General features: G+C 42.6%; 1 protein-coding gene and 1 non-coding gene across 3 annotated transcripts; both read left to right on the forward strand.

Annotated features, from left to right (window-relative positions):
• The first annotated feature begins 48,473 nt into the window (after positions 1–48,473).
• PLD2 (phospholipase D2) lies at positions 48,474–82,871 on the forward strand. 2 transcript variants are annotated; one of them, XM_075206379.1, is made up of 25 exons: positions 48,474–48,551; positions 58,098–58,218; positions 59,143–59,273; positions 60,189–60,340; positions 60,432–60,528; positions 61,187–61,252; positions 61,492–61,550; positions 62,614–62,706; positions 63,006–63,158; positions 66,814–66,963; positions 67,101–67,184; positions 69,426–69,504; positions 70,338–70,448; positions 70,652–70,828; positions 71,348–71,471; positions 72,121–72,239; positions 72,452–72,565; positions 72,876–72,980; positions 74,664–74,752; positions 74,940–75,053; positions 75,380–75,429; positions 76,152–76,289; positions 76,445–76,598; positions 78,091–78,208; positions 81,894–82,871. In XM_075206379.1, exons 2-25 carry the CDS (start codon positions 58,110–58,112, stop codon positions 82,116–82,118), a joined length of 2,811 nt encoding a protein of 936 aa, XP_075062480.1. In that variant the 5' UTR covers positions 48,474–48,551; positions 58,098–58,109; the 3' UTR covers positions 82,119–82,871. The 2 variants fall into 2 exon arrangements, with proteins under 2 accessions (XP_075062480.1, XP_075062479.1); XM_075206378.1 differs by lacking the exon at positions 48,474–48,551 and adding an exon at positions 52,097–52,204.
• A 3,030-nt stretch (positions 82,872–85,901) lies between these two features.
• Positions 85,902–85,973, forward strand: LOC142156261 (small nucleolar RNA SNORD50). The gene has a single exon (XR_012692327.1). It is a non-coding gene; the product is annotated as a small nucleolar RNA SNORD50 (small nucleolar RNA).
• The last annotated feature ends 58,206 nt before the right edge of the window (positions 85,974–144,179 follow it).

The following is a 144,179-nucleotide window of genomic DNA, read 5'->3' on the forward strand; positions in this document are numbered from 1 at the left end:
GGAGAGATAGAGGAAGAGAGAGAGAGGAAGAGAGAGGGAGAATGAGAGAGAGAGAGGAACAGAGAGAGAGAGAGAGGAAGAGGGAGAGAGAAAGAGAGGAAGAGAGAGATGAAAAGAGAGAGGGAGAGAGAAAGAGAGCGAGAGAGAGAGAGAGAGAAAGAGGGAGAGAATGAGAGAGATAGAGAGAGAGAGAGAGAGGAAGAGAGGAAGAGACAGAGAGAAAGAGAGAGGAAGAGAGAGAAAAAGGGAGACAGAAAGAGAGAGATTGAGAGAGAGAGAGAGAGAGAGAAGGGAAGAGAGAGAATGAGAAAGATAGAGAGAGAGAGAAAGAAAGAGAGGAAGCGAGAGAGAGGGAGAGCGAGAGATAGAGGGGAAGAGAGAGGAAGACAGAGAGAGGAAGAGCGAGAGAGAGAGAGAGGAAGAGAGAGAGAAAGACAAAATATGAGCAGTGGAACATTATATAGAAAACGTCTACAAGTGTAGGTGATCTGTATTGTAAAACATGCTAGATATTATAGATATATAGAGAACGTAAAGGTAATTTTTCAAAATGTAAATGACTAAAATTTGTGGAAATCAAGTAAGTCGAATTTCACACTAGAGGGCCATTCAATTAGCCGTGAAAAGTTACATTATCCACTTTGCAGCAATGTCCCGCTAGTATCCGCATCATTTTTACATCTTTTGACATGAATTTATCATGCAACTTGATTAAATGCTTTGCTCAAGAGAAAAAATGTGCGTAAAGTCTGTTATTTATCATGGTTTACCATTATTTTATCGCTATGGCAGCAGTAGTCTTTTATAGATAAGAAATAAGACAGCTGTAATATAAAAGTTATATCATACTCTACCTTCCCCTTGACCACCCGGAAAATAATAATTATTTTCTGGGGTCTAGGCTATAGCCCTAATTATCTTCATTTCATGCTGATAAAGATAATTTATTACAGTAAATTTTTTTAACTTCTCTAACAGTGAACGCCGTTGATGGCTTCAACAGAACAGATACGGTGGTGGCACAAGTACCTCCACCGTAAACGACAAATAGAAATCTCACGCGAAAGCATACTACCGTAGGAGTTACCGTTGGTGATAATAATGTTATATTGTTGTACATGCCAAAGCGAAAACAATACCTATTGCAGGTAATAAACATTAACGCTTCCAATAGGACTTTGCATCCTTTGTTAAACAGTAAATGCAGTGGGACATGCCCCGCGGGGGTGGGGCCAAATAATATGATTAGCCAAGCCCCGCCCCAACACACCCACCTTCCCCTCAGGATCTCCAGGAGGCCAACTTTGAAAAGTTGTCAAGTATGATCTAGCAGCAAATTTCAGTGGTGAATTCTACCCTGTGCATTTATTAAAAACTAGCAGAATACCCGGCGTTGCCCGGGATTTAAAGAATTTTAAGACACAACTGTGTTACAACGTGTTTCTCTGAGTTTGAAGAGACCAGTTACTGGATGAAGCGGCATTAAACCATTCCCAATATTTAAGAAATGATCAGCAAACTGACCGTCCATTGTGTTGCCATGCAGAGAAACTCTCATATTTGTGGTTAGTCACAAAGTGCGAACATGCCTGCAAAGATGTGATGATTTAAGGCATGCATTAATTTCATCCGCCATTGTTCCTTTTGGAATGACCGGCAATGTTTGTCGAAAATCTCCAGCCAATACAACAGTGACTCCACCCATTAGTAAATCATTGCCTCTTAAAAATGGAAGTGTTTGATTGAGGGCCTGTAAAGCATTTTTGTGTGACATGGTGGAACTTCTTCCAAGACATTGTTCCAGACATTCCAGAGTTATGGTCGTTTTAGATGATTTTTAGGTGTTATCCCCCTCGCCACCCCCACCCTTAGGAGTGCTAGGGGTGTCTTGCCCCCACAATATTTGTTGTCAGACTGTAAGTCATATGTGTACCAGGTTTGGTGTAAATTGTTCCAGACATTCCAGAGTTATGGTCGTTTTCGATGATTTTTAGGTGTTACCCCCCTCGCCACCCCCACCCTTAGGAGTGCTAGGCGTGTCTTGCCCCCACAATATTTGTTGTCAGACTGTAAGTCATATGTGTACCAGGTTTGGTGTAAATTGTTCCAGACATTCCAGAGTTATGGTTGTTTTCGATGATTTTTAGGTGTTACCCCCCTCGCCACCCCACCCCGTAATGAATTTCAATTTTTAAATTTTTTTAGTTGCCTCCTTCATGTTTAATACACTCGTATGCAAAATTTCATGATCTTCGCTTGAAAAATGTAGATTTGTATAGAAAGACAGACAGAAGGACAGAAGGACAGAAGGACAAATTTTCTCTTTTATATATTAGAATAATACTATGGCTGCAATTCAATTCAATTAGCCGTGACCATGGGTGCGAGTGATTCACCAAGTGCCATTATTTTTTCATCTCAGGTGATTCAATTCACATATGTCATTGAAGTGTCCGTCTGGCCACCATTTTGTTTTTTCTAAAAGAGCTGTATAGGAATGTGTACAAGCCCTTGGCTCCAGCTCACTCTCCCCTACCCGTTAGCTTTGTTCCCTCCTTCTCTCAGCACCCAAGTTACAATTTTTAAACACTAAAGATCCAGCGATAGCTCTTATACATATATGCGGAGGCAGCACACGCACTCACATATACATTTGCTCACATATACGTCAGCGAACATTACATGTGAATTTAGGTCTGGTCATGAAGGTACCGGAATCACCCAGGCATGAAGAGCATTTATTACTGAGCTCAGTAACGTATACATTTCCATCTATAAATATAATTGCAGTTTGCTCATTTCTACCGCTTATTTTCTTATGATGCTCTTCCTCGATATATTGACTTTCTCTGTATCCACAAACACCTTTATGTTCACTGTCAGCTTTTATTTCCTCTAATAAAGTTTATATAAAAACAATGATCTGTATTAATGAAGTAGCGGATAGAAAATCTGTTATAAAAAATTAGCAAGCAAAAAAAAAGGTCTATACTTGAATTTGGTATTTAATTTGCCGATTCCTACCAACAAGGGGTCTGATTCGTCAAGGCACCTCTTCTGAGCGCAAGCTGCGTTCAGTATTACACGCATATATTTAAGATTTGCGTGTTCGGAATTCATAAAGGCTCGGATCTCAAGCTACCTGTGCTGTTGAATAAAGGGTGTATGTTTGTTGTGCAAGACGCTGCAGGATATGTCCTACACCTATGTGAATTATAAATTTGCAAAAGAAAAAATGATTTAATTAACGTCACCTGGTAACAATAATGGCATTAATGATAAAACAATTAAAAAAAAAGAAGTTTGTTTTTACTTTATATTGTTCCATGAAATACATTTATTAGGATGCTCTTAATGTCTACTGAACTTAAAATATATTTCTACAGTTGCTCCTGATTGCAAACACAATGTTATAGCATGCATACCAGAATGTCACCGCTAGCACTCAGGACTTAGACTAGCCCTGTAGCTGGAGCAAGAGAGATTGCAGAAAAACAAGTAACTCTCAAACACTAAGAGCATAATTCGGACATGGGTGCGTGCGCTTGAGTTTGGCGCGTCCTTACCGTACATTAACAATGGCAAAACGTCTTACTTTTGGTAACCTTTTTAGATGGAAAAAAAAATTAACATTAAAACAATAAACATGTACCCATGTTTAGAACGAACGGGGGTTAATATTAATGGAGAAGCAATTTGTTGGAAGATTTTCTCATAAACTTGTATTTCTATAGCTGTCCCTATTTTCGCTTGACAGGTTTTAAAGATTTGTCCGTTAATATGTCCCTGGGTTTTAGTATTGACCGTCTGCTTATTATAACGTAATATTAATTGAACAAGAGCATTGAAAATGCAAATAAATGGCATCATAGCAAAGTTCAACAAGTGTGATGGGTATTGTAGTCCACGGATATAGCTTACAAGACGTACTAAAATAAACCTGCTCAGCACCAACATCTTCCTGGAAATTATCTTAAAGTGTTGCAGATTAAGGGCTATATTTACTAAACTGCTGGTTTGAATAAGTGGAGATGTTGCCTATAGCAACCAATCAGATTCTAGCTTTCATTTATGTAGTACATTCTACAAAATGACAGCTAGAATCTGATTGGTTGCTATAGGCAACATCTCCACTTTTTCAAACCCGCAGTTTAGTAAATATACCCCTAAACGTGTCTTCATTTGTGATGATAAAACTAGTGGTAAGTTTATGTGAATTGGATGGTAAACAGAATGAAGATTCTGCCAAAGGAATATGCAGCAATTAATCACAAAAATGCAAGAAAGATCTCTACCTCCCTTGTGAATAGGTCTTAAAGAAGAAAATCTTTTTGTCCATTCAGATTTTACCTTCAAAATAAACCTTGGTTCATGAATACAGCTCTGTATATACTGTATAATATGTTACATATTTGGTTTGGCTGAAAACATTTATGTCAATCAAGTTCCATCCTGTAAAAATCCCAGGTGACCTAGAGAAAGGGAAAAGAAAATGTGAAGGTCAAGGGTTGGGTTAGGACTCCACAGACCGGCATATATTCCAAATGTGGCTTTATTATGCCAAAGTACAGGAACATCAAACACAGGAGCGAGGAGGATCAAACATAGTGTAAACATTACTTAGCCAGACAGAGGGTAACAAAGCTTTAGCAGGCAGACTTCATGTCTTACTCTTAAGCTGGGTACACACTTAAGCAATCTTACTGCAAATACAGTTTCTGTAACGACTGCACAAACGACTGAAGGTCCCGATGAGCATGAGATTCATGTGTACAAACCTACATGATTTACCGGCAGATCTGTGAGCTTCATCTCCATTAACCATCGGCTGAAATGATTGTGACTCTGTACACTCTACAGATATCTGCCTCCGTTGCTGGCCGTGAGTGCGTACACACTTCCACATTCCCTCCACATCGTTCCATTGTTGATCATGATTTTTAGGGAGTGTATAATGCCAAATTAAACAATGCTATGAGTTTTGGTACAATAAAACATAATTGTGGGAGTGTACAGACGTTTGCAATATCTAACCAAATGGTCGTGAATCGTGTGATCTGCACGATAATTGCATAGGTATGTACCCAGCTTTAGAAAACTACTTTACAGTGAGCCTGCTAGACCTTATAATGCCTACCCTGTGCGGAGGAGCTATTGCTCTTGTCTATTGAACTTGTTGCAGAAGTTACTCCTTTCATTATCATCATCATCATCATTTATTTATATAGAACCAACATATTCCGTAGTGCTTTCAACACATGTGGCACCAATACACCATACCACATGGCTTCCCCATTAGAGGATGGTTTTAGACTAGCCAAGATGGAAGCCTAGCACACCAGTCTTATGCAGGACAGAAAAATTGCTCTGAAGAGTAGGTGCCTGGTCAATAATGAACCTCAAAAGAAAAGGACTGGAGTGCCAGCTATCATCTGGTCCAACGAGGATTGGCATCCCTCATGGCAAACAATTCAGAGGGGTATGATCAGTGAAGGCAACAAAATGAGACCCCAAAGGTAGTAACAGACAGCGTTAACTGGCCATTTCACAGGTACTAAGTCTTGATGAGATCAAACATCTGACTTGCATTCAATACCGGATTCTCTATTCCCTCAAAGTCCTGACACAGGACTGCTACAAACCACACGTTAGAGGTAATCATTTGGAGAACAGGCTGTTGGCTGAAAATCGGGGACCAATGGACAGGGCCATTACAAAATACATTGCGGATCTTGCCAAATACATCCTGACACTTGGGAGTCATTTGAAACAGATAAGGGCTGAGGTTTTTATTTTAACAAATCTATTTGTGGGACTGTTAGGGAGGAAAAATGATGTATAAACCTGTATAATATCCAGCTAAACCCAAGAATGAGTGACTCCCTTTTCGTTTGGACACGGGGATATTGTTCAAAGACTGGATCTAATTAACTAGTGGCTTGAGACTGCCATTTCACAAAACGTAGCCTAGATACTAGGATTCATGTTTCCCTAATATCCAACATGCAAATATGTTAGGAGGATCTGAAATGGTCCAGAAGCTCATCCATGTAATGTAAGAACGCTGTTTATGAGAGTCCACACAAACGCAGGTACTTCTGGGTGACTTTGGGACAACTAGTGGGCAACTCAATGACCCCCAACCTCAACATATCTTGAATCTTTTTGTTTATTACCTCACTTTTCCCATCTGGTAACATATAGACAACAACTGTTGGCGGTTTAATACTTCTTTCTGGAGTGTCAGAAAACACGTCTGAGAAGTCCACAGCCAAAGAGTCTAAAGACACCTTCTGGTCAGAGATGGCACCTAAGGGACCCTGGGCTCTGTCAGTCTACTGCAATCTGAGGTATAAAATCATTGTCACTCATATTGGGTGTTCAGGTAAAGCTTCTTGTTTCATCCAGGCTTTTAGAAGACTTGCATGATACTTCCCCTCAGAACCCTGACACTTAGCCGACAGCTTGTGCATCTGTGTTTGTAACAGCAATAGGACTTTTTTCCAGGGGTAAAGACATGAGCGTGAGCATTATTATTATACATCAGATCTTGCATCTTTTGTGCATATCTTACATTTTCCCAGGCCAATTGGTAGGTCAAGTCTAGGCGGTTGTTTATGTTCAAAACATACTTTCAAAAATTCTCTACCCACAGGGGTTGCTCTACACAGAGTTATTTCAAAAGGTCAAGGATCCTCTTGGGCTTCATGCCATGTAACAACTCAAATTGCGAAAAGCTTAAAGATACCAGGGGAACCTCACATTCGGCAAAGAGAAGAAAATGCTATAACTAGCGGCTATTAACATAAGGTTACAGAACCAGGAATAGAGGTCATCGCCTATAGCAGCCGCCTTTCCCGTTGAGCTTGACACGCTCACAGGTACTCAGATGCCCCCAAACTCTAGCGTACTGTAAGCTTATGAGTAATCCCGCAGCTAAGAAATAGGAGGAAGAAGAAAGGATGAAAACGGAATGTCAGAAACAGGCTGAGGTCAGGGGACAGTAGCAGATAACGTGGTCAGAAACAGGCAAAGGGTCAGGGCCGGCAGCAGGCAAGAAAATCCAGGTCAACAAGCCAGAGGTCAGGGCAATCAGCAAACTAACAGGGCCGAGAGGAAGCCAAGGGTCAGCAACGGTAATACAATCAGGAGTCAGGAGACTGTAACAAAGCAGGTCAGCTAACAGAGCGCTATAACCGGCAGGGAGGCTAAGTTCTCTCTGCCATAAATACATTGATGGTCCAATCAGAAGAAAGGAGGCACAGAGGTTCACAATCAGCCTCAGAAGGCTGCTTAATTAATTGTCTGGTGCATACGCCCGGCTGCCTCACGTGCTGGGATGAGGCGCTGTCAGGAAAGAACGTCCCGGCTGTTGCCCTGGCAAACAATGGTCTTGAGGGGAATGATGTCCTGGTCATCATGGGGATGGCCGGGACTTGTCTGGGGAGAGCACAGTGAGCTGAGCGGCTCGGGGCACTCCTGCGGCACGTGACAGAAAGGAGATGAGTTTGTCCCAGTTTCTCTCTGTTTGAACAAACCTTCTCAACATTGCTTTTATTAAACAGTTAAACCACTCGACTAGGCTGTCAGTTGCTTAGAGCAGAGCAACGTCTTTACTGAGCAAGACTTTCAGCATCCTCGGGTCTCCTTTCACCTGACGAGACATAAAGTTTGCGCTTCGGTTGTGAGCACAGCACTTGGCAGACCTAGCATTGAAAGACGTTCTACTCATTCAAATGGTCTGGCCATGGCAGTTCTTGGTGGTAAGGCCTCGGGATAGAGGGCTCTATCAGGCCCACCAAGTCTTTGATCATTTTATTCAAAAGGACACAACTATAGAAAGGTGGATAAGAAGGGTCAGAGGTTGGGGCTGTAACCTGATACCAAGGACATGAATTTTAGCCACCTCAGCATAAACCCCTGAGCCAAAAAATAAAACAGGCTGCTATTCAGTCCAGGGTCTAATCTCTCCACAAATGATCTCCCCATGGAATCGTTTGAGCAAAGATTAACACATGTGTTGTAAAGGGAGCACGGACTACTAGCTGCTGAAGGACCTCTACTGCATGTCTATGTCTTTGTATACAGAATATAATTTTACAGGGTACCTGGGCTCAATGATTGCCCATTCACCACAAACACATTTTTAAAGACCTTACACAAAACCATCAGATATATGCCAGAAGTCATAGAGGTAGAAATGCTCCGGCTCGGTTTTCTGAAAACCGAGCCCACCCGAAATTAGGGGATCCAAGAAGGCTAGTGAGCCGGCTCTTTTGCACGTCCTCTGACCTGAATCGAGGCAAAACATCATTGTTGCGTTGTTGGATCACACAGATTTTGGATTACCGTATATACTCGTGTATAAGCCGAGTTTTCCAGCATATTTTTCTATGCTGAAAAAGCCCCCCTCGGCTTATACACGGGTGAACTTACCTGGTCTCCGGTCCCTTGGCTCTTAACTTCCGCAGTGGAACGCATGTGCGTTCCAAATGCCGAACTTCCTGTCACTGACAGGAAGTTCGGCATTTGGAACGCACATGCGTTCCACTGCGGGCGCAAGTGACCTAGTTAGGTGGTGTGGAGCATGTTTTCTGGACGATACCTGGATGTAATTGGGGGGACAGTGCTGTTATAACAAAATCTCTCCTGTTTCATCAAGCGCTTTCCCTCGTCACACACAGCGTTGCCTCATAGAGCCCATGCATGTTGAATCGGGCCTGCATGAGTCTTCATCACTGGTATGTTGTATGTTGTCCGTTTACAGCTACTGTTGTCTTATCTGACCTCTGCTACTGTGCTTCATGGGATTACAGAGATTTTACCCTGAGACTGCTGTTCTCTATCAGATGCTGTTTTCCCTTTAGCAGATTGTTTATTTGCATTTAATGTAGTGATGCTAATGTCAGTGTATTATTTGTAAGTAATTAGGAAACAGCTTTAGAGGTTTTTTTTTATTATGTCCTATTCCAGAGTTTTTTGTGTTGATCAGTGGTTAGAATCCCCCAATACATCAGTTTTGATGTCTTGATGTAAGAAAATTAAAAGGTAAAAAAAAAAGCCAAAGGGGGAATACTCTTAAAAGCCTCATACACAAACCAATTAATTTAAACAGAGGAAATTAAAATATTTGACACTTAAAATAAATGAAACCTTGGTGTTCATCAATGTCAGCAGTTACATAGAATATAAGCGAGGATGAAAGCAAAGGAATGTTTAAAGTGGACGAGGTTTGACCATGCCCAGTGGTGATGATATCACTTGTGAAAGTCACGCACATTATTGCAAATGTGGGGCTAGACCATGATCTTTGAACAACAAATAGCTGGAAGTAACTGCACCTGCATCTTTTTCTAGCTAGACCCTGGTTACTGACAGAAGATAACCACATTGGGTGGCAGTAAATCATTCTGTAAGTGTCTCCCGGCCTTTGTTACTTCTGTCACCTGGATTACAGATGCTGACCTTAGGCTGTGCATTTACCAGTAGCTGCTGCATTTCCCACCCTAGGCTTATACTCGAGTCAATAAGTTTTCCCAGTTTTTTGTGGTATAATTAGGTGCCTCGGCTTATATTCGGGTCGACTTATACTCGAGTATATACGGTACATAAATACTTCCCTCCCCAGGAGATCCAGCGCCATTACTCATACAGAAACAGGGGTAGGAGTGTTATTGTCACTCTCCATTCTCCAGTGACATTGCTCAGTGAGATTGCTCACACAGAAACAAGGGTAGCAGTGCTCCTGTCACTCTCCAGTCTCCAGTGACATTGCTCAGTGACATTGCTGATACAGAAACAGGGGTAGCAGTGTTATTGTCACTCTCCATTCTCCAGTGACATTGTTCAGTGAGATTGCTCACACAGAAACAGGGGTAGCAGTGTTCTTGTCACTCTCTGGTGACATTGCTCAGTGCCATTGCTCACACAGAAACAGGAGGGGTAGCAGTGTTCTTGTCACTCTCCAGTCTCCAGTGACATTGCTCAGTGCCATTGCTCACACAGAAACAGGAGGGGTAGCAGTGTTCTTGTCACTTGACAAAAATTGACTGGAAGTTAATGTTATTGAGGATAATAATAATGTAGGCACAAAGAGTATATGGAGAATACGTGTGACCCTGACTAGCTTGACGGCTTATTTGAAGGGGAAGTCACTTTCCCACATGCTCTAGAACAAGGTAATCCTGAAGCACTGCGCGTCTGTGTCTCTTTGCGAAAAGTTTGAGGAAGAGGACGGCACCATTTTAAACTTTCACTCTGCCTCTCCCCTTTGCCTCAGTATCTTGTTTACCATCTACCTCACCCATCATTGTGTCACATATTGCTTGTTTCTGGAGTCCGTGCTTCCTCGTACTGAACATATAGGGCTGTGACATGCTGGAAATGCCTTTGTAGCACATGACTAGGGGTGTGCACCGGGCACTTTTAGTGTTTTGGGTTTTGGGTTCTGATTAGCTTGAGGTTTTGGGTTCTGATTTGTTCTGCCAAAACACCTGACGAAAGGTTTTGGTTCTGATTTATGGTTTTGGGTTCTGATTTATTTTTAAAAAAGCATAAAAAGCGCCAAAATCTAGTTTTTTGTTGGTTTTTCACTCCTACGCTATTATTAACCTCAATAACATTCGATAACAATCATTTCCACTAATTTCCAGTCTATTCTGAACACCGAACACCTCACAATATTGTTTTTAGTCCAAAACGTTGCACCGCGGTAGCTTTCTGGACGGCATAGTGGAGTGGGCCTGGTACCCAAATTGGTACCGGGGCCACAATACCTCCTCCAACTGGTCTCAATTCCACTGCACATATGGCTGCTCCTCCATCCTCTGCAGCATATAGAGGGTGGAGTTCTAGCGTGTCAATACCTCTTGTTTTCGATCATGACAGTGCATTTTAATTATTTTTGGATTTGCCCCCAACACTGAATGTAGTTAAATATCTGATACGCATCTATCTGAACTGCGTAGTGGAGTGGCCCCGGTACCCAATTTGGTACCGGGGCCACAATATATCACCCTCAACTGGTCTGAATTCCACTGCACAGATGGCGGACACCGGATGGACGTCTAAAACCAACATAGATGTTAAGACCGCAGTTCCTCTTTTTTGGGACTGCACAAACAATTAACGTAGTAATATAAATGGCAGTTACTCTTTATTGGAACTACAAAAACAAAGAACGTAGTAATATAAATGGAAGTTACTATTTTTTGGAACTACTGAAATAAAGAAAGTATTAATAGAATCGGCAGTTACTCCTTTTTTGAACTACAGAAAAAAAGAACGTAGTAAATGTAATATAGATTGCAGTACCTATTCTCTTGCACTGCTTAAAGAATGAACGTAGTAAATGTAATATAGATTGCAGTACCTATTCTCTTGCACTGCTTAAAAATTGAACGTATTAAATGTAATATAGATTGCAGTACCTATTCTCTGGAACTGCTTAAAGAATGAACATAGTAAATGTAATATAGATTGCAGTACCTATTATCTGGAACTGCTTAAAGAATGAACATAGTAAATGTAATATAGATTGCAGTACCTATTCTCTGGAACTGCTTAAAAATTGAACGTATTAAATGTAATATAGATTGCAGTACCTATTCTCTGGAACTGCTTAAAGAATGAATGTAGTAAATGTAATATAGATTGCAGTACCTATTCTCTGGAACTGCTTAAAAATTGAACGTATTAAATGTAATATAGATTGCAGTACCTATTCTCTGGAACTGCTTAAAGAATGAATGTAGTAAATGTAATATAGATTGCAGTACCTATTCTCTGGAACTGCTTAAAAATTGAACGTATTAAATGTAATATAGATTGCAGTACCTATTCTCTGGAACTGCTTAAAGAATGAACGTAGTAAATGTAATATAGATTACAGTACCTATTCTCTGGAACTGCTTAAAGAATGAACGTAGTAAATGTAATATAGATTGCAGTACCTATTCTCTGGAACTGCTTAAAAATTGAACGTATTAAATGTAATATAGATTGCAGTACCTATTCTCTGGAACTGCTTATACAATGAACATAGTAAATGTAATATAGATTGCAGTACCTATTCTCTTGCACTGCTTAAAAATTGAACGTATTAAATGTAATATAGATTGCAGTACCTATTCTCTGGAACTGCTTAAAGAATGAACATAGTAAATGTAATATAGATTGCAGTACCTATTCTCTGGAACTGCTTAAAAATTGAACGTATTAAATGTAATATAGATTGCAGTACCTATTCTCTGGAACTGCTTAAAGAATGAACGTAGTAAATGTAATATAGATTGCAGTACCTATTATCTGGAACTGCTTAAAGAATGAACATAGTAAATGTAATATAGATTGCAGTACCTATTATCTGGAACTGCTTAAAGAATGAACATAGTAAATGTAATATAGATTACAGTACCTATTCTCTGGAACTGCTTAAAGAATGAACGTAGTAAATGTAATATAGATTACAGTACCTATTCTCTGGAACTGCTTAAAGAATGAACGTAGTAAATGTAATATAGATTGCAGTACCTATTCTCTGGAACTGCTTAAAAATTGAACGTATTAAATGTAATATAGATTGCAGTACCTATTCTCTGGAACTGCTTATACAATGAACATAGTAAATGTAATATAGATTGCAGTACCTATTCTTTAGAACTGCTTAAATATTTTTTTTTTTATTAATTTTGTATAATTTTTAAAATCATTTTTTTTAGTAATTTTTAAGAGATTTTAATAATTATAAAATTTGTATGGACTTAGCACAACAAAGCACAGGACCAAAGCACCACTGGACTCAGCAGGACAGAGCACAGGACAAAAGCACCACTGGACTCAGCAAGGACAGAGCACTGATCACGCAGGAGCACCACTACCCTACACACCCTCCCTCTTCCCCGATGTCAGGCGAAATGAAGATGGCGGCCGCAAGGTGAGTATTTATCACCTGAGTATCGCGAGATCCGACGCGAGACTTGGATGTCATAGCCTCGTTTCGGATTCCTTTGGCGGCCGGAAGTACCCGAACAGTGCTCGGATCCCGTCGGATCCGCACTGTTCGGGTGGGCTCGGATTAGCGGAATCCGAGCCCACTCATCCTTCCACATGACCTCCTGTTTTGTGTGCACTGTCCATTTATGGTGCATATTCCTGACACTACGATCTATCCTCTACTCAATCGTGTACCATTTACTTTGAGGGCTGTAAAAAAAAGTATATTACTGTTAACAGGGGTCGATGTGGAAATTTAGAAGTGGTGGTATGAAAAATGTAATAGAAATGTAAGTGAATGCAGTTTGATAGGTTTACAATGAAGGCAGCAGGAGTAGTGCCGTATGGTATACCACCGTATACACCCCCACTTGAACCACTGATTGTTAATTAATATAACATTTGAGAAATTGGTGACTCTTACAAGATATTTAAAATAAATTACTTTTGATTGGTAGTTCACATTAGGGGGTCTATGCATCAATTTACTGCAGTACAACTAAATATGCATCGTTGCACATCGCAGTCATGCATATTTAGGTACCGTTGAGATACACCATGCCGGGGCTACTCTGGGTTCAGGGGCAAACACAGGATTTACAGAGGGGGGTTTCCACACACGCTGCCAGTGGGCGTGACCAGCATACATGGGGGCGTGGCTATAATTCTATAGAGTGCTTGGCTGCTCTCCAACTCTTCCTATCCCCATAATATACTTGCCAATACTGAGTGCACTACTGTTAGGTGCACGCAGCTCTCTCTTTCGAGCATAGCCGTGTGAAGTGGGGACAGGTTCCAGTCACATTAATTATACAGTGCCCCAGGCTTGGAGGGGGGTTTCCAGGCACTAGGAAACCCCCCTCAGTTTGCCTATGAGGTTCTGTGAAGTCGAAGAGGCTTCAGCAGAATCCCATAGGAAATGACAGATAATGCCATCCTGAGATGGCATTATCTGCCAGTGCAATGCGAAACTTATCAAAGATTCATGCATTGCAGAACATCGCAGTCCCCATAGTAATCTATGGGGACTGCGATGTAGAACGATATTTGCCTAAACGGACGAGATTTCTGTGACATCTCCTCCGTTAGGCAGTTAATGCATAGCAACTACACTTAAAAGATGCGAAAACTACTATTTCCGCATCTTTTAAGTGTCAAAAATGCTTGATGCATAGTCCCCTTGGTGTTATATTATATTTTGTTCTCTAGAAACAAAAAACATAAAAAGGAAGACTTGTTTTCAGGATTGTTTTAGTAAATAGGCCAAAAGGGCAATTTTCCCAGGCCCACCACATTATCTATTTTTAAACTATTTTTCTTTTCTTTCTTTCTTTTTTAACAAATAGAACTGAAAGCCCAAATCTGTTCTAAGTTGAAATCAACTTACTTTGTTTAGCAGCCAAATGGAAGCATAGGATGGTTTTAGTGTGGAAATAGCTCTTGATGCAACACTGCCACCTGCAGGTTACAGGCCTGTATTACATTATCAGAATCATTACTCATCCCAAACCTTTTCTTTTCATTGTAATACACAAGGTTTTTTTTTTTATTTAGCTGTGTTGATAAAGAGGAAGGCAAAACTGTTGCAAATTTAGCCTCATGGGGTAAAAAGAAAAATCCTATCCTGATCCCAAAAATGGCAATTGGTTAAACTCATTGCTTCAATCACCCTCACAAAGTCCTCCACTACTTATAGCTATAGATACCATTTATTGTAATAAAAGCATCCAATCCATCTTTACAATGTGTGAATCTCCCATCACCTCCTCGTGTGATAAGAAATCCCACAGCTTATCTGCCCTTACAGTAAAGAACCCTTTCTTATACTCATATTTTTTTTTTAATTTAAGGCCCTGGAACACTGCTTTCGTGCTTTAGTGTAAAACTTAAATATGTGTACAAGGGTGCGATACTTGGCTCTCGTCAAGAGAGGAAGGGCCCTAGTCCTCAACCCCCGGATCCAAAAGGACCCTTAGGGGCCAAGGTTCTTCAGACCCCCTTTGCTGCAAGGCTAGGGGGGCTACTTTAGCCTCTGGGATTCACCAAGGCTTCACCCAGGACTCAACAACTGGCCCACCCATGGAAGGATGGGCAACAATGGGGTTCAGGGGGGCCGGAACCTAAGGGCCACACAACCACCCCTAGATCATGGGATACAGAGCCCATAAGGGTCTAGTCGCACCCCTAAAATCCATGAAAAAAAAAACACTCAAGGGAAAGTGACATACAAAACGGTGTATAAATTAGAGATGGTCACTGACCCCCGTGTTTTGGTTTTGGATTCGGTTTTGGATCTGGATTACCGTCGTGTTTTGGTTTTGGTTTTGGTTTTGCAAAACCGCCATTGCGTGTTTTGGTTTTGGTTTTGGTTTTGTTTGGTTTTGTTTTGCTATTTTTTGGGAAAATCCATGTTTTTGGGCCTAAATTAACCCAATTTAGTGCTCCAACTGTTTTAGAGACAAGTAATCTAATTGTTGAGGTAATAAATCATCCAAAAAAACAGTTTAATTCTTCGTTGGTAGGCCTATTCTACACACAAAACAGATTGTCTTCCTCTCCATCTATGCATATTGGCAATGCAGCCATCGTCTTTGAATGTATATTACACCCTACACTTATAGTTAAATATGTAAAGAAATGGAAAAAGCCAGTTTGGTTTCTGTCTCTCAAGGCCCCCCTCCACTTGTATAAAATACCAAAATATTCAGCCATTATAGACTGTACAATATTAATTGACATGGAGAAAGCCAGTTTGGTTTCTGTCTCTCTAGGCCCCCCTCCACTTGTATAAAATACTAAAAAATTCAGCCATTATAGACTGTACAATATTAATTGACATGGAGAAAGACAGTTTGGGGTCACTCTGTCTCTCTAGGCCCCCCTCCACTTGTATAAAATACCAAAAAATTCAGCCATTATAGACTGTACAATATTAATTGACATGGAGAAAGCCAGTTTGGTTTCTGTCTCTCTAGGCCCCCCTCCACTTGTATAAAATACTAAAAAATTCAGCCATTATAGACTGTACAATATTAATTGACATGGAGAAAGACAGTTTGGGGTCACTCTGTCTCTCTAGGCCCCCCTCCACTTGTATAAAATACCAAAAAATTCAGCCATTATAGACTGTACAATATTAATTGACATGGAGAAAGCCAGTTTGGTTTCTGTCTCTCTAGGCCCCCCTCCACTTGTATAAAATACTAAAAAATTCAGCCATTATAGACTGTACAATATTATGAAAAATGGACAAAGCCAGTTTAGGGTCACTCTGTCTATGACACCCTACCCTTAAGGATAAATTGCCCTAACAGCAGCCTTTCAAGATGGTATGTGATATGGAAATGCCACAAGTCCCTTTCCTCTTTGGGGGTAGATTGCACCCTACACTTACATAGAAAGTTTTAAAAAGATGTTATCGGCATCATCTTCAGCTTCATCCTCACCCTCATCAGTGTGTACGTCATCATCACAGACTATCAATTCATCGCCGCTTGAATCCGCCATTAGAGAACAGTCAGTGCTTGGATGTCTTGGATGGTGAAGGCCTTCCTCGTGGAAGATGTAGTTCATTTTTATAAACATCATTTTCTCCACATTTTTGGGAAGTAACCTTCTACGGCGATCACTGACTAAGTTCCCTGCTGTGCTGAACACTCGTTCAGAGTACACACTGGAGGGTGGGCAGCTTAGGTATTGCAAAGCAAGTTTGTACATGGGTTTCCAAATGGCCTGCTTTTCTTCCCAGTAAGGAAAGGGACTGTCTGACATTTCCATATCAACTACCTCTTGAAAGTAATCCTCCACCATCCTTTGCATGTTTATACTCATATTGGATGGAGTTATGGGCAAAGTGACACATTTTTTTGAAAAATCCTTCAAACCAGCCCAGATGTTAAATTGTTCTCGTCTGCCCCCTGTGTCTTCCCTGCTTCTTTTTTGGAAATTTAATTTTTTACGAGCAACAGCTTGAGAAAGTGAAGGAGGACACGTCGTCAAGCCGAGGCCCAGTTCAGCGGCCAACTTGCTGAGCAATAGCTCCTTGCAAAAGTTCACATCTCGCTCATTTACAAGTAAAGACTCAATGTAGGTTTTAAACCTTGGATCAAGCACAGTGGCCAAAACGTACTGATCCGAGTTCAAGATCTTAATAACTCGAGGATCATTGTGAAGCGAATTAAGTACTTGATCGACAAGGCCAACATACTTTGCTGAATTGCTTGCTTTCAGCTCCTCCTTCATTTTCTCAAGCTGCTTTTCCAATAGTCTAATTAAAGGAATGACTTGGCTCAAACTAGCAGAGTCTGCACTGACCTCACATGTCACAACTTCAAATGGTTTCAGCACCTTGCACAGCACTGAAAGGATTCCCCACTGTGCAAGAGTGAAATACATCGCCCCTCCTTTCCCAATGTCATGACTTGTGCAATATGCTTGGATGGCTTTGCGCTGTTCCTCCATCCTCTGAAGCATGTACAGGGTGGAATTCCACCGAGTTACCACCTCTTGCTTAAGTTGGTGGCAGGGCAAGTTAAACTGCTCTTGGAGCTGCTGTAATCTCCTACATGCTGTGGCTGAATGCCTGAAATGGCCTGAAATTTTACGGGCCACCGAAAGCATCTCCTGCACCTCACGGTTATTTCGTAGGAAGCTCTGCACCACCAAGTTGATGGTGTGAGCAAAACAGGGAATATGTTGGAAATCACCCAGCTGTAATGCTCGCACTATATTGTTGGCGTTATCTGAAATGACATACCCTGGGGAGAGTCCGAGTGGTATAAGCCATGCATCAATCACATCTCTCAGTTTGCGTAACAAATTGTCAGCCGTATGCCTGTTAGTGAAGCCGGTGATACAAAGAGTGGCCTGCCTGTGACAAATGTTACGTAGTGGTGTACATGCTGCTGCTGTTCCTGCTGGTGAAGGTGAATGACCAACCCAGTGGGCTGTCACAGTCATATAGTCTTTGGTTTGGCCACTTCCACTTGTCCACATATCTGTGGTTAAGTGAACAGTGGGCAGAATGGCATTTTTCAGCGCAATCTCTACATTTTTACACACTTTTTGGTATAGTTGTGGAATAGCTTTACGGGAGAAATGGTGTCGCGATGGAATTCTGTAACGCGGACACAAAACCTCAATTAACTGTGAAAAACCAGCTGCGTTTATTGTGGAGATTGGACGCAGATCTAACACTAACATTGCAGCCATGGCGTCTGTGATTCGCTTGGCGACTGGGTGACTGCTGTCATATTTGCTTCCCCTCGCAAATGATTGTTTCACAGTTAATTGCTGAAATGTAGGACTGCTCATTTTATTCACCTGCCTCTGGGATGACGATTCACCCCCAGCAGCAGCAACAGCAGCAGCAGGACTAACGCTTTCTTCAGAGGAATCAATAATAGTGCCGGAGTCATCCAGCCTTAAGTGGGATGCCGGGCTAACTCCGAGCGCTACTGAGGATATTGATGAGGATGGTGTGGTGGGTGTATTTTGTAGCCGTCGGTATGTCGGTGAGCGGAGGGTCTTAGCTGATGAGGGAGTGCTTGTATTCTTTTGGGAAGAACTTTCAGCTTTTCCCAACACTTTGCCATGAACTCTCGTTAAATGGCGTAACATAGACGAGGTTCCAAGATGGTTAAGGTCCCTCCCTCGACTGACTGTGGCTTCACATACACTACAAATGGCTATACAATTGTTGTCTGGATTTGGGTAGAAATAATTCCACACATAAGAAGTGGATTTTTTTGTTTTATGCCCAGGCATGACAATGGCCTTTTTCTTGTCACGTGCCAGAACTGCTGCCACTGGTGCAGGACTTACACAAACAACCTCATCCTCATCAACATCCTCATTAGCGCCCTCGTCGCCTACACAAATCTCCCCCTCATCCTCTTCTAATTCCAAAGTGGCATCCTCAATTTGGGTATCACCGGCTACACTCGGGCTATTAAGGCACACATCAGCAGAATGCTCACGATTAGACATCCCACTGTTGGATGGACTCTCCACAGGGATTGTTGTCATTTGTGAATCAGAGCAAATATTCTCCTGTAATGCCTCACTGGTATCTTGCAGCTCAGCTTTGACGCGTAACAGTAGTTGTGCACCAATTGTAGCCTGGGTAACTTTTTGGGATCTGCCACTAATAGCCAAAGGTGAAGGCCTCATTCTCTCTTTGCCACTGCGTGTGTAGAATGGCATGCTTGCAATTTTTTTTTTATCGTCACTTAACTTTTGCTCAGTTACACTTCTTTTTCGCTTCAATACAGTAAATTTTTTTTTGGTTTTTGTTTTTTGCACTAATTTGAAAACACTCTGTTGTTTGACATCGCCTTGGCCAGATGACGTACTGGGAACACTAACATCAGGACTGGTGACAGAACCTGGTTGCTCATTTAGATCATATGTGGACTGCTTTGAATCCATTCTGAGCGCAAACCACTGGGGAGTGCTAAAAATTATTGAGTAGATACTGCTGACAGATATGACTTTTGACAGCCAGAAATATTAATGCACAATTAGGGAGGACACCCCAAAAACACTGAGGAGTGCTAAAAATTATTGAGTAGATACTGCTGACAGATATGACTTTTGACAGCCAGAAATATTAATGCACAATTAGGGAGGACACCCCAAAAACACTGAGGAGTGCTAAAAATTATTGAGTAGATACTGCTGACAGATATGACTTTTGACAGCCAGAAATATTAATGCACAATTAGGGAGGACACCCCAAAAACACTGAGGAGTGCTAAAAATTATTGAGTAGATACTGCTGACAGATATGACTTTTGACAGCCAGAAATATTAATGCACAATTAGGGAGGACACCCCAAAAACACTGAGGAGTGCTAAAAATTATTGAGTAGATACTGCTGACAGATATGACTTTTGACAGCCAGAAATATTAATGCACAATTAGGGAGGACACCCCAAAAACACTGAGGTGTGCTAAAAATTATTGAGTAGATACTGCTGACAGATATGACTTTTGACAGCCAGAAATATTAATGCACAATTAGGGAGGACACCCCAAAAACACTGAGGAGTGCTAAAAATTATTGAGTAGATACTGCTGACAGATATGACTTTTGACAGCCAGAAATATTAATGCACAATTAGGGAGGACACCCCAAAAACACTGAGGAGTGCTAAAAATTATTGAGTAGATACTGCTGACAGATATGACTTTTGACAGCCAGAAATATTAATGCACAATTAGGGAGGACACCCCAAAAACACTGAGGAGTGCTAAAAATTATTGAGTAGATACTGCTGACAGATATGACTTTTGACAGCCAGAAATATTAATGCACAATTAGGGAGGACACCCCAAAAACACTGAGGAGTGCTAAAAATTATTGAGTAGATACTGCTGACAGATATGACTTTTGACAGCCAGAAATATTAATGCACAATTAGGGAGGACACCCCAAAAACACTGAGGAGTGCTAAAAATTATTGAGTAGATACTGCTGACAGATATGACTTTTGACAGCCAGAAATATTAATGCACAATTAGGGAGGACACCCCAAAAACACTGAGGAGTGCTAAAAATTATTGAGTAGATACTGCTGACAGATATGACTTTTGACAGCCAGAAATATTAATGCACAATTAGGGAGGACACCCCAAAAACACTGAGGTGTGCTACAAATTATTTAGTAGATACTGCTGACAGATATGACTTTTGACAGCCAGAAATATTAATGCACAATTATGGGGGACACCCCAAAAGCGCTGGGGAGTGCCAAATATGAAGAAAAAATAATAAACCTCTATCCTCCTCTCTGCACTAGCGATTTTGGTTAGAGCAATTGCAAGAACAATATGGTATTCTCTGTCCCTGCTCTAATTAGCCTATGACTACACCCTGCTCTCTCCCTCTGTCAAATGGCGATGGATTGCTGTGGAGGCGTGTATTTATAAAGTTGAAGTATCGCGAGAACCGAGTCCCGAGATCCGACGACGTCACAATGACGTTCGGCCTCGATTTGGATTCGGAATGGGCGGGAGAGTACCGAGCTGCTCAGCTCGGTACTCGGATACCCAAAGTTCGGGTGGGTTCGGTTCTCGGAGAACCGGACCCGCCCATCTCTAGTATAAATAGAAAAATAAAAAGTGCTGAGTGGATACGGCCCCAGCCTCATGGCTGGGCTATCATGGCTGGGCTATTATAAAAAATTTCCCACCCGGCCGTAAGGCCGGGGCAAAAGGAAGACGTGTGCGTAAAATGAAAGTGGTATAATGTGCTATGTGCCAGCAAAATCAAGTGTTTATGGCACCCCTGGGTCACCACTTCGGGGGCACTTTAGTCCTGGGCTTTCAATGTAGCATACCCAGCCCCAGGGCCATCTTAACAACGTTATGGGCCCCCCGGGCAAAGCAGTGCACCGGGGCCCCTAGATATAGATATAGATATATAGATGTATACAGATACAGATATAGATATAGATATATAGAGATAGAGATAGATAGATGTACTTGCTCAGTGACCCTTGTAGGTTTTTTTTGCAGGTTTTTTCTTTTGCAGGATTATTTATTCACATTAAGAGCCGTGCCTATGGGGCCCCCCTTGCCCATGGGGCCCCCGGGCAGCTGCCCATCGTGCCCAATGGAAAAGATGGCCCTGCCCAGCCCCTGGTTTCTTAGAGGCAAAGCACCATCTGAACACTTTCTCCAGTGTTAGGAGCTGCTTCTGCTGTGTCTCTCTTCCTCCTTTGCCTTCCTTCCTGTGCTCGCATGCATCCACCGATTTCCCAAATGCTGACAAAGGGGTTTCTGATTCTGGTCCAGATCCAACGGCTTTGAAACTCATTAAGGCTGCCCAGGAGTAAAGTTGCATCTTGGCTAGTTTTAATGTTCCCCACAATTTATTTCAGCTGCTCTGGAAAATTTAGAATACCATTTACATTATTTTGTATTTCCACTCATTTCACACTGTACAACTCGGAAAGTATAGTTGTATATTCAGGTTCTTTGTAAATGAATACAGATGGACACACTCTGTGATATTTCTAGCTGGTGAAGCCACTGAATAGTTAATGAATATTTGGTTGTGTTTTAATTAACGTCATTTTAGTTTCAGGTTTGTTGGCGTGTTGTCAGTTGTTATTTCATGACTATTTATCCAGTATTACATCATTGCCCCTAGTCTCTCTCTCTCGGCCTGTGTGTGTGTGTATGTTAGGGAATTTAGACTGTAAGCTCCAATGGGGCAGGGACTGATGTGAGTGAGTTCTCTGTACAGCGCTGCAGAATCAGTGGCGATATATATAAATAAATGGTGATGATGATGATTAGATATAACTAAAACTGCATTGTGTAGTGAAACACTGAATCTGACATTTCTGGAGCTGAAAAGGATCTTCCTCCCTTTAGGGCAAAATTAAAACTAGATAAACAATGTTTTTCAGATTCTAGATTAACACAATGGGAATTATCAGCAAATGGTTGATTTGGATGGAAATTATCTTTTCTGATGGTCTAAGTTAGATTTTTCAAAGCTTAAGTTTTCAAGGTCTGCAAAAATATCTGTGATGGTCGATGGACTGCAAAGAGGTGAGGGTGATGTTGACAGAGTAATCTATAAAGCTGGGTACACATTACAGGTTTTTAAACAACCGTTCAGCCCGATATTGCATTAGTGTGTACGCTCAAACGATGAATGACTATCATCATCATCATATTTATATAGCGTCACTAATTCCGCAGCACTGTACAGAGAACTCACTCACATCAGTCCCTGCCCCGTTGGAGCTTACAGTCTAAATTCCCTAATATAGAAACACACACACAGACCGAGAGAGACTAGGGTCAATTTGATAGCAGTCAATTAACCTACCAGTATATTTTTGGAGTGTGGAAGGAAACTGGAGCACCAGGAGGAAACCCACACAAACACGGGGAGAACATTCAAACTCCTCACAGATAAGGCCATGGTTGGGAATTCAACTCATGACTATCGCTATAAAGATCATCGTATCGTTTGATTTGATTTTAAACTGAACCAAAAATCTCATTAAACGATGGAACAATGTCGTTCTAATTCTGCAGTGTGTACGTGTGGTGGTCGAGTACTGATGGGAAATCCTTCCCTTACCTTGTATCCCAGATACGAGTCAGGTTCTTTTCTCTTTTGGATATCCGGTGGTCAGGAGATAAATACTTCAATGAAAGGGACAAAGATTGGTCAAACAACTTGATTTTATTGAGAATGCGGTAAGGATAGTTTTGGTAAGCCACCGCGCCACTGACCCCTTCAGCTCAATAGTAATGACAAAATAATGCGTCTGATCAGCATAGAGCACAATAGCATTTAACATATAACATACACCTGGTGAGTATAAGGCACAATAGTGATCACATCTTCAATACACATTGTCTAATAAGGCACACTGGTAATCACAGTTACTACTTTCAAGTTAATAATATCTGACTGGTGATGATGCAAGAACCATCAATAATAACTCATCAAGACTCTTACGGTCACTACCGCGCCCACTAGAGGGTTCCTTCTTATTCAGGTGTTTGGGGTACCGTGCTATTCCCTATGGGTCAACTTGAATCGCAGCGGTACCGCTAACGCTGAATGTCACACCTTCAATATCAAGAAATCAACTCTTAGGTAAATCACATAACATTAACATCATCTAAAACATTTGGTCACCAATATTATCCTCGGTAACGTTACCATATTTTACACTCAGTCCTGGGCTGACCTGTGCATAGGAATTTGGTAGTGTTCCAATGTCCTGCAGAGGTTTCCATCAAGGGTTAAGTATTATAGTAGAAAGCAGGGCTGTTGCTCATTTCAGCCACAAGATGGTGCTGTTCTCTCAACAGTCAATGAATCTCTATCAGCACACACAGGATATAGCTGAAACGACCGTCTTAATTGTTCCCTGCAGCCTGTGCAAAGGTATGGTCTGGGGGGAAAGTTCTCACAATCCTTCCTTGTACAAAAATGCAATGTCAGTTTTGGATAGATTCTCTCATCACTCTTCCCTCTGACACTGGGGTGTGTGCAGTACACTGCAGGCTAGCGTTTTACCTTGAGATGTTTCTGCAGTTAGTGAAGACTGTCTTTGGCGCCCCACTGCGTGTCCCCAGCTGTTCTCCGTCCGCTTTGCTGGCAATGTCACCAGTTCTGGCAGCAGCTTATCTTCTCTCTGTTCGGCTGCACCTCAGCCCCCCTTGTTCCTTCTACCATGCTGCTCTCTCTTTCTCCTCCTTCCTGCACATCCTCTTCCTGTTACTCCCGCAGCCAATCAGGGCCTTCATCCTCCTCCTGTCAATCACTCCTGGGCACAAGTTTTTAGGAGCACAATTAACCCCTTGTAGCCCTGCATTTTAACAGCGCTGATGCACTCCTCTGTGCTGTTCAACTGGGCTTTGTGGCACCACATACGCACTCAGGACCGGCAGTGTAGGAAAATCTCTATGGAGTGTTCAGAGTCATGATCTTTCAGCAGACGGTTATGACAGATGAAGAGCACAGATCTGTGGGTAAATCTTGTAAAACGTCTATAGTGTGTACACATGAATCGGCATGCTGATTTGGACTTTATTTTTCAGTTGTTGGTAAAATCGTTAACGATATCGCATTGGGAGAAATCTTCTGTAGTGTGAACTCAGCCTTTAAGTCGGCTTTTTCAAAGCTTATGTTTTCAAGGTCTGCAAAAAATATCTGTGAAGGTTGATGGACTACAAGGAGGTGAGGATGATGTTGGCAGAATAATCTGTAAGTAGGGTGAGGGTCAAGGTCTGCGTGTAATACTAAATGGTTTATATAAAGATTGTAACACAAAGAGAGGGTGATACAAAGTGGCACTAAGAAGAATGTAGGCACAGGTCAGATGATATCATTGAACTCTAATTTCTATAACCTATTTTCTTCCCAGAACTTTGAAGTTTTGCTGTAGGAATGCATCTGGTCAGTGCATGAAACTATTATTGAACAAAATATGTACAGGATAAGGAACTGTTTATGTTATATTTTAAAAACAATTTTTTGTAAAAAAAATAGTGTTCATTGCATTTATTAGTCATAGCAGTTAAAGACGATACTAATATTTGCACATTAGATGGCATAGAAATATCATATCCATCTACACATGATTTCTTCCTGCACCTTTCCAAACAATTAAATCCTGCCCTTTGCATACTCTGCCAACCACAATGTGTAACAAATATACAAGGTTTGAACAGGAATAGTTGGACGCTACCACCTGCTGGTCATTAGTGATATTGCAGCTGATTTTTTTAAATGTGTATTATAAATAGAGATGTTCAGGGACCCCTGTGTTTTGGTTTTGATTTTGGATCTCGATTAAGTTTGTGTTTTGCTTTTGAAAAAACTGCCCTCACGTGTTTTGGTTTTGGATATGTATTGTTTAGAAAAATAGTTATAATATGCTAAAGTCACATAATTTTGCTCTTTTTTTTGTTCCTACATTATTATTAACCTCAATAACACTAATTTCCAGTCACTTGCAGTCAATTTTGACCACCTCACAGGTCACAATATTATTTTCATACACTTTTGGACAAAGACTGCAGCGACCTGGCTGGATTCTAAGCAACAGAGCAACGTCCTTGGGCCCTCCCACCCACCCTTATGTAAGATAATGAAAAGGACATGTACAGTTTAACAAAGCAAGTGCTCCAGCGACAAGGAGTGCCACTTTAGTGGCTGAAGTGCTTGGTTTATTTGGGCCCCCACAAAACAAGCTAGCAATAGTTTAGCTGCCTTAAGCCCAACAGTGCTGTCAATGAACTCTACATATTAAACCATGTCTGAGCGTGCTGCATCTTTAATCTCCTTCTCCTCTCTGGATAACTCCCTCTCATCCCTGAAGAACTGCCAAACTTATGTAGACAAAGGAATGGATATTACAACTGGAGTGGCATTAGATTTGCTTCAGACAGACTGTGTCACAGAACATGTGGGCAGCATGGAATCCGTCATCTTGGAATACGCTGCATTGAACAGAGATTTAAACCAATATATAGACGCAGCTGAGGAGACCGTACTTACATTACAACGTGACCCACTGGCTGAGATCCCAGTTTTAAGAGAGCTTGTAGGCTGTCATAGTCATATAATCTTTACTTTGCCCAGTTCCGCTTGTCCATATATCTGTGGTTAAATGTACAGTGGGTAGAATGGCATTTTGCAGCCCAATAATTACATTTTTACGAACCTTCTGGTAGAGGTGAGGAATTGCTTTTCTAGTAAAATGGTGCCGTGATGGAATTTAGTCACGGGGACACAAGACCTCAATTAACTGTGTAAAACCAGTTGCATTAATAGTGGATATTGGACGCAGCTCTAATACTTGCATAGTCACCATGGCGTCTGTGATCTGCTTTATGACTGGGTGACAGCTTTCATACTTGCTTCTTATTGCAAAGGATTGTTTAACAGTCAATTGTTGAAAACTACTAGTAGTCTTCTTCTTGGTCTGCTTCTGGGATGAAGATTCACCCCCAGCAGCAGCAGCAGTTGGACTAACGCTCAAAAATTCTTCTGAGGAATCCAGGATAGTGGAGCAGTCATCTAGCATTAGCAACTTGGAAGCAGGACTAACTTCGATTGCTACTGAGGATTCTGATTAGGAAGCTGTTGTGGGTGTAGATTGCAGGTGCTGGAATCCAGCTGAGAGAAGGGACCAAGTTGATGCTGGACCGCTTGTTGTTATTTTTTACCATAATATTCAGATTTTCCCAACAGCTTGCCATGAACTCGCTTCAAAGGCGTAACATGGATGAGGTTCCTAGATGGTTAAAGTCCATACCTATACTGACTGTGGCTTTACAAACGCTACAAATTACTAGACAACTGTTGTCAGGATTTGTGTAAAAATAATTCCACACATAAGAGGTGGATTTTTTGGTCTTATGCCCAGGCATTACAATGGCCTTCTTCTTATTACGTGCAAGAACTGCTTCCACTGGTGCAGAACTTACACAAACAACATCATCCCCACCAACATCCTCATTAGCGCCGCCGTCAGCTACACAAACATCCCCCTCATCCTGTTGCAATTCCAAAGTGGCATCCTCAATTTGTGCATCACCGGCTACACTTGGGCTGCTCATCCACACATCTGCAGAAATGCTGAAAGGAGGCTTCTTTATGGTACACCATCAGAGGAGTCAGGCTTACACATAGCACTCATGGATGGAGTCTCCTCTGGGATTTGTGTCATTTCTGAATCTGAACATACATTTTCTTCTAATGCCTTACTGTTGTCTTCCAGCTCGACTTTCACACGTAAAAGTATTTGGGCACCACTTCAGAATGACAAGGTCTTACTTGGTCATGACTGACCTTACAAGAAGATGCCTCAGTGACAGTTGTAGGACTAGCACTCGTAGAGGAAGGTAAAGGCCTCATTCTTTCCTTGTCACTGCGTGTGTAGAATAGCATGTTGGCAATTTTATTTTTTTCTGCAGTTAACTTTGCCTTGATTACAGATATTTTTTTCTATACCAAGGTATAAGGTGTTTTTTTACATTTTTATTTCCCTGACTTAAAAACACTATGCACTTTAACATAGGCTTTACCAGATGACGTAGAGGGATTACTATCATCATGACTGGTGCCAGCAGCTGCTTGGTGCTCCTGGTCATCTGTGTACTGCTGTGAATCCATTTTTATAACACAGTACAATGTGATTGCAGATTTTGAAAAACACTTACAGCCCTATTATTTCTATTTAAGGAATGACAATTAGCAACGGAGCAATGGCACATAGACTGTAGACTGGCAACAACACTGGGACCTCTCCTGTTTCTGTGTGAGCTATAATAACACAGTACAATGCGACTGCAGATTTTGAAGAACACAGTCAGCCCTATTATTTCTATTTCAGCAATGACAATTAGCAATGGAGAAATGGACCTCTCCTGTTTCTGTGTGAGTTATAACTCAGTAGAATGTCACTGGAGACTTTTAAGAAAACTGCCACCCTCTAAACGGGAGTTCACCGTTTAGACCAGAAACATCTCACTAGTTCCCGTGGCACTGTATAATGACCAGAATCACCAGATCAAAGCAGACTGGAACAGTACAAAGCCGGGCCTCATAGAAAAATTTGGGGCCTGGCCATGTCATTCCTCCCTACTGAGGCCCCACTCTCTGCTCTTGATGGAGCGCAGAGGAGACATCTTCTGAGCATGTGCGGTCTGGTTGTTCTGGCAAGATGTGATGCTGGGAAAAGGAGCTGCCCAGGGTAGGATTGCTGGCGAAAAACATGAGATATCCAAGACAGAATCTGTGAAAGACGACAGTATAGCTGTGTAGTCTGATATTTAAAGTGTACCCTCATCATAAAGACATCGGTGGTAACAGGCCACCATCATGTCCCTCTTTCCTAGAGATTTTGATAAATATTGGTGTAAATGATAAAACTGCAACAAGGACTTTCAACACCAATATCTGTTTGGGGCTGTGATTGTTTTGACAACACTAGATGACACGTTATGCCCATACCTGCCATTGGGGTGTGGTTTCGACCAAAATGGGCGTGGTTCAGGTGTATCGGAGCTGTGGACTGTTTTGTATTTAATTTCCAAGTGCACGCTGGGTGCTGCTAATTATTCTCATGTTAATCGCTACATATGTTCAGCACCTGTAATACGTTGCTTAAATCTCCTGGTTAGACGTTCGCACCTACGCCCAGAGCAGACGAAAAGGGACAATCTAAACTTAGTAAAGCTGGGTACACACTACACGGTTTTCGTTCAATAATCTGCTGAATCAGCCGACATACGACCGCTCGTTCAAAAGTCGGGTCAGTGTGTGCAGTGACACGATGGTCGAAAGTCTGCCCAAATGGACGATTATCGCCTCATTTGGTTGGTCATACGTTTAATATTTTTGTTCCAATCTCGTTTCCGCTGTGTAGTGTGTATAAACTTCCAACCGATCCACGACAATCCTCCGATACTTCCTCGACCTGGGGGGCGTGTGTGTTATTTTTTTGATGTCTGTCCCAGTCCCACATGGTGCGGAATCCACACATCACTGACTAGTGTTTTGTATCGATGTATATTGCACCTGTCTGGCTGCAGACCATTACACTTGTGTAAAGCACGTGTGTTATTCATATTTACTCTTTATACACTTATACCTTTATAACCTATTAAAGTTATATTAACCTTGATTAAACCACACAGTGTTCAAGCAACATTTTTATTGCAGGAAAAAGGTACAAAATATTTTACACACACAGCTGTCAGAAAGATCCGCATGAGAAGTGATCGCGCCCAAACCAATCAGAGCGCAGAGTACTGCAGAGTATTATTTTTAGTATTTAGTATTTTTAAAGGTGCTACTGGTTTGTGGCAGAACAGGTCTTGATGTCGCTTGGGTTTCTATTCCCTTTGATTTCTTTATCTACGATACAAGGAAATAAAAAATGTTTACCATTTAACTTCTATATCTGTAATTTATATACAACGACATAAATACTCTCATTTTCTCACCTTTCACACTGCCCGAGATCAGTTTATATTTTGGTCCCTGTGGCGAAATCGCAACAATAGCGGGTTTAACCTCCGAGCATTCTGGAAAACAGGCGCCATTTTGGTTATTATAACGGTACAGGTATGTGCCCAAAGCATTTAGCTTTATGTGACACTAGAATGAAATAAAGTCCTTCTAACAGGTACACTACATGTGCTACTGACCTTTTTTAATGTCGTTGTCATCCTGGTCCAGTACTTTGACCATCATCTCCACCGCTCATTGGATTTGCTCTTTGCTCTTCTTGAGTATCCCCACCCCCCACCTTAACTTTTCCAACATTTTTTGGCCCTTCCAGCAGCATCTCTGACTCTATCTCCTTCTCCATAGCTGCAACCCCCACTGACACCTTCTCCTCACCCGCAACCTCCACTGACACCTTCTCCTCACCCGCAACCTCCACTGACACCTTCTCCTCACCAGCACTGACACCTTCTCCTTCTCCTCACCCGCAACCCCCACTGACACCTTCTCCTCACCCGCAACCCCCACTGACACCTTCTCCTCACCCGCAACCCCCACTGACACCTTCTCCTCACCTGCAACCTCCACTGACATCTTCTCCTCACCCGCACTGACACCTTCTCCTTCTCCTCACCCGCAACCCCCACTGACACCTTCTCCTCACCCGCACTGACACCTTCTCCTTCTCCTCACCCGCAACCCCCACTGACACCTTCTCCTCACCCGCAACCCCCACTGACATCTTCTCCTCACCCTCAACCCCCACTGCCACTTGCTCACTCGCCATCTTCTGACGCTCCTCGGCGCCAAACAGGTTCCTCTGTCATTTTATACACTCAGACATGGGCGTTTGTTTCTGCTGTGGACCAATCAGCGATGATGCCCGCCGAGAATGGAGCATTCCATTACATACGAAGGGATTTTATTATTAGGGAATATTCATTGCATTGCACTTTAGCAGTTAAAATGTTTTTCTAAATTAAATGTATATTACTAAACTTCTATTTTATAGAAATGAATGAAGAGACAGTGTAGTCTTCTCCTTTTATACCGCTTTGGGTGTTAACTTTAGTGAAAGCTCTGCCCCTTTATACTAATGCCTTTGGTATCTCGTTACATTTCCCACAAATGTTGCTTCAGTGTGTACGAAATTACAGTCATTGCTCACGACAACATGGCTGTAAAAAGTCTCTAAAGGGACGTCCGCTCTTCCTTTTATCGTCCTAAACAAGGCTAGTGTGTATGCAGTCCATGGACCGAGCGATCGGACCATCCATCGCATGTAAAATCGCTCGGCATAAAAAGTTGGTGGAAAGTTCTGTAGTGGGGATTATACATATTTTTCACATGTACATAACTCATTCTAGAATTGATATGGTTCTATCTGACAAATGGTCCCTCCAACGTTGTAAAAAAAATTAAATCCTTCCTATTACGTGGTCGGATCATGCCCCCATAGTGTGGCACCTGGAGTCCATTGCTGGGAACCGTCCCTCTAGACCCTGGAGATTGGCAGAGTACATACTGGCTAGTCCGGAGGGCTCTCAGATAATGAGTGACGCCTTGGAGTCCTACTTAGAAACTAATAAACCTGAAGACACCACTGTATATACTCACTGGTGCGCCCTTAAGGCTGTCATGAGAGGTTCAGCAATCCAGTCTGCAGCGGCAATTAGGAAAACGCAAGCAGAGGTACTGACTTCTTATGAGTCAAAATTAGCGTCCCTAGAAGCTCTACATAAACGTAACCCCGAGCCACTAAGGTTAAGGATGAAATAGGGAATATGCGTAGGAAAATTAACGAAATTTCACTGCTACAAATAAATAATGCCATAGCTAAGTTAAACCAGAGATTTTACACATTAGGTAACAGAGCTAGCAAATTACTGGCCCGTAACTTCGCGGGAAGAATGTTATCAATAGGATCAAATCTATACGTAACCCACAGGGCATTCACATTTCAAATCTTCTCTCTATAGCAAACAGGTTTGCCTCTTATTATGAGGATCTGTATAACCTAAAGAAAGACGTAACTCTGACCCAGCCCTCTAGTAAAGTAATTAACAAGTTTCTTGCATCTGTCTCGCTTCCATCCTTATCTCCTGAGGGGGCGGAGGCTCTGTGCTCGGAATGGACGGAGGAAGAGGTAAAGGCCGCTATAAAAACTATGAAGCGTGGGAAGGCTCCAGGCCCGGACAGATTTACCCTGGACTTCTATTCCTCCTTCCAGTCCGAGCTAATCCCGGTTCTTACCAAATTGTTCAACTCTGCCACTGATGACACTTTTTTTCCGGCAGAAATGCTTGAGGCCCGAATAGTCACCATCCCAAAGCCAGGAAAGGATCCTTCGTACTGCCACAATTATCGACCTATAGCGCTTCTTCATCTAGACCTTAAAATTTTTGCTAAGATGATAGCCAACAGATTAAATCTTATTCTATCGCAGTTAATCCACCTAGATCAAGTGGGTTTTGTACCTGGAAGACAGGCCCCCGATAATACTAGGAGGGTCCTGAACATCTTAGAGACTCACTCAGCTAATTCTGTTCCCTTATTATTGGTGTCTTTGGACGCGGAAAAAGCTTTCGATAGAATTCACTGGGAATATATGGTTGCTGTCCTCTCCAAATTTGGATTTGGAGGTTTTTTCCTTCAAGCCATAACTACCTTGTACACTATCCCCTCAGCCAGGGTTCTCAGCAATGGATTCCTCTCCTCAGCCTTCCAGATCACTAATGGTACCAGACAAGGTTGCCCCCTTTCCCCTCTGATCTTTGCTTTGGCTATAGAACCCTTGGCTGCTAAGATCAGATCGTCCGAAGAAGTGAAGGGCACGGTTATCGGTAAATACCATCATAAGATTTGTCTCTTTGCTGATGACGTACTTCTAATTATTACAAATCCTGAGACTTCTATCCCTGCAGTATCTAGAATCCTGAAAGAGTACTCAGAAGTATCTTATTATAAACTAAACACTGATAAAACAGAGGTTTTAGGGGTGGCCCTCACAGAAGAAGCTTTGAATTCTTTGAAATCGCTTTACAATTTCCAGTGGTGTCCCCTTTACATGACATACTTAGGCATACGCATACCTATGGATCCTAAGCTAGTCATTGAGTGTAATTACCAGCCACTATTGGGGCAGTTTGATAAGCTTGCAAAGTCATGGACAAACTATGAGATATCTTGGATGGGTAGAGTGGCAGCGGTAAAGATGATGTTGCTCCCGAAGATACTGTATCTGTTCCGCTCTATTCCCTTTATAACTCCTATGTCCCTTCTTAAGAAATTTTATACTATTGCGTTCAAGTTTATTTGGAACAACAAAAAGTCTAGGCTCTCTAGAGAGAGAATGTTCAGATCTAAAATAAAAGGTGGCTTAGCCGCTCCCAAACTAGAAGCATATCAACAGGCGGCTATTTTGGATCAGCTTAGAGATTGGCAGGCCTCCGCCCCACTGAAAAAACCATGGGTGGACATTGAACAGCATAGTCTCTCTCCATTCCCATTAGCAGATCTATTATGGCTGGACAAACCTAGTAGACCTAATCCAGTCTTCACATTAAGGAGCATAAGATATTCTCTCACCACCTGGGATAAGATGATGTCCCTTTTCCCAGACTACCAGCTCCCTTCCTCTAGCCTCTCTACTATAGCACTGTCACAACTAATCCCAGACCTCCGTCTTGACTCTTGGCACAGGCAAGGAGCTAGACGTGTGCAGGACCTCCTGGAGGGAGGGTCTCTTCCCCCTTTCTCTCAATTACAAGCTAAGTATGATATCCCTATCCGCGATTTTTACAAATATCTTCAAGTAAGGCACTGGTTACAAACACGCCCCTCGCATTTGGGGGTGATGGGACCCCTCCCCCCTGGTACCAAGGTGATTCTCTCCCCTACATCCCACGCAGGTGGAATTTCCCTATGGTACCGGACACTCTTAACTCCCATTGACAATCGGGTTTTACCGATTCAAGCTGTCTGGGAAGCCGACCTAAATATCACTATTTCAGAAGAGGTATGGGGGAGAGTCTTCCTAAACATATATAAGATGTCAAAGTGTATTAACCATTCAGAAATGTTGACTAAAATTGTTCACAGGTTATATCTTACTCCAGATAAGCTGCATAAAATCTGGCCATCAGAATCTAAATATTGTTGGAGGAATTGTGGTGAAATTGGTATGCTTATGCACATCTTTTGGTCTTGCTCGAAACTTCAACCATTGTGGACCGAAATCTTTCATTTAATCTCTCAGGTCTCCAAAAATAATATCTCTCCTTCCCCAGATATGGCTTTCCTTCATCTGTATCCTAAACATCTCCAGCGACACAATCATTATGTCACTGGACATATTCTCATTGCAGCAAGAGCTGCAGTAGCCCAGAACTGGAAATCACCTCTAATTCCAGCACTCGCTAAAATTATTAACAAGATCCAACATAGCTACAAATTGGAAACCATAGGTTTTAATCTGTTTACAGGGGCTTCCTCCCCGCTTGTTAAGTGGTTTATATGGTATGAGTACTTTACGAATCAGAGTTCAATCTTTGATCCGTGAGTACTGTGGAATGGTATTGAGTTAAGTTGGGTACTTGGGCTAGACCCACTGGTACACTTTCTATATCCGGATAGCCTCTTGTCTTGTCTTGTCCCCCCCTCCCCCCCTTTATCCGTCTGTTTTTCTTGTCTGTTCTCTTTGCCGTCTTCGGCTTATGTATACTGGGTCATAAGATGTGTTGTTGTCTGTACCAATATTTTTTCTCATTTTTATTTACTTGTTTGATTGTTTATCTAAGCAGTGTGGATTGTTCAATATAACTGATCTGCTGTATGTACTCTGCAACCACTGCTATCTTTGTAATATGCTTTTCTAAAAAATTCAATGAAAACCCTTTGAGTTAAAAAAAAACAAAAATTATGTAGTGTGTACCCAGCTTAAGGGTCATATGAACCGGAAAAAATGCGTTGTAGAGAGCATGCGCCATTTTACAACGCCATGCAACTTTAATGTGACATTGCGGACATTTTTACAGGAAGCATGTGGGCCAAGTTGTCCCAGTCTGCACAAGATGCAAACGTTTACACCTTCTGAAGGGAAGAGGTGTGCGGATCGGGGCACTTGTAGATATATCTAGGCAGGACGCACTTATGAGCTTGGTATTACACCCTCATGCAAAACTAAACTTTGCACTTAATTTACTTGGTCTAAATGAATGAATCCCACAATCTGGCAACAGTAGGTGCAAAGTGATATTATTTGGTCAATTATAAATATTATTTGTTGGTGTGACATTTGTGTGCACAAGGCAGGGAAATAGGTGAGTTCGCACATCCAAAATTCAACAGGAGCGCCACAACAACTTAGGACCAAATACAGGTGTAAATTCTAGTAAGGACTAAAGTCAGCTTGACGGTTCAATTTTGCACCTTATGAAAACCATCATGTAGTACAGGGAGAAGGGAGCAAATTTAAAATGTGCAGACAAAATTAGATCTCGGGAGCTCTTCCATTAAGTGGAAGAGGTCACAGGTGAAGCAAGAGGCGCAAATGTGGATTTGATTGTCGATTGGGACAGTTGTGATGGTGCATTAGTGGGAGTAGTATAATCGGGGATAATCGGGGATAAGGTAAGCTCTAATAAAGAGATGGGTTTTCAGAAAGTGTTTGGAGGCTGTGGGATAGTCTAATTGGGTGTGGTAGGGAATTCCATAAGTGGGAAGTCTTGCAGGTGGGAGTGATGGTTACCAGAGACGAGACAAGGCACAGGTCATAGGTAGATCTAAGAAGGCAGGGGGGAGAGTATTTTGATATGAGATTTGAGATGTATGAAGGAGTGTTGTTGCTGAGGGCTTTGTAGGTAAGGGTGAGTAATTTGAAGTTGATTCTGGAGGACACAGGGAGCCAGCGCAGGGATTTGCACAGTTGTGTGGTAGATGTGGAGCCGTGAGAGAAGATGTGTCTGCAGCAGTATTTAGGATGTATTGAAGTGTGGATATATGGGTGTCAGGAATGCCAGATAGCAGGAGGTTGCAATAGTCAGGACGGGAGATGATGAGAAAATGGATAAGAGTTTTGGTAGCATGTTGAGTAAGAAAAGGGCGTATTCTGGCAATGTTTTTAAGGTGGAGTTGACAGGACTGGGAGAGAGTCTGAATGGGAGGAATAAAGCAGAGGGTGGAGTCAAGTGTGACACCAAGACAGCGGGCTTGGGAGACTGAGGAAACTGTGGTGTTATTGACAGTGAGGGAGATTTGAGGGCAGGTGGTGACTCTGGCAGGAGGGAAGATAATAAGCTCTGTTTTGGACATGTTGAGCTTTAGGTAGCGTTGGGACATCTATGTGGAGATAGCAGAAAGACAGTTGGTTACATGAGATAGTACAGAAGGAGAGAGGTCAGGGAAAGAGATATAGATTTGAGTGTCATCAGCGTAGAGGTGGTATTGGATGCTGAATGAGTGCTCCAAGAGAAGAGGTGTACAATGAAAAAGTAAAGTAAAGGACCAAGAACAGAGCCTTGTAGGACCCCAACAGATAGTGGGAGTGGAGGGGAGGATGTGCCAGAGGTAGAAACACTAAAGGAGCGGTTCGATAAGTAGGAAGTGAACCAGGAAAGATCTGTGTCCCAAAGGCCAATGGAGTGAAGGGTGTGTAGGAGAAGAGGGTGATAAACAGTGTCAAATTCAGCAGAGAGGTCCAGGAGAATTAGTATAGAGAAATGACCTTTACACTTTGCAGTAAGTAGATCATTGATCACTTTTGTGAGAGCAGTTTTAGTGGAATGTTGGATGCGGAATCCTGATTGCAGAGAGTTGAGAATGGAACGAGAGGAGAGAGAGTGAGACAGGTGGTTGTACACTAATCGCTCAAGTAGTTTGGAGACAAAGGGGAGAAGAGAAATAGGGTGGTAGTTGGAGAGAGAGGATGGATCAAGAAATGGTTTCTTTAGAATTGGTGAGATAGGAGGATCGAGATGTACAAGTAGAGAGAGAGACAAGTTGATGAGGCGAGCTAGAGGTGGGCATCCAGTGGAGGAGAGGGAGTGGAGAAATTGGAGGGAATAGAGTCAAGGGGACCGCTTGCATGGTCCTAGCTCAACTCTAAATCGAAGTGTGAAAATTGAGCTGCCCAATATATGTTCCCTGCATGCAAAACACAAACTGAATTTGCAGCCAATGCATCGCAACATGGTTTGTCCAAATTTGCTCCCTTTAGCTGGGTTTCCTCCTAACTCTAAATGATGCATTAAATATTAATATTTTCTAATGAAATATATATTATAATGTCCAATTAATTTTCACATATATCATGAAAAATCTTTACATTTTCCTGTAAAGTTTTATTTCACTGCATAAATCTTCTTCATTAACAATCCTCGTCTGGCCTATTCCTGCCTAGTCAGAATACCCTCCTGTAGCCTGCTTGCAGACATTGGGTCACATTTAGAGTTGAGCGCAATGGTGAGGTCCGAACGTATAAGTAAAATGCGGACCGCAACGCTGTGCTGTAACATGGTTAATTACTTTGTGATGACACTTGGATTTGTCACAGCAGTATTGTTAAACTTCTGGCTGTGGCTTGAACTATGTCGATAAACTGGTTTCACAGGAGCTGTAACCCACCAAGGACACAGGGACCAGGAATTCCTGTTTTAGGAATGTTGTTGTAAGAGATCGATAGCAGAGGGTCACTTAGAAGCCGTTTAAGACTAGTTCTAGCTGTATGAGGATTGGCGATGGCTGGCTTCGGACTCATACAGTAAGTGATCCAATTGGATGAATAAGAAAGTGCCCAGATAACTGGATGTAATAATAATCTTATGTCTCTCTGTACGGACTCTTTTTACACAGGCGCTTTCTCCCATACTTTTATTCCAAAGAGACCACTAATGTTGGGGGGAGAAGCCATAGGAACAAGATGGATATAGGAGGCCTGTTCTTGAGTTGGACTAGTGTTGGGTGTAATTAACCCTAAAAAAATCCACTCATAAACATATTAATATTGTTATATATTATTAATAAGAATATTATTATTATATTATTATGAATAGAGTATTTATGACCATATGGTAAATTGGAGGCTCACACAACCAGGTCATTAGCAGAAGTGAAGTTTGCGAACTCTTTTGTTTAATAGCAAAAAACACATTCGCTATTAGGCTAGATATAATGCAGCAGATTTAATATCTCTTCTGGCCTACGAATGAGAGTAGCAAAAACGTATTTTTAAAATATGTTCATAAAATCCTATAATATAGGCAGGATCAATGCAGAAAGCACCTATCAGCTTCAGAGACGAATTAGCATTCAGCCAATCAGAAGCGGCTAGCTAGTGCTGGCAACCGTCACTGTCAGCGTGTATTTCAATCTGGCTTCTAGCAGGTGCAAAAGATATGGCTCCTAACAGTATATGCGTCTCCGTGCTGGTCTGCCTCAGCCGCATTTGTGTAAACACGCAACCCCCGTTCCACTACTCCAATTGTACGGAGATACAAGTGTTAGCTGGACGCACATGCGTGCCCTAACTATATGGGCATAAGTAGTGCAAAATTTTCACAAACAGGAGTGTGTCCCACTCCTCACAAGACTCATGAACTTCATTTCATATAGAGGTGCAATGGACACCACAATCTTCACGTATCAGTGTGACAGGAGCCTCATATCACTGCTTTGCACTGTTAGAGGACCCTGCTCCTTTCACAATCTCTCAGCATGGCTTCCTGCTTCCCTCTGTTCCTTAGCTAACTTTATGATACTTCCCCTGTCACATTAATCATCATCATCATCATCATCATTTATTTATTTATATAGCGCCAGCAAATTCCGTAGCGCTTTACAATTGGGAACAAACATTAATAAAACAGTACTGGGTAATACAAACAGACAGAGAGGTAAGAGGGCCCTGCTCGCAAGCTTACAATCTATGGGCGCAAGCTGACAGGATGGACCGTCTATGCCACCATGTCTGTTGTTGCTGGGAACCGGCTGAGCCTACTTTGCCACCGTTCCCTTTCTTTATCCCAATTGCGCTCTCTAACAGCAGTAGAAGGGGCTTAAGCTGCTGCCAAACTGGACTCCTTAGTGGCATTCAGAACCACGTCCTTCTGAGTAACTGTCACTGATAGTGTACCCCTTGGCTGGTACCCCTGACCTCTTGCCTTCAGATCAGGGTTGCTGTGGATGGTTCCCCCCCTGGCCTATCACACTGGCCAGATCTGCAGGTAGCGGCAAAGTGTTGGTACTGGAAAGCTGGGTCCAAACCTCAGACAAACCAGATTAGATTTGTGTCTAATCTGTGGGTCACAGGAAATACAGCAGGGAAGAAGTTGTCAAAGCAGGATCTTAAAGTAAGTGATGTTTATTTAACTCAAGTGTCCTGATAAGGACAATTCACACGCCAGTCTGTGGTACTAGCGCTCTTTCCAGAAGTGGATGGTACAATAATGATACATTTCAGTACAAACCAGTGCTGTTTTTCACAGTTTAAGACACGGCCTAGCAGAGGGTAGTGCAGCCACCTGAACTCTTTGCTGGCCCCAAGAAGTCTGAGATATTTTTAGTATCAGGATACAATATGTTTCCCCAAAACATGGATTTAAATGCAATGCAAAGTTAACAAAATTTAAACTAATCTGCTATATCCCAAAACCTTCTGTGGGCATTATTCGGACAGGATCTGAGATGCAGGATACAAGCCAAACAGACATAGAGACAGTGGCTCCCCCTGCTGTGTATACAGGCTGAACATATATGTTTTGCCACTGAGATGAAAAGGTCTAATTAACATGAGGGATTTTCTTTAGAAAAGTTATACAAATCCAATCATGACATCCTGTGTCAGAAGTTACAAATCAATACCTCAGAAATGAATGCATTTCCTATACAAAAATATAGTCCAATATAATAAAATTAGTACATTTCTAATACACAGTATCATTCATCCCTGTCCTCACTAACACATCACTCATTACTCATTCGGTGCTGCTGGGGGACCCTGCTCCTTCCAATGTATAACTCTCAGTCTTCCTGTTGCCTCCATTCCCCTCTTCACATCATGTCTTTGCTCTTTCCCCTGCCGTGGGGATGGATACCTTCCTCCTACAGCAGTGCACACTTACCACCTAGCATTGGGACGCAACTTCCGGGAGCACCGAGCATGTTCCTCTACATAAGGAAGACTCTGGCACTGGTGCAGTGCCAGAGTATCAGCTCACTTTCATTACTGATTGCACTAGTTTCTGTGAGCTCTCTAGTTCCCTCTGGTTACCTTAAGTTTGATATCCTGGTTCTGACTCCTGCCTTATCTGACTTCTCTTTTGCCTCAAGTTCTTGTTTTGTGTGGATCATCTGGATAAACTTCGGCTTCCCTGACTATACTTCTTCCTCATAAGTTGGACTTCCTGGTTCTGACCTTGGCTTCCCTGACGACTCTTCATTATACCACTTGAAACTTCCATTTTTTCGCTCCCTTACTGACCCGGCTAGTCCACTATTCTTCATTTATGAGTCCAGCTACCTCACTAGGGACTGGCTCTGAGGTCCGCAACCTGCACATCCCACTCAGCTAAGACCAAACCTCCTTGCAGGGTTGTGTTAGACTACACGCCAACCCGTGTACCCCCCACGCGAGTCTCGATGACTGCTTCCACATGCAAAATATTTATCTAAGACTGTCCAGATACGTCTTGCAGAAAACATCAAATGACTCAACCCTCAAGGGCATCTACCGCTAAAGCCCTTACAGCTAATTTCTACTGAAATTTTGTCTTTTTACGGGTGCCATATTTTAGGGCACATTAGAAACTAATCAGACTTATACCCAAGCATACTAATATACAACTTTATTCCTGCTCACGTCAGGCACGGCTCACTGGCTGTTAGAGGTGACATCAATGTCCCTCTGGACTCTATGTGGGATAAATCCTCAGTGCCTCTCAACACACCCAGATGCCCACACAATGAATATACATTTTAAAAGAATGCTCACACAAAGCCTGTTGGTTGATGTATGGAGACTTAAATAACCCTGAGATTAGAGACTACACCTATTACTCCGTGCTTCACATTACTCTCTTAATAATAGATTATTTGTTGCTATATCATGTTCACAAACATTCTGCTGACACCGCCTTGTCTGGCCCGAGAGACGTCACCATAACAATACAGAACCCCACGGGAAACTGAGCTTCCTATTCTTCCCACTTAAATGAATCCTATGCAAACATTCCAGATGCAGTGGATGAAGATGACCAGGCGTTGGCTTAATATAAACTCTGATTCATTATATACTCTTATTTGTTCCACCCTTAAAAAACACCAGACTTGCTCGAAATTTAATCCACTTAGTACTCCTCTTGTTGTCGCTGGAAAAAGAAAAGGCCATTGATAGAATCACTTGGGTCTTTTATGCTATACTCTATAAAGGCCCCTGGGATTTCAAACCCTTTTGCGAGGAATTACAGCTCTATACACAAAACCATTAACAACCTTAAAACTTCCTGGAAATCAGAACTCTACAACTCACATGAAACAACCCCTTCCTCACATGTAGCAGACCACCCTCCTGCCAGAGATGGGTAGATGCAAGCTGCTAGACCCGCTTAATGCTGAGACGCTCCCACTAAACAAATACTTACTGGAGCAATAAAGATGGATCTTGGATCAGCAGGATTGTCACAATTAAAAAAAACAAAAAACATTTTTCCCAGAATTCTTTTTCTGTTCCACACGCTTCCTATTCCGCTAATGCAGTGTCACGGTTCCGCGTCACAATTCTGCGAAAGGAGTGGTAAGGAACGGTAACCAGCCTGGATCTAATACAACTCTAAGTAAGGCGCGGCGTCTAACAAGGTGGAGGTATTCGCCAGTGACCAGCCGCAAGACTGGAAGCGACCAGTTGAGATAATAGGGAGATAAGCCACAAGAGTAGTAGGTTACTCACGAATAGCAGAGATGAGTTGCAGGGTATAGCCAGCAAGTTATGCAGAAACAGAGAAGAAGCGCTGTAGAATGTCATCTCTGCGGACGACTGTTTACCACTAGAGTGGCGGCAGAAATCCTATTCAGCAGTCAGCAGGTTCAATGGAATCGAGGAACAGCAGTACAGCGAGTAGATAGTCAGCTCTTTGGACGAGGAGTAAAACAGGAGTCAGGAACCCATGGAAGGTACAAGAAGATCAGGCACTGAGAACAGGGAGGAAGTGCCTTTTAAACTTTGGAGCCAAAACTCCAACCAATAGGAAGAGGGACAGAGGAATTGACAGATCGGGTCTGCGCATGGCGGCGCCCAGCCCGGACCGAACGGACGGCAAGAGAACGTAAGTAAGGCGGGGATCGGGTATATGGCCCTATTCCCCGGCGCGTGATATGCAGACAGGTACAGCGAACCTCCACACTCGAATTGTTTTATTCATACAGCACGAAAAACATCTACACATAAAATTCTCCATCCTAACTTGTCATATTTCTAAGAGATGTCTGGTAGTGACAAATTCTCACAAATATTAACACGCTGACCAATTAAGTCACCTCATTCATCTAAACTTACCTCCCAAGATTAAACACTGGGTAGACATAGAGTTCTCTATGGACCTAGAGACAGATCTTAGTCGTATGCTCTGGATCCTAAAATGTCCTTGCTCAATGAGTTTTACTGATAATCCAATCATGGTGCAAACACTAAACTTTGGGACCTTCTCTCTCCATAAGTTCCTCTAAAGAGTACAATGGCTGTGATGACTCCTGTGCTAAGATTTTCCTACAGGCAGATACCCTGGCTCCTTCCCACCCTGGTCTGAAAGTCACCTCACCCATATAACCCACAGTCTTCTGATGGTGAATGTTTCCACTATCTCAAAAATGCCATTTTATGCTATCTCTTAATCCTACTCAAGGGTTTACCAAACCACCAGACCTGGTCTGATGTGTAATACTTACTATCTAGATTAATCTCCCTACAGGGTTCCATTGATAAATGTACCTTTTGAACAGGCATATCTCTATACTTACCACATTTTAACAAAAAACTTGCTTGCAACATCTTGATCGCCTGATTGCCTTGCATAGGATAAGAGACAATGAGAGATGTCAAGGGATGATAGGTGGCTTTGGGAGTCATCTATACAGAGGAGGTAGTGGTGACTGAAAGAGCGTATTAGTTCACTAAGAAAAGAGGTATAAAGGGAGAAAAGTCTAAGGCAAAGAACAGAGCCTTGAGGGATCCCGACAAACAGAGTGGAAGTGAGGCTGTACCAAAAGTAGAGACATTGAAGTAGAGACACTGAAGTAGAGACACTGAAGTAGAGACACTGAAGTAGTGTTCACAAAGGAATTAGGTGAACCAGGGGAGCACAGCACAGTGAAGACCATAGGAGTGATCGACTCTATCGAAAGCAGCATAGAGATCAAGGAGGATAATTATGGAGAAGTGACGTTTCAAATTAGCTCTGGGATCTTTAGTCACTAAAGAGCAGTGTCTGTGGAGTGTAGATGGCAGAAGCCCAACTGCAGAGTGTCTGTAAAAAAGTAAAAGGAGAGAAAGTGGGTTAGATGCTTGTACGCAGAGGAGAGTAGAGAAACAGGACAGAGAGGTAGAGTTGAGAGACGGCTTTTGAGGGTAGGAGAGATTGGCATATGTTTGAGGTCAGAAGTGGAAGTTGCTACAGGAGAGTCACAAGTTGTAAAGGTGAGCTAGATGGGAACAAAAGTTGGAGGGGGGGTGCTTGAGTAGAGAGGGAATGGGGCCAAAGAGCACAGATTGAGGGGGAAGAGGAAGAGAGGAGAGTGTCCTTGTCCTTGGTAACAGGAGAGAAAGAACTGAGGGTGATAGGGTGTAAAGGATGGCGAGAGAAGATTTATTGATGGATATTGCTGACTGTGTCTTTGAAGTAGGTGGAGAAGTGTCACACACTGAACTCTCAGGGCCTGTTACTTGCCCCTCTGCTGTCTCTCTCAGCTGTCCCTGCGCTCCTCAGGCTCGACTGATCTCAGATCTCTCTGCAGGATGCTGTCCAGTCTGTCTCCACTCCAGAGATCCCTCTAAAACCAGTACCTGGGTGTTGCCATTTTGGATCCAGTCACCTGATCCCACTCAGCCAGTCACAGTACTGTTTCAGCTCAGCTGACCGCAGCCTCCAATCAGGGGATAACAGTTACTAAAAAAGGATTTCCTGGAACCCTAACCTGTTGCCAGTGTAACGTTGATCCCTTAGACACCAACCTGGTTTCTAGCAGTCTGCAGTCTATACAGTTGTTTCTGCCCAGACAGCGCAGCCTACAATCTAGTTCCAGTCCGGTCCACCACTCCGGTTCCAGTCCGGTCCCTCAATCCGGTTCCAGCCTGGTCTCCTTTGCTAAATCTGATCACAGTCTTGCTCTTCTTGACTACTTGTCAGTCTCCAGTGTCATTCACATTCTCTAGTCTCCTGAACTCTCTGCAGTCATTTTTCTTCCATGCGAAGTAACCTAATCAAGCCACCCACCTTTTACACATAGTCACCAGTTCTGTTCCAGAGACACATACGGGTACAGACAGAGTCTCAGGCATGACAAGAAGTCGAGAGGAGTGACGGAAGAAGGTGGTGGAGGACCATGAGAGCTAGGGAAGGCTATCATTTATTTGTCTGCCTGTTTATGTTACATATTTTATATTGTCACTGTAATGTACTTTCTAATGGATATTTATGTTTATTAGATGGGCTAATAGACCCCCAACTTCATGCCTCCTCAGCTGTCATGTGAATTGTTTACGCAGGGAGCGGTCATTTGTGCTCAGTTGAGGCCTCTGATCCGGCGGTGGAGAGCATGGTGGAGCTAGCAAGGGAAGACGACAAGAATGGAATGTAAGCTGGGATTGGAGAAGGAGAGACGAACCGCAAAAGGTAGAGGTTCAAGAGAGACAGGAACATAGCAGTATCGAAAAAAGGACATGGAATGAGTGACCATTAGGAGGAGCAGGGAAGATAGCAGTCCAGGTGAGAGTACCCAAGTATATGTTGATAGCTGGGGAGAAGATTTACGGTAACCTCTATCTAACACCCCCTATCCTTGGTCTTTGTGTGTCCTGTCTGCAAGTAGACTTGTATTCAGTATCACGCAGCGCCTCCACCTTGCTATAAGTACTGTAGGTTACTTATCCCCACTGGTCTCCAGTATCTGCATCCAAGATGGCCCCTCTCTGTTCAGCTGTCCGGTAAGCTCTCTTACTGGGAAGTATTTTCCACTCTCCCCTTGCATCTCTCCCTCTCTGGTGTCTCCCTTTCACTCAGACCTCCGTTCAGCTCTCTAGTTGTCTTGCTGCAGAGGACTCTGTCTGTCTGAGTCCCGCTCAGATTTCCAACATCTGTTTGTAACTGCTCCTTCACCAGCTCCTCCTCCCCACTGCATGCTGGGAGATGTAGTTCTCTGCCTGCAGGGGAGGCATCCAAAGCGCATGTGTAGCTCGCGTCATCGGCGCCACCAGGGCCGTCGAGAGGAGGGGGAAGCGGATACATTTTACCCGGGCCCGGGGGGGGATAGCGGGGGGTGGGGGGTATTCGTTGGTGGGGGGAGCTGGGAGAAAAGACAAACAAAAAAAAACCGATACTCACGTGAACGCGCTGCGCCATGTCCCTCCTCTCCTCTTCTCCATTCACACTGACTGCCGGGGCCGTGACGTCATCAAGTCACGCCCGTCAGTCAGTGAGGAGCACCGCTACCAGCATGAAGAAAGAAGACAGAAGAGGAGACAGAAGAGAAGAAAAGAAAGGAAAGAAGTTGACAAAAGGTAAGTAAAGAAACGGAGAGGCAAGGGGAGGAAAACAGAGAGGGACAGTACTATAACGAAAGGGGAGAGAGAAACAGAGGAGGAAAAAAAGCAGAGAGCCACAGAGGAATAAAAAAAAAGTGGGAAAGAGGAACAGAGGAGAAAAAAAAGGAGAGAGGAACAGAGGGAAAAAGAAGGGGGAAGGCAGCATGGAGGGCGCAGTGTGAGCATAAGGGGGTACAGTGTAGTTGTGAAGAAGGGGCACAGTATTGTGTGTGTGACGGCACAGGGGGCTTGTTGCACTGTAGTGAGTGTGAGGTAGGTGGTGGATAATGGGTGCTATTTTGTTTGTAGGGTGATGGTGGGGACTATTAATTTAAGATGGGGTGGTTTGGGGGCTATTGAATGTGGGGGTGAGTTTAGGGAGAATGAGGTCTATTTATTAAATGTGACTATGAATTATTTAATGGCAGTGATGGTTGCGGGAAATAGGTATTGCTGGGGCTGTTTGCAGGAAGGGAAATAGGTTTATTTATTAAATGTGAATAGTATTATTTTAATGTTGAGGCTGGAGGAAGGCCTAATTATTAATCGTGAGTGCTGTTGATTTAACGCCGGGGCTGGCTGTAATTTTCTAAATGTAGCCATTTTTTTTTCAAAATAGGTCCTTCAACATTTCTGGATCCGGACAAGCCGCAACTAAAGAAACCTGCAGCACAGGTGGTGAAAGTGAGAAGAACAGGTAGGAGAGAGCAGCACAGTGTGTGAAATGTTGTGATTCTAGTAGGGACAATACCAATTTTTGGTGAATGTTGTGCCCAATGTAAGGTGTAGGCCAAGACTGAACTGTTTGTGTACACACTGCATTCTTTGTATACTACACTGTGGTGGTAGATGTCCTGAAAGTCAGGAGTGCTTGAACATATGTGACGCTCCGGCGAATTGAGAGCCTAGTGATTTTGATGCTAGCCACGCCCCAATGGCGCATTTGCCACGCCCCCAAATGCATGACCACACCTCCGAAAAAATTTGCACCGCCGTTAGGCTAGCTACGCCCCAACGGCGTATTGCCATGCCCCTGAATGTATGAACACACATTAAAAAAAATTTGTGACGTCGCAAATTTTTTTTGAGGCTTACTAGACTATGAGGGGGGGCCCCATGAATTTGTTGTACCCGGGCCCTGAATTCCTCTTGGCAGCCCTGGGCGCCACATATATATCTATATATATATATAAAAGAAAAACTTTGTTGGCGAATATCTTTTACACCCCCTGATTGGGATGAAACCAAAGCGAGATGGTCCAGTTGGATCTTGGCCAAGATTTAGGGGGTTTCGGATCCCGGTTGAACCTACCGTTGGTGTACGCTGGGCAGAACTTTGACCCGGGGAGCCTGTTCTGGGCCTTCTACTGGATGGATTTGGCTGACATTTAATATAAAAACAAAAATGACACTGGGCAGTCACCTCATGGGTGTGTTATTAGAGCTAATTATTTTTAAAATGTTGACAGCTACATCCAACTCATTGATAACTTAATAATATGAAGATTTAAACCCAGCAATGTCAGGTCCTTCAGCTAGTATTATAATAAGTCAGTTGTTCTTTTGTTCAATTATCATAGAATCATGTCTGAGAGTTTGTTTCTAAGCATTGAGCACACTGTTATTTTAAATAACCAGCAGTGTATGTCAAGTTTGACATCTATTATTTGTGGTATAGTGCGACGGTGAATGCTTGTCAGAGAGTGTATGCATAGAGGTCCATTTGTTTACATTATTTACCAGCAATAATTGTTAAGCAGGTTTTAGAAAGGAACCCTAATAGTCTGCAAATTAGAGTTGAAAATAAGGGTGTGATACTCTGCAGAGAATCGCATGTACAGTTAGGGTCTGGTTGATAAAAATCTAAAGGCTGAAACCTATTCTGACAACTTGACTCTTTAGCACAGTGTGATGACCTCAGTTAAATAACTGCAATCAGAAGTGGGAAAACCAGAAAGGACTCTGATCACACAGTTGCATTGAGTTGTTAGCTACGCAGTTCCGACTAAAAAAATAAATGCACCTGTATAGTATATGTGATCATTAAGTACTGAGAGAGATTTACAGAGAGATGGTAGGGCAGAGCTTGTATGAGGAGGGCTGGGTGGACGGGGAGAGATTCGGGGAGGGCTGCCTGCATAGTGGTTAGCATAGACTGGGAGAGAGAATTGGGGAGGGCTGCCTGCATAGTGGTTAGCGTGCACTGGGAGAGAGAATTGGGGAGGGCTGCCTGCATAGTGGTTAGCATAGACGGGGAGAGATTTGGGGAGGGCTGCCTGCATAGTGGTTAGCGTGCACTGGGAGAGAGAATTGGGGAGGGCACCATGGTGCAGTAATTGCATAGTGATTGATATGCAGGAAGAAAGATTTGGTAAGAGCTGGATGGACGAACGTCTGCATACCAGAGTGATTGGCATACATGGGGGAGAGATTTGGGGAAGGCTGCTGTACAGTGATTAGCATGCAGGGGCAGAGATTTGGGCTGGATGGAGGGCTGGCTGCATAGTGATTGGCATGAAGGGTGGACATTTGGGGAGGGATGGATGAGAGAGTGGCTGCATAGTGATTGGCATGCACGGGGAAGAGATTTGGGCAAGGCTGCTGTACAGTGATTAACATAGGGGAGTGTTCGGGGAGTGCTGGGGGGGGAGTGGCTGCATAATGATTGACATGCAGGGTAGAGGGCTGGCTGTAGTGATTAGCATACAGGAGGGAGATTTGGGGAGGGCTGGATGGAGGACTGGCTGTAGTGATTAACATGCAGGGTGCAGATTTGGGGAGGGCTGGATGGAGGAGTGGCTGCATAGTGATTGACATGCAGGATGGACATTTGGGGAGTGCTGGATGGGGGAGTGGCTGTGCAGTGATTGACATGCAGATTTGGGGAGGGCTGGATGGGGCAGTGGCTGTGCAGTAATTGGCATGCAGGGTGCAGATTTGGGGGGGGGGCTGGATGGGGGAGTGGCTGTATAGTGATTAACATGCAGAGTGCAGATTTGGGGAGGGCTGGATGGAGGAGTGGCTGCATAGTGATTGACATGCAGGGTGGACATTTGGGGAGTGCTGGGTGGGAGAGTGGCTGTGCAGTGATTGACATGCAGATTTGGGGAGGGCTGGATGGGGGAGTGGCTGTGCAGTAATTGGCATGCAGGGTGCAGATTTGGGGGGGCTGGATGGGGGAGTGGCTGTATAGTGATTGGCATGCAGAGTGCAGATTTGGGGAGGGCTACCTGTGCCGCAGGAAGTGAGGGGATACGGACTGCAGACAGGTACTGTTATTATTGACATGTGCATGAACGATATAGAGATATACTCATACATAGAGGTATAGCTGTGATCTGTATACACTGGATACACAGTGAGGAAGTTGTGAGACTTGCTGTATAACTTGTAGTGACGTCCTGAATGCACAGGTGTCTGCTTATATGGATGTTATAGGGGGTGTGACATATTCACATGTACTATATGTGTCTCATCTTTCAGAAACCCCAGTCATTGTTGCTAAATAGTTAATAATGCAAATATGTGTCTGAGTCACAACTTTTATTATCTGTTTCTACAATAACTTCAGCACGCAGCACAGGTATATGACCAGTCTTATCAATGTTTATTGCAATGATAGAATACTTAGTGTGTAATAGCATTGAATATGGTGTTTGTAAATACCCAATATAATGATAGTGTAGTCTGATTATTAGTATATAGATTCTCATTTTTATACAGAGCAGTGTGATCATTATCAGTGTATATTCAGTATTGTTATCCAGTGTACTGTGGTTGTTTATTATACAATGTGGTGTTTGTAATGACAGCACTGTGCTAATTACAAAGCAGTATTACTTATTAATGCGTAGGTACAGCACAGTCAAGCTTAACTATTGTCAATGTCCACTTTAAATTATTTAACAAGCCATTAAACTATGAAGACTTTTTATCCTTAACTGGTATATCTGTGTATATATACGAGTGATGGCGTAGTAGTGTCTACTTGGCTATGAGCGTAAATACATGGCATAGTAGTGTCTACTGGTGTGTGTGTGTGTATATGTATGTATGTATGTGTGTGTGTGTGTGTATCTACTATATAAATGCCTAGTGGCGTGTGTGAAAAAAAACAAACAAGCTGCAGCGCCACCTGCTGGGCAGAGTTATACACTGACCTATATATTTCTTGAAGGAATAGTGACAGTTGGGAGTGGTTGGTGGTTGCCGGGGGCGACAGTGGGGAGTTTTTAACACCTTAAGTAGCTTGATGAAGGATGTGGTGATGAAGGATGAGGTGATGAAGATGAAGGATGAGGTGATGGAGAAAAATGATGAGGTGGTGACATGTGGACAAAACCACGTTAAAAAAGGGCGCTTGTGTTGGGAAGTAACGCTCTTCCCCTGAGGAGGCCTGGGCTAGGCCCAAATGCATGACAAGAACCTTTTTAACACCTTAAGTAGCTTGATTTGACTAGAATGCATGAGTATCATGCACGGGTTAACTTGTGTGTGTATATATGTGTATGTATATATATATATATATATATATATATATATATATGTGTATGTCATGGTGTAGTAGTGTCTGTACTGGGCTTTGTGTGTGTGTACATGGCATGGTGTAGTAGTGTCTGTACTGTGCTGTGTGTGTGTATACCTGGCATGGTGTAGTAGTGTCTGTACTGGGCTGTGTGTGTGTATACCTGGCATTGTGTAGTAGTGTCTGTACTGGGCTGTGTGTGTGTATACATGGCATGGTGTAGTAGTGTCTGTACTGGGCTGTGTGTGTGTATACATGGCATGGTGTAGTAGTGTATGTACTGGGCTGTGTGTATACATGGCATGGTGTAGTAGTGTCTGTCTGTACTGTGCTGTGTGTGTGTGTGTGTGTGTGTGTGTGTATACCTGGCATGGTGTAGTAGTGTTTGCACTGGACTGTGTGTGTGTATACCTGGCATGGTGTAGTAGTGTCTGTACTGGGCTGTGTGTGTGTTTATACATGGCATGGTGTAGTAGTGTCTATACTGGGCTGTGTGTGTGTATACATGGCATGGTGTAGTAGTGTATGTACTGGGCTGTGTGTATACATGGCATGGTGTAGTAGTGTCTGTACTGTGCTGTGTGTGTGTGTGTATACCTGGCATGGTGTAGTAGTGTCTGCACTGGACTGTGTGTGTGTATACCTGGCATGGTGTAGTAGTGTCTGTACTGGGCTGTGTGTGTGTGTGTATACATGGCATGGTGTAGTAGTGTCTGCACTGGACTGTGTGTGTGTGTGTGTGTGTGTGTGTGTGTGTGTGTGTATACCTGGCATGGTGTAGGAGTGTCTGCACTGGACTGTGTGTGTGTATACCTGGCATGGTGTAGTAGTGTCTACTGGGCTGTGTGTGTATACATGGCATGGTGTAGTAGTGTCTACTGGGCTGTGTGAGTATACATGGCATGGTGTAGTGTCTACTGGGCTGTGTGTGTGTGTGTATACATGTCATGGTGTAGTAGTGTCTACTGGGCTGTGTGTGTGTGTATACATGTCATGGTGTAGTAGTTTATACATGTCATGGTATAGTGTCTGTACTGGGCTGTGTGTGTGTATACATGGCATGGTGTAGTAGTGTCTGTACTGGGCTGTGTGTGTGTGTATACATGGCATGGTGTAGTAGTTTCTGTACTGGATATAGGCTGTACTTTAGGGGGTAGTATCTGTTCTGTATTTAGCCTGTAGCTTTCTGGTGTAGTGGTGTCTGCACTGGGTGCAGCCTGCAGTTTTATGGTGTAGTGGTGTCTGCGCTGAGTGCATCCTCAGCTTTCTGGTGTAGTGGTGTCTGCGCTGGGTGCAGCCTCAGCTTTCTGGTGTCTGCGCTGGGTGCAGCCTGCAGCTTTATGGTGTAGTGGTGTCTGCGCTGGGTGCAGCTTTCTGGTGTAGTGGTGTCTGCGCTGGGTGCAGCTTTCTGGTGTAGTGGTGTCTGCGCTGGGTGCAGCCTGCAGCTTTCTGGTGTAGTGGTGTCTGCGCTATGTGCAGCCTGCAGCTTTCTGGTGTAGTGGTGTCTGCGCTATGTGCAGCCTGCAGCTTTCTGGTGTAGTGGTGTCTGCGCTATGTGCAGCCTGCAGCTTTCTGGTGTAGTGGTGTCTGCGCTATGTGCAGCCTGCAGCTTTCTGGTGTAGTGGTGTCTGCGCTGGGTGCAGCCTGCAGCTTTCTGGTGTAGTGGTGTCTGCGCTGGGTGCAGCCTGCAGCTTTCTGGTGTAGTGGTGTCTGCGCTGGGTGCAGCCTGCAGCTTTCTGGTGTAGTGGTGTCTGCGCTGGGTGCAGCCTGCAGCTTTATGGTGTAGTGGTGTCTGCGCTGGGTGCAGCCTGCAGCTTTATGGTGTAGTGGTGTCTGCGCTGGGTGCAGCCTGCAGCTTTATGGTGTAGTGGTGTCTGCGCTGGGTGCAGCCTGCAGCTTTCTGGTGTAGTGGTGTCTGCGCTGGGTGCAGCCTGCAGCTTTATGGTGTAGTGGTGTCTGCGCTGGGTGCAGCCTGCAGCTTTATGGTGTAGTGGTGTCTGCGCTGGGTGCAGCCTGCAGCTTTCTGGTGTAGTGGTGTCTGCGCTGGGTGCAGCCTGCAGCTTTCTGGTGTAGTGGTGTCTGCGCTGGGTGCAGCCTGCAGCTTTGTGGTGTCTGCGCTGGGTGCAGCCTGCAGCTTTCTGGTGTAGTGGTGTCTGCGCTGGGTGCAGCCTGCAGCTTTCTGGTGTAGTGGTGTCTGCGCTGGGTGCAGCCTGCAGCTTTATGGTGTAGTGTGATACTCTTCCCCTCCTCATCCGTCTCTCACAGTCTGGGCGTTGCTGTATTTCTGTGGGATTGTTGCACTGGGAAGGACGGAGAGTGAGATCACAGGACAGCATCAGTTGCAGGAGTTACAGAATGGAGGTTCAGTGATGTGTTCTCAACTCAGGAACAACAGAGGTGACTTCAGGGCAAGGCCCCGGCTGGATGTAGTGTGTGAGGGGTTGGTGCACTGCAGACTGTGATGTAGTGACTAAGCTGTTTGTGATGAGTATGGCAGCACCTTAGGTGTAGTGTCCGGCTGTGTGATTAGTTCAGGAACAGTAAATTTCTCTGCAGTACAGAGTAGTGACCGAGTTTTCTCATAAGTTCCTGGAATAGAAGTGTTCTCTGCACTGCAGAGGAGGATATGGTGTGTCTGTACCTGAGCAGCAGAGTGATGGGTTGTGGTGTATATGGAAGCTGAGTCAGCACAGAAATAGGATATGTATGGGCTGTGGTGCTGTAGAGACAGATCTGTAAGCTGGAGCAGAGTGATAGGTGGTGGTGCAGTGATATATACGGAAGCTGGATCAGTACAGGAATAGCAGAGTGGAGGGTTATGATGGTGTAGTAGATTATATGGAAACTGTATTTGTATAGGAATAGCAGTGAGGGGTTATGATGGTGTAGTAGAAAATATGGAAGCTGGATAAGTACAGGAATAGCAGGTATGTTAGGTTATGACTATGTAGTGATATAGCAGAATGTTACATTTAATGTAATATTTGATATAGTCCTGTGTTGTGTCAAGTTTAAAGAACATTCAAGAAATTGTTTAAAGTGTGTGTGTGTTTTGTACCAGTACAGGAATAGCAGAGATATCCGTATATCTTTACATAATCCAATATTAACTCTGCGTACAAGGAGTGTTTAACCCCTTCTGTGTGACCTCCCTTTCCCTAGAATGAGGAATGTCCTGTTACTTTGTATCCCAGTTCTGTCTCCCTTTTATCGGTCATACTCCATCTCGCTATATGGTCGCAGCCCACCATGGTCGTGTCCCCAATACTGTGGTCTGAGTCCATCTCTTTCTACTGAGATATCAGGAAATACCGCACCCGCTGTGCCCGGTATTGGAGGTGGTGCTGCTCCGATGAGGGCAGTTACCGGGTATGTGTTGATATTGGGAGGGTTGATTGCTTGACCTTTTGTGGGCAGTTATCTAGCTACCACAGTAATGTACCCCAGTGCTGGACCCTCCCTTCTCCCCTCCGATATGATGCTGCCATTGAACTTCTCAGGCCATTTATATCAATCTGGGGCCCTCAAGAGATTTTGGGACCCCATTCAGGTCTGCTGGCTCCACCGGTTACAGACCTCTATGCACTTCGATCGATTGAAGGGTTAACTGTCTACACCAGCACCGTAAGAAGATAACGGAGGGGTTACTGCCACCTTCTGCGTCACATGGTCCCTGGACATTTAGATAGTTAACTCTGCAGCGCTGCTAAATTGGATTAATAATTCTAGTAGTGCCGGGCAAAGCGCAGAGGTGCGAGTTCAGCTCGCAGAAACAGGAGGCCGAAGAGTAGAGTTTTACGCTTGACCTGGTTGGTTGCAGAGATAAAGGGACGGTTACAGGTGACAAATATTTCCACAGGATTCCGGAGAACTACTCAATAAACAGGATCCACAGGATATGGTGCATACAGCGAACTCCAAGGAAATACCTCATAATAGTCTTCATCCCACCACACGGGGTAACTTGGAGCACCTCCCTTACCCCCACGGGTATCCCAGGAAGACCAAATAAATAAGAACAAACATTCTTCAGCTGAGTGGACACTTATAGACTTTGCTTTTGGGAGGGGTGTACTGTAGAGAGTCATTTAACCACTAATGGTCTAGTTGGGATTGGTAATTACTTAGTCTGTAAAGCAGGAAACCAACCCCCAAACCAACTTGCTCTTCATTAGCTTGGGAGGGGGAGGGGGGGGGGGTATTTCTTTGGTAACCCTATCGCAGGGGATAGTGAGTATTATTTTTTTTGTTTGTTTTATTATTCTGCAAGGAAAAATAAAATTTCCTATCGCTGCCATTTCTAAGTAAAAGTACCAAATAATGTTTGTTTATTTTATTTTTTAAAAATATTTTTATTTATTTGATTTAAATTATAAAAATATTTTGAATCCCTTTTAAATAAACAAAATGCTTTATTTGAAGAATATTTATTTTCTTTCTCTTTTTTTAATACCCTTAGGGGCATATTCAGTTGTTGGTGTTATGCGGAAAAGTAACGCAGCGTGCGCACTATTGCCGTCATTACGATAATAATGCGCATAACTACCATTATTACGGTACCTTTAACGCTGGATTTTGGCTGGCAGCTCAGGGAGCTGTCAGCTGAAATCCGGCTTAGTATGACCGTAATAACGGTAATACTTTTGACGCCGCGGGACAATTAAACAATTGAATATGCCCCTTAGTCTGTTATTCCTATCCTGAGATAAATAGGCTTCCTAATGGTTTTGCTGACAGCAACCCCTTTAAAGAAATGGGTGAAATGAAAGTAAACTCTACTGACCAGTGAAAACGAACTATTAAACCCCTTAACAACGAGGCCCCCTAGGCTGCTCCATAGGTCCGTCTTGTGCGTTGATGACTCTTTGGGGCATATTCAATTCCGATCCGCGGTAACGAGCGTTACCGCGGAAAATGCGCACTACTGCCGGTAATACGGTACCGCAATAACGCAGATTTTCGTACACAGCGAACGAAATCCACGTTATTGCGGTACCGCGGATTAGGTTCGCGGCCCGTTCCGGCGCAATCCCACGGATCGGAATTGAATATGCCCTTGTCTTGTTTCCTGTCCTGCTTTACACGCTGAGATAAGCCTCCGTTAACCAACCGCTTCGTAAGTAGCCAAATTTAATTCCTAATCCACCATGGAGTTAATATCGAATCTGTTGCCAAGTCACTTGCCCAATGGTGCGATGACTTCTACTCGCAGGCCTTTGAATTACATTTAGAAGTTCATATGAAACCACGGGAAATGCTGTTAAGTCGGATGTTTAATTCCGTTTGGCAGGCCATTTGGGATAAACGCATTAAATGGCGCAAGAAGCGTTCGTATTGTGCAAAGCATGCTGGTAAAAAATGCAAGTGGGTGTGCGGACATTGGACACAGAGCAATCCTACTCATCCCAATCTGCATGCATTGGACACGCGTTAAGAACGCTAGTTAAGAATTGGCAGATTTTCACGCCTAGCTAATTGCCGTAAGGATTTCACAGGGTAAACAAATGTTTGCCTCCTTTTAAAATTACTTTGAAAAAGACTGTCACTATTCAAAGATCATTTTCGTCATCATTTTTGTAATATGACCTGTATAGTGTTCCTCTGGTGTGGATGAGATATTTATTAGAGGGACAAAGATATTTTCATTATGCGAAAACCCATGAACATATTTGGCTTCCAATGAAGGCCTCTGTAGTACATTGCAGGTGTATTTACTCTCCAGCCGTGGAATAACGCAGACATGTTATCACTTTTTTTTATTCGTTGTAGCTTGGTTTGTTTTACTGATTCTCGCACTGTTTTTCATCAACGTGATGTCTTATAAACTCTGTGCTGCTGTTAACTTGTATGGCCCTGATTGGCTACAGTGTGGTCTAGCCCCACCCAGTTTCTCCTGCTCGTCTGTGTGTGACCAGTTTGAAAAATTGAATGCAATTAACCTTGTGGGATCGTATTTATCAAAGGTTGAAGATCGTTATTGCCTGGTGAAAACATTTCCTAATCCGTTTCCGATGTGGTTACATCTTCATCCATACAAGCTGTGGGGTGGCTCTGTCTTGCTCAATTCCACATGCTGGAATTCAGCCTGTATAGTGTTTGTAGTTGGTGTGTACTATAGAAATGTTTGTCTAGCATGGTGTGTGTGAGCTCTTGTGTGTATCTAGGAACGAGAGCCAACTTGTGACTGCAGCTTAGGGGGTGATCTATATTCTGTGGAAACTGAGCCTTAACTAGTCGTTGTCCTTTGTGGCTCTCCGTATAGAGCTATGCCGAATAATATTTTTACTACCTCTTCTTATGCTAATGAAGAAATAATGAGCGTGGCTTATTAACGCCACAGAAAACATCACTTTTCATAGAGAAGATATTATGTAATCGTTTTTTTTTCCCTTGGACTAAATCTGCGCTCTTCACATAACTGAGACATGATCCAGTCTTGGAATAGAGAAGAGAATTTCAAACAAGTCAAAATTTTTTTTTTTCTACATTTTTTGCATAGGTCATGCGTGCGCAAATCAGTCTCGTGCTCACCTTTTAACGCTGCTGGTCTTTGTAGCTGAGGGACTCAAATATAGCGCAGCACGGTGGCTCAGTGGTTAGCACTTATGCCTCATCGCTGGGGTCAGGAGTTTGATTCACACCCATAGCCTTATCTGTGTGAAGTTTGTATGTTCTCCCCATGTTAGTGTGGGTTACCTCCAGGTGCTCTGGTTTCCTCCCACACTCCAAAAACATACTAATAGGTTAATTAGCTGCTGACAAAATTAATACTAGTCTATGTGTGTGTGTGTGTGTGTGTGTTAGGGAATTTAGAGTGCAAGCTCCAATGGGGCAGGGACTGATGGGAGTGAGAAATTATCTGAACAGCGCTGCGGAAATAATGGCGCTATGTAAATAAATGGTTATGTTGAGTGTCAGACACATTCTGTACGAGGTTTTGCTGATAAATTAAAGTGATAAGAGGTTTAGAAAACTGGTTCGATCACTTAATTAATTAATTAATTAATAGGCCCGTATGTCTGATCCCCCAGCTCTGAATAGATTGCCCCCGAAGTCATTATTGGCCTCTACCAGTGTTTGATTGTCTGTACTGTACTTACATTATTACACATTTTGGTGCCCCATACAATCAGGTGCCCTGGGCTGTTGCCTGATCAGCCCATATCCTTGTGCCAGCTCTGGTGAGTTCTTGCAGAATCAGATTTTGTTACGTTTTGGGTAAAGGTGATTAAATACCTACTTGGTTCCAGAGCTTCATTAATGAGGCTCCAAGGCATTGAAGAACTCATAAAATATAGATAAAGATTCAAAAGTGGTTTAATGCTAAGACTTAAAAAACGTTTTAAAAATGATTGGTTGCAACACCTCCAATTTTGCTTCTTAGAATGTTTGATAAATGAGTCCCTGAGTATTTTCGTCTGTATTCACTGCGAGGAGCACTGCTATGCAATATAATAAGGTGGGAAAGATGGAGTAAATTTTAAATGCAATTTAGGATATTTTAGGTATGGCAGATAATTTTAGGCATAATGGATACTGTTGGTTTTTGTGACTGTTCACCTTGTGACATTTAACTATTTGAATGATCTTCTTTGGACCACGCTGCATTGTCTGTATACGTTATTTTTTGCTTTCAGTTTTAAAATCTGCTGGTAAATCCAGAATACTTGACCTGAAGTCAAGGCACTTAGGAGATGTAGAGCAGACATAGGCCACAGGTGGGTCTCCAGCTGCCATCTGGCTGGCAGGAACGACTAGATGTTCTACCTCCACCACCTTTGCCACATATTGTCTACTTTGTAATATCCAGGTCTAGGAGCATAGGCAAACCGAGGGGGGTTTCCTAGTGCCTAGAAACCCCATTTCCAGGCCTGAGGCACTGTATAATTGAGGTGGCTGGACCCAGCCACCGCTTCACACGGCTCTGCTTGAAAAGGGAGAGCTGCGTGTACCTAACAGTAGTCCACGCAGCATTGCCCATGTATATTATGGGGATAGGAAGAGTTGGAGAGCAGCCAAGCACTGTCTAAAATTATAGCCACGCCCCTATGCATGCTGGCCACGCCCACTGGCGGAGTGGTGTGGAAACCCCCCCCCCCCTCTACAAATCCTGTGTTTCCCCTGAGGAGGATGATTGATTTGTCATTAGCTGTCTGTCCATGTTATACACCAATAATAATAACCAGGCTATTTGACAAATAGATTATCCTGTAGTAGGTCACAGGCCACTGAAGTCTTTATATTATTTATAAGGACTGGTATACGGTCACCATCTGTCTCTCTCCTCCAGGTGTTAATTAATATGCGGAACCCGGACAGTCCTGACGGATGTTTCCTCCCGGAACACCTCGACACCGCTGCCTTAAATATCGAACTCGATGAACTTGACTCTATACGAGAAGATGAAGATGGTAAAAGCCTGTCTTGGACATATATAGACATTTAATGTGTGGTCCGGTTCACCTGGGGCATGGACTAATAGGAATCATGTTTAGTATGTTAATATTAACTTCATACTTAGCTTCGCTTTGTTCCTCACCCGCCAATCCCTATTCTATGCCGGCTCTTCTCACTGGTCTGAGTGCTGGCAGAGTGTGAAGTGGCCGATTTATATTCTCCCGGACAAACCAGGGTGACCTTTCTTCTTTTACCGCTGCTACATCTTTGGCTGCAGCAAATTAATCCTGTTATCCATACAATTCATTTCTGCAGGACAAGTCTTGAAAACTGTCACTCATACTCTGCTGGCTCAGAATGATACAAGATATAGATGGCAATCTGCTACAGAAGGGTGAAAGAGAGCATGATGGACACACTTGGCTAAATATAATCTCTGCAGTCATTTAGAGTATAATATTGATCTCTGTAATATGTCAATTTGCCAAAAATAATGGCTGATCGAGGAATTACAGCTAACAACCGATCTACATAAACAGGCACTAAAATACTCTGGTGCAGCTGACAAAGGTGATGTTGTCCATAGCAACGTGATAATGATCTCACTTTTCGACTGTAGATTGGAAAATGTAACTAACATCTGATTGCTATGGACCATTTTCAGTACAGTCCCTAAATGTGCTCGTTCCTTATTTGAGACTATTTGGTGGTCGCTATACAGCTTTATATGGTGGCAATAAAGTGTTGGTCGGAAGCCAGAGAACCATTCAGTTCCAGCCGATATCCAATCAGGTGCCACGTTCACTACACGCCCTTATCCTGGGCTGAGTGATGAGAAAACTGTGGATTACTGCCTCAAGTGTCCTGTCCTCCATTCTCCTTACACAAATACTTCTATGTATATTCTCATGTTCTATCTGCATTGTCTCCCTTTTCAGGTTCTCATCTCAGTCCCTTCCTCACCGTCTATGAGCAGAAATCTCTCAAACATCAAGGGGCCGTTTTCCTGAAAGGGGTCCCGGTCTCGGCTCACATATCACAGACCGAGCGTTACACTACTGGCTCCAAGGTGATAAGAAACAGATTATATTGTGCCACCCTTGCAGGATAACACAGACAGAAGGGAGCTATGAGTCTGTCCCTCCCCCTGCAGGGTAACACAGACAGAAGGGAGCTATGAGTCTGTCCCTCCCCCTGCAGGGTGACACAGACAGAAGGGAGCTATGAGTCTGTCCCTCCCCCTGCAGGGTGACACAGACAGAAGGGAGCTATGAGTCTGTCCCTCCCCCTGCAGGGTGACACTGACAGAAGGGAGCTATGAGTCTGTCCCTCCCCCTGCAGGGTGACACTGACAGAAGGGAGCTATGAGTCTGTCCCTCCCCCTGCAGGGTGACACTGACAGAAGGGAGCTATGAGTCTGTCCCTCCCCCTGCAGGGTGACACAAACAGAAGGGAGCTATGAGTCTGTCCCTCCCCCTGCAGGGTGACACTGACAGAAGGGAGCTATGAGTCTGTCCCTCCCCCTGCAGGGTGACACTGACAGAAGGGAGCTATGAGTCTGTCCCTTCCCCTGCAGGGTGACACAGACAGAAGGGAGCTATGAGTCTGTCCCTCCCCCTGCAGGGTGACACAGACAGGAGGGAGCTATGAGTCTGTCCCTCCCCCTGCAGGGTGACACAGACAGAAGGGAGCTATGAGTCTGTCCCTCCCCCTGCAGGGTGACACTGACAGAAGGGAGCTATGAGTCTGTCCCTCCCCCTGCAGGGTGACACTGACAGAAGGGAGCTATGAGTCTGTCCCTACCCCTGCAGGGTGACACAGACAGAAGGGAGCTATGAGTCTGTCCCTCCCCCTGCAGGGTGACACAGACAGAAGGGAGCTATGAGTCTGTCCCTACCCCTGCAGGGTGACACAGTGACGGAGAGAAAAGTGTGTTCTCAGTATATTCATGTGTCGGTTACTGACTTTGTATTGCGTCTGACAGGTACGTACCAGCACGTTATACTCCGTAGACCTGACACATGGCCCCTTCCAATGGAGCATCAAAAAGAGATTCAAACATTTTCAGGAACTTCATCGGGATCTTCTCAGACACAAAATCTTCGTCTCTCTCCTGCCCCTCAACCCGTTGTCCCGGTAAGGTGCAGTATTGTAAACGGCCTATTATGGTTTAGCTCTTGCTACGTAAATAAGAAAATTAAGCATTGGTCTGTTATACTACCCCCAGCTTTGCAGTGACGCGGTCCCGCGCTGAAACCACTTCGGAGATGCCCTCTCTGCCTCACGTCTCTGGAGAGTCTCCACAACGGGCCTCCAGCAAACAGGTGTGTAATGAGGCTGTGTACACTTCTCAGTACAGAATAAACACTTCTCATTGTTCAGATATGAATTAATTTATGTGCCCAGAGCATGAATGTGCTGCAGCCAATCAGAATTTAGCTTTCATTGGCGTAACAAACACCTGACTGGTCAAAAATCTGATTGGCTGCTGCAGGTGACAGCTTGTCACACTGTTTGTACCGAGTGGTTAAACTTGACTTTATCTCATTTTCTTTGTGGATTTTGGATGTATGGATGAAGCCACCTGAATTCACTATGGGTTTATTTTGCATGAAGTAAAATAAGATGCAAATCCTGAAGATCAGGAATAGATATTAACACCTTAATTACGTTTCAGTGGGGACTTTTTCTTTACATCAGAGGCTGGATCCCAATCTGTTTGGAAGCCATTTTCCTACAGAATTTAGCCTTGTGAATCCTATTGGACGGTGTTGGGAGACCTAGCAGAATATTGTTCTGTTACACCACCTGATGGTGGATACGTATCTACATATTCCTTAAGCCATCTAGAACATTTTTTCAGGAACTTTCCTCCATAAATCAGTTTCTGGATAGGCTGCTGAGATGATCCATGTGGGGTCTTCCTCTTCTGCTTGTCTTCCATATTCCTGCATTTATACAAATCTATCTTCTAATTTGCAGAAGCACCTTGCAGAATACCTCAACGTGCTACTGGCCAAATCCTTCTACCGGAACTACCATGCAATGGTGAGCCAGGCCCTAGATGGGGCCAGCAATGTCCTTCAGCTGTCCTCCAGCTTGGTCTTCTTGACCTCCAGAATTGGTGGCTCGAGATTTCCTAATCGCACGTCTCAACCTCTGCACTGAAGTTACAGATTGCAACCTTCGTTTAGCTAGTACCCTTTTTTTTTTTTTTTTTTTTTAACCCGACTTAGAGGTCAGTACCAATGTCTGATCTTTTTAACCGTATCTCCTCTCTCTTTCAGATGGAGTTCCTGGAGGTCAGTCATCTCTCCTTCATATCAGACCTTGGACCTAAGGGACTGTGAGTACTAAAGTCTTCAATGTCTAAACTCAACCACATTAGACATAACTGCTTCACTAGTTCTACAGTTGGTTGAGTGACAATCGTAGCCATATATCCGCTGTGCTCCATATGATGTACTCCTCCCATCATATTCTTGGTGCATCAATAAAATGAATATAAATATTGAGGAAGCATCTTGCGTTCTAGCTAAAATCATCAGTGCTGGGGAAAAAAACGAAATCTATCATGTAAATTTTTTTATTTTTTTTTTTTATTTTTTTTATTGAAGCCTGAAAAACGTACTTTCACCCTAGTGCTCGAAAAAATAAGTGAGTAACTTAAAAAAAGTGCGCCAAGGTAGCATTCAGACCCTCCTCCAAAGAGGAAGGGTCCCTCTATCCCAGATCCATAAGGGCCCTTAGGGGGCAAGGGTCTTCAGACCCCGTTCGCCACAAGGCTAGGGGGGGTCCCTTTAACCAAAGGTTCCGCCGAAGCTTCCCCCTTGGCACTTATGCCTCCCCCTGAAAGAGGAGACCTCAGATGGTTCAGGGGAGTGGGAGCCACTAGAACCACACCACCCCACCTAGATTTTCAGGAATCAGGACCCATAAGGGCTCCAGCACCTCCTCTAATCCGTGGAAAAAAAACATATATAAAAGTGAAGTGACAAAACAGTGAGAAAATTAAATAAATAAATTAGTGCCGTGCAAAATGGCCCCAGCCTTTCGGCCGAGTTGTTAAAAATGATTCCTGCTTAGCCAAAAGGCCGGGGCGAGGAAGAGCGTGTCGCTGAAAGTGGGGTTCGTGCAAAGTGCCGTAATCAAGTGAGGGTCACCACTCCCCAGGTGAGTTCAGGCACCCCTGGGTCACTACTCCAGGGGCACTATCCCAGGCTTTCAAGCTACTGGCCTCTTGGCCAGACAAAGCTTTCCCATAGTCCTTTCAGGTGCAGGAATTCCCTACTCGGACAGGTACTCACTTGATCTTCGCCAAAAGGCAGAGAAAATCTATCATGTAATACCTGACGTAATACGGTTCTTATGTGTATTGAAACCAAACTTGTCTTTTTTGTGTTTTTTAGGGAGGGGTTTATATTGAAGAGATCAGGGGGCCACAGAATCCAAGGTCTCAACTGCTTTGGCCATCACCAGATCTGTTACCGCTGGTCAAAGAGGTCAGACCCATGGGCAGTCATTTGTCCGTTTCTTCATCTATATTCATTTTTCATAACTATATTTTCTTCCTTCCCTCCATGTTGTTCCTCTTCTTTAATGTCCGCACTACTCTTCCTCAATCTCTCTTATGCTCTGTCTGGTGAGTTGATTAAGCATCTTCACGTTCCTCTTTTATGTTCTATATTTTGTGTTCCGGACTAAAATAGTGGAATGAGTAACCTTCTTCTGTTGTATTGTATCATGAGTTGGCTCCGATTGGACGGATTATGGCCTGAGCACAATATCTCATCTTGTCTAGGTGGCTGGTGGTCAAGGATTCATTTCTTCTTTACTTGAAACCAGACTCTGGGGAAATTTCCTTTGTACTCCTCTTTGATCCTGAATTCAAAACCGAAGTTGGTAAAAAAGCTACAGAGACTAAATACGGCGTCAGGATAGAGAACTACTCAAGGTAAGGGGTCGTTGATGTTTCCTCACTTTCAATTCTTTTATGACCATTGGCAATCAATCATATCTAATAAAAACATAAAAGAAAATATCTGGATCTACATGAGCCAATAAAATGTGGAACTTCTACAGTATCTCCTGTTGGAGGCTACGGGGAGGGGTAGCGATTGCCTACTGGGAGTCTGAGTGTCTGTTGGCTATCGGTAGCATTGACTGGTAACTACGATAGAGTCTAAGTGTAGAACAGGAAATGGCGCTCTACCATCTAAGAAGTCCACTGCCCGATAGAGGCTCTGTATTCCTGGCAGGAAGAATTTACTTTCAGCAAGGCTCGGTATGTAAAACGGTACAATTCAGGGTCTGTTTTGTATACTATTTACCAAGTTGGTTTCTGAGATGTGGAGTAGTCACCAGATTGGGGTCATCTTCCAACACCCCACCAAAAATTTACACCAAGGCTCATGTTCCTCCATGTTACACCGCTGATGATGCTTGTTGGTAGACCCAGGAGTTTGGCTTGAAGCGAGAAAAGCATTGAGTGGTTTCCGAAGTAGTAGCGGCACTTAAATCCCGAGGGTGATAGTCTCCACTCATTGGTGGTATCTTAATCCATTTTGCCAAATGTGGGGTCGGCCATCTGCTTAAAGCGAAGATGGGAAGAGCGAACCTCAACATGGGAAATCGGCGTTATTTAAACATTCTTTCTCCTTAGACCATGGCCTTTGAGTACTTTAATATATCTGGGCCCGGTGGTCGCCCAATAATGAAATAGTCAATGACTATATCCCGCTCTTCAGACTGTAAGTCGCTGCTTGCTCCAGCGTGGATGGAAAGGAACCTGTCTAACGTATATGGGCTTTGTGCTCAATCAGTGGCCGTAACATGTTTCTCTCCAGCCACGCCACTAAGCGACTTTTAACTCCATTTGAAAACGCATAATGTCCTGATTGGCTGTATCCCACTCTTGAGCCACTCCTTTGTTAATACCTATATTTTGGAACGCTAATGTGCTAGATTACACAGGTGATTTACAGTCGCTGAATCAGAGGGTGACCAGCGATTGCCAGTTTTGCAGCCAATTGTTTCTTATGGAGGGATCTAAACAGGCAATTGTCCTTAATTAATTGCAGCATGACCATTACCTTCAGTCGTGCAGTGCTGCAATTTAATTGCATCCAATAACCACAAAGCAATTAATCTCCTCCACTGGCTATAATGTGAGCAATTAATCTCTTCTCAATCATGTACGGTGGCTTAGTGGTTAGCACTTCTGCCTCACAGTGCTGGGGTCCTGAGTTCAATTCCCGACCATGGCCTTATCTGTGTGGAGTTTGTATGTTCTCCCTGTGTTTGCGTGTGTTTCCTTGGGTGCTCCGGTTTCCTCCCACACTCCAAAAACATACTAGTAGGTTAATTGGCTCTTATCAAATTGACCCCAGTCTCTCTGTCTGTGTGTGTTAGGGAATTTAGATTGTAAGCTCCATTGGGGCAGGGACTGATGTGAGTCCTCTGTACAGCGCTGCGGAATCAGTCATGCTATATATATATATATATATATATATATATATATATATATATATATAAATAAATAGATGATGATGCAATTTTTTTCTCTTTTGCAATTCAGCGCTATTTTGATCTGTGTAATAAAATTTCTCAGAGATTAGTCCCAGTCGATTAATTGCAAAAGGTAGCACAGCGATAAATCTCATTAGTTGTAATTGCAGAGGCTAAAACTCACAATTGTAATTAATCTGGCAAATCTCTGTGTTTTCTTTGCTCCGAGATTAAAAGCCCAACAGTCAGAATAAGTAGATAATGGTTTTGTCTAACATCTTCCACAATTCAGTTAATTCTCCAACATACCACTTATTTTCACCCTACAATCCCTCTAATGGGGAAAGACTATTCTCTAATCCGTCATTATATTGTTTGTGTTGCCAGATTAGTGAGACTCAAAGTGTAATGTAGAAAAGACTTTGGACAAATTTAGGTTTAACGTAAAGTCAGACTGTCTATTGTTCTATAAAGTCTGCTGGTTTGAAAAGTAAATAAATGTTTTTCTATTCTTTGATGCTTGACCTGTACTCCAACCAAGACCTTCACCCCTGGAGGGCTGGTTTCCTTTCTGAAGTTTGTTCTGTTGTTCTTGGAAATGAAATGACCTGTTTAATCTCGGCCTTGTGACCTTGTACATTCCATCGGACAGTATGAAGTATTGAAATCCTTACTCCTTCTGTGATTAGAAGCTCTATAAATAGCCGTGTAAAGTACCCCTTTTAGAACTCTGTCAACGCTTGAGGAACAAGATGGGACAAATATCTACAATTCACAGCTCAACAAAACCTGAGCCAGAGTGTTACTGAAATCCCCACTGCAGCTTGTGTCTACTCCGGGGGGCTGGAGACTTTGGGAGCAATTCAAGTGTCCAGACATTGCTGGGTTACAAAAGATATGAGGACTGTTCATTGCAATGTTCACTGTAATGGGTTATAGTAAATGTTATATGGTCTCCCAGTATTTATTAAGCACTGAGTGTTTAGGTAGCGCTGTACAATTTGTAAGAGGTCTATGCATTTTGCTCCATAAAACAAACCAATACACGTGAAAAGGGCTCTGAATGCAAAATGAGAATAAGTGAGGCACATATTCTAGGCAAACGGGATTAATCAGGGTGAGCTTCACTGAAAAGTTGAGTTGTCAGTGACCAATTAAGGAACTGGTGGAAAGTCTAATAAATCTGGGCAGTGTTCCACGGAAGAATGCTAGTTAGCCAATCTTCCACACTAGACCTCTGGACAAAACTATTGGATCATGTCGTGCGATGCAGACGAATGGGGTGAAACAATAAAATATTTCATCAATGTATCGAAGGCACTGGGAAATGTATTTGTAGATGTTGGTCAGCATTTGCTCATGTTTGGAGATACGTCAGCAAAATAAAAGAATATACCTATTTGATGCTAGTGATTTCCACTGGATTACTTTGTTCCATATGACGACTGATCACACAAAGCATCATGTATTACATACCGTATACCAAGTGGTCTATTTATCAAAGGGAGAAAAGTCCTAAATCTGAATTGGAGCTTCTCCCTATTTATCAAAGTCCTCTGGGTGGTGAAGACTATCATCGGACAGGGTCCTATGCCGAAGCTTCCCCATGCAAACTGAACAAAATTATCCATAAAACTATATCGTCACTATAACTCCTAGAGCACTATGTTTACCCTAATTCACTATTCCACACGTGATATTCCTAAGGCACAAAATATTGAGGAACTAGAGGAGAATGCATAATTCTAAATGCAAAAGCAGACACCTAGTTCCCTTTATTGGCAGAAACCTAGTATCAGGGCACTTGTGCTGTTATATGTAATAGGTATCGGCAACGTTGGTGGTAGATGTTGCAGGTTCTTGTTGTTTAACTTCCTGTCTGTGCATGCTCAGTAGAGCGTTGAGGATGGCTGGAGGCTCCCCCACTTCCTGTCTTCACTAGGGGACACCACTACTAAGATGGGAGACGGAGCCTGGTGCTCCATATTAACACCCTTGGGCATCGTGAATTAATACATCCTACAATAATAACTGTGCACCCCCCACAATCTCATCCAGTTCACACCCCCTAAATCCAGGTGCTGACCGTTTGTAAATTACAGGACACTGATCCTAAAGTGCAGTGGGTATCGTGAAGCTCGCTGGTGGGGCCAGCAGATTAACCAGCTCGTTGAAGATCATGGGATGGAATTCTTGAGAATCCATCGATTTGACGCCCAAGCCGCGGTGAGGCAGACAACACAAGTGAAATGGTGAGGATGTTTTATTTGTGTGAGTGACTGGTGTGGACCTTTTCACTGCTCTTTCTGTGTCTAGCCCACCTTGCTTTACTCCTATTATTCTACTCCTGCCCTCCCCCCATTATATGTGATTTTATTTCTCTCATTAGGTTCGTTAATGGCTCTAGTTATTTTGCTGCTGTGGCGGATGCTCTAATGCAGGCACGGGAGGAAATCTTTATCACTGATTGGTGGTAAGACTGAGCTTTACAATGATATCCAGGGGGTCTGTGTAGGACCGCTCTGGTACATGGGGACGTCCAGGGGGGCCTGATCTAGTACATGGGGACATCCAGGGAGTCTGTGTAGGACTGCTCTAGTACATGGGGATGTCCACGGGGTCTGTGTAGGCCTGCTCTGGTACATGGGGACGTTCACGGAGTCTGTGTAGGACTGCTCTAGTACATGGGGACGTCCACGGGGTCTGTGTAGGCCTGCTCTGGTACATGGGGACGTCCACGGGGTCTGTGTAGGCCTGCTCTAGTACATGGGGACGTCCAGGGGGTCTGTGTAGGCCTGCTCTGGTACATGGGGACATCCAGGGGGTCTGTGTAGGACCGCTCTGGTACATGGGGACATCCAGGGGGGCCTGATCTAGTACATGGGGACATCCAGGGATCTGTGTAGGACTGCTCTAGTACATGGGGATGTCCACAGGGTCTGTGTAGGCCTGCTCTGGTACATGGGGACGTTCACGGAGTCTGTGTAGGACTGCTCTAGTACATGGGGACGTCCACGGGGTCTGTGTAGGCCTGCTCTGGTACATGGGGACGTCCACGGGGTCTGTGTAGGCCTGCTCTAGTACATGGGGACGTCCACGGGGTCTGTGTAGGCCTGCTCTGGTACATGGGGACGTCCAGGGGGTCTGTGTAGGACTGCTCTAGTACATGGGGACGTCCACGGGGTCTGTGTAGGACTGCTCTGGTACATGGGGACGTTCACGGAGTCTGTGTAGGCCTGCTCTGGTACATGGGGACATCCAGGGGGACCTGATCTATTACATGGGGACATCCAGGGGGTCTGTGTAGGACTGCTCTAGTACATGGGGACGTCCACGGGGTCTGTGTAGGACCGCTCTAGTACATGGGGACGTCCAGGGGGTCTGTGTAGGACTGCTCTAGTACATGGGGGCGTCCACGGGGTCTGTGTAGGCCTGCTCTAGTACATGGGGACGTCCACGGGGTCTGTGTAGGACTGCTCTAGTACATGGGGACGTCCACGGGGTCTGTGTAGGACTGCTCTGGTACATGGGGACGTTCACAGGGTCTGTGTAGGACCGCTCTAGTACATGGGGACATCCAGGGGGTCTGTGTAGGACCGCTCTGGTACATGGGGACATCCAGGGGGGCCTGATCACAGGGTCTGTGTAGGCCTGCTCTAGTACATGGGGACGTCCAGGGGGGCCTGATCTAGTACATGGGGACGTCCAGGGGGTCTGTGTAGGCATGCTCTAGTACATGGGGACGTCCAGGGGGTCTGTGTAGGACTGCTCTAGTACATGGGGATGTCCACGGGGTCTGTGTAGGCCTGCTCTAGTACATGGGGACGTCCAGGGGGTCTGTGTAGGACTGCTCTAGTACATGGGGGCGTCCACGGGGTCTGTGTAGGCCTGCTCTAGTACATGGGGACGTCCAGGGGGTCTGTGTAGGACTGCTCTAGTACATGGGGATGTCCACGGGGTCTGTGTAGGCCTGCTCTAGTACATGGGGACGTTCACAGGGTCTGTGTAGGCCTGCTCTAGTACATGGGGATGTCCACGGGGTCTGTGTAGGCCTGCTCTAGTACATGGGGACGTCCAGGGGGGCCTGATCTAGTACATGGGGACGTCCAGGGGGTCTGTGTAGGCCTGATCTAGTACATAGGGACGTCCAGGGGGTCTGTGTAGGCCTGCTCTAGTACATGGGGATGTCCACGGGGTCTGTGTAGGACTGCTCTAGTACATGGGGATGTCCACGGGGTCTGTGTAGGCCTGCTCTAGTACATGGGGATGTCCACGGGGTCTGTGTAGGACTGCTCTAGTACATGGGGATGTCCACGGGGTCTGTGTAGGCCTGCTCTAGTACATAGGGATGTCCAGGGGGTCTGTGTAGGACTGCTCTAGTTTTCGGCGACGTTCTGGATGTATCTGTAAGACTGTCTTAGTACAGGGTGACATCCAAGGTATATTTGACGAATTGCTTTATGCACAGTTATGCAAGTATCTCTGTGGAGCTGCTCAAGTACATGGCGGCTTTCAGCGACTATCTGTAGGACTGCTTTACAACACAATGCCATCCAGGGTGTATCAGTAGGACTGCTGTAGTGCACAGTTACATCCAGGGCTCAGGCAATTGCAGTCAAAATATTTAATTCTGAAAAAATAGCTGTTATTACTTTCATCTGCTTCCAAGCTCTCAGACCTATCTACATTGATTTCTATTATCTAATCTGTCTAGGCTCAGCCCAGAGATTCACCTAAAGCGACCGGCAACAGATGATACTTGGAGACTTGACATCATCTTGAAGCATAAGGCGGTCAGTAGGATGCCTATGAACTTTGACGCCCATTACACCAACCTGGGTTGTTGAGATATAAGTTGTGCCTAGGTCACACACACCACCTCCGATATGGTTTTATCACCTTTTATCTGTAGTATTTTTATTTACTTTTACATTTTTTTCCTTTTATATATATTTTTTTAAAATCAAGATCTACTTCTCATTGTTAAATGGTACCACCTATGAGGTGCTGTGGTAGTCATCTTAAGAGAGTAGGAAACACTCAACAGCATCTTAATATTAGAGGGGTTTTGTCCTAGGGTGAGAAATGATTATGATTTGCCCACATCTTACCTTTGGCATCCTCTTCGACCAGACATACCTAACAGCTGGACGAGCACACCGGTTAATGCGATAAACATTGCAGTGTGATTGGGAGTCCTGTTTAGCTTGATTGGCAAAGGGACATTACTCTCAAGGTCCTACTCTTTTGTAGTTGATCAGGGCAAGCAGAGTCAGCCGGGACGGTTGATCTATTGGTTCATGGGCCATGGGCTGCCAGATGCCAGTCTCTGTAGGGCCGAGGTTTGTCTGATTTCTGTGTGTTATCTGGGAGATGTCGACCTAACTAGATCCCACGACACAATGTCCACTTGCTTTAATTTCCCCATCTATCGAAAGTCTTTCATGTGTCACATTTGTTTGATGTGTACAGGAAATATATGGAAGTGGCATATTAATTTATTATTCTTTAGTAATATGTAGACACTATATATAAATAATGACTTGACCGAGAATGTTTCATCTTTCACATTGCTGGTTTAACTCTATGTTCTGTACTACCGTAACAACAGTCCTTAATGTTGCAGGAGGCCGGAGTGCGGGTTTGTGTCTTACTCTTTAAGGAGGTGGAGTTGGCTCTGGGCATTAACAGCGGGTACAGCAAGAGAGTATTAATGCTCCTCCACCCAAATATCAAGGTAAGAGGGGAGGAAACCTGCACCCTCAAAAAACACACAATGGTTGAGTTACATAGAATTCTAGAATGTTTCGAACACTCACCATCATAGTGTCTGCGTTCCAGTGTGCTAGTCCATCCTGCCTTCCCTCTCACTACATCCCCGTCATGTATCTGCTCCTCAGGGTGCAGTGCGGCCTCCTCATCTCTCGCTCTTCATTTTAGGTGATGCGTCATCCGGATCACGTGTCCTCCATCGTCTTCCTCTGGGCCCACCACGAGAAGATGGTGGCCATTGACCAATCGGTGGTGTTTCTGGGTGGTCTAGACTTAGCCTACGGGCGATGGGACGATCACAGTTACCGGCTGACTGACGTAGGTTCTACAGAGACGCAGCAGAAGGTATCAGTCTACACAGAGATGGAAGAGCCTGTTACTCGGTCACATTTATTCCTGTTACTTCAAATTGTTACTTTCCTTACCCCATTACGTTACTCTTGTTATTCCATTACATTACTCCTCTTACTTCCTTGCATTACTCCACCCCTTTTCATTAATCTTCTCTCTCCATCACACTACTCCATCGCGTTACTACTGTTATCTGGAAGCAATAATCCTGTTGCTTAATCACATTACTCTTCTTGCTCTGTCACAATAATTTTGGTATATAACTCCATCGCATTACTCGTCTCCGTTCCATTACTTGTACAATCTACAGGTATCTGTAAAATAATCTCTCCTACTAATATAAGACCTTCCTAATACTTCATACTCCTGCAGAAGTACTCCCCTATAACTTCTCCAAGTACTCCATGTAACACTCCCTATATCTCCTCCTTTTCTCTGATATCTCTTCTTTTGCTGTCTGTCTCTCGCTGCTCCCTACTCCTTTTAAGGTGGCCTCCTGCTGTCTCTCGGCAGGACGCGTCCCCAGCTGTTGACGATTCTCCTGAAGAGCCTGCAATGGTGTCCCAGATGTGGCTGGGCAAAGACTACAGTAACCTTATTCTCAGAGACTGGGTGCAGCTGGAGAAACCGTTTGAGGGTAAGAGACAGATGGCTACCTTCTATCAGTGTGTCACCCTGCAGGGGGTGGGGCAGACTCCTAGCTCCCTTCTGTCTGTGTCACCCTGCAGGGGGAGGGACAGACTCATAGCTCCACAGGGACAAATGCAGGGTTTGCAGAGGGGAGGTTTGCACACCACGCCGCCAGTGGGTGTGACCAGCATGCATGGGGGCGGAGCTATAATATTAGACAGTGCTTGGCTGCTTTCCAACTCTCCCTATCGCCATAATATAGACGGGCAATGCTGCGTGCACTACTGTTAGCCGCACGCAGCTCTCTTTTCGAGCAGAGCCATGTGAAGCGGGTCCAGGGTCCAACCACCTCAATTATACAGTGCTGCAGGCCTGGAGGGGGGTTTCCCAGCACTAGGAAACCCCCCCCCCCCCCCCTCGGTTTGCCTAAGCTCCATTCTGTATGTGGAGGGACATGATGGGGAACACAGCACTCCCTTCACCTCCAGCTCCCTACAATTGCCAAGTTCACCCAGTTGAGCACCTCTGCTAGTTCCGAGCCCCCTCCGTCTATGTAGCTTCCTCTTCACCTCCCGATCTCTACTATTTTTGGACCCGCTCGACACATGTAGCGCCAGCTTCCTTCCATCTCTGCAATTTTATTCCTGTGATTCTAGATTTTATTGACCGGATAAAAAATCCCCGAATGCCGTGGAGGGACGTAGGAGCTGTCATTCACGGGAAAGCAGCTCGGGACGCCTCTCGGCACTTCATCCAGAGGTGGAACTTCACCAAGGTGGGTACTAGTAGGGGCGGAACACTACCACCACTCTGCCAGCAGATGGCCTCAGGATAATATTGGTAAACGGCTATTCTAAAATTATATTTCTTATGTAACAGAATTCAAAAACTGTCTTTTTATTAACGGTTTTCTTTTGTGTTACTAAATTACAGTCCGCTGTTCAGGCTGCGTGTTAACCCTTGATGTTTTCTTGTATTATTCCACAGACGACCAAGAGCAAATATAAAGGTCCGTCATTCCCCTACTTACTTCCTAAATCCCTCAGCACAGCGGATAGGCAAAGTTACACAGTGCCAGGATGCCACAGCGCCACTGTGCAGGTGAAGTAGTGTGTCAACGATGGCAGAGTTTGCTGGGGAGTTGTGTGATGGAATAGCAGAGAGTACCGATTAGTGTGAAGGTGTAGTGTTATCAATGATTGTTTAGCCCAGTGTGATGCCACATTTCAGATATAACAGAGAGTTGAAGGGTTAGTGGGTTCAGGAATAGCAGAGTGTTAGGTGTAGTGAGAGCTATGTATGTTTGGTGGATTCAGGAATAGCAGGGAGCTGGAGATGTAGCAGAACCTGTGTGTGCTTGGTGGGTATACAGATGTAACATTAGTATGACCAGTAACTCTTTCATCTGTAGGTGCTACGGTCGGTTGATCGCTGGTCAGCGGGGTGTAACGAATGCTCTATTCTTAATGCCTATCTACACTGCATATCCCACGCGGAGCACTACGTTTACATAGAGGTGAGGTTGCTGTATATATGGGCTTATTACTGCATCTGTTTGTGTGACTCATGGAGGTCAGGTACCGTCTTCCACAGCGTTAGGCTGCAGACAGGAAAAGCAAACGGAGGGAAAAATAGATTGCGGTGTAAAAGAAGGAAAAGACTGAGTCAGTGGGAGGGCCTGCGGCTGATTGGCGTCAGTGGGAGGGCCTGCGGCTGATTGGCGTCAGGGGGAGGGCCTGCGGCTGATTGGCGTCAGGGGGAGGGCCTGCGGCTGATTGGCGTCAGGGGGAGGGCCTGCGGCGGATTGGCGTCAGGGGGAGGGCCTGCGGCGGATTGGCGTCAGGGGGAGGGCCTGCGGCGGATTGGCGTCAGGGGGAGGGCCTGCGGCGGATTGGCGTCAGGGGGAGGGCGAGTTTTCACACTCCTGAACTCCCACCACTCTTTTATATTCTTCTTCTCCTGCTGGTAAAACGGGTTCAGTCCTTTAATTTTATATTACACTTGCAATATTCTAACAGTTTGACTATTCTCTAGAATTGATTTAACAATCTGTGCGGTGCAGGAAGCCACAGGATTTGTCATCATGTCTCATGGTGTTTGCAGACGTGAGACACCATCATCCTCAGCCAAAACCATTTCCCCCTGTGTGTGCCTCTTCACAAGACAATGACATGGGCATGGACTGACACGCCCGAGGCAGCTTACCATCCTGAGTGTGTGACTCACTGTGGGATGTGGTTGGTAAAAAAAACACAAAAAAAAAACCCCCCAACAACTTTCAAGAACTAGTTACCGGAATATTTTGCTTGTGTGTCACCTCCGTATTCCTGCTCCGCTGGCACCGGGGGAGAGATAACAACTATACCACGTACACCAGCACCAGTCAGGCTGTAAAGTAATCTGTAATCGTACTGGAAAGTTTATGTCAAATTACATAACTTTTATAGGTGTATAGTGCCCATTGCAAGCTCACTAAACCTGAAATTCAAGATGCTTTATACACAAGAACTACTGATAAGTGACAACAAGATGTGCAAAGGTTATCTGAAATCAGGCTTGGCTAACCTGTGGTACTCCATTTGTTGTGAAACTACAAGTCCCAGCATGCTTTGCCAATATATAGCAGCTTATTGCTGGAAGGGTATGCTGGGGCTTGTAGTTTCACAAAACCTGGAGTGCCACAGGTTAGCCAAGCCTGTCTTTTTTTTTTTTTTTTTTTTTTTTTTTTTTTGTTACTGGTTCTTTTTAAAAAAAAAAAAAATGTAAAAAAACAAAATTTGATTTGCACTAAAATATGAAAACAATGATTGACCTGTGTCAACATCATGTGTAAGTATCAGGTGTCAGATGTATTTTCAGTTGTCAAGATCAGTCATTACTTTTAAAATGTTTGTGTCTCTGATGTTTCTTTTGCTCGTATGATTAATGTGGAAACTTTGCATTGTCATTAAGTGACATATTGTTGTTTTAAGGCAACACAGCTGGTTAAGGAGGGCATGCATTAGATAGGGATATACAAGGTTGACAAAATAAATGCAGACATGAAAACAGAGTGGGGGGTGTGTGGATCTGCTCACTGGAGAGCTAATAGGAAAAGCATTCCTATCTGTGTATACCTGCAGTTATGTAAAGGGGGTGTGAGAGATGGTATAATGTAATACTAATCTATTATACTGCATAATCTCTGCTGTCGTTCTAGAACCAATTTTTCATCAGTTCTACAGATGGACGGACTGTTCAGAACACTATAGCAGAAGCCATTGTGAAACGGATCTGCCGAGCGCACAAGTGAGGAGAGATTAGTATAGCAATGTCTACAGGCTGGGGACACTGCGCGTGTACATATGAAATACAGTTGGGATTAGTATAGTTGTTTATAGAATTGGGATGAGTGCAGGATGTGAAATGTTGGGGTACAGTGCGTTTTCAGCCGAGACTGGTATTATATGGTAACACTTTTTACCTGTTTATGCAGAGAGCACTCAAAGTTTCGCGTCTTTATTGTAATCCCTCTGTTACCTGGATTCGAGGGGAACATTGATTTGGGAGGCGGAAACTCCATCCAGGCCATTTTGCACTATACTTACAGGTAACCCAACTTTCGAGTTTAGTAATGGGTTTTTTTCTGGACAGTTAAACATATTCCCTATAACTAGTAGTGCTACATTTTTTTAATAACCATCTTTTCTTGTCTATGATTTCGTCCTATTTGTAACATTGGCATTAATTCACAATTTTTACTGGTCCGTATCAACCAGGTGGCAATAAATGTTATATCCCTTCGTTCAAGACCATGGACACTAGTTTTCACTTAATCATGGCAACTGTTTGATCTAAACACTAGTGTGGTGAATAGTGAACCTTGAAAGAAGTGTATTGAGGAAGGTGGTGTGTAACTCTAACGTTTCTTTTCAGTTCCATTTGTCGTGGAGACAGTTCCATCATCTCCCGTCTGAAGGAGGAGAGTAAGTGTGATGGGGGCAGGGCCGGTGCTAGGGTCCTCGGCGCCCTAGGCACAATGTAAAAATGCGCCCCCCCCCCCCCCCGGCACAATGTAACAAAATCCACCCCCCCCCCCCACTCCCGGGGACAATGTAAAAAAAATCCACCCGGCACAATGTAAACAACTCCACCAAGCCCCGCCCCGTCTTTCCTTACCTTGGCGCTGGTCCTCTCTGCCGGGTGCCGTCCCTCAGTGAGGGGAGGAGACAGAGCGCCCCATCAGCTGTTGGAGGGGAGGGTGGCGTAGGTGATCCATAGCCCCTCCCCCTCCCCGTGGAACGATCTCAAGCTGTGCGGCGGCCGTTTAAGTTATGCTCAGCGGTCGCTGTACAGTTTTAAACTAGAATAGCCATTGTTTTTAATTTTGAGGCGCCCGGCGCCCTAGGCAATTGCCTAACCTTGCCTAATGGCTTGATAAATGTTATACTTGAAGGGTGATGGAGATATTTCGAGACATGATGAAGTTGAATCCAGTATTCAGCCGGTCAATTCGCTCTCCTATAATGACATCACAGAGGTATTGTGCAGAAATGCTCTCCTTAGTTGATTGGTTGCATTTTGGTGAATATGGTTTAAGCCTAGGAAATACCTGAGCCCATTGTGTGTACGAAGAAGGAGATGGTTCGTTAGTGTCATCTTTGCCCAGTTAAATGTATTTCCTTCTGTTCTCTCTTTCTTCTTGTAGTGGGGGACAGCTGGCGTCAATACCTCTCGGTGTGTGGTCTGCGGACTTACGGGGACATGCCCGATGGATCTCTGGTCACGGAGCTCATTTACATACATAGCAAGATGCTAATTGTGGATGACAAAATGGTCATAATTGGTATGTTTCATGTGTGTTAAAAGTGGACCTCTAAGATTGCCAACATTTGTCTGATGTCGTGTTCAATTTGGCAGTTGCATTTATTATTTGATAGTGGCTTGTATGTCGTTGTGTAATGCAATTTGTAACAGACTCCGTTTCGTTTCCTAATGGAGGTTCGGCTAACATCAATGACCGGAGCATGCTGGGAAAGAGAGACAGCGAATTGGCCGTTATGGTGGAAGATACAGAATTTGTACAATCTGTGATGGATGAGAAGCCGTACGAAGCCGGGAAATTTGCACTCGGCCTCCGCATGGACTGCTTCAAGTGAGGGATTTTCAACCATGTTCCCTCATAATGCATTATTGCCCATATGCTCCTCACACACCATCCCCACCTCCCATTCACCCTAATCCTCGCACACTACTACACCAGCCCCACCTCCCATACACCCTTCCGGCTCGCACACTGCTGCACCATCGCCACCTCCCATACACCCTTCCTCCTCGCACACTACTACACCATCACCACCTCCCATACTCCCTTCCTCCTCGCACACTACTGCACCATCACCACCTCCCATACACCCTTCCTCCTCGCACACTACTGCACCATCACCACCTCCCATACACCCTTCCTCCTCGCACACTACTGCACCATCACCACCTCCCATACACCCTTCCTCCTCGCACACTACTACACCATCACCACCTCCCATACACCCTCATCCTCGCACACTACTACACCATCACCACCTCCCATACTCCCTTCCGCCTCGCACACTGCTGCACCATCACCACCTCCCATACACCCTTCCTCCTCGCACACTACTACACCATCGCCATCTCCCATACACCTTTCCTCCTCGCACACTACTACACCATCGCCACCTCCCATACACCTTTCCTCCTCGCACACTACTACACCATCGCCACCTCCCATACACCTTTCCTCCTCGCACACTACTACACCATCGCCACCTCCCATACACCTTTCCTCCTCGCACACTACTACACCATCGCCACCTCCCATACACCCTTCCTCCTCGCACACTACTACACCATCGCCACCTCCCATACACCTTTCCTCCTCGCACACTACTACACCATCGCCACCTCCCATACACCCTTCCTCCTCGCACACTGCTACACCATCACCACCTCCCATACACCCTTCCTCCTCGCACACTGCTACACCATCACCACCTCCCATACACCCTTCCTCCTCGCACACTACTACACCATCGCCACCTCCCATACACCCTCATCCTCGCACACTACTACACTATCACCACCTCCCATACACCCTTCCTCCTCGCACACTGCTACACCATCACCACCTCCCATACACCCTTCCTTCTCGCACTCTTCTACACCATCACCACCTCCCATACACCTTTCCTCCTCGCACACTACTACACCATCACCACCTCCCATACACCCTTCCTCCTCGCACACTGCTACACCATCACCACCTCCCATACACCCTTCCTCCTCACACACTGCTACACCATCACCACCTCCCATACACCCTTCATCATCGTACACTACTGCACCATCACCACCTCCCATACACCCTTCCTCCTTGCACACTGCTACACCATCACCACCTCCCATACACCCTTCCTCCTCGCACACTGCTACACCATCACCACCTCCCATACACCCTTCCTTCTCGCACTCTTCTACACAGTCCTCTTGTGCACTTTAATATTTGTTTACTAATTAAATAACATTGCACAGCTTAACATTTGACACCAGCCTTTCTTCTGCAAGACTCCTATCGAATCTGAATATAGCTGCACTCTCTCCCTTTACAGTACGGTTCTGGGGGCTCTGACCCCTCCCTGTCTGGACGTCTCAGATCCAGTTTCTGATCAATTCTTTAATGAAATTTGGAATCACACAGCTCTAAATAATGCAGCTCTGTACGATCAGGTATCCGTATTTTATCTCCTCTTTATTATCATCGTTTATTTATAGGGCGAACAGATTCCATAGTGCTGGACGTACATCTTACAGTAAAAAAAAACATGAATATTTTATAAACATACTAACAGATACGTGAATACAGTTAAACATAATAACACGTACATATAGTCATGAGCTAGCAATTACAGCTAGCACAGATACCGGCACGAATTCCATGCGTGTGACTGAACAAACAGCAGATTATTCCATTTAAGACTAGACCAGGGTTGTACAAGGTCGACAGAGTTGTGAGGACGGATAGAGAGCACTCTGTCAGTGAGCGCTTACGTTCTAGAGGGAGGGGGTAATGAATAGATGGTAGGTGCGGATAGGACAGAGGACATAGAAGGAGTAGACATGAGTCTAGGATGGGCAAAGCACCAGAAGGTGAGCTTTGAGAGAGCTTTGAAGGATTGTAGGTTGGGGGTTGGGGGGAGGAGAGTCTGATGAGGCATGGAGTTCTGTAGGTGGGGAACAGCATGGTAGTAGTCTTGGAGGTGGTTGGTTGTAAGACAGAATATGAGTTATTGATGAGGTCAGAGATGTATGGAGAGGAAGCGTTAGTGAGGGCATTGTAGGTGAGGGGTGAAGCTGAGGGCAGAGTCAATGATGACATAGGCAGCGTTTGTGGGGAACAGGGAATAGAGTGTAGTTAACAACTGTGAGGAAGATGTGAGGACGGGTAATGCCATTAACAGGGAGAAGATGATGAACTCAGATTTGGACACGTTATGATTGAGCAAGTGTTGTCACCCAAGTGGAGATGGCAAAGAGACAGTTGGACACAAGGATAAGGAAAGAGGTTGTGGGCGGTGTTGTGCTAGTGTAGGCCGAAGGAGCATATGAGTTTGCTCGCGAGGAAGAAGAATGTAATGAAGAAAGTCATATGGGAACGAGCTTGTAATGTATGAAGCGCAGTGTTTCATTTTACCTGTACGTTTCCATAATTGTAATATTAATGGTCAACATATGTTCCATGAAGGTACATATATACCTCAATATCGTGACAAATTAGACCAAGCTCACAAACTATGCCCCAACCCGCACTCTCCATGTCCATTATAATTTCTTTCTTCTCCCAGAGCCCTTGTCCTAGTGACAAGCCATAGTTATGCTATCGTTGGTATCATAGGTCAGGAAGTAATGAACATCACTTCTTTGTTGCTCTAGGTCATGTTTTCAAAGTTTGCTTATAGCCTGCACAGTCAGATGCCACAGAACCATGTCGGCATCTCCCACATTTAATTAAAAGAGAACCCATTTTAAAGTACTCCTGCTGATAAATTACATTAATACCCCCACTTTACATTAATAGCCCGGTTATAAATATTACTGGACTGCCACCAAAAACTAGTTTTCAATGAGTTTAGCATTATCGATGAGGGTGTATTAATTTATTTTTTGCCACAAAAGGTCGGCGGGGACGACGACAATGATATCCGTCTACAACATATTGAGTTTCATCCAAGGTGGGATAGCTGAAGGAGAAGTCAGTGGAGGATAGATAGATAGATAGATAGATTTGGGCGTCATCAGCATACAGGTAATATTGGAGGCCAATGGAGCTGGTGGGATCATCAAGGGAGATGGTGTAGATTGGGGAGGCGCGGGGCCAAGATCAGATGCTCCAGGGACTCTGACAGGTAAGGGAGAGAAGGGTTAGATGTAGTCGGGTGTTTAAACCGAAAAGGAGTGGTTTGTAAGGTAGGAGGTAAACTAGGTCATGATCACAGAGGCCAATGTAAGAGTGAGTTTGCATGACTTTATTTGTGTTTAATCAACACAATATGCTTTTTAATGTTAAATAACAACAATTTCTAAAGCTTTTTCGTAATTGTACATAAGAAACGGGCAATAAATAGTTATGTAAGTAAAACTTATAGTAAAATGCACTTAAAATATCCATGGTACAATCAGATTTCACTTCTGTGTAGAGTTAGGTGTAATTTAATTTTAAATCCATTCAACAACTCAGATGGTCGACAGTAGTAACAGCAGTAGTACATTTCCAAACAAGAGCTTCATCATGAGCATCAAAGAACATTTTATATGAAATCCAAAGGTTATTGCAAAGCAGGTTAGATATAAGATATTTTTTAAAGACTTTATCTCCTGGATCACTGTAAAATCCATCATAGAAATGGCGAGAACATGGCACAGCTGTGAATTTGTCTTGAGCAGGCTGTTTTCTCAAACTGGCCGTTTGAGAGAGAATAAAGCTATGGCAACTCTGACAGAGTTAGTCATCCCTGCCAGAGATTGGATAGATAGTAGAGGAATAGCCCGTACACTTCATAAATCTGCCCTTTATGGGAAGGTGGCAAAAAAGTAAATCATTGATGGAGCAAACTTGAATGATATATCAAATTTGCAGTAAATAGGGGAAACCCTCATACCAAGTGGAGGAAAAGTCTATGGTCTGAGGAGACCACATTCATTTTTTTTTAAATACAACATTAGGCACTATGTTCGTCACAAACTTGACATCATTCTAAAATCCTTGGGCCTGATTCATTAAGGATCTTAACTTGAGAAACTTCTTATTTCAGTCTCCTGGACAAAACCATGTTACAATGCAAGGGGTGCAAATTAGTTTTCTATTTTGCACAGAAGTTAAATACTGACTGTTTTTTCATGTAGCACACAAATATCAACTTTAAATTTCAGTGTACAAATAAGCTATCAAGTATTTGTGTGCTACATGAAAAAAGTCCGTATTTAACTTATGTGCAAAACAGAATACTAATTTGCATCCCTTGCATTGTAACACGGTTTTGTCCAGGAAACTGAAATAAGAAGTTTCTCAAGTTAAGATCCTTAATGAATCAGGCCCCAGGTTACTATTATGAAGAAATATGGCTATATGGAGGCTTCTCTGCTTCAGGCACTGGGAAACTTGGCAAAATAGATGGAGTAAGATGTAGACAAACCTTGGAGGAGAACTTGCTGCTGTCTATATAAGACCTAGCACTTGGGAGAAGGTCTATATTCCAGCAGGATAATGACCTAAAGCATCAAGCACAAACCACAAGGGTGTGGCCCAAGGACAAATAAATTAATGTTATGGAGTGACCAGGGCGAGCCCAGATCTCCATGCAATCGGTTCCTCACCCAACCGGGTGGCGATCGTGTAATATTACAAAGAGTAATGGTCAGTAACGCCAGTGCACAGATGGGCGAACTTGAGAGATCCCCAAACTCACATTTTGTAATTTCAGGTAAAAGATGCTTCTACCAAGTATTACAACCATTACTAAATACTGCTGCAATTAGGTTTAGAGTTGTTGTTTTTTTATGTGACCTTCAGTATTTTGTGTTGGTCAATGATCCAGATTTCTCAATAAATCTATTTTGATTCCTTGATGTAAGAAAATAAAATTAATTACCGGCCACAAAATTATAGATTTCTAGTTCTTTTCCATTACTCTTGCTGATCTATCAGATGGGAGAGGATCCTGTTATGTTTAGGAGTTTATAAGAGGGAGTTTGCTTCGGGGGAGAGGGGGAAAGAAAACATTTTAGTGAGGATATTTTCTTGGCTTTGTGCTGGATGGACAGTCTGCACCCAGTTTAATGCCCCCCAGCACCTAATTTTTGTTTTTTTTCATCACCTTTTTAATTTTGTCATTTTCTTATCTTCCCCCTCTACAAGGTATTCCGCTGCCTTCCCACCAACGCCGTGCAGAATCACCGCGTACGCCAGACCTACACGGCCGTAGGGAATCTGGCAAGCTCTGACCCCAGCCTATCCAGAGAGATGTTAACCAGGGTTAGGGGTCACCTGGTGGAGTTCCCACTGCACTTCCTTTCCGAAGAGTATCTACTACCGCCCTTAAACAGCAAGGAAGGGGTCATACCAACAGAGGTCTGGACGTGACCCTAACAAACTGAACATCGGCTTGTCAGAGCGTCTCTGGTGACCATTATTGGAAGTCTTCCAGAATTGTCGGCTGCTCCTAACACTCCGTAACCAGCATTCCATGTGCAATTCTATCACTTTGTCCTGTACATATCCCACTTACGCACATATGTACACACGCAGTATTCTGTCCTAATACCAGATATGCACATCCTTTTCTAATACCAGTTCAATACACACATTGTATACTGATATAAACTACATAAACACATTTTGCACCCTGCTATAATCACAGCTCTATATACACACACGGTATCCTGTACTGATACTAGCCCTGAACACAGACACTGCACGCTGCCCTCATGCCACAGACACATCGCACTCTATAAACACATCCTGGGGACCATAAATGCTTAGTTTCCCCTCTGTCGTCAGTCTTTTAATGCAGTAGCAGAACAGGGGAGGTGACGTTATGGAAGGGGATAGGGATAGTTTCATAGTGGAGTAAAAAAATACTGCACATGTCTTGTGTGCTCTGGATCTCGCTGCTTGCACTAATCTGTACTGTTTACACGTAAGCCTTTTCTACTGTCAATATTGTAAAAACACGTGTTATAAAGAGCTCACATAGCAATAAATAAATATGTATAGTGTCTTCCATAATACTGGCAGAGAATTGCCTGTTGTAGTCTCGAGTTTAAACACTAATAATGATTGAATTAGTTTATGGACATGACTGGATCTTGTGATACCAATAAACCTTTTTATCTATTTTATTTCTTGTGTGAAATGTGGGGAGCAGCACGGGAGAAGTCTTGAAGGCGGGACTGAGAGGCGGTTATCAGAAACGAGAGAAGGTGCAGGTCAGAGGCATACAGCTGACAACCTGTTTGTAAAACTAAGGGGTGTCATTGCAACATGGCTTATCCTGCTTGGACTCTCCTGAGGATATGTGATTTCTGATAATGCTACCAATATTGTTAGAGCATTACAGCGGGGGGGAATTCCATCACTATTAGCTTGAGTCAAGTGATTCACCTAATTTGACCTTTTGAAAAGCAGCAAGAGAAATTGAAGGAGGAAATGAAACAAAACAAATCCCGCTAATTATGTTGGACTTGTAGATTAAGTACTTTATTCGCTTCACCAGGATCCAAGAGTTATCAACATCTTGTAATTGGATCATTACATTTTGGTAACTGTGCTTGATTCTAGGTTTAAGAGCAATGTCTTCTCTTTCTTTCCAGCTGACCCAGATCTCAAGAGATGCAATGAGCTCCTGGTCAGCAAGCTGACGGCTCAAGTGGTACATGACACAAGGACGTCTCCTTCAGTTTCTCCGGAAATTCCTGCTAGGCAAAAAACTTAGCTTTCCCAAGACACCCAGTGATAATGCAGATGTACAGAGGGAAAGAAAAAGGCAGTGTATGCAGGGGCACTCCTAACAGTGTTAAAATGTAACTTTTATTAAAGATCATTAAGATAATTGGAAAGATATATGAGCAAAATATCCTAAAAACAAAAAAATATAAAACAATGAATTGAGTGATTAAAATGCAAATACGTTGCAAAGTCTCACTGGAATCTTAATTGTAATTAGTAATTAGCATTATTTAAGATATGCCTCACGAATAGCTGCAATCCTATAGAAATAAATATATGGCACAATATAATCCTGGATACATGTCTCAATATGTCCTTATATTTCTAAGATTGTGCAGCCAGAAAATCAGAGCTAAAGAGTAAGGCTCTAGTAAGCAAATATATTAAGCGGTAGAAGGTCTATAATGAGAGCGCATTAAATCACCTAGAGGCTAAGTTTCAGAATTGCAGGGTTTTGTGATCATTACCTGCCTATCAAGTCTGGGGAGCGATTCATAGAGGAAACTATATTGAGGAGCATAAGTGAGACGAGACGCCGATGCGCGTTTCGCTCTTGGCTTTTTCAAGACGGAATGAATCTAGGATTTGACAGCTCTTATGTAGTGATACCGGTAGGTGTGGTTTTAAATAGTGAGCCAATCATATACGTTACCTGGATGAATACGTCGATCATCATTATTCTATTTTCTACGTGGGTTAGATTGGCATCATTTCCAACCAATCATGGTAAGGATAACGTTGCACTAGTAATTGCTATTGGCTAATCTTACACTGTGTTACCAGGGAGACGTATCAGTGAAACTTTTGTTCATATTGAGCAATCCTCTTAGCTATCGGGCTGCCTTAAAAACGACTGTTTTAACAATGTTTGGATATAGTTTCTAATAATTTAATTGAAACTAGACATAATTGTCTTTATAGTCCGATATGACGATAATGGAATTTATACATAAGAGGGAGTAAGTTTTTTTTTTTTTTTACTTTATAAGAGTCCATACCATGATAAACTACGGATCGATCCTTCATGATCATATAAAAATAGATAAATACACATATTGTAATGCGAATAAGATTAGAGAAATTCAGAGATCAAAAATTGCCAGATCATAACATAAATTATGGAGATAATCACAGTTACATAGAGCAATTATCCCATATAAAAATGGAGGGGAGGGAGGGGGAAAGTCTCAATAACAATGTTTGCTGATCAACACTCCTTAGATCAAAATGTATGATGATTATAATTGTGACTAATTAGCCATAATTAGTAAGGCAAATTGCTTCAAAAGGTTAATGATAAGCCCGCCCTAAGAAGTTAAAGATATAGCCTGTTTCAATAGAGAGAAGCAATAAGAAAAAGATTTAGACATCATGTACTTTAATTTAAAGATGAGCGGGCTCGGATTGAGCTAATCCGAGCCCACCCGAACAGTGCGGATTCGAGGGGATCCGAGCAATGTTTGGGTATTTCCGGCGGCCAAAAGAACTGAAAACGAGGCTCTGACGTCCAAGTCTCGCGTCGGATCTCGCGAGACTCTGATCGCATAAATTCCCCGCTTCCTGATGTCCGAGAAATCGCTATGTAGATGTAATGGCGCAGGAATGACGTTTCGGCGGGGGGAGGAAATCATATACTACTGATGTTGATTAAAACAAATCCAGTTTTCACAGGATGGACGCTGTGTCCCCAAAGACATGCTGACCCTGCACTGGACAAGGATTTTAATTTTAATAGCAGAGGCATTCCAAAATGAAGGAGGGGGTTGGGAAGGGGGGGGGGCAATTAAGTCAAAGCTGAACTCTTTCTCAGAAAATAGCTGTATAAAAATCCAACACAAGTGATACATTTTAATAACTTATATACAGATGCAGTACATTGCATATCTAGTTTATTGCAATAAAAAGCAATTAATGAAGTATTGCAGATGACGGGACACTTATTAGAGAATGTACTATAAAACCCCAATGTACCTATAATCCTATAATAGACAATAAGACAACATCTTTTATTTAGAAATAGTGACCTTTGTTCCATTTAAAAGACAGAACTCTGAGTCCTAAAGAACCTCTCCAGCTATAATTATAATATAATTATAAGTGATTGGATGGAGCTGGTGAGAGTATTGTGAGTGGATGGAGCTGGTGGGTGTTCACGTGTGCTGCACATTACAGTGCAACTTCTTGACAACTTATTTGTGGCTTTGGCCCTTTTTGAGCCAGACAATCTCAGTTTTAGCGTATACTGCATTCATGAGGTAAATGGGGTCCTAGGAGACTTGCACTGGGCTGTAATCTAGGATTTGAAGCTTCTATAAACAGATACTCTGTAGCTTGATTTTCAGTAGGATGCAGAAAAAAAACACCTTTTCAAATCTTTTATATTTATGAACATAAAGGTGGTCAAACTTAAATTTACCTGAACTGTGATGAGTCTATCCCGAACCTGACTTGTGTGATGACACACTTTATTATGGATCTGACTGCTGAGTTCATTTACATGGTGATAAAAGCTAGGTATTTCAGTGAATAGTTGGGAGTATCTTGTATGGAGAAAACTATTTGGTTAGCTTCTCGGCATGAAGTGTAGTGACATTGTTTATCCATAAAGTATGTGTTCCATATTTTACTGGCCATGCCCGTGTGCATATTTGTACAGATTATTTGCGTTACCTAGGAGGCTGCAAGCAAGGCACTGATCCTGCCGTATAAGTCCAGTGGTACTGCTGTTCAAGTCCACTGATCCTGCCACGTGTTGGGCCACGTGTTTGTGCCTCCCACTTGTGTGGCTTAGCTTAGTCATCCTGCTACCTCGGTGCAACCTTTTGGCCTAAAAACAATATTGTGAGGTGTGAGGTGTTCAGAATAGACTGGAAATGAGTAGAAATGAATGTTATTGAGGTTAATAATAGTGTAGGAGTGAAAAAAATAAATAAATATGGATTTTAGCACTTTTTATGCTTTTTTAAAAAAAAATCAGAACCCAAAACCCAAAATCAGAACCAAAACCTTTCGTGGGGTGTTTTGGCAAAACAAATCAGAACCCAAAACCTCAAGCTAATCAGAACCCAAAACCCAAAACACGAAAAGTGGCCGGTGCACACCCCTACTTTAAATGCGTAGCATTTGTACCGTAATTGGCCCTAATATGAGAGGCACTTCTAAACTCCACAAATATCATTCTGTCAGCCATTATTTTAGTCATAAGGAGTGACAATGCTGTAAAAGTGGTAATGATTAGGTCCAGAGGCATCAGTCATAAACCAATAAATCCATATTTTCAACTATGTGAGAGAAATATGGAAAAAAGTGTAAGAGCACATTAAAAAAAGGATATATAACTCTTGTAATCATTTAAACCCTGTGGGGCCATACTCCCCATCTGAAAAATCATTCTCGTTTCCTATTTTAATAACTCTTTTTGTAAATCGCCACCTCTTATTCCTAAATTGATTTTCTCCATTGCAAAAGCTTGCAAACCTTTCGGATCACCATTATGATGCAATAAGAAGTGTTTGGCCACCGTAGTAAGTACTTTAAGTTTTTCTTGATCTTTCCTACTGTTTATTATATTATTAACATGCTCAAGCAATCTTTTTTAAAAGGTCTTGTGGTCATTCCAACATATTTTTTTTAGAACATGGGCATGTGAGGCAGTATACTACCCCTAGGGAATTGCAATTTAGGAATTCTTGTATTTTCCATTCTTTATCAAACTTGTCTTTATAAACTTTAGTGGGTATCATGTATTGGCATGCCTTGCACGTCCCACATTTATAAAAGCCCTTCAACCTGTTAGGATTGTTATTTTTATTCCTATAAAGATGGCTATGTACCATCTTATCTTTGAGATTTTTGGCTCTTCTCCAGCTGAAAGATAGTTGGTCATCCAAGTTTTTCTTAAGGTCATCCTCTGCAAGATGTGCCAGTGTTTTTGAAAGATCCTTTGTAATTGCCGCCATTCCGCACAAAAAGTGCCAATCATTCTAATTTTGGGATTATCTTTTTTAGAATTAATTTTAGGGTAATTAAAGAGTCTCATTGTGTTAGTGACAGATTTACTAGCTTTTTTTTGAGGATTTTATGACTATATCCTCTATGTTTCAGTCTTGTGATTAGATCATCTGTTCTCTGAACACAAGCTTTCTGGTTCGAGCAATCGAGGAAGGAGAAGAGGAAATCAGGAAGGAATTGGATATCGCAGAAGTCAGAGGTGTCAGAGGAATTAGACTCGAAACTAAGGGTTATAAATCTTTCTGAAAGGGAATTGGGATCCCATCACATCAATCTGCTTAGTAAAGGTCTATCCTTTTCACCAATCCAGAGAATGAACCGTTTTGAGTGGGAGAAGGATTTAATCCTCCTCTCCAGATAGCTACTCCTTAAAAAGTTTTACAGTACTCATGGATCAATTACTGATACCGACTCTAGGAATTCGCAGCTCGCAGAATTACCAGTTACTCTAAATACTGAAGAGGATCTTCAAATGCTTGATATTCTTGAAGAATTACAGCATACTGGTTTTAATAGTGATATGCCAACAAATGACATTGATACGAAGGACTCTGTACCTTTGAAGAAAAATATCCTCTTTTTTTCCAGATATTAAAATCTGTCCACAAGTCAAGGTTTATACCGATTTAGTATCAAGAGATCTAGACACCTCCTTCAAATCCAATAAGGGTAATTATCCCACTATTAATAATCTGAGTGACATGGAGATACAGGACCTTAGAGAAATTCAAAGTTGGAGTGATGTGGTGATAAAACCCTCTGATAAAGGGGACAACATCGTCCTTTGGCCCCTTGATAAATATGTCGCTGAAATTCAACGACAATTGAATAATACAATATGTTATCGCCACTTTTATCCGACTGCTAATTTTCTGAACTTATATCAACAAATCATTGATTCAGTATTTAGAAATGTGACCATTAAAAACTCTGATTATAAATTCCTGATGGTAAAGAATCCAAAAATCCCGCCGATGTACGCTCTCCCAAAGATCCATAAGAACGAGATTGATCCACCTGGACGACCTATTATTTCAGGTGTCCAAGGGCTTACGGAGAACGCCAGCAGATTTGTAGACCGGTATTTGAGACCATATGTGATCGGTCTGCAATCATACATCAGAGACACACTGGACGTTCTCACAAAAATTCAAGATGTTAGGATTAATCCCACCACAAAATTGGCTTCATATGACGTAGAATCTCTCTACACTAACATTGATCATGAACAAGGTTTGGAAGCTGTGCGTTACTTTCTTAATATGAATATCAACGTTGAATTCAATGAATTTATCCTAACACTCTTAAAATTCATCCTTACCATTAACCTTTTGAAGCAATTTGCCTTACTAATTATGGCTAATTAGTCACAATTATTATAATCATCATACATTTTGATCTAAGGAGTGTTGATCAGCAAACATTGTTATTGAGACTTTCCCCCCTCCCCCTCCTCCATTTTTATATGGGATAATTGCTCTATGTAACTGTGATTATCTCCATAATTTATGTTATGATCTGGCAATTTTTGATCCCTGAATTTCTCTAATCTTATTCGCATTACAATATGTGTATTTATCTATTTTTATATGATCATGAAGGATCGATCCGTAGTTTATCATAGTATGGACTCTTATAAAGTAAAAAAAAAAACTTACTCCCTCTTATGTATAAATTCCATTATCGTCATATCGGACTATAAAGACAATTATGTCTAGTTTCAGTTAAATTATTAGAAACTATATCCAAACATTGTTCAAAACAGTCCAGTTATTAAGGCAGCCCGATAGCCAAGAGGATTGCTCAATATGGACGAAAGCTTCACTGATACGTCTCCCTGGTAACACAGTGTAGGTTTAGCCAATAGCAATTACTAGTGCAGCGTTATCCTTACCTTGATTGGTTGGAAATGATGCCAATCTAACCCACGTGGAAAATAGAATAATGATGATCGACGTATTCATCCAGGGAACGTATATGATTGGCTCACTATTTAAAACCACACCTACCGGTATCACTATATAAGAGCTGTCAAATCCTAGATTCATTCCGTCTTGAAAAAGCCAAGAGCGAAACGCGCGTCGGCGTCTCCTCTCACTTATCCTCCTCAATATAGTTTCCTCTATGAATCGCTCCCCAGACTTGATAGGCAGGCAATGATCACAAAACCCTGCAATTCTGAAACTTAGCCTCTAGGTGATTTAATGCGCTCTCATTATAGACCTTCTACCGCTTAATATATTTGCTTACTAGAGCCTTACTCTTTAGCTCTGATTTTCTGGCTGCACAATCTTAGAAATATAAGGACATATTGAGACATGTATCCAGGATTATATAGTGCCATATATTTATTTCTATAGGATTGCAGCTATTCGTGAGGCATATCTTAAATATTGCTAATTACTAATTTCAATAATGAGGATTACAGTGAGACTTTGCAACGTATTTGCATTTTAATCACTCAATTCACTGTTTTATATTTTTTTGTTTTGTTTTTAAGATATTTCGCTCATATCTTTCCAATTATCTTAATGATCTTTAATAAAAGTTATGTTTTAACACTGTTAGGAGTGCCCCTGCATACACTGCCTTTTTCTTTCCCTCTGTACTTGCTTGATTTTCAGTGTAGGGTGCACCCCCCGACGTATTCTTACTCGGGCATCTCTTTAATTCAATTTACAGTGTTTACAATATTGTGCCTGGTGCAGTTTTTCTGTTGTTCTCTAATTAACTGGATAATGCAGATGTGTCTGCACAACATTTTGACATTTGGTCTGGTCTAAAAGAATTGTCCAAATATCGTGACAGCTCTTCTTTAAAATTAACTACAAATTCCACGAGGAAGGCCATTACCGGCAATTACATAAAAGTACACAGACTTCTGTGATGGTGGATTCCAGTGGGGAGGGATTAGTATTGTTTTAGGATGATGTACACACTGATGAGGGTGAATTTGATGACAGTGTAGATTGCAGGTGCTGATATCTAGCTGAGTAAAGGGAGCTAGCTGATGCTGGTATGCTTGGTAATATTTTGGGTAGAATGGCATGTTGGTAATTTTATGTTTTTCTACAGTAAACTTTCACCTTTCTTAGAGAGGTGTTTTTTTTCTTTACAAAGGTACAAGCTTTTTATTTACATTTTTGTTTCCCTGACTTAAAACCACTATGCACTTGAACATAGACTTTAGCACATGAGGTAGAGGGATTAGTATCATCATGACTGAGACTGGAGAGTGACAAGAACATTGCCACCCCTCCTGTTTCTGTATGAGCTATGGCACAGTACAGGGTGATTCAAAAGTCACAGTACACCCTTTTATTTCAAAAACTCTACAGGAATTGGGCCGATTGGCCGATTTCAAGATGACGCCCATGTTTGGTACATACCGTAAAAGATAGACCACGTCACCCCTACCTTACTGGAGTATTCAGGTTTCCCAATTTCCTGTAGAGTTTTTGAAATAAAAGGGTGTACTGCGACTTTTGAATCACCCTGTAGAATGTCACTGGGTACTTTTAAGAACATTGACAGCCCTATTATTACAATTTCTGTTTCAGCACTGAACCCTGCCACCTCTCCTGTTTCTGAGTGAACTATGGTACAGTAAAATGTAGCTGCAGATTTAGACAAAGACTGCCAGTCATATTATTTCTATTTCAGCAATGACAATTAGCAATGGAGCAATGGTGCTCTCCTCTTTCTGTATAACCTATATAACACTTTACAATTTGACTGCAAATTCAGAAGACCAAGCCTGACCAAAAATTGTGAGATCCGACAATGTAACAATGACGTTTCGCCTCGTTTCCAATTCCAAAAAAGCGCAAAATGGCTCGGTACTCAGATCTGCTAAGTTCGGGTGTGTTCGGATCTCGGGTATCTGAACCTGAGCATCTCTAAATATAAATATATATATATATATATAATGTGTGTGTGTGTGTGTGTGTGTGGTTGTGTGTGTGTGTGTGTTATCATACATATTGTTTATTTGAAAGCAGCCTATAAAAAGGTTGTGAACTATTTAACCTTCAAAATTACTTTGCATTTTGCTGTAACTAAAAATATGATCTGTACAATAATTTTATTTTACAACATTTACAGTACATTACACCAGTGTTTCTTAACTCCAGTCCTCACACCTCCCTAACAGCTCATATTTTGGGGATTTCTGTCAGGTGGGATAATTACTGACCCAGCCAAATAGATTAACTTACCTGTGCATGATTAAAGAAATCCTGGAAACATGAGCTGTTGGGGAGGTGTGAGGACTGGGGTTAAGGAACACTTCATTACACCCAGAAGTAGCGGTCATAATGTACGATAAGTACTCCAGCATAACGTGTCTGTTCTGCCAGCTTGGCAGTGGTCTGATCTAACGTCAGCCCGCCTTTAGTTGTAGACCTTTAGCAGGGGGCAGCTGTGCGTCTTCCAGCAGTTTAAGGCTTTTGAAGCCGTTGCTTCCAGCCGTGTTTTTTCCCAGAATCAAAACAACAACATATTTGCCCCTGGAAATTGTCCACATTTAAACTCTTTTCGATTCCCACAGACCTGAAAGAGAGTCAAGATGGAAGAGGTACCTTGGTTCCCGTAGTGTATTAGGCAGAATTATCTCAGTGTAGTTATATTTGGGGAAGGGGTTTGTGTTCGTGAATCTGAGACCCCCTGCTCTGCTGACTTCTTAAGGTCTAGAATGGTCCCCATGCAACAATAGGTTGTGCATTGGGAGTACAATAGGGGTAATCTTAGTAAATGTTAGGTTCAGGCTGATTGTACAGGAAGGAAATAGGTGAAAAGCAAATTCAACATCCACTCTAATGGTTCCCTCGATAGGCAAGCAGAAGCCAAAATGAAGACCTCCAGTAAGAAAGCGGCCTTGCTGCTATTGGAATATTGAACAAGCCACCAACCAAGGAAATCTAAATCAATTTTGGAGCGGTCCTTACTTAGAAGCACCTGCGGAGGGACACTTACCCCCAGCTGCTGTGGGATTTAATGGCATAGGCACTACCACAGAGCTGACAGGATGAGCAAAGCGACATTCACCCTCCTGGATACAAGGGACATTGTTGAATGCATTGCATTTGTCGCACCACAGGAGGGGCATGCTAGGCCTCCTTCGTGAGCCCAACCGGCGCTGCGTAAACATTCCATGACCTTTCTAGGAAACCTTAATCCAAACCTCCACTTCCTTAAACCCCAACAGGAGACTCGGATGGCCTTCATACTTGGCCCTGAACTCCTCCATAGACAACTTAAACATAAACACCGCTCAGCCAATTATGATAGGTCTTATAACTTTTGGCGCACTAGCCTCCACCACCATCGCCTTCGCCTTGTTTGTAATGGTGAACAAGTCCATATTGCAGCCCTTTCAATACATGTCTCACACACAGAAACACATCACACTAAAATGGGCTTATTGACACAGCGCACCATCACATTTCCCAATCCCTGACATGCAACTCGGTACTCCTCCACTACTCCTGGCCACCGGGGAACCATGGCCTACAAAATGCTTGTGAACACCTTATATGGTTTATTCGGGCAAACTTGAGACCCAGATAAATCTCCAATAGAGCTTGCACAGTCAGAGAATTCAGTCAACACAACATCATCAAAGTAATATCATCCTCACCCAGCACACCAGTTTCATCTTCCAAACCGGGAATGCTCACTGGAACCAGGTCCACCTCTGCATGCCCATCTTGTCCATTCACTTCCACCAGATGTGAAGCATTGGGCACCTTGACAGCAGAGACACCTGCTGAAACAGAAAGGTCAGCACCACCAGCATGATCGCAAGAAGGGGGGGGGGGGGGGGGCTGTGGCTGGTGCCATCAAACAATGTCAAGAGAGGGCAATGGAAGCCCCGGAAACCATGGATCGTGATAAGAGGAAAATAAACCAGTCTGCACAGCAGGAGCAGAAACGCTGCAGGGAGCAGGCAAGAAAAACTGCAGAAGAGGCAATCCGGAGAAAGGTGGAGCAGGGCAAGAGGGTGACCATTGATGGGTCTGAGGAAACAGGCCCACCAGGGTCATGAAGGCAGCCCCTGGGCAAGCCCAACCAGCGGCCATGGAACCTTTTGTCCCAGTGGACAGATGGGGCACGACCTCCCCAAGCTCAGGGGACACCCAGCAGGACAGAAGCAGGGCGCTAGCACCTGGCCGGGCTGGCCTGGAAACAGACCCACCAGGTCCCAACATCGCTGGAAGAGCTACTAGGAGTCCAGGAGGGAATACAATGAGGGACACTGACAGTGGCCTGCCAGATGAGGGAGAACCAACATTCCCCACTTACCCCCCACCATACCACTAGGCAACGGGGTGCATTGGAGTCACCAGCCACACTAGCCCCAAGAACACTGTCCAGAACAGGCCCAGCAGCATGGCTAGAAACTGCAGGGGAAGCAGTGGGGAGACATCTGAAAGCAGCGCCGGAGGGGCATGAGAGCCAGTAAGTTAAACACTGCTGTGGTAATAGATGACTTTGCCGGAGACAGACATGTTGAACTGAGGGGGGTTGAGGGATGGATACATGTGCAGGAAGCGTATATAGTAGGAAGCAGAGAATGATAGTCAGAAAGGGAGACAAAAGAAAACAAAAACGCGACAGGGAAGAAAAGAAGAAAAATTATAAGAAATGGACGGACACAGAAAAGAGTCACAGAAAGGAAAAGCACAGAAAACACATAGGAAACCACAGCCCAGATGAGAAGACAGAGACAGGCACAAAGAGGAAGATAATAAGGCATGCTAAGCAACTCCCCCCATGACTCACCATGGAAACAACCCAGCAGGATATTTATAACAAGGCATGCTAAGTAACTTCCACCATGACACACCATGGAAACAACCCAGCAAGTCTTCCATGCCCTCTCTCAACCCCATAAGGGCTGATGACCATCCCTAATCCTCAGCATTCACAAATTTCATAGACATAGGTATCTTAGGGATAGATTAACTAAAACTTAAAAAAAGGATAAATTAAAGGCATTGCCCATAGCAATCAATCAGATTCTATCAATCAGAAAATAGCTATAATTTATCTTGTACATTCTAGACTATGACTGGTTGCTATGGGTAACACCGCTACTTATCCTTATTAGAAGTTTGTTGAGGTACACTTTTCTCTGTACCAAGGCTGCAGCCCCTGTTGGAGAAGTCCTGTATGTAAGTCCAGCTGCTCAATCACTGTGCTGTTCTGTATTCTTTCCCACGGCAGGAGGTGCTATGTTAGGGGAAAGGACGAGGTGGGGCAGAGTGTCTCTTGTTAGTGCTCCTAGGTAACTATTGTGGACTCAAAAGTGAGAGTACAACCACTATAAGCTACAGTGCTAATTGATGGTAGTATTACCTCTCAAAATGAAACATGTGAGCCCATGCTTTTTACTTGCATATATAACTTTCAGAGGAAATTCAAAACTTGAGAAATTTCCAACCTGCTATGTATGTCACTGGGAAGCAGAGTTATTGGGATCTCTTTCCTAAAATCCCATGATTATTGATAAACCACGGCTTCATAGACTCCATAAACTTCAGACCTCCAGCTGCTGAGTAGTTTCAGTCTGCTATACCGTGCACTCTGCACTCATTAGAATAAATAAATTAAGGTGACACATTATATCATTGCATTTCTACAGCATCTGTCCAATCAGGACTTACCATTTCTTAATTATTCAGTTGACAACATATGACTAGCTGTACTCTTTATGTGGATCTAATGGTCCATAGCAGCTGAAAGACTGATGTATGTGGGGTTAAAATAGTAGTATATAGTTATAAAGTAGAAGCACAACCTTCTACTTGGGCCATGGGCATACCTATTGAGGGAAGTGCTTCCTGGTGGAGTTCTTTAATGTCCCTCTCCTATTGCGAACCCCCCAGCCCGCCACCACCACAACACACTGTTCCCCACCTGGTAGGATTTAGATGGTGACAAGAGTTTCTCTTCCTCTCCCAAATCCCCTTATAAACTCTAAGAGGCCCAAATATGGGAACTTTGCTCTTTTGACAGCTAGAGGGCATTTGACTGATCCATAAAAAATATATTTTAAAGGGTAAATTTAGATGGTGTCCTAGGAAATCTTGTATTATGCACACAGAAAGCTACAATAAAATTAAACATGGGAATAGTGGAAAGTAAATATTTCATAAAATTGCAGCAAGAAGGTGTTCAAGGAATGTCCAAAACTCTTCATCGAATGATAGCTATAGACAGAAGTCCATGAAGACAATTCATAGCTACATAGACTATTATAGTGACATAGTGACACATGGGAGATCGGAGGCATCCAAGGGTTGGATGTAGTCCAATTATACAACACTATACATATAGAAAAAATAAAATTTAAGCATGGCACCATAATAAAAATAGTGTGATCCGGTAAGTGGACAGGAAATAAATTGGAGATATGGTCAGGAGCTGGGAGCCTGGGATGGGGGACATCTGCACCCAATGGTCGGTCCCATAGTGGGCTACCTTGAGCTAGGTCACTGGGCTACCTGCATTTTTTTTCATTGAAATCTTCCTAACAGGCTGCTAAGATGAGTCTCGCCTTTGGGCTAAATTTGCCAGCCTCTGGAAATGGTTTTATATCAAGTTTATTTTTACATATCGTCTTTTGAGGTTTTCCCCATTGTTTTCCTTTACCAAACAGCTAATTTTTGCCAATAATAATAATGAAATAGGAAGTGTCAGCAGATCATGAGGATGAGGGGAGCAGAAGTAATAATATAAGGTGTGCTCATTCACAGTGACTCAGGTTGGACCAACACTAAACACAGCCTTGACCCATGACCTTTTATGCCGGTAGGTCCCAACTGTGAGAGAGTCCCATTCATTTATGGCTACTGTGGTCACCATGTGGAAATCAGCTGATGCTGCCCATGTGATAGTGATTTCTGGTGGTGATTTGTGAGCAATGGATGGAACAGGAAGACACTTGGGTCAAAGTATATTCACTTTGAATGGATAAAAATGGTAGAAATAATTTACCATTTAGGGATCTAGTTTTGTTCACTTTTTAAAGAGAATCAGTCCAAACCTCCTCTATGAAGCATCATTTCTCCTTCACCTTCCACAGGATTAAATGTAGAATAAGGATCAATATTGGATATGTACTTTGTTAACATACATGATTTTTAAATTTCATATATAATTTGAGTATATTCAATTTGTTTTAAGCCCTCACTTTCCAGATACAGCTAGATTGCTTTCCATTGCTTCAAAGTTCTGGCAGACTTATAAATGGCGGATCTGATCTCCTGGCTTCTCAAGCTGTAGATTAAAGGGTTGAACAAAGGAGTCACCAGTATCAAAATTAAAGAAAGACCTTTGTTTGTATTTACAGAATTATCCTTAGGTGGGAATATATAAATTGAGGATAACGTGCCATAGTACATGCACACAATTATTAAGTGAGAGCTGCAGGTGGAGAAGGTTTTCTGTCTCCCGCTGGTGGAGGAGATCTTGAGGATGGCTTGAAGGATAGAGATGTAGGTAACCACGATGAACATGAATGGAGACAGAATGACGGGATAAGCAATCACATAGGTGGCCAGTTCCATAGAAGATGTATCGGAGCAAGACATTTGTATAAGAGGCGCAATATCACAAATGAAATGATTGATTACATAGAGAGTACAGAATTTTAATTTGTTTAAGAAAATATATAGAACAAGTGACATTGTGAAGCCCATCAACCAGCAGAAGGTGACCATCTGAAGTTGAAGTGTGAATGTCATAGTGATGGCATAATGTAATGGTCTACAGATGGCCACATAGCGATCAAAGGACATGGCTGCCAACAACAAACATTGGGATACGGTTGGAACAGATATTAAATAAAACTGAAAAAGACATCGGGCAACTGACACTGTCCCCCCTCCCACCAGTATCAGCCACAGCATATTGGGCACAAGGCTACTAGTAGACAAGATCTCTGACAAGGACAATTGGCTTAGAAAAAAGTACATGGGGGAATGGAGACTCTTGTGAAAAGCAACAAAGAAAATAACAAGGACATTTGCTGATAAGGCCATAATATGCAGGATCAGAAAGAGGATGAAAAGTAAAATCCTGAGGTTATGGAGGTCTCCAAATGCTAGAAGGAGAAATTCTGTGACCACTGTCTGATTCCTCTCGTCCATCCTTTGGAGAACTGAAGATAGTAGGTGATCAGAACTTACTGGTTTCCAGTAATGTAAAGCACTCTTAACAGTCAATGTCAAAATATTATTAGACTTCAACTTTAGAGTCTATGTTGTGTGCTGTCAACTCCGATCTAAATGGAGAATGGGTTTTAATTTGGTTTGGGTAGAAGATATCTATGATGATGTCTTTGTGGAACAGTAGTTTGGGCTCTTTAGGTTTCAAAAGACTTGAAAGATTTCTACATCCAAAATGACACAGCCCAGTGCAAAGCTGACTTGTCATTTAAACACTTTGGTTCGTAAATGGGAGTTGTCTGGTTTTCATCTCAACTGTACACTTGAAAGATGTTCTATATATTTATGTGTTGAAAGTTTTGGGGTTTCTAAATACTCGCAGGGAATGAAATGTGGAACTTTAGAGTTGAACTAAAGAGAAACAAATTGGGTGTAAAAAACATGAAGTCATATATATATTGGGGCGTTTGACACCTCAATATTATTGCACCAGTTTGACAAGAGCCTCACATCACTATTATGTGCTGCTGCCAACATTTATATGGTAGGATTGGCTGCTGATCTAGCCCATCCAAATCAAATTTGACCAATCATGCAGGATTTAGTTTAGGTAAAATATTCAGTGCTCTATGGCAGGAGTCACAGGTTGGTCTGACGGACTGACTGTGTCCTGCTTCTCATTGTGTCCCATGTTTGAAGAATGATTATAATAGGTAATCCTGTGAAAGACCCCTATAAAGTTATAGTCATATTTACAAATGCACAAGTTGAAGGCATGTATAAATACATCCGATTGGGCTAAATTAATATTTTACATTGAACTAAATTAGCTCTATCATCTCAGCTTTTACCGACTGTCAGTTCTGTTATTAATCCCTCTAAGCTGATAATGGATGGAAACTCTCTGTTGTATCGCACATTGTTCCTAATAGGATCATTTAGTACAGTGTCCTGTATTATAATTATACTCAGTGAATAATAATATAGGACAGCTCTATAATTCTCTGATAAGTAACACTGGGTAAAAGAGTAGAATTTCCATTCTCTATAATATTTCAAAATGTCTTTTCCTGATTCTAGTAGTTCTATGTGATAGACACCTGAGATATGGGACATATGGATCATGGGGAATAATAAGTATCATTCTGTTATTATGGAGGGTACTATATAATGGGTGAGTGTTATACAATGTATAAGGTAAATGGTGAGCTGTAAATTATCTCAGCTGTAGACAACCAGGATCATCACCATCCATTTCTGATCTCTTCCCAGATACTATATACAGTATTCTCAGGACACACTGTTATATCTGACCACTTAAATGAATTTTTCTTTCCAAGAGACATTAAAGAACCTGTAAACCCACAAAATGAAAATTTAAGAATTTTTTTCAGCCCATACTAGGATTCACTATGTATCCGTCCTCCTCTGTATTGAGTGTGTGGAAATATAAAAATCCTTTACTTTTTATATCGCCTCAATAATTTAGTCATTCTCTTGGGTCCTTTATCATAAAATTGTCTTTATTCTGAATATAAACAGCACAGCTCTGCCTACTTTGAGGGAGATCATCATGAACACTTCTGGTCAGCAAAGGCTTAGATAGAACTGCTGGGAGTTGGTATAAAAATACCAAAACTACTAATTTATTACTTTCACCTGTTTAAATAAAAATGTCTCCTCCATGAAGTCATCAAGGGATCTTACAGGAAGGTTCTCAGCCTGAGATGGCCCCTACATTGTAACTGGTATTGTTGCAGGTTAAACAGAACTTTTATAAGGATCATTGATCCCTATGAGGATCACAAGGGTGAATAGATAGAGCTTAGTTTCAACTTACAGTAATTGTTCTATATATGTTCTGTCACATATATGGTATAAATATACTCTACTGGTTGTAACACAGCTCAAGCTGGACACCCTTGTATGTATTCCAGAAATAAATATTTCCAATGGTTTTTTATCCTAAGATAGTAAGAAAAAATGTATAATAAAATCCCCTCTAAAATATAACCTACATCCTTAATGTTACTGATACATTTATGTGTAATATAGATGAAGATTTGGTATAAGAAATAAATACCTGCGTTACCTGATCTTACCTGACGTGATCTTGCTGCATGTACGGCCAGATATGTGGCCTTATTAGATATATAAATATAAGACACATTTATATCCTTATACCAGAACCTCAGGGAGAATCTCCCAATATCCCAGAATAGTTTAGTTATTGTCAGTAGACTGATTAGTGTTTTGTATATATTCTCTAGAACAATTATTATTAATGTAAGTGTTGGAATTATTTTATTATGTTAGTACTTGTAGTAGTTTGTACCTGTACAGTCATGGCCAAAAGTTTTGAGAATGACATAAGTATTGGTTTTCACAAAGTTTGCTGCTTCAGTGTTTTTAGACCTTTTTGTCAGATGTTGCTATGGTATACTGAAGTAACATTACAAGCATTTCATAAGTGTCAAAGGCTTTTATTGACAATTACATTACGTTTATGGAAAGAGTCAATATTTGCAGTGCTGACCCTTCTTTTTGAAAACCTCTTTAATTCACCCTGGCATGCTGTCAATCAACTTCTGAGCCACATACTGACTGATAGACGCCCGTTCTTGCCCAATGAATGCTTGGAGTTTGTCACAATTTGGGGGTTTTTGTTTGTCCACCCGCCTCTTGAGGACTGACCACAGGTTCTCAATAGCATAAAGATCTGGGGAGTTTTCTGGCCATGGATCCAAAATTTTAATGTTTTGATCCTCGAGCCACTTAGTTATCACTTTAGCCTTATGGCCAGGTGCTCTATCAAGCTGGAAAAGGCATTGTTCGTCACCAAACTGATCTTGGATGGTTGGGAGAAGTTGCTCTTGAAGGATGTTTAGATACTATTCTTTATTTATGGGTGTGTTCTTAGGCAAAATTGTAAGTGAGCCCACTCCCTTGGCTGAGAAGCAACCCCACACATGAATGGTCACAGGATGCTTTACATTTGGCATGACACAGGACTGATGGTAGTGCTCACCTTTCCTTCTCCGGATAAGTGTTTTTCCAGATGCCCCAAACAATATGAAAGGAGATTCATCAGAAAAAATGACTTTACCCTAGTCTTTAGCAGTCCAATCCCTGTACCTTTTGGAGAATATCAGTCTGTCCCTGATGTTTTTCCAGGAGAGAATTGGCTTCTTTGCTGGCCTTCTTGACACCAGGCCATCCTCCAAAAGTCATCGCCTCACTGTGCTGCACACACCTGCCTTCTGCCATTCCTGTGCAAGCTCTGCACTGGTGGTTGTGGCACTGCTTGGGGGAAGGTGCAAAATCTAACGTGCCCCTGGTATTCACCAGGGACCCCCACAAGGAGGTATGGACTTCTCCGCAGGAGACACACAGGTCACGGTCCTTCCCCAATTCGGAGAGCGAGGCATGTGAGAAGAATGGTCAGACAAGCTGGGACAGTAATGATGCTGGCAACCAAGGTAAACTTGGACTATCCAGAAGAATGGTGAGTCAAGCTGGGTCGGTAATAGTCTGGAAATTCAGTACAATAGGGAAATCCAAAAGAGTGGTCAAACGGTCCTGGTAGAAAGGGCACTGAAAGGCAAGATAGTCAAGACAAGGCAAATTTACAGGAACGCTGGAGGCAGGGCAATGGGACCTGATACTCTGACATTAGAGGACAGACAGGATATGCCTTATAAAGGCTGGGCAGCCAATGGATGGAGAAGGGGCGGCGGCGCTGTCATCAGCCGCCACCGGAGGTTATGAGTAGCATCCCGTTACTCATTAGCCTAGCAACAGGACGCGCATGCACAGGCGGTCGGGCAGGCGGCCAGAAGTTCTGCATCTGGTTGCCTGGCAACCAGACACGCGGGGAGGACATGCAGGCGACCGTCCCGGAGAGACAGCGCGATGGCGCTTGACAGTATACCCTCCTCTTCCTCCTCCCTGTTGAAGGAATATTTTAAGTAAAAGGGGAGTATGAAGATCCTGTTTGTCCTCCCAGGACCTCTCTTCTGGACCAAATCCTTTCCAATGGACGAGGAATTGCTTCCAGCCATACAGAACACGAGAGTCCAGAATCCGGCTGATCTCAAATTCAATTCCCGTGGAAGACTGAACCAGAGTAGGTCGGAAGGGAGGTTGAAGGAATTCGTTGAGCACTAGAGGCTGTAGTAACAATACGTGGAAGGTATTGTGGCATCTAAGCAAAGAAGATAGTTTTAATTTGAAGCAAACAGGGTTGATGACTTGCAGAATGGTATAGGGACCGATAAATCATGGAGCCATCTTCATAGAGGGGACTTTAAGTTTTAAGTCCCTGGTGAACAGCCATACTTAGTCCCCTATCCTTAGGAGAGGAGTAGGTCTCCGATGACGATATGCAAAGGCCTTATGATGCTGGGTGGCTTTCCATATAGCTGTCTTGGTTCTAGACCAAATGAGAGAAAATTCCCGACAGAGAGCATCCACAGCCGGAACCGTGGAGGTGGAAGCAGGGACTCTGTGGATTCATGAATGTGTTGATTGTGAGAAAACTCTGCCCAGGGAAGGAATTGAGACATTTACTCTGGTTGTCGGAAGTAAGCACCGTAGTAAGGTCTCTAGGTCCTGATTGACTCGTTCGGTCTGGCCGTTGATCCATACCCATATAGATCCATACCCAGGTTCTTACAGAAGGTTCCCCAGAATCTGGAGATAAACTGGAACCCTCGGTTGGACATGATCTACTTGGGACAGCCATGTAACTTAAAAATCTCCTTTATAAAGATGTCGGCTAACCGACTGGCAGTAGGAAAACCACTGAGGGGGACGAAGTGGGCCATCTTGGAAAACCGGAGGACGACAACTCAGATGGTGTTGAACCCGGCACTGGAGGGAAGATTGGTGATAAAGTCCATGGCAACACTATCCCAGGGGGAGTTGGGAATAGGAAGTGGACGGAGCAGTCCAGCGGGAGCTTTTCTGGAAGTTTTGTGTAGGGCACAGGTAGTGCAAGCTGCAATAAACTTACATAGGTCTGCACGAACAGTAGGCCACCAGAATCGGCGACAAAGTAATGCTGTGATTTTCTTCACCCCGGCATGGCCGGCAATGAGGGAGGAATGAGCCCAATGTAAGGTTTTGAGCCGTAGATGGGGTTCCACGAAGGATTGTCCGGGTGGAGGAGTGGAACTCTCGGTTCTCGTGGGAGCTACGATATTAGAGGGGTAGATGATACACTGAGGCACCAATGGGTTTAGGCGATCAGAGTCATCAAAGGAGCGAGATAATGCGTCCGCTCGCCCGTTCTTGGCGCCAGGACAAAATGTAAGAGTCATGTTGAACCAAGCAAAGAGGGACGCCCAGTGGGCTTGCCGGGGGTTAAGGCAATGAGCCTCTCGGATAAACACCACATTCCGATGATCCGTGAATACAGTAACGGGATATAGGGCAACCTCCAGTAGATGACGCCATTCCTCAAGTGCGGCTTTAAGGGGGAGGAGCTCCTTATCCCCGATTCCATAAATGCTTTCGCTAGGAAGGAACCGTCTGGATAAAAACCCACACAGAGTGTGTGTGCCGGAATAAGATTTTTGGAACAGCGCGGCTCTGATGCCCACAGAAGCATTGACTTCTAAGAATAAGGGTCGTTCTTGATCTGGCTGAGAAAGGACTGAAGCCGAGGAAAATGTCTTTTTTAGAACAATAAAGGCAGTGATGGCTTACGGAGACCGAATCTTGGGGTTAGCGGATTTTCTGGTTAATGCCATGATAGGAGCAATGATGGAGGAGAAGTCTTGAATGAATTGACGATAATAGTTTGCAAAGCCAATGAACCTCCGGAATTGCTTTGAGACCCTGAGGTTGGGGTCAATTCACGATAGCAGATACCTTGGTGGGATACATTCGTAGTGCCTAGCCAGACACGATAAATCCAAGAAAAGGTACTTGGGTCACGTCAAAGACACATTTCTCCAATTTGCAGTAGAGATGGTATTTGCGTAACCTGAGTAAGACCTCTTTGACTTGTTCCCGATGGGAAACCAGATCTTTCCAAAACACCAATATGTCACCCAAGTAGGCTACCACAGAGGTATATAACAAGTCCTGAAAGATGTCATTGACGAATGATTGGAAAATGGCAGGCGCATTACAAAGGCCGAAGGGCATCACCAGATGCCCGAATTGCCCATCCCTGGTATTGAAGGCCGTTTTCCACTCATCACCCTTCTTAATACGAATCAGGTTGTAAGCCCCCTCGAAGGTAAAGTTTGGTGAAAATTTGGGACCCGCTGATTCTGTTGAAGAGATCGGAGATAAGGGGTAGTGGATAACGATTCTTGATGGTGATGTGGTTGAGGGGACTGTAATCAATACATGGGCGGAGTGAACCATCTTTTTTCTTAACGAAGAAGAATCCTGCCCCGGCAGGAGAAGTAGACTTGCGGATAAACCCCCTTTTCAGGTTCTCAGTAATATATTGGATGGGACAGCTGATAGGTCCGTCCCTTGGGAATGGGTTGACCAGGGGATAATATAATGGGACAATCCCAGGGACAATGAGGAGGCAAGATCTCCGCTTCAATCTTGCTAAAGACGTCTTGGAACTCCACATATGCAGCAGGAAGGATAGAGTCTGTTAATGTGGAATGGGCTATGACCCCAGATTTGGGGGAAGGAATCCTGGACATGTAACTATGATGACATTCTGAACCCCATATGGTAACCTGAGCACGGTCCCAATCCATTTGTGGTGAATGCATCCGGAGCCAGGGTAGTCCCAAGATGAGTGAGTTAATGGACTTAGTCAAAACCAGGAACTGAATCATCTCACTATGAACAGCTCCTACCATCAACTGGACAGGAGAGGTGACGGAGTAGATGGAACTGTGGACAACACGATCTCCATCTACTGCCGTTAATGACAACGGGTGAGGCAAAGGTATTAGCCGAATTTGGAGCCGTGAAGCGAGAGTTGCAGAAATTAAGTTCCCGGAGGAGCCGGAATCCACAAAGGCCGTGGTGGAAAAGGGACCTTTAAGGGTGCTCAGGGTAACAGCCATGAGGAGGTTTGGAGTGTTTTTGGAGTAGGGAGCAACTGCGGATTCTGCTAAAGTGGCCTCCCTGCCACTGATTAGGAGGAAGGTTTCCCGGTCTCTTGGAGCAGGCTCTGAGGAGGTGCCCAGAATCTCCACAGTAGAGCCAGAGTCGTTGCTTGAAACGTCTCTCCAGAGACAGTCGGGAGCGTCCAACTTGCATAGGTTCATCCAAAGACAGGATCGAATTTTGGAACTGGGGTGCAAGTCCCGGAGCGACCCACCTAGTGGTAGAGTGTTCCTGCGTGTGTTTGTGATAGCGCAGATCCACCTTGATACAGAGAGAGAGATGAGGGTATCGAGATCCGAAGGGAGGTCCCTGGAAATCAGCTCGCCCACTTTAACTCAGACGCCAAGGCCTGGAACTGAACCGCATATTGACCCACGGATTAAGAATTTCTCAGTATCAAGGGTAGAAGTAAGCTAGATAGGTGTTTCACCAATAAAACCTTTCTGAATAACATTGATTACCTTCCTCCATCCACACTGCTACACAATCACCACCTCATATATCACCTTCTTCCATCCACACTGCTACATAATCACCACCTCATATATCACCTTCTTCCATCCACACTGCTACATAATCACTACCTCATATATCACCTTCCTCCATCCACACTGCTACACAATCATCACCTCATATATATCACCTTCCTCCATCCACACTGCTACAGAATCACCACCTCATATATCAACTTCCTCCATCCACACTCAGAGCTGGATTAAGGCTTCGGGGGGCCCGGGGCACTTAAGACAGGGGGGCCCCTAAGATCTAAAATTAAGGGCATAGTGACACATCCTGCATTACATCACCTACAGCCCACAGTATGACACTTACAGCTCTCCCAGAGGGCTCGATTAGGTTGTCTGCATAAGAAAAATCATTGCTTCCACAAACTAAAATACTGTACATTAAAACAATCATCAAAACACCACATTAAAATGGGTATTGACACCACACGCTAAAACTAGCAATGATACTGCACTTTAAAAATAAAATTTATAATGCACATTAAAACTAGCAATGATACCGCAAATTAAAATACCATTGATAATGCATCATTGGGCATGGCCAGCCCACCCTCCTACAGACAAAAAAACTGCATTGTTGTGTACACCATAGAACAGTCACCAAAAATTGGGATTGTCCCACTAGAATCACAACATTTCACAGACTTTGCTGCTCTCTCCTACCTGTTCTTCTCACTTTCACCACCTGTGCTGCAGGTTTCTTAAGTTGCGGCTTGTCTGGATCCTGGAATGTTAGGGGCCCTATTTGAAAAAAAAAATGGGTACATTTAAAAAATTACAGCCACCCCCGGCGTTAAATCAGTACCACCCATGATTAATAATTAGGCCTTTCTCCAGCCCCAACATTAAGATAATAGTATTCACATTTAATAAATAAACCTATTTCCCTCCCTACAAACAGCCCCAGCAATAAATTAATAGTATTTACATTTCAGAAATATACCTATTTCCCGCAACCGTCACTGACATTAAATAATTCATAGGCACATTTAATAAAGGGACCTCATTCTCCCCAAACCACCCCATCTTAAATTAATTGTCCCCACTATTGTGTCTCCCCCCCCCCTTTTTCCTCATGCTGTGTCTCTCACCCTTTTTTCTTATACTGTGCCTTTCTCCCCCCTTTTTTCTCATGCTGTGCCTCTCCCCCTTTTTCCTTACTGTGCCTCTCTTCTCCCCCTTTTTCCTCCATACTGTGCCTCTCTTCTCCCCCTTTTTCCTCCATACTGTGCCGCTCTTCCCCCCCCTTTTACCTCCATACTGTCCCTCTCTTCTTCCCCTTTTACCTCCATACTGTGCCTCTCTTCTCCCCCTTTTTCCTCCATACTGTGCCTCTCTTCTCCCCCTTTTTCCTCCATACTGTCCCTCTCTTCTCCCCCTTTTTCCTCCATACTGTGCCTCTCTTCTCCCCCTTTTTCCTCCATACTGTGCCTCTCTTCTCCCCCTTTTACCTCCATACTGTGCCTCTCTTCTCCCCCTTTTTCCTCCATAATGTCCCTCTCTTCTCCCCCTTTTTCCTCCATACTGTGCCTCTCTTCTCCCCCTTTTACTTCCATACTGTCCCTCTCTTCTCCCCCTTTTACCTCCATACTGTGCCTCTCTTCTCCCCCTTTTACCTCCATACTGTGCCATTCTTCCCCCCCTTTTACCTCCATACTGTCCCTCTCTTCTCCCCCTTTTTCCTCCATACTGTGCCTCTCTTCCCCCCTTTTACCCCATACTGTGCCTCTCTTCTCCCCCTTTTTCCTCCATATTGTGCCTCTCTTCTCCCTCTTTTACCTCCATACTGTCCCGCTCTTCTCCCCCTTTTTCCTCCATACTGTGCCTCTCTTCTCCCCCTTTTTCCTCCATACTGTCCCTCTCTTCTCCCCATTTTTCCTCCATACTGTGCCTCTCTTCTCCCCCTTTTTCCTCCATACTGTGCCTCTCTTCTCCCCCTTTTACCTCCATACTGTCCCTCTCTTCTCCCCCTTTTTCCTCCATACTGTGCCTCTCTTCTCCCCCTTTTACCTCCATACTGTGCCTCTCTTCTCCCCCTTTTTCCTCCATACTGTGCCTCTCTTCTCCCCCTTTTTCCTCCATACTGTGCCTCTCTTCTCCCCCTTTTACCTCCATACTGTGCCTTTCTGCGTTATTCCTTTTTTTTTTAACTTACCTTTCTTTTAGCTTCTTTCTTCTCTTCTGTCTTCTTGTTTCTTTCTTGGTCCTCTCCGCGCTGCTCCTCACTGAATGACAGGCATGACTTGATGAAGTCACGCCTGTCATTCAGTGTTGACAGTGCAGAGAGGAGGGAGGAGGAGGGATGCCAGCGCCGCGGTGAGGTGAGTAGTGTATCTTTTTTTTTTTTTTACTACCCGGCTCCCCCCACCAACGAAGGGAGCCCCGAACCCCCCGCCGACGCTGCCGACGCTGCCGGCGCCATTAAAAATAAAAAAAAGAATAAAAAAAAAATCAGTAGACGTTATGCACGCGGCGGTGGGGGGCCCTCGGAGAGAGGGGGCCCGGGGCATGTGCCCCCTGTGCCCCCCCTTAATCTGGCTATGTCCACACTGTTACATAATCACCACCTCATATGTCACCTCCCTCCATCAACACTACTACGCTATAACCACCACCACTTACACTCTTCCTCCTCGCACACTATTACACTATTACCATCCCCCTTACACCCTACCTCCTCACTCACTTCTATACCAACATCTACCTCCTCACAAACTCCTAGCCCATCCTCACCTCCAATACAACCCCTTCACACATTACTACACTTCACCAACTCCCATATCATCTAACTCCATGCATTACTACAGCATCTCCACCTCCCGTACCAGTTTTCCCCTCACACACTACTACACCATCCCCACAACGCATGCCAGGTTCCTCCTCACACACTACTACACCATCACCATCTCCCATACCATCTTCACCCTCACACACTACTACATCATCCCCACCTCCCATAAGTGCTTCCTCTACCACATGCACTTACTCCTTGCACACTACTACACTGTCACCATTTCCCTGTTATGCACTTTAATATTTGTAGACAATTAAATAACATTGCACAGCTTAACATTTGACACCAGCTTTTTTTCTGCAAGACTCACCATTGCACCTGAATATACCTGGACTCTCTCCCTTTACAGTACAGTTGTAGAGGCTCTGACCCCTCCATGCCTGGATGTCTTGGACCCTGTTTCTGATCAGTTCTTCACTGAAATTTGGATGTAGATGGCTCTAAATAATGCAGCCCTGTACGATCAGCTATCAGTAGTTTATCTTTTATTTTTAATTATTTGTTCATACCACAGATTCCAAAGTGCTGGAGAATCCTCTTACACATATGATATACCTCTTACAGATTTGACATGCATAACCATAATAAACATAATAAACACATATTTCTATAGTCATGAGTAGCAATTACAGCTAGCACAGACACTGGTACAAATTCCAGCTTAAAACATCAGGGTCGTACAAGAGCTTACATTCTTTAGGGAGGGGGTAATGAGAAACAGTAGGTGCAGAAAGGACACAGGTGGAGGTGGTGCACAGAGGAAATGGAGGGAGTGGAGGGAGTGGACATGAGAGTCTAGAAGGCGGGGTGGAGGATAGTCAAGCATGAAGAGGTAAGTTTCAAGGGAGCGCTTCAAGGATTGTAGATTGGGGGAAAGGATAAGGGGAAGGCCAGTAAGGATGAGGTTACAGTAGTGAAGATGGGAAATAATGATCAAGTGGACCAGAGTTTTAGTTCTTTCTTAGTGAAGAAGGGGCATATTTTGGCAATTTGGCAGAGGAGGAGGTGACAAGACTGTGAGAGAGACTGGAAGTGAAGGGTGAAGCTGATGTAGATGGAGGATGTGCCTGGGGTGAAGGGGAGAGAGTGATGTTGTCGACTGTGATGCAGATATGGGGAGGGGTAGTGACATTAGCAGGGGGAAAGATGATAAGCTCTCTTTGGTACATGCCAAGTTTGAGGATCATCCAGGTGAAGATGGTGGAAAGATAATTGGATACATGGGATAGGAAAGGAGTTGAGAGGTTAGGGGCGGAAAGGAATATTTGGGTGTTATCTGCCTAGTGGTAGTAGTGTAGGCCAAAGGAGCGTAAGAGTTCACCAAAGGGGTGATGTAGATAGAGAAGAGTAGATAGCTAAGAACTTAGCCATGGGCAACACCAGTAGATAAAGGAAGAGGAGAGTGAGCAAAAGTGATAAGATGTATCACCGTGAAGGAGCATGGGCTCGAAAATCAGGTCTCAGGAAACAGGTCTAGATATGTTGAGGATCAGTCAGAAGGTGCAGTGATAGAAGGGAAAACACAAGGTAAGAGGGCCCTGCTCATGAGATCTTGAATCCTAAATGAAGGCAATAGACAAAATTGAGTGTGTTGGGCAGTAAAAGTGACAGCAGAAGCAGAGGAGTATGGCGGAGGGTTGATAGACATGAATAGAGAATATTTTTTTAATAGCACTTTGTAGCCTTGGAAAGTTTAATCTAATATGGTGTGGGAATGCATTGGCGAAATCTTGTAGGTGGGCATGAGAAGAGTTTGTGTGATAGTCAGAAGGGGGTTATTGGCAGAGTGAAGGTGGCAGAAAGGAGTGTGGGTAGATATGAGGTTGGAGATGTAGGTGGGGGAGGATCAGCTGAGAGCTTTGTTGATGAGGGTGAGTTAGAGCAGCAAGAAAGGAAAGGGTTAAGGCAGACTGCAATGTTGAGGATAAACTGTAGAGGGGCAAAGCGGGAGTAGGGTAGGCCAGAGAGAAAGAATATACAGGAATCTAGTCAAGAGATTATGAGTGATTGAATAAGAGTTTTAGTTGCTTTCATTGTGTGAAAAGTTCATATCCTGTAGATGTTCGAAGGTGAAAGAGACAGAATTTGGAGAGGGAGTGAATGTGGAGCGTACGGTACTGGCCAGTGAAGACCAGATTTATATCCAATCTGTCCCTCATGCAACTGGTCGGAGCTCATGTAATATTATGGATGGTAACTGCTATGCCCAGATGGGCAAAGCTGGGAGAGTCCCAGTTTCACAACTGTAACTGTAGCTTTAGGTACTTTAACCAACTATTAAAACAAGGTTTGAATACTTTTGTAATCAATACAATTACTTGTTTTTTTTGTACTTTAGAAAAAGGTTTAGTGTTAATTTTTTTTATTTGACATTACAGTATTTTGTGTTGATCAGGTTCGGAATTGGCAATAGATCAATGTAAGAAAATAAAATGTGAAAAAATGACTCTGGTGGTGGTGGTGGATCAGGTCTTGTGAATACTTTTTAAGCTACTGTAATTCCCCTAAAAAAAATAACCAGTCTCAAAATGAGAGAGGGAAAAGGCGGTGGGTCTGTGTCAGATGCACAGTCAGTGGAGGTATTTGCTCAAGTAAGTTATGTTTAATTATATTGGGAGACCTCAAATGCAACAATGTGGTGGGAATTGCCATAGACAGATAATCTTTGCATCATCATTACCATTTATTTATATAGCGCCACTAATTCCGCAGCGCTGTACAGAGAACTCACTCACATTATGACCCATTTGGTTAAATTTGTTATAGGGGAGAGTGACCACAAAATGTCTTCTTATTGTCTCCCAACACCCAGTTTTTGGTCATCTAGGTTACTTTAAATTTTGTCATGATTTTGTCTTCCACCTCTACAGGGTATTCTGCTGCCTCCTTACCGTGCAGAAACACAGCGTACGCAAGGTGTACACAGTCGCAGCCAGTTTGGCAAGCACTGACCCAAACCTAGGGATATGCTAACCAGGAGCAAGGGTCACCTGGTAGAGTAACCACTGTATTTCCTTTCTGAAGAGTATCGAATACTTCCAATAAACAGCAAGGAGGGGGTTATACCAACAGTTGTCTGGACGTGACCCAAAATAATTGAACCTTAGCCTCTCTAATAACCAGATGAAAACAGGTACTTGGAAGTCTTACAGAATTGTCAGCTCCTCTCTACAACAAGCATTCCATGTGCAATTGTATCATCACTTTGTGCCCTGTGCAAATCCCACCTACACAAACACACAGACACAGTATCCTGTCCTAATTTCAGCTTTATGCACGCATTATCCTGTTCTAATACCAGCTCGCTACACACACAGGGACATATTTAACAATAACCGCATTTTTGACACAATCATTTTCATTCCTTATCGCAAAGATAAGGAATGAAAAATCATGACCATTTATGAAAAGTGTTCTGCCAGACAGTAGTCAGGATAATCGGCTGTTCCGGCGAACACACAATTTACCCATCTCCTATCTCTTCTATGGTCACTATCACAAAGTGGCCGCCCTTGAAGGGAGAGCAGTAAGATGCGTTGAGGGATCCGAAGATCCCTCTACCCCAATGCTCTCCATATAGGCTTCAATGGTCAATGCCATCTTCTGATGGCATTAGCCATCGGACACAAATTCCAAAAATCTTTGATTCTTGGAACTTGGCAAATTACGCTAATTAGCAGTTCCCATGGAAACCTATGGTGACAGCTTTTGTATACCATAGCAGTGGGATGGCAGCAGATATCAGAGATATCTGATACAGTCCTTTAGTTATAAATAGCTGGGATTCTTAATATTGCGGTTGTCCCCGAAAACTGCCTTTTTAAGATCATCTTAAATAGGCCCCAAAGTATTATATGTTAATATAAACTATACCCTCCTCTAATCGCACCTCTATGTACACACACTGAATCCTGTGCTGATACCAACTCTACACGAACACAGCAGCCTGCCCTTATCCCACCTCTATGTACAGACACATCGCACCCTATAAACACAAACCACATCCTTTTCTTCATGAAATTCCAGACAACAAGAATGGCTTCAGGTCTCCGGCACATCCATTCACCCCATTCCCTCTTCCTCTTCCCTAAGTCCTCACCCGTTAATATCATTTTGAGAAACCATTATTATTTGCTGGGAGAGTTACCAGCCCCTGAGGACCTTAGTTGGTTTTCTTGTTTATATATATGTGAGCGTCCAAGTATGTAAAAATCTGTGTTTGTGTGTATATATGGTTATTTGGACCTACTGGGGTCCTGTATTTATACAGACTAGGCTGCTCATGTTGGAGAACTCTACCCTGTTGTTATATCATTTTCTTATTTATCCACTATTTGGTCTCAGTTTACCATGTTTTCCCATAGAGAGAACAGATTTTAATCAATTGAATAAGTTTTTCATAAAGACTCTCAGTTTTGGAATTTTTAATTTGAGAGGAAAAGTTATTTTAGGGGTCCAAATTTCATGGATATTCCTTACTAAACACCTATGATACTTATTTGGGTGATCTGATGTGGAATGACCCAGATAAGATATTGCAGGAGTTGAATAATTTGATTAAAAAGTAGAAAGACATTGAGATATTGACTAATAAAGTTGTCAATTTTCGTAAGATCTCCAATCCTTCAGTACCTGTCATGTATGTACTGCCAAAGATACATAAGGATAGGTCCAACCCCTCATGGAAACCAGTAATCAACGATATGGGGGCTGTTACTATGAATATTTCAGAATTTTTTGATTATCATCTCCAATCTTTAGTTCAAGGTACAAAGTCCTATCTAAGGGACACTGAATTTTTTTAACAAATTGTCCAGATTAATTTTGGCAATCTGATTATTTTCTAGTGACGGCACTTCCATATATACTATCATTGGACATCATTTAGGCATAGATGTGCAAAGTATTATCTTAATACTACTTAATATTTAGAGGATTTGAAAGAAGTTCTGATTGATGGAATCTTTACCATTTTGAACCATAATTATTTTTGATTTAACTAGCGCTATTAAATACAGAGTGCGGGTACAACCATGGGAACCAGGTTCGCCCCGAGTTATGCCAATCTGTTTATGGCTCAATAGGAGGAGTCATGTGTCTGCAAAGGACATGACTTTGGAGCAAACCTGGTAACCTTTATGATATATTCTTTGTATGGAGAGGGGAGAAAGAAGATCTTATCAGATTTTGCAATTATTTAAATACCAATGAATCATATATTCATCTGACGTTTGTCTATAGTCAAACCTCAGTACAATTTTTTAGACATTACTGAAATATACAGAAGAAGAAGTCTTGGAAAGTCAAATTGAAAAAGCTAAGAAATCTTTTTAAGATAGAAGTTACAAACACACATGTATTGATAAAGCGGAGGAAGATGTGCGAAAGGTAGACAGAAACGTTATATTGAAATGACTGAATTTCAGGTTAATAACAAAAACTGCAATGTTGAACAATTTATTACTTGACATACTATTAATGTTATTTATTTGAGTGAATGCAGCTTCAATTTATTTTATGCCGGACGCACATAATGTCCACTTAAAATTTGTATTTGAAAACACATATATAAAATAAGAAAAGGTCTGGAGACCCATTCACTATCTCTACACTTTAAAAATAAACATGCATGTAGGGTGGGACATTAAACTTCTTTTGGAGGGCATTCAGAGAATTGACGATCACTAGAGGAATAAAGAGGCGCTGATACATCTGTACGTTTCCAAACGTCCATGATCCAGACATTCTGCTTGACTATACTATGGAATCTTAGTGGTTGTGATGGACCACCGGGTTTTGCTCATGCAAAGTTGTTTAATCCCAGCTGTGTAAATACAGATAATGACATGATTTTCATTTTGCTGCTACACAAGTCACTGACGTTGGTTTTCTGTTTTTAAGAAGAAAATCTTGCTTACCTGGGCTCCCCCAGTTCCCGAGTTTAGTTGGTCCCCCAATGCATGATCTGAGCAGGAGACAATCTGAATGGGATAGTCACACAAAGTGAAATGGGTGGATCATTGTAACACCGAAATCCAATAATTCAGAAGTCTCAGTGGACCCACAACGTTCTATTTGGGTTAAGGGCTTGTCTACTAGGGTAAGTGCTTGCTGGTGGAGTTCTTCTTTAATGTCTCTCTCCTATTGCTAAACCCCCCAGTCCCCCACCCCCACACACCGTTCCTTACCTGGTAGGATTTAGATAGTGACAGAAGTTTCTCTTCCTCTCCCAAACCCCCTCATAAATTATCTCTTTTGTCAGCTAGAACCATGTGACTGACCCATAAAAAAAATATTAAAAAAGGTAAATTTATACGGAATTCTAGGAAATCTTGTAATATGCTCACAGAATGCTATAATAGAATTCATCAACATGGAAAAAGGGGAAAGATGGAAAGTAAATATTTCATTAAATTGTAGCAGGAAGGTATTCAATGAATGTCCAAAACTCTTCATCCTATGCTAGCTATAGACAGAAGTCCATGAAGACAATTCATAGATACATAGACTATCATAGTGACACATGGGAGATCGGAGTCGTCCAAGGGTTGGATGTAGTCCATTTATACAACACTATACATATAGAATAATATAAAACAGTGCAACACCATAATAAAAATAGTGTGATCCAGTAACTGGACAGGAAATAAATAGGAGAAATGGTCAGAGGCTGCCTGGGCTGGGGGACATCTGCACCCGATGGTCATCCCCATAGTGGGCTACCTTGAGCTAGGTCACTTGGTTACCCGAATTTTTTTCATTAAAATGTTCCTAACAGGCTGCTAAGACGAGGTTTGCCCTCTTTCTAAATTTGCCAGCCTCTGGAAATGGTTTTATGTTATGTTTATCTTTACTTTTCGTCTTTTGGGTTTTCTCCATTTTTTTTCCCTTTACCAAACAGTTAATTTTTGCCAATAACAATAATGAAATAGGGAGTGTCAGCAGATCATGAGGATGAGGGGAGCAGAAGTAATAATATAAGGCGTGTTCATTCACAGTGACTCAGGTTGCACCAACACTAAATACAGCCCTGACCCATGACCCTTTATGCCCGGTAGGTCCCAACTGTGAGAGTCCCATTCATTTATGGCTACCGAGGTCACCATGTGGAAATCAGCTGATGCTGCCCATGTGATAGTGATTTCTGGTGGTGATTTGTGGGCAATGGATGGAACAGGAAAACATTTGGGTCAAAGTATATTCACTTTGAATTTTTTCAAAAGAATCAGTCCAAACCTTCTCTATGTAGCATCATTTTTCCTCCACCCCTCAGGTGTTAATGTATATTAATAATCAATATTGGAAATGTACTTTGTTAACATCATTCTTAAATTTCATATATAATTTAATATTGAGTTTGTTTTAAGCCCTGGCTTTCCAGATACAGCTAGATTGCTTTCCATTGCTTCAAAGTTCTGGCAGACTTATAAATGGCGGATCTGATCTCCTGGCTTCTCAAGCTGTAGATTAAAGGATTGAACAAAGGAGTCACCAGTATCGTAAGTAAAGAAAGACCTTTGTTTGTACTTACAGAATTGTTTTTAGGTGGGAATATATAAATAGATATTAGCGTACCATAGTACACACACACAACGGTTAAGTGAGAGCTACAGGTGGAGAAGGTTTTCTGTCTCCCGCTGGTGGAGGAGATCTTAAAGATGGCTTGAAGGATAGAGATGTAGGTAACCACGATGAACATGAATGGAGACAAAATGACAGGAAATGCAACCACATCGGTGGCCACTTCCATAGACGATGTATCGCCGCAAGACATTTGTATAAGAGGTGCAATATCACAAATGAAATGATTGATTACAATGACAGTACAGAATATTAATTTGCTTAAGAAAATGTATAGAACAAGTGACATTGTGAAACCCATCAACCAGCAGAAGGTGACCATCTGAAGTTGAAATGTGAATGTCATAATGGCTGCATAATGTAATGGTCTACAGATGGCCACATAGCGATCATAGGACATGGCTGCCAGCAACAAACATTGGAATATGGTTGGAAGAGCTATTAAATAGTACTGAAAAATACATCGGGCAGCTGATACTTTTCCTCCCCCCACCAGTATCAGCCAGAGCATGTTGGGCACAATGGTAGTAGTGAATACAATTTCTGACACGGACAACTGGCTTAGAAAAAAGTACATGGGGGAATGGAGACTATGGTGGAAACCAACCAAGATACTAACTAGGACATTTGCTGATAAGGCCGTAATATACATGATCAGGAAGAGGATGAAAAGTAAAATCCTGAGGTTGTGGAGGTTTCCAAATCCTAGGAGGAGAAATTCTGTGACCAATGTCTGATTCCTCTCGTCCATTCCTTGGAGAACTGAAGATAGTAGGTGATCAGAACTTACAGGTTTCCAGTAATAAAATGCTTTTATAACAATGTATATCGAAATATTATTAGACTTCAGGTTTAGCGTCTATGTTGTGTGCTGTCAACTCTCATCTAAATGGAGAATGGGTTTTGATTTAGTTTGGTTTCAAGATATCTATGATGATGTCTTTGCGGAACATTAGTGTTGGCTCTTCAGATTTCGGAAGACTTGAAAGATTTCTACATCCAAAATGACACAACTCATTGCAAGCCTGACTTGCAATTTAAACACTTTGGTCCATGTATGGGGGTTGTCTGGTTTTTAATTCTATATTTAAGAGATATTCTATGTATTTATATGGTGAAAGTTTTGGGGTTTCTAACTACTCACAGGGAATTAAATGTGGAACTTTAGAGTTGAATTAAAGAGAAACAAATTGGCTGTAAGAATTTGAATTCATATATATTCAATATTCCTGCACCAGGTTAACAAGAGTCTCACATCACTATTATATGTTGCTGGCAACATTTATTTGGTTGGATTGGCTTCTGATCTAGCCCATCCAAATCAAACTTGACCAAACATGCATTATTTGGCTTAAGTAAAATTTTCTGCGCTCTAATTCTATAGCCACAGGATGGTCAGAAAAAAATTAAATTAATGACAAATTGTACAGGTACATAGAAAAGATATTAAGCATAAGCAGTGAATGGAAGGAAACACTCTTTTGTATCACACAATGTTCCTAATAGGATCATTTAGTGCAGGGTTCTTTATTATAATTATACTCAGTGACTAATAATATAGGACAGCTCTATAATTTTCTGATAACTAGCACTGAGTAAAAGAGTATAATTTCGATTCTCTATAATATTTCAAAATGTCTTTTCCTGTTTCCAATAGTTCTTCGTGAAAGACACCTAAGATGTGGGACATATGGATTGTGAAGGAGCTCCTATATCGCCGCTGATGACGCAGTCGCAGTGGGAGGAGCTTGAGCCACGCATCATGGCCACTAGCATTCCACTGCTGTTTACATGCGCCAAACTTATGTGCAGATTAAGATATGAACTGGCTTAAAGCCAGAGCATTTCAACCAAAGAAATTGTCTCTCGTATGTGGCTTCACAGTAAGTTTGGTTCAAACAAAGGAAAAACATGTGCTCGCAAGACAGAAAGTTAGAGCTAAGAAACACAGATCAGTGAGTTATCATTGCAGTTGTCCAGTTGTGGGAAGTGTAGTAAAGCTAACAACCCCCACCTGAAGCAATGCATTCTGGGTAATGGTTTATAAGCCACTGCAGCAGGCAAAACAGTCTCTCTTTTGACCACACCCCATACACACCTGGAAGCTGGGACATCTCTTCCACTTGGAGCCTACAAGACACACACTCCACAGTAAGCTTATCACGAACACGGTCCCAGCTGCCGTGACTTTGGGGTGTTCGCTGTTTGAGGTCACACACGATTTCAGCCCGCAGTCTCTACCTATCACACAGGTTATAGACCTGCGGAATCGCCCCCAAACACAGCGCTCTCACACCCCAAGATACTTTAGGTTTGCCACCACCTATTGAATACGGGCAGTGGGACCCCAATATACTGTCCCACATTGGCACACTTCTAGCTATCCACAGACTAGCAAGACCCACACCAGCAAGCACAGGGTTAACTCTTCACACCTCCAGACTGTTACACAAATGTAAATGCAGCACACACAGCTTGTTAAACAAATGTATCAACAAATCACAGACTGGCATTCCAAGGGTTAACTTGGTCCAGCTTTCTCTTCTGACAGGCTAATGGATTCGTTATAGTATCAAGGACGCAACATATTAAATTATAGATTTAATATACAAAAATACAGGACGTACAGATAAAAAAATGAATAACAATTAATAGATTAATAGATTGACATAACAAGCAAAGCAGTTTAAAATAAAAGGGGTTACATTCAGATTTGCACTTACATGAATTGTATTCTGGCCAAGGGAAATTTGGCTTGGAAGATGGACAGCTTATCAATGTGAATTGATTTCCCCAAAAGTCTGACAATTTTCTGTGTCTCGTCTCAGCATTTTAAAGACCTGTCCCTGCCCCCAGGGGTTGTGGCCTGCAACACTTTTTCCAATCACCATTTGCATGTTGCCTGATTTAGTTACCAATTCTACTATGTGATCTAACTTTCCTGTAAAGTGTCAAATCTATCCAATTTCATCATTAATAAATCCTCTATGATTCTGTCCATCTTTTGATACTAAACATGATGACATTTTGAGAAATGTGACATACCTTTTCCAAAGATATGTGATTTTAGCTGTTCCCAGATACCCCTCCGTACCTGTCATTCACATCGCTGGTGTGATTTCTGCTCCTCAGTATGTAGTAGCACCCGGATTCCCCAAAATATGAACTATGAAACATTTTCCTTTGAAGCTCATATTTCCATATACCTGTATAGGCTTCCACATGCTGCCTACAAGGATCTCCAGCTGTGATCGGCCCCATCAAGTCTATTCAAGTATCCAAGTCTACCCGCAAGGGATCTTTGAAGCTGCTACAGGTGATATGGTTATCTTCTCACACTGGGATGTGCAAAGCCAGCAAATACTTTTACATCAGACTCTCTGTCTTCACACTTTACACTTTAACAGCTCAATTGATCCATGGATTCATTTGAGACAACCTATTTGCACTGCAGTTATGATTTATCCCTTATAAATAACTGCAAGCGCTCTATGTTTACGACAAAGCTTATATCCTATCTGTCTGTATCTCTGCCTACATCTTATATGTCCATCTATTTCTATTAACTCTCCTTGCTTGCAAGTATTTCTATTAACTGAATCTTTATCTGTTCATTTACCTTATATGTATTCTGCTTGCAACTTATAATATACTTTGCTTGCACATATATGTAAAGTTTATATCTATTTCTATTAACTTTCTGAATCCTTAAGTAACCTTTTCACACATGCTTTACAAAGGCTATCTTCTTCCCCATCTCAGGAATGCTTACTATCTACACTACAATGGACTCTAGCTTCCTTCCCCCCTATTTCTTTCTCTCTCTCAATGCTAGGTCTGACCACATGTTACACACACATTCACTATGCAAACTTCCTATATCAAAATCTCATTTATCTCATACCTTTCTCTCTGTCTCATTTAATCTTTCTTTATCTACCACTTAAGCACATTTCTCGTTACACACAAACATGTGCTTGGTTAAACACATTCTCTCTCTTTCTCTTGTTACATCTAAACACACACTACACAAAAGAGCAATACTGACCATACACTCATATACATTTCTGTCTTACAGCATATACACTAGTGCATACATACATATATATTATTATTATTATTATTATTATTATTATTATTATTATCGTTTATTTATAAGGCGCCACAAGGTTTCCGTAGCGCCGTACACAATACAAACAATGGACAGTACAGGGAATAACAGTACAAAACAATAAACGAGTAGTACCAAGACTTCAGAGGCTCCAGGCAAGGCAAATATATGGATGTTGGAGCAGAAGAGAAGGTAGAGAGACAGGAGGGAGGAGGGCCCTGCTCATACGAGCTTACATCCTATAGGGAGGGTAGACAGACGACAGGCACAGAGGGTGTCGGAGGAGAGGAGCAAGCGCTCCCGTCTACTGAGGAGGAGCAAAGTGAGGAGAGTGAGCAGAGGGTTAGGTGGAAGGCTGGTAGGCTATGCGGAAGAGATGAGTTTTGAGTGCCCGTTTGAAGGAGCACAGGTTAGGGGACAAACGGATGGACCGTGAGAGGTCATTCCAGTGCAGGGGGGCAGCTCAGGAGAAGTCTTGAATTCTGGAGTGGGATGAGGTGATCAGAGTGGAGGAGAGGAGACAGTCATTGGCCGAACGCAGGGACCGGGCGGGAGTGTGGATGGAGAGGAGGTTGGAGATATATGGGGCAGTGGAGTGGGAGAGAGACCTGTAGGTGAGGGTAAGAAGTTTAAAAAGGATTATGTAAGGGAAGGGGAGCCAGTGTAGGGCAAGGCAGTGAGGGGAGGCAGAAGAGGAGCGGCGAGAAAGGAAGATAAGCCTCTCAGCCGCATTGAGTTTAGAACGAAGGGGGACAAGGCGAGAGCGGGGGAGGCCGGTGAGGAGAAGGTTACAGTAGTCCAGCCGGGAAATGATAAGCGCGTGGATAATAGTTTTGGATGCTTCGTGAGATAGGAAGGGCCGGATACGGGCGATGTTGCGAATTGTGAAGCGACAGGATTGGGCAAGGGATTGAATGTGGGGGGCAAAAGAGAGAGAGAGAGAGGAGTCAAGGGTGACTCCCAGGCAGTGTAGTTGGGGGACAGAAGAGATAGTGGAGTTGTTGACAGTGATGGAGAGATCCAGGTGGGATGGGGACTGAGACGGAGGGAAAACAATGAGTTCGGTTTTAGCAATGTTAATTTTGAGAAAGCGTGAGGACATCCAAGAGGAGATGGCAGAGAGGCAGTCAGATATACGAGAGAGGAGGGGTGGGGGAAGATCGGGAGAAGAGATGTAAAGTTGAATATCATTGGCGTATAGGTGATACTGAAGACCGAATAAAGTGATGAGAGCACCGAGGGAGGTAGTATAGAGTGAGAAGAGTAGAGGGCCAAGAACAGAGCCCTGAGGGACTCCTACAGGGAGGGCGGAGGGGGGGGGGGAAATATATATATATATATATATATATATATATATACACACAACAAAATAGGATATTATATACTTACTTCTGAAGTTTTAACATTGTCTGTTGAATCTAAAAATGTATTATCTGTATTGTATGTATGCATTTATGTATTGTATGTTTGATTATCTTTGTAAAGTAAAAGACTTTTATCTTTATGCCTGTTTTGTATGTTTGGGTAGCTGGAATGAATAGGATGAATGGATGTTTATATAGATAATGCAGTATAGTGAGGTAAATGATAGATTGGTAATTATTTAGCGATTAACACATAATGGTGGGCTATCTGACGTGGAGGTCAATAGATGTGTAATAATATTTAGGCGATATATATATATAGCCTTGTCAAACACAGGGATCGCGTAAGTCGCTCTTATGAATCTCTAGTTGGGACGCGCAAGCATAACAACTGGGATACCTTGTTTATGGTTGGCATGGTACAAGGCGAAAGCTCAAAAGGTTGTGTGGACTAATGCCTCTAAATTGCATTATATCCCAATAATTAATGAAATTAGTTATTAATAAGATCAAAGGCATTGAATTATTATTATGGCGGAAAACAGGATCCTATACCATGGATCATGGGGAATAATAAGTATCATTCTGTTATTATGGAGGGTACTATATAATGGGTGAGTGTTATACAATGTATAAGGTAAATGGTGATCTGTAGATTATCCCAGCTGTAGACAACCAGGATCATCACCATCTGTTTCTGATCTCTTCCCAGATACTATATACAGTAATCTCAGGACAAACTGTTATATCTGACCACTTAAATGAATTTTTCTTTCCAAGAGAAATTAAAGAACCAGTAAACCCACAAACTGAAAATGTAAGAATTATTCACACAGAATACTAGGATGCACTATGTATCCGTCCTCCTCTGTGTTAATTGTGTGGAAATATAAACATCCTAATCTTTTTGTATCGCTTCAATAATCTAGTCCTTCTCTTGGTTCCTTTACCAGAAATGTATCCTTGTTCTCAATATAAACTGCACAGCTCTGCCCCCTTTTAGTGAGATCAACATGGACACTTCCGGTCAGCAAAGACTGAGATGGTAGAACTGCTGGGAGTTGGTATAAAATACAAAAAATATATAAATGTATTGCTTTCATGAAGCCATCAAGGGATCTTACATGAAGGTGCTCAGCCTGTGATAGCCCTGCCGATATAACTGGCATTACTGCAGCTTAAACAGAACTTAATAAGGATCATTGATCCCTATGAGGACCACAAGGGTGATTAACTCGGCCAACATAGAGTAAATGCTCCATAGAGCATAGATGCAGCTTACAGAATTTGTTCTATATATGTATAGTCACATATATGGTATAAATATATCCTGCTGAATGTAACATAGCTCAAGTTGGACACCCTTGTTTGCTATACTAAAATAATAAGAAAAAATGTATAATAAAATCCCCTCTAATAAATAATCTAATTAATATTACTGACACATTTATGTGTAATACAAATAATGATTTGATATAAGTAATATATTCCTGCGTTACCTGATCTTACCTGACGTGATCTTGCTGCATGTACGGCCAGATGTGTGGTTTTATTAGATATACAAATATTAGATACATTTATATCCATATACCAGAACCTCAGGGAGAATCTCACAATATCCCTGAATAGCTTAGTTATTGTCAGTAGACTGATTAGTGTTTACTACTATTCTCTAGAACAATTATTATTAATATAACTGTTGGAATTATTTTATTATGCTAGAACCTGTAGTTTGTATCTGTAAAGTCATGGCCAAAAGTTTTGAGAATGACACAAGTATTGGTTTTCACAAAGTTTGCTGCTTCAGTGTTTTTAGAACTTTTGGTGAGATGTTGCTATGGTATACTGAAGTAACATTACAAGCATTTCATAAGTGTCAAAGGCTTTTATTGACAATTACATAAGTTTTATGCAAAGAGTCAATATTTACAGTGTTGACCCTTCTTTTTGAAGACCTGTGCAATTCGGCCTGGTATGTTGTCAATCAACTTCTGGGCCACATACTGATTGATGGACGCCCATTCTTGCCTAATCAAGGCTTGGAGTTTGTCAGAATTTGTGGGTTTTTGTATGTCTACCCGCCTCTTGAGGATTGACTACAAGTTCTCAATGGGATTAAGGTCTGGGGAGTTCCTGGCCATGGACCCAAAATTTCGATGTTTTGATCCCCGAGCCACTTAGTTATCAGTTTTGCTTTATGGCAAGGTGCTCCATCATGCTGGAAAAGGCATTGTTCGACACCAAACTGTATTTTTTGGTGCCAGTCTTTATTTATGGGTGTATTCAAAGGCAAAATTGTGAGTGAGCCCACTCCCTTGGCTGAGAAACAACCCCACACATGAATGGTCTCAAGATGCTTTACTTTTGGCATGACACAGGACTGATGGTAGCGCACACCTTTCCTTCTCCAGACAAACGTTTTTCCAGATGCCCCAAACAATCTGAAAGGGGATTCATCAGAGAAAATTACTGTACCCCAGTCCTCAGCCGTCCAATCCCTGTACCTTTTGCAGAAAATCAGTCTGTCCCTGATGTTTTTGCTGGAAAGAAGTGGCTTCTTTGCTGGCCATCTTGAGGCTATCCTCAAAAAGTCTTTTCATCACTGTGCTGCACACACCTGCCTGGGATTTTGAAATTAAGTGCAATTCATTGACATTCTGAAGTATATGCAAATTGCCATCATAAAAAATGAGGCAGCAGACTCTCTGAAAAATAATATTTGTGTCATTCTCAAAACTTTTGCCCATGACTGTATAATATAAACTAATTATGTAAGACTTTATCCCAAATCAAAATCATCATTGAGACTTTATGGTGGTAGGGTTTGCACCAGTGGCTGAAATGGAAATTTAGAAGTGGCGGTATTGAAAATGTAAGTGAATAGAATGTGATAGTGTTATAATGAAGGCAGTAGTAGAAGAGGTGGTATGACATACCCCCATATATGAGCCCCCTTCCATCACTGGTTTGCATCCTATAAATCTATTTGCTTTCCACTTTATAAACATGTAATAGTGTGATCACCAACCCTCCAATGTTTCTTAACTTGTTTAATTATTCAAAAAGATATGGCAGAATGATCCTGATTATGCTTCAGCTGGAAATGGTTGTGTATACTATTGGTAGTAACCTCTTTTCTTATATTTCTTTTGGGTTCAGATACCCTGAATTTTAATTCATTACAGCTTGGCCAATGTACTTTAAGCCACAAAGACATTGCAATAATTACATATAATCTAGGGAACTGTTTACTTGTGCCAAACATATTCAACCACTGTGGTGATCTCCGACATTATGGATACTACTAAAATGCTACAAAGCTGCACAGGCGAAGCCAATGTCAGCCTAGCCATCTAAGATAGACGGGTAGTTCCCATGAAAATTTCTTGACTTGCGAGTTGGTAGTTATGGGTGTCCTCCCTATGGAATAATCTTGACCAAGGATACAGATGGAGTGTGTTGTCTCAATCACCTACTATCAAGCTGCCAGACTGCTGGTGCTGTGCCGACATCATACAGCCTAGAGATAAAGATACAAGATAGAAGAACATCCAGATTTCCCAGCAAAAGCTTTAACTTTGGAAACACATCCTGTGTTAAATACCCTATTAGCCCCTTGAAAGAGCCCACTGTAAAGTGTTCTAGCCTAGTAGAACATCAGGGCCACAGGAGGGAGTTCAGATCTACCAGTTTTCTGAACAATCTGTGGAAGGGGAAGGCACTAAGCTGGTAGCGAGATTTCAGTGATAGATGTAATGTGACCTGGCATAAGTTGCTAAAGTACAGGGTAGCCAGGAGTAGGTTCATCAGCTAGTCCCACAAGGATTTAATTTGCAACTAGTGTAAGTAGCCCAGGAAATACCTCTGGCAGACACCACCGGAAGGACCAATCACTGAAGAACATTTTCTACCCTGTGTTGGATGACATCTAAACTTTCTGTGAGTTCTCAGAAGCTTGTGAAGGGTTTGGGTGCCCCACTGCCCATGCTCCTTGAGGTCCTTGCCAGAGATTGAGGAACCATTTCAGCAAGCGGCTGTTGATATAGTAGGCCCTCTGCCTTTTCCCATTTGATAGTGAAAGAGATACATCCTAACCATGGTTAGGATGTCCAGAATATTGAGTCTTTGGCTCTGTAGCTGACAAAGTGTTGCAGTTCACAAGTGAAATAGTCCAATGTTTCTGGAGAAAGTGACTACTTTGGCAGCTCTGTACTACCCCTACCATCCATAAACTAAAAGACTATAAAAGTGGTTCTGTGGGACTCTGTAGCAGATGCTACAAGCATTTGTCACTTCAGTCAGGAGAGACTGAGCACTACCTCCAATACGTCTCGATTACCCTTAATTTTGAGAATGAAAAAACATCTCCACATGCCCATCAGATCTGGCTACATGCCATTTAGACGTCTGCAAATGCCCTTTAATTAAAACTAACTCCTCCTCATGTGAACCTTACATGCCCACCAGACATCCCTACATGCAATTAGATTTCACCACATGCTCTTTGCATGTCCCTCAAATCTCCCCTTGGGCCCCTTACATGCCCATAAGACCTCCTCTCATTCCATCAGACATTACCACATGTCTTTAAACAAGATCACAAGATTCAATGCAGTTTTGCAGCCAGTGCCAGTAATTATGGCCCTTGCATTCCTTCTTCTGCTCTCTAATAAAGTGTTGGCGCAAAGATTTGAGTGTTACTCCAGGTCACACAATCACATAAGCTCTACTGTCACTGATGTGGGTTGGGCAGGTTAAACTCCACTGGGGCTGATGATACACTTTGAACAGACGGGAACAGAAGAAGTTTGTTCCGCTTCCAAGGTCATCGGCGAGCACCGAGCACCCTGGTCAGTCTTGGCACCTTGGTCATTCCAGATCCCTTACACTTGTTCTCAGCTAACCCCGTGATGTCGGCCCTGGCCAGCCTTATGTACCCACTCTACATATCATAGCTAGCAGCTCAGTAGATCATCCCAAAAAGTTCTAAAATTGTTAGCTACCTATACCAATACCAAGCCATGCTGAAACAGTGCACCAACCTTGACAGTGACCCCAAGAAGTACCCGAGGCTGTTGGTAACCTGGTACTTGGACATCATATATAAAAGCTTTTTGAATGATTGACACAAGAATCTGGGCCTAGTCATGTATATGACATATTTTATACAAATTATCTTGATTGTTTCAGAATCAGGGTTTGTAGATACACAGGATTTCCAGGTCAGAAACCTAGGTTTCGAGATAAATAGGACCTCAGGGTCTGTATCAGTGTGACACCTGTCAACTCCCTCACTGCTTCAGTGATCTGATCCAGTCTGCAGGCAGAGCCAGGACTTTAAGTTCCAGACACAAGTCCAGTTCATCAGCTGCTGAGGAATATAGCAGAGGGAATTAACTGCTGCATTGCTAGACCTGTAGGAAACCTATATACAGTAGCATCCCTGATGAGAGTATGACACTGCACCAAAGTTCTCAGTCCACAGACACTCCAAGCACTGGCACCCCCTCCTTTCTTTTTTGCAGACATAGATTATATAAAAAATAAACTTATGGAGAAATCTCCAACTTGCTAGAGATGAGTGCTACTTATCCTAACTTGTAACAGGCACAAAGAGGAAGATAATCAGCTCAACAGGAAACTTATAACAAGGCATGCTAGACAACTTCCAGCATGACACACCATGGGAACAGCCCAGCATGCCTGCCATGACCCTTTTTAACACCATAAAGTATAGCAGCCTATCTCAAATATGAGGATGATGACCATCCATCAGTTGTAACTACTTTCAATAACAAAAGCAATTCTCATCATTCACACAGTTCATAGACGTAGGTATCTTAGGCTTAGATTTACTAAATCTTTTTTAAAAAAGAAAAGTGGAGGTGTTGCCCATAGTAGTAGCAGCCAATCAGATTCTATCTATCATTTATCTCTTACATTCTAGATTCTGATTGATCTTGGCAACACATCTACTTTTATCTATTAGAAGTTTGTTGAAGTACACTCAACTATGATAGTCCCATTCATTTATGGCTACCGTGGTCACCATGTGAAAATCAGCTGATGCTGCCCATGTGATAGTGATTTCTGGTGGTGATTTGTGGGCAATGGATGGAACAGGAAGACATTTGGGTCAAAGTATATTCACTTTGAATGGATAAAATATGGTAGAAGTACCTCTCATTTGGGGACCTAATTCTTTGTTTCAAGAGAATCAGTCCAAACCTTGAAGCATCATTTCTCCTCCACCTCTCAGACTTTAATGTATATTAATTATCAATATTGAAAATGTGCTTTGTTAACATGATTCTTAAATTTCATGTATAATTTAAAATTGAGTTTGTTTTAAGCCCTGGCGTTCCAGATCCAGCTAGATTTCTTCCATTGCTTCAAAGATCTGGCAGACTTATAAATGGCAGATCTGATCTCCTGGCTTCTCAAGCTGTAGATTAAAGGGTTAAGCAAAGAAGTCACCAGTATCATAAGTAAAGCAAGACCTTTGTTTGTACTTACAGAATTGTTTTTAGGTGGGAATATATAAATAGATATAAGCGTACCATAGTACACACACACAACGGTTAAGTGAGAGCTGCAGGTGGAGAAGGTTTTATGTCTCCCGCTGGTGGAGGAGATCTTGAGGATGGTATGAAGGATAGAGATGTAGGTAACCACGATGAATGTGAATGGAGACAATATGACGGGAAATGCAACCACATCGGTGGCCACTTCCACAGAAGATGTATCTGAGCAAGACATTTGTATAAGAGGGGCAATATCACAAATGAAATGATTGATTATATTGAGAGTACAGAATTGTAATTTGTTTAAGAAAATGTATATAACAAGTGACATTGTGAAACCCATCAACCAGCAGAAGGTGACCATCTGAAGTTAAAGTCTGAATATCATAATTGTGGCATAATGTAATGGTCTACAGATGGCCACATAGCGATCATAGGACATGGCTGCCAGCAACAAACATTGGGATACGGCTACAAGAACTATTAAATAAAACTGAAAAATACATCCCGCAGCTGATACTTTTCCTCCCCCCACCAGTATCAACCAAAGCATGTTGGGCACAATGGTAGTAGTGAATACAATTTCTGACATGGACAACTGGCTTAGAAAGAAGTACATGGGGGAATGTAGACTATGGTGGAAAACAACCAAGATAATAACTAGGGCATTTGCTGATAAGGCCGTAATATACATGATCAGAAAGAGGATGAAAAATAAAATCCTGAGGTTGTGGAGGTTTCCAAATCCTAGGAGGAGAAATACTGTGACCACTATCTGATTCCTCTCGTCCATTCTTTGGAGAACTTAAGACAGTAGGAGATCAGAACATACTGGTTTCCAGTGATAAATTGCTTTGATAACAATGTCTTTGTGGAACAGTATTTTGGGCTCTTCAGATTTTAGAAGACTTGAAAGATTTCTAACATCTAAAATGACACAGCCCAGTGCAAAGCTGACTTGCAATTTAAACACTTTGGTTCGATTATTATGGGAGTTGTCTGGTTTTTATCTCTATATTTAAGAGATGTTCTATGAATTGATGTGATGACAATTTTGGGGTTTCTATATACTCTCATAGAATTAATTTTGGAACTTTAGAGTTTAACTAAAGAGAAACAAATTGGCAGTAAGAACTTGAATTCATATATAGGTGCATTTGACACCTCAATATTCCAGTGTGACAGGAGCCTCACATCACTATTATGTGCTGCTAAGATTAATATGGCTGGATTGGCTGCTGATCTAGCCCATCCAAATGAAACTTGACCAAACATGTAGGATTTAGTTTAGGTACAATTTTCTAGACTCTAATTCTGTAGCCACAGGATGATCTGTAGGGATGACTTTGTGTCCTGCTTCTCATTGTGCCCCATGTTTGAAGAATGATTACAATAGGTACTCTTGTGAAAGATCACTATAAAATCATAGTCATTTTTACAAGTGCAGTAGCTAAAGTGAAGTATATAGAAGACATGTAAAAATACATATGATCGTGGTAAATTAATATTTTACATGGACCTAAATCAGCTCTGCAATCTCCTCTTTGACTATTTGTCACCTCCGTTGATGATCTGTTTAATGCCGATATCATACTTTATGGTACAATCTCTCATTCAGACCTTTAGTTGAAACATCAGATCACTGAGCAGGTTGGTCACAAGTGAAGGGGCTCATTATTTAAACCGGATTCACAAAATCACCTGATTGTGATGTAAAATTCTCTTTACCAGTTTATATTTGATTAAATGACAACTGACTTCACTGTGGAAGTTCCTTAAAAAAATAAAATAAATTAAATTAATGGCAAATTGTACAGCTAGACTGAGAACAGATAAAAGAAGTGATGCATAAGCAGTAAATGGCAGGAAACACTCTGTTGTATCACACATTGTTCCGACAGTATCATTTAGTGCAGGGTCCTGTATTATAATTAAAGTTAGTTACTAATAATATAGGACAGCTCTATTATTCTCTGATAAGTAACACTGGATAAAAGAGTATAATTTCCTTTCTCTATAATATTTCAAAATGTCTTTTCCTGTTTCTAGTAGTTCTATGTGATAGACACCTGAGATATGGGACATATGGATCTTGGGGAATAATAAGTATCATTCTGTTATTATGGAGGGTACTATATGAGGGGTGAGTGTTATACAATGTATAAGGTAAATGGTGAGCTGTAGATGATCATCACCATCCATTTCTGATCTCTTCCCAGATGCTATATACAGTAATCTCAGGACACACTGTTATATCTGACCAATTTAAAACATTTTTTCTTTCCAAGAGAAATTACAGCTCCATTAAACCCACAAACTGAAAATGTAAAAATTCTTTCCAGCGCACACTAGGATGCACTATGTATTCCAGCCTCCGCTGTGTTAATTGTGTGGAAATATAAAACTTCTACAATTTTTATATCTCTTCAATAATCTAGTCCTTCTCTAGGTTCCTTTACCATAAAATTATATTTTCTCTCAATATAAACAGCCCAGCTCTGCCCACTCTGAGTGAGATCCTCATGTACGCTTCCGGTCAGCGAAGGCTGAGATGGTAGAACTAATGGGAGTCGTTATAAAAAAAACAAATTATACTAATTTATTGCTTTCACTAAATGTCTCTTCCAAGAAGTCATCAATGGATCTTACATGAAGGTGCTCAGCTTGTGGTGGCTCCTCCGATATAACTGTCAGTGTTGTAGCTTAAACAGAACTTTAAAACGGATCATTGATCCCCATGAGTATGATAAGGGCGATTAACACTTCCAACATAGGGTGAATGCTCCATAAAGCAAAGATTACCGTATTTGTTCCATATATGTTCTGTCAAGTATTTGGAGTAAATATACTCTGCTGAATGTAACATAGCTCAAGCTGGACACCCTTGTACGTATTCCTGCATTAAGTATTTCCAATGGTTTGTTATCCTGAGATAGTAAGAAAAAATGTATAATAAAAATCCCCTCTAATAATAATATCTGTGTTACCTGATCTTACCTGACATGATCTTGCTGCATGTACGGCCAGCTGTATAGCTTTATTAGATATACCAAAATGAGACACATTTAAATCCTTATACCAGAACCTCAGGGAGAATCTCACAATATCCCAGAATAGTTTAATTATTGTCTGTACACTGATTAGTGTTTTTTATCCATTCCCTAGAAGTCTTATTATAAATGTAACTGTTGGTATTATTCCAGTATTTCAGTAACTGTAGTAGTTTGTGCCTCTATAATATAAACATTAATTATGTAAGAAGTTACCAGATCAAAATCATCATTGAGACCCTATGGTGGTAGGGTTTGCATCAGTGGCTGAAGTGGAAATTTAGAAGTGGCGGTATGGACAATGTAAGAGAGTAGAATGTGATAGTGTTATAATGAAGGCAGTAGTAGAAGAGGCGGTATGACATGCCACCTTATATAAGCCCACTTCCACCACTGGTTTGCATCCCATAAATCCATTTGCTTTCCTCTGTATAAACATGTAGCAGTGTGATCACCAACCCTCCACCGTTTCTTAACTTGTTTAATTCTTCAAAAAGATATGGCAGAATGATCCTGATTATGCTTCAGCTGGAAATGGTTGAGTATAATATTGGCAGTAATTTCTTTTCTTATATTTCTAATGGGTTCAGATACCCTAACTTTAAATTTCATTATAGTTTGGCCAATGTACTTTAAGCCACAAGGACACTGCAATAAATACATGAAATCCAGAGAACTGTTAACTTGTGCCAAACGTATTCAACCACTGTGGTGAGCTCAGATATTATGGATACTACTATAATGCTGAAATGCTGCACAGACAAAGCCAAAGTCAGCCTAGCAAACTAAGACTGGTGGGTAGTTGCCAGGAATATTTCTTGACTTGCGAGTTGGCAGTGGGTGGCCTCCCATCAGATGTCCTGTGGTATTATCTTGACTAAGGGATACAGACGGAGTATGTTATTTCAATCACCTACAGTCAAGCTGGCAGACTGCAGGAGTTGTGCCGATACCATGTAGCCTAGAGTTAAAGATACATGATACAAGTACATCCAGATTTCCCCAGCGAAAGCTTTAACTTTGGAGACACATCCTGTATAAAATACCCTATTATCCCTTTGAAGAGCCGACTGTAGAGTGTTCTAGCCTAGAGCATCAGGGTCACAAGAGGGAGTTCAGATCAACCAGTTTTGTGAACCATCTGCGGAAGGCACAAGGCACTAAGCTGGTAATGGGCTTTCAGTGATGGAGGTAGTGTCACATGGTATAAGTTGCTAAATTGCAGGGTATCCAGGAAGTAGAAAAGGAAAAGAGGATTTTTATACTTACGATAAATCCCTTTCTCTGATTCCATGTGGGGGACACTGCTACCATGAGATTGTATGAGGGAACATGGAGCAGGCACTCAAATAGTTAACTAATTTAATTTCCTGCCGACAGGCTATTTCCCCTCTACAACCCCCTGCAAACCTCAATGTGTAATACAAAAGCCTGAAGAAACAGAACTCAAACACCCAAAGAATAACCGCAGAAGAGCAGAAGGGAGGGAATGCAGAGTCCCCCAGATGGAAGCAGAGAAAGGGATTTATCGTAAGTATAAAAATCCTATTTTCTCTTTCATCCTATCTGGGGAACACTGCTACCATGGGGACAAACAAAAGCAGCACCCAAGGGAGGGACCGCTGGGATAGTCCGGTCCGCAACACTGTGTGGCCGAAACTGGCATCCGGGGATGCAAACACATTAATTTGATAAAACCTAGTGAAGGTATGGACAGAGGACCAGGTGGCCGCCCGGGCGACCTGATCCGCTGAGACCCCATTATGCGCAGTCCAAGAAGCCCCCACTAAGTGGGTTTAATTGGCGGCAATACGACTAGGCACAGGCCGTTCGGAAGGGCGGTAACTCTGATTGATTGTTGGCGTAATCCATCTAGCGATGGTCTGCCTAGAAGCCGAACAACCCCGCTCCGTTGAACTCATTGGTTCAAAGGGGGGGACTCTGAAACATGGTCAGAACCAAGTTTAGGTCCCAGGGAGCCGTAGGCATAACATAAAGGGCTGTATATGCAGGACTCCTTGAAGGAAGGTTCTTACTTCCAGAATATCAGCTATTTTAAATTAGCAAAAGATGGATGAGGCCGATACCTGGACCTTTAGGGATCCAAGTTGCAGACCTGTGTCGAAGCCATCATGGAGAAAGGCAAGGATACGGGAAAGATGAAAACTAGTCGAGTGGCAGGGTCGTTCGCACCACTTAATGTAGGTATGCCACACTCTGTAATAAATGCAGCTGAGGTCAATTTCTTGGTTCGCAGCATGGTGTCTATCACAATGGAGGAAAGCTTTCTGGACTGCCAGAGTTTGGCCTCAAAGACCATACCTTCAAAACCAACAGAGGTAGGTGCTGGTAAAGAACCAGGCCCTGCCATAACACGTTGCCTTAAGTCATGCAGCTGAGGTCGATTTCCTGGTTCGCAGCATGGTGTCTACCACTATGGAGGAAAGCCCTCTGGACTGCCAGAGTTTGGCCTCAAAGACCATGCCTTCAAAACTAACAGAGGTAGGTGCTAGTAAAGAACCAGGCCCTGCCATAACACGGTGCCTTAAGTCATGCAGCTGAGGTCGATTTCCTGGTTCGCAGCATGGTGTCTACCACTATGGAGGAAAGCCCTCTGGACTGCCAGAGTTTGGCCTCAAAGACCATGCCTTCAAAACCAACAGAGGTAGGTGTTGGTAAAGAACCAGGCCCTGCCATAACACGTTGCCTCAATGGAGCAGAAACCTTCTTGGAACTGCTACCCTGCTTAGAATGTCTGTGGACCAATGTCCCTTTATGCCCGGTAGGGCCCAACTATGAATGGAACAGGAAGACATTTGGGTCAAAGTATATTCACTTTGAATGGATAAAATATGGTAGAAGGAGCTCTTATTTTGGGACTTAGTTCTGTTCACTTTTTCAAGAGAATCAGTCTAAATCTTCACTATAAAGAATCTTTTCTCTTATACCCACCACAGACTTTAATGTATATAAATGATCAATAATGGAAATGTACTTTATTAAAATGTGAAAAAGTGTGTAATATTTCATTTTCCTTGCAGACATTCACACAAATCCCAGGACATTACTCTCCTCCCCCACCTTATATGTCATGATACTAGTCTTTGTCCAAACTGTGAGCTGTTAGACGAGGTTAAAGACCTTTTAGGTGCAAATCTTGTACTGGGACTCTGTCCACATTTATGGGAATGTAAAAAGATTTAGTCTGAGTCTGTCTCTCTTACTGGGATGGATTCAGCAGGAACCACATACATCTATTTCTCTCCTCTCTCCTTCCTGCTTCAATACATTGATTTACGCAAAGCGTTCTGGCTTCAACAGGGCCGGTGCTAGCATGTCTGCAGCCCCCCTGCAAAAAATAAATTTGCGCCCTCCGTTTTTATAAATTATTTGCTCATTCAATAATGCTTTCCTTTTTTTTGAATACAAATCATGTAATAAACTTTAATAAAGAGATTAATACAAATAAATACATTAAACAGCAAACGTTTATTTTTATATAAATACTATACATGAAGAATATGTATTCTTTGCTATAAAATTTAACAATTTTGGCAAGTTAATTTGGTGAGAAGTATAAAAGAGAAAAAATTGCCCCCTTTTTCATCACACTGCATCCTCCTTTGTTGCACTGCACTCCCTTCGTCACACTGCGCCCTCCTTTGTTACACTGCGCCCCCTTTGTCACACTGTGCTCCCTTCGTCACACTGCGCCCTCCCTTTGTCACACTACTCCCCTTTTATCACACTATGGCCCCCTTCATCATACTGCGCCCTACTTCATCACACTAGTGTTTTGTAGAGATGACATATGTGGTTTACTGAGATTTTAGCAAGCCTGCATGGTTGCAGTTTAGTAAGAACTGGGCTTGTGGCTTAAGTCATGCAATGCTGAATGCTGTTACTGTTGGAGTATTAGTATTAATATTGCTTATTCTGTCTGTATAGTTTAATGCAGACTATATTGTGTAAGACGCTTGTTACATTGCAGTGTATAAAGGGTTCATACTGAACTTCTTTTGTAGATTATTATTGCATTTGAATAGCTTTTAAAATAATGCATACTTACTTCAAATACCTTGAGAGGTTTGATAGGAGTCGCATTGAGACAGACAATAGACATAATGGCCAACTTTGGGTCATGTGCTTTGTTAATCCCTGTAAGGCTGTATAATCGTGAGACTGTGCATATCCTGTCTCCCTCCAACAGTCACTACATTGGCTCCTAATGACCTACAGAGTTAAATTTAAACTCATTACCCTCATTTTTAAAGCTCTTAATCAATCCTCCCCTCCCTACATCTCCAATCTCATCTATACCTACACTCCTAGCCGCCCCCTCCGCTCTGCCTGTGCCTGCCGCCTCACTACATCACTGATAACCTCCTCTCACTCCCGTCTCCAGGACTTTGCCTGGGCTGCTCCCCAGCTGTGGAACGATCTTCCACGTTCCATCAGGTTAGCATCTACTCTCAAAGGCTTCAAGCGTGCCCTTAAGACTCATTTCTTTATTCAAGTCTATCAGTCCTCCTCCTAACTCCCTTGTCCTGGCTCTCTCCCCCAGTTAGTACCACCCTATTTGTGTCTCCCCCTTTCCTTTAGGATGTAAGCTCTCTGGAGCAGGGTCCTCTTTCCTTGTGTGCTCCTTCTACTATTCCATCACCCTCTGTACCCCTTGGCCTGCTTCCCTAGCCCTAATTTCTTAAGCTTCGGCCTACTTCTCGCTAATTTGTACCATCATTTTCACTTATTGTCCCAGTTATAATTTGATTTGCATTACCAAGTTACCTGTGTCTGTGTATATATTTTTTCTTTTTTTTTCTTTCTGTATCATGTTGTGTCATGGCTCATTGTTTTCTGTATGTCAAGTACGGCGCTGCAGACCCTTTGTGGTACCTTATATAATATAGATAATAATAATAATAATAATAATAATAATAATAATATCATATAAGTGGGAATAAGTGTCAATGAGAAGTGGTCTGATAGGAGTTGCAGTAGGCAGTGGTCGGAAATGTTCAAGTTAACACTGGAAATGTAACTAAATCTCTGGTACACAATCACACACACACAATGCAATATGTGAAATCAGAGATAAACACATTCATACACGTATAGTGAGGACACATATACACAGTTAAACAGTTGAAGTAGGCAATGAATTGTATTTGATATAATATATTATGCTTTCTACACTGTGTTAATATATATGTAAAGACTTATTGAAAATACCTATTGTACACAGGGTAAATTCAGCGGAAAATGATACAGAGCTGGGTTTAAACTGGAAGTTACCCTTTGTGAGTAGTAACCAATAGGACTGGTTATTAAATGGTCATTAGCATATTTAGCTCATCATTGGACCCTCAGTGCTAACAGAGAGCAATAACAGACCCCCACATTAGCACTCTTTTACAATATCATTCTTAAATTTCATATGTAATTTGAAGTTTGAGTCTGTTTTAAGCCCTGGCCTTCCAGGTACAGCAAGATTGCTTTCTATTACTTCAAAGTTTTGACAGATTTATAAACGGCAGATCTGATCTCCTGGCTTCTCAAGCTGTAGATTAGAGGGTTGAACAAAGGAGTCACCAGTGTGTAAAGTAAAGAAAGACCTTTGTTTGTACTTACAGAATTGTTTCTAGGTGGGAATATATAAATAGATATTAGCGTACCATAGTACACACACACAATGGTTAAGTGAGAGCTGCAGGTGGAGAAGGTTTTCTGTCTCCCGCTGGTGGAGGAGATCTTGAGGATGGCTTGAAGGATAGAGATGTAGGTAACCACAATAAATGTGAATGGAGACAAAATTATGGGAAAAGCAACCACATTGGTGGCCAGTTCCATAGACGATGTATCGGAGCAAGACATTTGTATAAGAGGCGCAATATCACAAAAGAAATGATTGATTACATTGAGAGTACAGAATTTCAATTTTTTTAAGAAAATGTATAGTACAAGTGACGTTGTGAAACCCATCAACCAGCAGAAGGTGACCATCTGAAGTTGTAGTGTGGTGGTCATAATGGTGGTATAATATAATGGTCTACAGATGGCCACATAACGATCCAAGGACATGGCTGCCAGCAACAAACATTGGGAAATGGTTGGAACAGCTAATAAATAGAATTGGGAAATACATCGGTCAACTGATACTTTTCCTCCCCCAACCAGTATCAGCCATAGCATGGTGGGGACAATGTTAGTGGTGAACAGGATTTCTGATGAGGACAACTGGCTTAGAAAGAAGTACATGGGGGAATGGAGACTCTGGTGGAAAACAACCATCACAATAACTAGGACATTTGCTGATAAGGCCATGATGAAAATGATAAGAAAGAGGGTGAAAAGTAAAAATCTGAGGTTGTGAAGGTTTCCAAATCCTAGGAGGAGAAATTCTGTGACCACTGTCTGATTCCTCTCGTCCATTCTTTGGAGAACTTAAGACTGTAGGTGATCAGAACATACTGGGTCCCAGTAATTAAACGCACTGTTAAAAATCATAATCAAAATATTATTAGACTTCAGCATTAGGGTCTATGTTGTGTGTTGTCAACTCCTATCTAAATGGAGAATAGGTTTTAATTTGGTTTGGTTACAAGGTATCTATGATGATAATTCAAAAGCAATCCCAAGGCGCCTTACAATGAAAAACTACAAGCTATGCGGTGCTCGCAGTAAAGAGGTGAACAGATAATCAGTATAAACGTGTACTGATATGTATATAAAAACAGATAATTAATCATATCAGTGCACTCATAATAATAAAAAAAAGCAATGGCAAATAATACAATTCATATAATGAACAGTCCAAGTTGTGCATGGCAATGAAAGTGCTGGGTTGAGCCCAACCCTCTATTTGCATAAATATGCAAAAAGATAAGCAGGAAAAGGCAGTCTTAGTAGAGGGCAATCAATCTGCACATAGGTTATAACAGTCAGACAGATATTCATATATCCAGCAGATAAAGAAAATGATAATCTGTAGTGTTGCTGTATGAATATTGCAGTCCTGACAGTTCATAGTAATTCCCAGTCCTCTCGATTAAGGGTAGATAAAAGTAGGTAAATAGGCAACGTGCAAATGTCTATTCAAGTCCCCATCCACAGTAGTAAGCAGTGGTGGCTGGTGTTACAGGAGGTGGGTAAAGGCTATAACTCACCATGTCATTGGATTTCTTCCCAGGGTTCCCGGTCCAAGATAGCATCCTCCTGAAAAGAACGGCACTCGCGGTCTGCTTCCAGTTGTGTCCGGGGATGTCAAAGGATTTTTTGCTCGTAATCTCCGTCTCCGTGCAACAGTGATCAGTTAGGAGCAGTTCCTGAGATAGAAATAATACAGATCAGTGGAGTATAAGTGGTCAAACCAACGCGTATCGCCAGGTACAGTCTTCTTCAGGAACAGTTGAATCGTGCAGTATCTTACCTCTTATAAATAGACAGGCCTATGATGTAGCCATATTGTGATTGATTGGTGTCCAGGAATGGCCGCATGTATTGCAACATAATTCTGTTGTGACTTAATAAAATGATGTATAATATTGGAAGCAGTCTTGGAAAAGGTTTCAACAATATTACAGATGGTAATCGCAATGGTAGTGATTCTAACAGCATCATTAAGGTGCTGATGGAAAAACAGTTTCCGAATGATTTCTTTTCCAGCAATGGAGCAAGGACACATAGGAACAAATATACTAAACCAGTGATAAGGTTCAACAAGTAGGTTATAAATGGAATACACGTTAATTCAAGGTGATGTCTATGAAGGGTGTGTACAATCATCTTAAAGCTGAAAAATGTACAGAAAACTTGCCAGGTAAAAAATCAATGTCAAGGCCAAAGGGTGCTAATGTTTTAAGTACATAGATCCATTTGGTTTCTTCTTGTGACATGTAAGCAACAAAGTCACTGCCTATTCATGGTATGTGGACCCTGCAGATCCCCATCAACTTAAGTAATGATGGGTCTTTTCCATGAAATTGTGCAAAATGAGCAGAGATATCTGTGTGTCTCAAATCCCTTTCTAATGTTTCTATGGTATTCAGAAACCCTTGTGTGTAAGCTTCTGATGGTTCATCCAATAAAGTGTTTTCTGCATGGGCATTCAAGCAAGTAGATGACCCCAATGCGGTCTCATGTGAGTTTGTTTCTGATTTTGTGTTTTTCTCCAGTGGTGTGGGACATTAATGTCTTCTCAGGTTTAGTGCTCTGGTTGTGACTAACTCTGCAGACGTGGTAACTGTTGCAGTGCAAAAAACCCACTGTCGTTTTCTTTAAACCAGGGGTTTTATTTTGGGTTTGGGTATTGGACGGGATACTACTTTTGACCACATCTGGAGGTAGACCATGAGTGCGGTACATTTCGGAAGAATGCTAGCTTGGACCGGGAACCCTGGGAAGAAATCCAATGACAGGGTGAGTTATAGCCTTTACCCACCTCCTGTAACACCTGACGCCACTGCTTACTACTGTGGATGGGGACTTGGTTAGACATTTGACGTTGCCTACTTTTTACCATCCCTAATTGGGAGGAGTGGGAGTTACTTTGAACTATCCAGACTGCAATAGGCATATAGCCACACTATAGATGATCATCTTCTTTATCTGCTGGATAAATGAATATCTGTCTGACTGTTATTGCCTATGTACAGATTAATTGAACACTACTAAGACTGCCTTATCCTGCTTATCTTTTTGCATATTTATGCATATAGAGAGTTGGGCTTAAACCAACATTTTCATTGCCATGCACAATTAGGACTGCTAATTATTTGAATTATGTAATGTGCCATATTATTATCAGTGCACTGATACGATTGCTTATCTGCTTTTATATACCTGTCAATATACGTTTATACTGATTATCTGTTCACCTCTTTATTGCAAGTACCAACATAGCTTTTAGTGTTTCATTGTCAGGCACCTTGGGATTGCTCTTCGAACTGTTGTTTGGGAAGGATAAAACCCCCTCTCCTTTCCATTTCCCATATTTTAGCAGCCACCTAACATATATTCCAATGATGTCTTTGTGGAACAGTAGTTTGGGCTCCTCAGATTTAAAAGACTTGCCTGTTTTTTACATCCAAAATGACACAACCCAATGCAAAGCTAAATTGTCAATTAAACACTTTGGTCCGTGTCTGGTTTTCATCTCTATACCTAGGAGATATTTTACGTATTTATGTGATGAATACTCGCAGGGAATTTAATGTTGAACTTTAGAGTTGAACTTGAGAGAAACAAATTGGGTGTATGAACTTGAATTCATATATAGGTGCGTTTTATATCTCCATATTCCAGTGTGACAGGACCTCACATCACTATTATGTGCTGCTAACATTAATATGGTTGGATGGGCTGCTGATCTAGCCCATCCAAATCAGACTTGACTAAACATGCAGGATTTGGCTTAGTTAAAATATTCTGTGCTCTATCGCTAGAGCCACAGGATGGTGTGACGGGATGGCTTTGTATCCTGCTTCTCATTGTGTCCCATGTTTGAAGAATGATTACAATAGGTATTCTTGTGAAAAAACCCTATAAAATTATAGAAGTTTTTATAAATGCACAAGTTGAAGGCATGTGTAAATACATCTGATTGTGATCAATTTACATAGACCTAAATCAGCTCTACCATCTCGGCTTTGACTGACTGTCAGCTCCATTGATGATCTGTTTAATGCCGATATCATACTTTATGGTACAATCTCAGCCCTTTAGTTGCCATATCAGATCACTGAGCAGGTTGGTCACATGTGAAGGGGCTCATTTCACAAAGCAGATTGTGATGTATAATTCTCCTTACTAGTTTGTATTCGTTTGAATTAAAACCTGACTTCACTCTGGAAGTTCCTTAGAAAAATAAAATAAATTAAATTATGTAGTCCCCAATAAATTGGGGGCTGCATAGTATGATATTTACTCTGTATAGACCCAGAACAGAGAAAAGATATTAAGCATAATCAGTAAATGGAAGGAAACTCTCTGTGGTATCACACATTGTTCCTAACAGGATCATTTAGTGCACTGTCCTTTATTATAATTATACTCAGTGACTAATATTATAGGACAGCTTTATAATTCTCTGGGTAAAAGAGTAGAATTTCCGTTCTCTGTAATATTTAAAAATGTATTTTCCTGTTTCTAGTAGTTCTATGTGATAGACACCTGAGATATGGGACATATGGATCATGGGGAATAATAAGTATCATTCTGTTATTATGGAGGGTACTATATCATGGGTGAGTGTTATACGATGTATAAGGTAAATGGTGAGCTGTAGATTATACCAGCTGTAGACAACCAGGATCATCACCATCTGTTTCTGATCTCTTCCCAGATACTATATACAGTATTCTCAGGACACACTGTTATATCTGACCACTTAAATGAATTTTTCGTTCCAAGAGAAATTAAAGAACCAGTAAACCCACAAACGGAAATTTATGAATTATTTCCAGAGCTTACTAGGATGTACTATGTATCCCAGTCTCCACTGTGTTAAGTGTGTGGAAATATAAAAATACTTTACTTTTTATATCTCTTCAATAATCTAGTCCTTCTCTTGGTTCCTTCACAGTAAAATTCTCTTTGCTCTCTATATAAACTGCCCAGCTCTGCCCACATTGAGTAAGATCATCATGGACGCTTCTGGTCAGCAAAGGCTGAGATAGAACTGCTGGGAGTTGGTATAAAATACTAAAAAATATTAATGTATTTCTTTCACCTGTCTGACTAAATATCTCTTCCATGAAGTCATCAATGGATCTTACATGAAGGTGCTCAGCCGGTGATGGCCCCTCCGATATAACTGGTATTGTTGGCGCTTAGACAGAACTTTAAAACGGATCTTTGATCCCTATGAGTATGATAAGCGGGCGATTAACTCGGCCAACATAGGGGGAACGCTCCATAGAGCATAGATGCAGTTTACAGTATTTGTTCTATATAGGTTCTGTCACATATATGGTATAAATATACTCTACTGAATGTAACACAGCTCAAGCTGGACACCCTTGTATGTATTCCTGAAGAATTCCAATGGTTTATTATCCTCAGATAGTAAGAAAAAATGTATAACAAAATCCCCTCTAAAATATAACCTACATCCCTAATGTTACTGATACATTTATGTGTATTATAGATGATGATTTGGTATAAGAAATAAATACCTTTGTTACCTGATCTTACCTGACGTGATCTTGCTGCATGTACGGCCAGATATGTGGCCTTATTAGATATACAAATATAAGACACATTTATATCCTTATACCAGAACCTCAGGGAGAATCTCCCAATATCCCAGAATAGTTTAGTTATTGTCAGTAGACTGATTAGTGTTTTGTATCTATTCTCTAGAACAATTATTATTAATGTAACTGTTGGACTTGTTTTAGTATTTTAGCACCTGTAGTAGTTTGTATCTGTATAATATAGACATTAATTATGTAAAAGTTATCCTAAATCAAACTCATCATTGAGACCTTATGGTGGTAGAGATTGCATTAGTGGGCAGCATGGTAGCTAAGTGGTTAGCACTTCTGCCTTACAGCACTGGGGTCATGAGTTCAATTCCCGACTATGGCCTTATCTGTGAGGAGTTTGTATGTTCTCCCCGTGTTTGCGTGGGTTTCCTCCCACACTCCAAAAACATACTGGTAGGTCAATTGGCTGCTAACAAATTGACCCTAGTCTTTGTCTTTGTATGTGATTGTGTGTGTGTTAAGGAATTTAGATTGTAAGCCCCAATGGGGCAGGGACTGATGTGAGTGAGTTCTCTGTACAGCGCTGAGGAATAAGCAGCGCTATATAAATAAATGGTGATAATGATGATGATGATGATGATGGTTGAAGTGGAAATTTAGAAGTGGTGGTATGGAAAATGTAAGTGGCAGGAATGCGATAGTGTTACAATAAAGGCAATAGGAGAAGAGGCGGTATGACATACCACCGTATACGAGCCCACTTCAACCACTGGTTTCCACCCTATAAATCTATTTGCTTTTCTTCTTAGAAGATGTAGCAGTGTAATCACCAACCCTCCAATGTTTCTTAACATGTTTAATTATTAAATAGATTTGGCAGAATGGTTCTGATTATGCTTCAGCTGTAAATGATTGAGTATACTATCATCATCATCAGCAGCTATTTATATAGCGCCACTAACTCCGCAGCGCTGTGCAGAGAACTCACTCACATCAGTCCCTGCACCATAGGCGCTTACAGTCTAAATTCCCTAACATACACACACTGGTTGGTTGGTTGGTTATCGGTGACATCATCAGCTGGCGCCGGGTTCTTTAGGGATCGCCATAACTTCCAGTCGGTTTACACAGAAGTCGTCCTGCACGCTGGTCGGGGAAGGAGCCCTTCGGTCACTCCACGTTGGGGTAAGTAGTGTCGGGGTTATCAGCATCGATATGCTGACTACCACCGACACACACACACAGACCGAGAGAGAATGTGGTCAATTTGATAGCAGCCAATTAACCTGCTAGTATGTTTTTGGAATGTGGGTGGAAACCGGTGCACCCGGAGGAAACCCACGGAAACACGGAAGGAACATACAAACTCCACACAGATAAGGCCATGGTCTACTATTGGCAGTAACCTCTTTTATTATATTTCTTATGGGTTCAGATACACTGACTTAAAACTAGTATTATTCTACATTTATAAGACACTGCAAGATTTCCGCAGCGCCGTACAATCGGTAGACCATACAGTGTGAAACAGTAGAAAACAATAAATCAATAATACCAAGACTCCAAAAGCTCTAAAGCTAGTACAGAGAAGATGGAGCAGAAGAATAGCTATAGAGACAGGAGGGAAGAGGGCCTAGCTTGTAAGACCTTACATCCTAATGGGAGGGCAAACAGATTACAGGCACAATGGGTAGTCAGTGGAGGGGATAAAGTGCAAGTAGAGCTAGTAAGGGGATAGGGGATGAGAGAGGTGAGGAGATTAAGCGTGGAGAGATGGTTAGGTGGATGTCTGGTGTGCTTTGATGAAAGATGAGCTTAAAGTGCCTGTTTGAAAGTGTACAGACTAGGAGACAGTCAGATAGAAGGTGAGAGGTTGTTCCAGTGGAGGGGGCAGTTCAGGAGAAATTTTGAATTCTGGAGTGGGAAGAGGTGATCAGACTGGAGGTGAGTCAACAGTCATTGGCCGATCACAGGGAGTGGGAGGGAGTGCTGATGGAGAGGAGGTTGGAGATATATAGGGCAGTGGGTGGAGTGGGACAGGGCCTTGTAGGTGAGGGAGAGGAGTTTAAAAAGGACTCTGTAGGGAAAGGTGCCAGTGCAAGGCAAAGAGGGGAGATGGATAAAGAGCGCCATGAAAGGAAAAAGAGTCTCACAGCCGCGTTAAGTATTGAACGTGAGGTTGAGGTGAAAGCGGGGGAGACAAGTGAGAAGGACACAGTAATCATGGCGGGAGATGATGAGTGCGTGGATAATGGTTTTAGTGGCATCC

The sequence above is a fragment of the Mixophyes fleayi genome, chromosome 4, assembly GCF_038048845.1.
Source record: "Mixophyes fleayi isolate aMixFle1 chromosome 4, aMixFle1.hap1, whole genome shotgun sequence".
Lineage (NCBI taxonomy): Eukaryota > Metazoa > Chordata > Amphibia > Anura > Limnodynastidae > Mixophyes > Mixophyes fleayi.

Bases quoted from the DNA above. Each gene is read 5' to 3' on its own strand.
- PLD2 (XM_075206379.1), top strand. From the start codon at position 58,110: ATGCGGAACCCGGACAGTCCTGACGGATGTTTCCTCCCGGAACACCTC. The intron at 75,054-75,379 runs GTAACCCAACTT...GTTTCTTTTCAG, and splicing joins ATTTTGCACTATACTTACAG to TTCCATTTGTCGTGGAGACA. The intron at 76,599-78,090 runs GTGAGGGATTTT...CTCCCTTTACAG, and splicing joins CTCCGCATGGACTGCTTCAA to TACGGTTCTGGGGGCTCTGA.